General features: G+C 44.6%; 2 protein-coding genes across 6 annotated transcripts in view; both read right to left on the reverse strand.

Annotated features, from left to right (window-relative positions):
* Window positions 1–7,288: 7,288 nt before the first annotated feature.
* Window positions 7,289–113,609, reverse strand: LOC140194846 (NACHT, LRR and PYD domains-containing protein 3-like). Of its 2 annotated transcripts, XM_072252121.1 has the most exons (11): window positions 113,522–113,609; window positions 99,864–99,949; window positions 86,376–86,469; window positions 69,491–69,808; window positions 49,634–49,800; window positions 32,009–32,180; window positions 31,849–31,914; window positions 11,860–13,597; window positions 9,475–9,561; window positions 9,167–9,334; window positions 7,289–9,003 (listed from the first exon to the last, which is right to left on the reverse strand). In XM_072252121.1, exons 3-11 carry the CDS (start codon window positions 86,383–86,385, stop codon window positions 8,916–8,918), a joined length of 2,814 nt encoding a protein of 937 aa, XP_072108222.1. In that variant the 5' UTR covers window positions 86,386–86,469; window positions 99,864–99,949; window positions 113,522–113,609; the 3' UTR covers window positions 7,289–8,915. The 2 variants fall into 2 exon arrangements, with proteins under 2 accessions (XP_072108222.1, XP_072108223.1); XM_072252122.1 differs by lacking the exon at window positions 9,475–9,561.
* Window positions 113,610–130,486: 16,877 nt separating this feature from the next.
* LOC140194849 (uncharacterized) overlaps window positions 130,487–144,179 on the reverse strand; it is a 14,627-nt gene continuing 934 nt past the window's right edge. For 2 of the 4 annotated variants that reach the window (XM_072252128.1, XM_072252127.1), the window contains exons 2-4: window positions 134,047–134,089; window positions 132,633–132,996; window positions 130,487–132,292 (exon numbers count right to left, since the gene is read on the reverse strand). In XM_072252128.1, the coding sequence (XP_072108229.1) occupies window positions 131,930–132,292; window positions 132,633–132,956 (687 nt within the window). In that variant the 5' untranslated portion in view covers window positions 132,957–132,996; window positions 134,047–134,089 and the 3' untranslated portion in view covers window positions 130,487–131,929. The remainder of the gene's footprint in view (window positions 132,293–132,632; window positions 132,997–134,046; window positions 134,090–144,179) is intronic. The other 2 variants (XM_072252129.1, XM_072252126.1) reach the window with 2 other exon arrangements.

Below are 144,179 nucleotides of genomic sequence, written 5' to 3' on the forward strand. Positions count from 1 at the left end.
GACGGGAGGCTTGGAGAAGCGACGCGGGAGACATTAACACCAAAAGGAGAGTATCTGGTTCCGCTCACGGTTTGCAGTGGTTGGGGGGTTGGGGATGTGGGTGGGAGAGCCTGTGTGAGATACACAAGTGCGCGGTTATGGTCTGCAGTTTTTTGATGGACTGCAGATCAAGTTATCTTTTATTACACTGAAAGTGCAGACGATTGGGGTGAACGGGAAGAGTTCCAGTCCGATTGGGACTGTGGAGGGTGGGAGTGAATGGAAAGGGGTTAGGGATGAATGGGAAGGGTTGGTGTCCCATGTGAATGCAGACGGTGAGAGTGAATGGGGAGGAGTGGGTTTGAATTGCGTATCCAGACCGTGGAAGTGAATGGGATGGTGTGAGATTACTTTGTGTATGCGGGCGGTGAGAGTCAATGGGAGTGTGGATAGGGGGAGTGCATGGGAAGGGGTGTGGTGCCGCTGGATGGTGGGAATTGATGGTAAAGGGCGGGGTTTCGCTGGGAGTCAAGTGAAAGTGAAAGCGAATGGATGGCGTCCCGTTAGAAGTGCAGTCTGAGAAGTTGAGAATGTATGTGGTCCCCTTGTAACAAAATAATTATCTTCGATTCCATCCATTGATACTTCTCGACGGTCAAAGTCAAATGAGATTGTTAACTGCTAAGATTCTGCGATCCACCTTTACACCTCTGCACGTCTGTGTCCCCCTCACTCCCTCCTCGTTTCCGCGATGTGACTCATTCCTCCGTTACCACCTCCCCACCCGCGTGTCCCAGACATGACGGAGATGGTAAATATTCAAGGGGTGTGATCACTCTACCCTTTCCGGAGCGTCCTTCCTCTCCAATGTCCTCTTTTACATGGCCGCTCCTCCTTGCCTCTCTCTCTCATCCATACCCTTGCCTTCTAGATGCCACCTTCTCCTCCCCGTTTGCTGAACGCTCCTCTCTATCCTTACCGCCTCTCCTGCCGTCAAGTGTCTGAGGATACCAAAGTATTTTTTCAGCTATAGATTGTGGATATGACGATTGAGAGGTAACATGGCGAGGCAAGAAATGGCGGACGGTTTTAATAAGTATTCTGAATCGCTCTTAACCGTGGAAGACACCATCAGGGTGCAAGACATTAAAGAATGTCAGCAGGCAGGATTGAATTAATTGCTATTAATAATGGTTCAATGGTTCAATTTAGAATGTACTTCGGAAGATGAAATGTCTGAAGTGAGATATGTCACCTGGAGCAGATGGACTACACCCCAGGGCTCTGAAAGAGGTAGCTGTAGAGGCTATGGAACCATTGGTAGTGATCCGTTATGAATCGGTAGATTCTGGAATGGTTACTGAGGACTGGAAAATTGCAATGTGCTTTTCAATCCTCAGGATGTCAGGGAGACGAAAACAGGAGATTATAGGCCAGTTAGTCTGACTTCAGAGGTTCGGAAAATGTTGGACTACATTCTTCATGGTGGGGTTTAACAAAACTTGGAGACACATGATGAAACAGGAGAAATTTGTAAATAAATAGTGCTCTTCAGTGGAAATCTTGCCTGGCAGATCTGTTGTAATTCTTTGAGGAAATAGCAGGCAGTGCAGACTACGGATGGTCGGATAAGAAGTAATGGTATTACCGGAAAGATGATAGCATGGATAGTATAGCAAACAAGAGAAATTCCGCAGATGCTGGAAGTAAAAGTAAAGCACATTCTATGCTGGAGGAGCTCAGCAAGCCAAGCAGCATCTGTGGAAAATGGCAAACAGTTGACGTTTCAGGCCAAGGCCAGTTACTGGGACTGGAACAAAAGCGATGGAAATTCAGCATAAGCAGGTGGTGGAGGGGGCGGGAGATGTTCAAGGTAGTAAGTGATAGGTGATACCAGGAGATGGGGAGAGGTGAAGTAAGGAGCTGGGAAGTCGATTGATGAAAGTGATAAGAGTTCAATAAGGGGGAACTTGATAGGAGAGGACATAGGCGAAAGGGAAGACCGAAGGACAGTAGAGGGCAGCTGTTGGCCAGGTAAGGAGATTAGAGGAGAGAGGGAAATCGGAGGGGGCAATGATAATGGTACGATTACCAGAAGTTCACGCCATCAGACTGGAGGCTACGCCAACAGAATATAATGTGCTGATTCTCCACTCTTGAGTGTGGCCTCATCCCAGATGTGGAGGAGGCTAAGAACCTGTGTCGTTCATGCCCAGGTTGGAGGCATGGATAGAAGAATGACTGAATATCAGGTTGCAAAGATTGCGCATAAAACTGGATCTTTCTGGTTGGCTGTCGGGAACTAGTGGTGTTCCGCAAGGCAGTCGGTATTGGAACCACTTTCTTCTGTCAGATGGAATTGATCTGTGGCGAAGTTTCCATGAGATACAAAAATAGGTGGAGGAGCGGGCGGTGTTGACGGAGCAGGATGACTGGAGAAGGACTTAGTCGAATGGGAAAATGGGTAAAAACTGTGGCAGATGGAATACTGTATCATGTAATATATGCCCATGATTTTTGGTAGAATGAATAACAATATAGAATATTTTCTAAACGGGGAGAAAATTCAATAATCATAGGTGAAAAAAAGACTAAGGAGTCCTTGTGCAGGATTCCCTAACGTTTAACTTGCAGGTTTATCTGTGGCAAGGAAGGAAATGCAATATTAACATTTATTTAGAACAAGAAGGGTCAGAGCCGTCTCTATTTCCTGAGGAGACTGAGGTCCTTTAACATCTGCTGGACGATGCTAAGGATGTTCCTCGAGTCTGTGGTGGCCAGTGCTATCATGTTTGCTGTTGTGTGCTGGGGCAGAAGGCTGAGGGTAGCAGACATCAACAGAATCAACAAAATCATTCGTAAAGCCAGTGATGTTGTGGGGATGGAACTGGACTCTCTGACGGTGGTGTCTGAAAAGAGGATGCTGTCCAAGTTGCATGCCATCTTGGACAATGTCCCCCATCCACTACATAATGTACTGGGTGGGCACAGGAGTACATTCAGTCAGAGACTCATTCCACCGAGATGCAACACAGAGCGTCATAGGAAGTCATTTCTGCCTGTGGCCATCAAACTTTACAACTCCTCCCTTGGAGGGTCAGACATCCTGAGCCAATAGGCTGGTCCTGGACTCATTTCATAATTTACTGGCATAATTTGGATATTACTATTGAACTATTTATGGTTTTATTACTATTTAATTATTTATGGGGCAACTGTAACGAAAACTAATTTCCCCCAGGATCAATAAAGTATGACTATGACTATGACTATTTCAGGAGAACCAAAATATTGAAGCAATGATATAATGCGGAAGATATATAAGATATTGAGCAAACCACGGATGGAACATTGTGAGCAGTTGTTGGTATTCCAGCGACCCAATCGAATCCACCGTGTCAGACGATGCAGCCCACTGGTCCGTAAGTGAGATTCAAAAAGGACATTCGGCATTGTCCACCGGCTTAATTGAATTGCGATTCATTGGAAAGGTGAAATAAAAATGAAGTAGGGACAAGTGGAGCGGCCATTGTGTGAGTGGAGAGAGTGGGAACGTGTTCACTCCTTGTGCTTCAGCGACAATTGGGCGGGTTTAATATCCGGTAGATTTCCGCTCCATTTTTCGTCTGTTCGTACATAGTAAGGACAGTCAGAATAGCCGAGGAGCTGTGCTGTGTTCTTTGGCAGAGATGTGGGAGTTCCGGGAGACCTCTATCTCCCCTGATAACCACATTTGTACCAGGTGCAACTCTTCAGACAACGTGTTAAGAAACTGGAGCTGCAGCTCAATGGTCTTCGGCACGTACGTACAACTGAGGATGTGATTCCTTGGAGCTGCAGGGAGGTAGTTACCCCAAGGTTGCAGGAGTGAGGTGCCTGAGTGAATGCAAGGAACTGGAAAGCAATTGGGAAGCCAGTTCATAGTACCGCACTGGTCGTTCCTCTCTGTTCCACTTTATATTCTGTTGGTGTTTGGGGAGAACTACAAGGGGGAAGCCACAGCAAGCGAGTCTCGGCGACTGAGTCTAGCCTTGTGGCTCAGCAAGGATCGAAGGGGTGGAGAAAAGAGGGCTGCAGTATTGATATGGGACTCCATAGTTAGAGGTGTAGACAGGAGGTTCTGTGTGCGCGATAAATACACGAGGATGATATGTTACCTGCCAGGTCCGAGGATCAGGGATGTCTCGGTCAGGTACACAGCACTCTAAAGGAGGAATCTCTTGGTACATCTTGGCATCAGTGACATACTTGCGGAAGGACGGGAAGTCCTCAAGAGAGAATTTTGCGAGGTATGTAGATAGACAAAAACAGGACCAGGCTAATCATAGAACAGAGAACATAGAATAGTACAGCACAGTACAGGCCCTTCGGCCCACAATGTTGTGCCGACCCTCAAACCCTGCCTCCCATATAAGCCCCCAACTTAAATTCCTCCATAATCCTGTCTAGTAGTTTCTTAAACTTCACTAGTGTAGCTGTCTCCACCACTAACTCAGGCAGTGTATTCCACGCATGAACCACTCTCTGAGTAAAAAACCTTCCTCTAATATCCCCCTTGAACTTCCCAGCCCTTACCTTAAAGCCATGTCCTCTTGTATTGAGCAGTGGTGCCCTCGGGAAGAGGCGCTGGCTATCCACTCCATCTGTTCCGCTTATAATCTTGTACACCTCTATTACGTCTCCTCTCATCCTCCTTCTCTCCAAAGAGTAAAGCCCTGGCTCCCTTAATTTCTGATCATAATGCATAGTTTCTAAACCAGGCCACAACCTGTTAAATGTCCTCTGTACCCTTTCCACTGCTTCCACATCCTTCCTGTAGTGAGGTGACCAGAACTGGACACAGTACTCCAAGTGTGGCCTAACCAGAGTTTTATAGAGCTGCATCATTACATCGCGACTCTTAAACTCTATCCCTCGACTTATGAAAGCTAACACCCCATAAGCTTTCTTAACTACCCTATCCACCTGTGAGGCAACTTTCAGGGATCTGTGGACATGTACCCCGAGATTCCTCTGCTCCTCCACACTACCAAGTATCCTGCCATTTACTTTGTACTCTGCCTTAGAATTTGTCCTTCCAAAGTGTACCACCTCACACTTCTCCGAGTTGAATTCCATCTGCCACTTCTCAGCCCACTTCCGCATCCTGCCAATGTCTCTCTGCAATCTTTGACAATCCTCTACACTATCTACAACACCACAAACCTTTGTGTCGTCTGCAAACTTGCCAACCCACCCTTCTACCCCTACATCCAGGTCGTTAATAAAAATCACGAAAAGTAGAAGTCCCAGAACTGATCCTTGTGGGACACCACTAGTCAAAATCTTCCAATCTGAATGTACTCCCTCCACCACCACCCTCTGCCTTCTGCAGGCAAACTAATTCTGAATCCACCTGGCCAAACTTCCTTGGATCCCATGCCTTCTGACTTTCTGAATAAGCCTACCGTGTGGAACCTTGTCAAATGCCTTACTAAAATCCATATAGATCACATCCACTGCACTACCCTCATCTATATGCCTGGTCACCTCCTCAAAGAACTCTATCAGGCTTGTTAGACACGATCTGCCGTTCACAAAGCCACGCTGACTGTCCCTGATCAGACCATGATTCTCTAAATGCCTATAAATCCTATCACTAAGAATCTTTTCCAACAGCTTTCCCACCACAGACGTAAGGCTCACTGGTCTATAATTACCTGGACTATCCCTACTACCTTTTATGTACAAGGGAACAACATTCGCCTCCCTCCAATCCTCCGGTACCATTCCCGTGGACAACGAGTACATAAAGTTCCTAGCCAGAGGCTCAGCAATCTCTTCTCTCGCCTCGTGGAGCAGCCTGGGGAACATTCCGTCAGGCCCCGGGGATTTATCTGTCCTAATGTATTTTAACAACTCCAACACCTCCTTTCCCTTAATATCAACATGCTCCAGAACATCAACCTCACTCATATTGTCCCCACCATCATCAAGTTCCCTCTCGTTCGTGAATACGGAAGAGAAGTATTCATTGAGGACCACGCTCACTTCCACAGCCTCCAGGCACATCTTCCGACCTTTATCTCTAATCGGTCCTACCTTTTGATTCCTGCAAGTCACAGGCGCCGATAAGGCCAAGAATAGAATGATCAAGCAAAATGAACATTTGACTGAGGAACTGGTGTGAAGGCTAAGGATTCAGCTTTCTTGCTCATTGGGATAGCTTCCACCCCTTTTTGACCTGTGCGATAGGACCGGCTACATCGGAAATGGAGACGGAACAGCATCCTTGTGGTCAGGTTTGCTAGAACAGTCAGGGAGCGTTTAGTGCTCACTTGGCAGTGGTGATGGAAAATGAGTGATAGGACTGCGAATGGGGCAGTTGGTATACAAACAGGATGGGGGTTGTCTCATCACAGGAAGGACGCCAAGGCTCTCGAGAGGGCGCAGATGAGGTTTACCAGAAATTTCTCTGTATCCGAGGGCATGTGCTATAGCGAATGGTTGGAGAAACCTGTGTTACTTTCTCCGCAGCGATGGAGGCTGACAGGAGACGTGATAGATGTGTATACGATTATAAGAGGCATAGAGTGTCTTTATCCCAGGTAATAAGTGCAATTAGCATTGCGTATATATTTAAGGTATGAGATACGACAGGCAATTTTTTAATCAGAGTAGTGGGTGCCTGGAATGCTCTGCCGAGGACGGTGGTTTAGGGAAATGCATTATGCACTGTTAAGAAATGTTAACATCAGCACATTTTTACTGTGTTTGGAGGAAAGCTTAGGGGAAATGTCAGAGGCAGGTGTAGTGATTACAGTGAGTAATGGGTGCTGAAGGTATCAGTTTAGACAGATGCATTAGGAATATTTAAGGAACCCTTAGATTGGCACATGGGTGGTTATAAGCTGGAGAGTTATAAACTGTGTTTGGGATAGTGGAAGGAAGGAGCGCTTTACAACTTCTTTGGTAGTGTAAGCTGCTTCTTCCTTCCGCTAATCTGCAGGACATCCTGGGGCATGTAGTGGTGCCTACTCCCCCGCCCCTACCCAGCGTTACATGAAGCCATTGGAACTGTAAGTGGGTTGTCACTTGAGCAGCTGGTGCATATTAAAAGTCCTGGATATGCAACTATTGACACCAGGCTGATAATCCCTGAAGAGTATTGATGATGGCTACTGTCACCCGCCTTGTAAAGATACTGCCCAGAAGAATGTAATGGCAAAGCACTTCTGCAGGAAAAGCAATGCCAAGAATAATAATGGTGAAAGACCATGATGGCCCACTTTATACAACATGGCACATAATGATAATGAAGAGCAGGAAGTGATCAATCTATGGCAGAATGCATCCTTTATTTTGGGAGGGACATAATAAATTCCAATGTATCGGTGATGCAGAACAAAGTGAATTACAGATGTATGATAGATGAACTGTCGACGTTAATTGGGAAGAGACACAGGTCGTAATAACGGTGGAACAGCAGTAGCTAGGGTTCTCCGGAGCATTTCAGAGGGTACAGCTTAGATATATCGCAAATATGTAGTCTTATTCAAAAGGGAGCATTAGGCAATTAGGAATGACAAGGGAGATCCCGGACAGTATAAAAACAGAAGATAGGGCAAAACTTCATGGGAGGTTCGAGGGATCGAAAGTTTTAAACACCAATGGAAGACAATTTTAAAAAGTCATTCCGTGAGAAATGATGAAATATGAAGGAAAGCTAGCGAGCAATATAAAAGATAATATGCAAACTATTTTCTGACATATAAAGAGCAAAGGGAGGCGGAGCGGCTATCGCACCGCGGATAAAATGACGTTGGTGTTTGGATTGTCGGTGGTTGGGGGAGGGGGAATTAAAGAAATACGTGATTATATTAAATGCATCTTCCGTCAGTTTCCATTGCGGACAAATATAGTGCAATGTCAGAAATTATAGTGTCTTGGGATGAAGTGCGTGTACTTACAAGGAGAAGACACGCGAGCCGGGTGGTGGGGGTGAGGGACTGGGAAAAGATCGTAAACCACACTGAGATCAGTGGAGCAAGGTAAATGAAGGATCGGGATGGGTTCAGGGCTGGAGCGAATAGTGGGGGGAGGAGAGAAGTCGGAGAATGTCGGTGGAGATTACATGGCAGGGACAGGTGCAAGGACAGTGCGAGGGGACCGGGGACAATACGGCGCTCGGAGGAGCGAGGAGAGAGCTGCGGGCGAAGGCAAGGAGGGCAGGGGTCCACTCGTCTGCTAGAATGGGACAAACCCGGAGCGGTGAGCGAGAAGTGCGCACGGCTGCCGGAACGAGGAGAGCATGAGTGGGGGGAGGGGATGAGTTGTGGGAGGTAGTAGAGGTGGGAATGGGAACGAGTGGAACGCAGAGGTTAGAGCAAGGACAGAACGCAGAAGGGGTGTTGGTCGAGCGAGGAAGCGGCACGAAAGAGCGTGGGTGTTGAAGGGGAAGAGACCCTCACTCTGGAAGAGACGCTGCTACGCCAGTGTAAGGATCTCTGGAGCACCGTTGCATTACACGCGGTGCACAGGTCAGCGGTAACTTTAGTCATTGTTTCTCCTCTAATCAGATTCAGGTTCAACATCAAGACAGGAAGTTTCAGCTTCAGTGCAGTCTCCGAGGACACTGCAGATCCAGGGTCGCACCCGAGGTACTTGTCAATGTAAAAGACTACAGAATATACTGTCCTCACCAAAGTGAGCAAAGTAATTCCCTCCAGGATATTTCCAGCCCGGTGCCCTGGTGCATCGACCCAGGCTCTTCCTGTTTGTGTAATTGTCCAGCTCATCCCCACCCACCTCCAGTTAAAACCAAGAGACGAGAATGAGGAAATTAAAACTGGAGGGTCGTCATTAAACGAATAGATGGTCGTTAAACGGCTGGGGGAGTATGAGATCAGCCAATATGTCCCCACCCTGCGGGCGGTGATTTTGACACATTTAGTTGTTCACGTGGTCACTCTCAGTCCGGGTCTGGGATCCTGCAGAGACATCAGTTCCTTCTTACCTGTCTCACTGAACTGATTTCTCCAAAGCCTGAAACAGATGGAACAATAAAGAGGAAATAAACAGATTACACAACAGTGCCATTAACGGGGAACTAGGTTAATGCTTCAACAACACTCACAGTCAAATATCGGCAGAAACCCCGCGATTCCATTGATATTTTATCACATTGAATATTAACATAAACACTCACCCGATCCATTCCAGTCTCGGGAGCGTCAGTATGAGACCTCGGAGAGCGGGGACAGATCGGTCTGTGAGCCTGTTGAAACTCAAGTTCATCCCATTCAGTGATGGGATTGTACTGAGAGCGGAGACGAGTTCTTCGGCACCGGAATCTCTGAGACCGACATTGTACAGCCTGGAGATGAGAGAGAGTGAGGGTGAAGGACACCGAGAGACAGGAAACTGCAAAAATCCCCAGTGTTTATTCGTAACACAAGTACTGATCACATTCGTGTTCAGTGTCTGAAACACAGTCTCCCGGAATCTGGTACTTACCACAATTTTTGTATTTTACACTCCGGGTTCCTCAAAGCCGTAGACAACAGTTTCACTCCTGGATCTCTCAGTGTATTCTCCCCAAGTCTAAATATAATCAGGCAAATTGATGAACTAAGTGATTGAAACCGCGGGCATAAGAGAATTTCATCACTCGGGTACTTCCAAAGTCAAATCCATCAGAATATCACTGATTAGTTCACTCTCCATCAATGTCCCTCACTGACCAGCTCCAGAGTATTAATGAGTCTAAACCTGTAAATTCCCAGATGCTAATATCGGATTGCTCTACCGCATATCCTTCACCCTGTGGCAACTCTCTTCCTATCCCCCTGAATTGGGAGGGTCAGAAGGGTCAGGGGTGAAGGGTGAGGCAATATCCACGAGTAATGGCAAAAGAGAATCCCAACAGGAGAAACTAAATAAGAAGGGAGATCCCCACAGGAGGAAAGGGATGGGGCTGTAGGTCCAACATGATGAATAGGAATGGGGCAGAGAGATCGGACATGTGGAAAGGGAAAGTGGATGAAAGGTCACACACAAGGAAGGGGGCTGGGAAAGAAACATCCTGCAGGTGAAAAAGAAGATGCGGAACAGAGGTCCCACGGGGAACATGGGGAGGGAAAAGTGAGATCCCAACCAGAAGACTGAGGAAGGAACAGTCTCACACAAGGAATGGGTATGGAGAAAAAGTTCCTACAGGTGGAAGGGGATTGGGGAACAGAGTTTCTACTAAATTTTGGCAGTATGGAAGAGAAATTACGCAGGAAGATGGACGCTGGGGAAGAGACCTCCAACAAGAGGAAGGTGGACGGGGAAGAAAGATACAACATGAGGAAGGGGGTTCCCCGCAGGAGGAAGGAGGAACTGGAACAGAGATCAGACACGAGGAAGTAGTATGGGAAAAGAGATCCCGCAGCTGGAAGGAAGATGGGGATGAGAGGCCCCACAGGAGGATAGAGACCATGGGGATGAGTGACGTTATACAAAGAAGTGTGAGAGGGAAGAGAGATCCCACAGGACAAAGCGGGATGGGGAAGAGAGATCCCAAAGGAGGAATGGGGCTGGGGATGAGAGTTCCCCCAGGAGGAATGTAGAAGGGAAAGAGAGATCTTACAAGAAGAAGTCTGGTGGGGAGATCCCACAGAAAAAAGGGGCATGGGAAAGCGGGATCCGACATGATCAATGGCGATGTAAAAGTGAGATTCGACAGGGGGAAGTTGATGGGTAAGATGGACCCACCGGATGAAGGCAGCGTGGCGGAGGACGATGCATAGGGACATGGGAAAGAGATATCTCACAGCAGGAAGGGGCTGGGGAAGAGAGATCTAACAGGAGGAGGCAGGTTAGGAAGAGAGATCTAAGGGGAGGAAGGGGGAGTTGGAACAGACGTCCCACACGACGAAGGATATGACGAAGAGACAGCTCACAGGAGGAAGTAGGATTGGGAAGAGATCCGCACAGTAGCAAAGTGGATGGTGAATAGATCACTACTGGAGGAAAAGGAATAGGACGGGAGATCCAACCCGAGATAGGGAAGAGCGGCGCAACAGGAAGAAGTGGATGGGGAGAAGGGATCTCACAGGTGGAAGTGGGATGGACAAGAAAGACCCAGACTAGGAAGGGGGATGGGGAAGAGAGACCCGATAGAAGGCGGGATGATGAAGAATGATCCCACACAGGGAAGGTGGATGAGGAAGAGATTTTCTTACAGGCAGCTGGGGATGGGAAAGTCAGATCCCACAGGAGAAAGTGGGACAGAGTAATAGATTTTCTACAGGAGGACAGAGATGAGGAAATATGATCGCACCAGAAAAAGGGATACGGAATTAGATCAGACGTATGTTAAGGCCTGAATTCAGGCGTACATTCGGAAGAGGAGATACGCACATGTGGGCTGGGTATCAAGTGTTGAGCAAATTCACACAAATGGAGTGATGGATATATTCACACACGGAGAAGGGCAAGTGGACGACAATCTCACAAAGGTGATCTCTCCCTCTCACTGGGGAAGTCCGTTGACCCTCTCTTGCCCCTCATCGCGATGAAGGCAAGAAGCTCTGGACCAGCTGCGACAGCCAGTGTCAGTAAAAGTGAGAAGGAACATTGTTTATGGACATGTCACAGGCAGCGAGAAATGCGGTCATTCCAGCGATTTATTTCCATTAAACCAATAACCGTTGTTCACTGATCAGATCAAATCTCTGACACGCTTCACAAGGAACCACAGAACCCTCCCATCTTTGGGGAATTACAGACCGCTCCCCCGGTCATTTGTCACAATTCTGCACGATCGGACTTACTATAGTTATATCCCGATTCCTTTGCATGGAAACAAACAATGGGGCAGCTTCACTGTTCAGAGTGAGAGAGAAATCAAGTTACCTCAGTATCTGGCACTTGTGCAGCCGGGGTCCCAGACGCTGGATTCCTTCACGCTGAATGCGGCAGCGAGTGAGGTCGAGGTGTTTTACTGTATCACACATACCAATAAGATGAGACAAGACCGTGCAGTCAATCAGGGTTAGCCGCATTCCACTGAGAGAAAACCTTTGCTGAGATCCCAGTGTGGCCTGAGCCAGTCCAGGATGCTGACACTCAAACAGGTAGTGCAACGTGTTCGGCCGGCTTCTTTCGCCAGTTTCACTCCCAGTGCTTCCACTCTGGCGTTTCACCTCCTCCTTCACCCAGGCAATCACCCGGCAAGTTGTTTGATGAGGAAATCGACCCAGAAACTCCACCAGGCCTCGAGTTGTCATTGGGGAGGAGAGACCAGCAACAAAACGGAGAAATACCTCAAATCGCCCATCTGTAGTGCTGTGGGCTTTCGTGAGGAATTTCAGAATATCCCCGGGATATGGATTCAGGAACTGTGAGAGTGCAGCCATAAACTCTAGGATGCCGATATGTGGGAATGTGTACACCGTGCTCCCGGCAGAATCCTCTCTCTCAAAAAGCTCCATGAGGAATCCTGAGAGGAATTGGGAAGGCAGCAGATTGTTGGTGATCAAATCTCCATCTCTAAACACAGTCTTCCTCTTAGACACTGCTGTGAAGGCCATCTGACCAACCCTGAGTAACACATCACAGGGTTTTTGAATCTCACCAATGTACTTTTTCAGGATGTTGTAAATATAGTAGGAATATAGCTGGGTGAAGGTCTTAGGAATTCGATGCTTGTCTATGACTCTTCGTGTGAAGAAGGGATCCAGTGCCAAAGCTAGGATACCACAGCAGGAGGGGTTGTAGCTCATGGTGTACAGGATCTCGTTCTCCTCCACGTGTTTGAAAGCAGCTGATGCCACCCTCTGATCTTCAAAATGCCGCATGAAGTATCTGTTCCTTTCCTCACCAACAAATCCCGTGATTTCAGCCCAGATACCGATCTCCGCCTTTTCCAATAAATGTAACGCACTGGGGCGGGTGGTCAGCAGCACTGAACACCCTGGGAGCAGCTTGTGCTGGATTAAACTGTACACAATGTCGGACACTTCACAGTACGACTCGGGATCTGGACATTGGTGCCGACGTTCTGTGTATCTTCGACTGTCGGCAAAATCGGTCCTGTGGTTGAATTCATCCAAACCATCAAATATAAACAGCAGTCCTTCTGGATTTTTCCAGACCTCTCTCAGGATTTTCCCAAAGTAAGGATACTGATCCAGAATCAGTTCCCTCAGGTTTATTCTACAGTTAATGGAGTTTAAATCCCGGAATTTGAAACGGAAGACAAATTGGAATTGCTGGTATATTTTCCCCTTGGCCCAGTCATAAACAATTTTTTGTACCATTGTTGTTTTCCCGATTCCTGCGACTCCGGCCACTGCTGCCGAACTCCCAGATTGCGATTTACTCCGGGAAAAGCTGCTCTGGAATAACTGATCAGCCCGTATTTTCTCTAACTCTCTGCGGAGATGTTCCCCTCTCCATTCCTCGTGGCCTCTGCCTCTTGCCAACAACTCAATGTCCACCAGTCTCCGATCTCGAACAGGAGAAATGACCGTGAGCTCAGCGTATCGATCAACCAGCTGGAAAATCTTCACCTTCTTCCTCGTCAGGATTGTGTTAACTCTTAATATTTCATTTTGTGCCCGCAGAATCTCTCTGTGTTTCCGTTGAACATCTTCCATGGGAACAGAGAACATTGTCAAAATGTTAAATAGCTCAACTGACAAAGAACTTTATAACTGCATTTCAACGTTCAATGTTTGAGATTGCATGAAATAATTCCATGTATATTAGGTCAGAAAATGACATTCTACTCAGGGACACCTCAAATAACAGCAATAGATATCCCAGAAAATATCAAATCCTTATGTTCCTGTACTAATTACTTGTGAAGGTAAACATTCCCCTGATATCCAATTGCAATCCCGCCTTCACTGCTGTGGACGTTTTCATTTGCAGCAACATGTCACTATTTTTTAAGCATTGCTTACATCATTAGCAGATTATGCTATTTTTGATCTGGTGTGGAATCAGAGCAAGACACACACCGTGTATTTTGGCAAAAGCTGCACACTTGAGACTCTCAGATGTCCACCGCCCAGTGCATGAAAAAAGGAGCAGAATATGTGTGAAGTACTCAAGTCGGGAAGCGTCTGTGGAGAACATCATGAAGGTTTCGGATCGATAACCCTCGGAAGGACAAGTCCTATAATTGGTAGAATTTAATTGTAGGGTTGGAGGAAGGATGGAAAGATGGAGGGGTATCATCATGAATGGGAGAGTCCACACGTGTATCAGTGATGTACGTCGTGTTTGTGGGAGAGAAGGCTGGCAACTGGGGAGTGGGGCTGTGATTTATTGACAATAAATTCGGTAAATTGGTTTATCATCGTCTCACGTACCGAGGTACAATAAAAAATATTTTTTGTCCGCTATCCATATTGATCAGTCCCTCACATCAATACATTGAGATAGCACAAGTAAACGCAGAGAAGAATAGTTCAGGGAAACAGCGTTCACAATAATGTATAAATCCAGCTTTTTTTTTTGAAGAATGCCCTGAAACAGTAAAATTCAAAACCTCAAGCTGCAGTACCGAATTGCATATGCGTGTATGGAGTGCCGAATCCCAAATTCCCTGATGAAATTATGTCCTCAGAAGTTTTATCTGGCGTTTGTGTAAGTTTCATATCTGTTGTTCCACTTCTCCCTGCTGTCTTTGGTAGAGTTAATCTAAGTGCGTTCAAGTGTACATAGTGTTTGTCACTTCAGTTCTTGTTTTTTCTTTGGGTATTTCCCATATCTGTTTCAGAACAGATATGATAACAAAAGAATATGTTAATGTGGGTATAGCAAGAATATATATTGCTTTTATTGTATTTTAACTATTGAGCTGTTTGGCCGAAATTCTTAGGTCTTGAAGTAAATTCTCTCGAATCACTTCCCTTTATCGCCTATTCTGTGATTGTTGGTAATCCATGTACATATATGTTCCCCATTCATCCAACGCTTGTATTGTAACATCCTGCTCTGTTTTATGTTTTACAAGCTCTAGTGAACCTTTCTTTATGTTTAATATTCATGTTTATATCTTTTGAAAATATTTCTAATATTTGAATTAATTGCTTTGGGTTAACTGCTGAAGGAGTGTAAAATTTCAATTGCCCACGAATGAACACATTCCAAGATATATTTCATTTGGTGATTCCGGATTTGATAGCCGATTTTCATCCAATTCAATAAACTAAAGACCGGATTTTAAGATGCACAAAACGCTACTGCGTTTCGAGATTCGACCTGATAATTGCCTCCGTTTTTCTCACTAGCTGCTGATGCTCTGTTTTAGTTGCTAATATACGGTGTGATTCTCATACGCTGGTGCTTAATGAGGTATTTCAGCAGCTACAGGCACAAGCAAACACACTAGTCTCTCGTTTCAGACTATTCTTGGTTGTTTATCCTGGCGGCTTATTGTGAATTATCCTATCTGTAATATTGTATCTGTCGTAGTATAACTTGTAGAGCTCTGACTCAAAACTGAATCAGGATCAAACACAAAGTAAAAGTTATTATCAGGGTTCAGACAGGTCACCACATAAGACTCTCAGATTCTTTTTCTCCGGTCATGCTTAGCAAATCTATAGAACAATAACTGCAAACAGGATCTGTAAACTGTAACAATCCGAAACCGTGAAGTTTAAACAAACTGTGTAAATGCAGATAGTAAATAATAGCAATAAATAACAAACATTACATAGCAAAATAAAAGAGCACTTAAATGTGTGAACTTTTCTTCAAGAGCATAATGGTTGAGGGGTAGTAACTGTTGTTGGACCTACTGGTACGAATCCTGATAGCAGCAGTGAGAAAAGTGCACGTTCTGGGTGGTGAGAATACTTAATGATGAATGCTGAATTTCTACGGAAAGCAGCCAGTCAATACACTGTCAATCACGCAGAGGACAACTCGGCAGGGCTTCCGTCAGACAGGGTGTTCTTCGTGAAGTTTATTGTTCTGCAGCAGCGCCACATTGCAGTATATAATAATAAAACTGTAAATTACAGTAATGCATCCAGTAAATACACTTTCAATCACGCAGGGGTTAATTGGGCAGGTGTTCCGTCAGACAGGGTGTTCTTCGTGAAGTTTATTGTTCTGCAGCAGCGGCATTTTCCAATGCATAGTAATAAAACTGTAAATTACGGTAAGAACAGATGATCGCAATGCAGCCAGTCAATACACTTTCAATCACGCATCGATAGAAGATTGCCAAGGTATTCGATGACGTGCTGAATCTCCACAGGCTCCTGAAGAAGCGCAGGCGATGTTGTGCTTTCCTCGGAAATATATTTATATGACGTGCCCAGGACAGGTCCTCTGAGATAGAGACACCCACGAACCCCTCTCCATCTCTGAGCCACGGACGAGAACTGCCGCATGGAACTTCAGTTCAATCTTTTGGGGTCTGCAATCAATTCCTTGGTCTTATTGACATTGAGTGGGAGAATGTTATTATTACAACATTCAGGACAATTTTCAATCTCTCGCCTGTATTGTGATTAATCTTTGATACAGCCCAGAACAGCGATCTCATCAGCAAGCTTGCGTATGGGGTTGGAGCTACTGTATGTGAGTGCTACAAGAAAGAGTGGATGCATTAGTGATAATTTTTCAAAACTCTTTAGAGTCTGGACTAATTCCTGAGGATTGAAGGGTGGCTGATGTAACCCCACTTTTTAAAAAAGGAGGGAGAGAGAAACTGGGGAATTATAGACCGGTTAGCCTAACATCGGTGGTGGGGAAAATGCTAGAGTCAGTTATCAAAGATGCGATAACAGCACATTTGGAAAACGGTGAAATCATCGGACAAAGTCAGCATGGATTTGTGAAGGGAAAATCATGTCTGACGAATCTCATTGAATTTTTTGAGGATGTAACTAGTAGAGTAGATAGGGGAGAACCAGTGGATGTGGTATATTTGGATTTTCAAAAGGATTTTGACAAGGTCCCACACAGGAGATTAGTGTGGAAACTTAAAGCGCACGGTATTGGGGGTAAGATATTGATGTGGATAGAGAATTGGTTAGCAGACAGGAAGCAAAGAGTGGGGATCAACGGGACCTTTTCAGAATGGCAGGCAGTGACTAGTGGGGTACCGCAAGGCTCAGTGCTGGGACCCCAGTTGTTTACAAAATATATTAAGGACTTAGACGAGGGAATTAAATGCAGCATCTCCAAGTTTGCGGATGACACGAAGCTGGGCCGCAATGTTAGCTGTGAGGAGGATGCTAAAAGGATGCAGGGTGACTTGGATAGGTTGGGTGAGTGGGCAAATTCATGGCAGATGCAATTTAATGTGGATAAATGTGAAGTTATCCACTTTGGTGGCAAAAATAGGAAAACAGATTATTATCTGAATGGTGGCCGATTAGGAAAAGGGGAGGTGCAACAAGACCTGGGTGTCATTATACACCAGTCATTGAAAGTGGGCATGCAGGTACAGCAGGTGGTGAAAAAGGTGAATGGTATGCTGGCATTTATAGCAAGAGGATTCGAGTACAGGAGCAGGGAGGTACTACTGCAGTTGTACAAGGCCTTGGTGAGACCACACCTGGAATATTGTGTGCAGTTTTGGTCCCCTAATCTGAGGAAAGACATCCTTGCCATAGAGGGAGTACAAAGAAGGTTCACCAGATTGATTCCTGGGATGGCAGGACTTTCATATGAAGAAAGACTGGATGAACTAGGCTTGTACTCGTTGGAATTCAGAAGATTGAGAGGGATCTGGTTGAAACGTATAAAATCCTAAAGGGATTGGACAGGCTAGATGCAGGAAGATTGTTCCCGATGTTGGGTAAGTCCAGAACGAGGGGTCACAGTTTGAGGATAAAGGCGAAGCCTTTCAGGACTGAGATTAGGAAAAACTTCTTCACACAGAGAGTGGTGAATCTGTGGAATTCTCTGCCACAGGAAACAGTTGAGGCCAGTTGATTGGCTATATTGAAGAGGGAGTTAGATATGGCCTTGTGGCTAGGGGGATCAGAGGGTATGGAGGAAAGCTGGTGCAGGGTTCTGAGTTGGATGATCAGCCATGATCATAATAAATTGCGGTGCAGGCTCGAAGGGCCGAATGGCCTACTGCTGCACCTATTTTCTATGTTTTCTATGTTTTCTATACTCAATACTTTGATTAATAAAGGCCAATGTACCAAAAGCTCTCTTTACGACCATATCTACCTGTGACGACACTTTTAGGGAATTTTGTATCTGTATTCCCAGATCCCTCTGTTCCACTGCACTCCTCAGTGCCTTACCATTAACCCTGTATGTTCTACCTTGGTTTGTCCTTCCAACGTGCAATACCTCACACTTTTCAGTATTAAACTCCATCTGCCATTTTTTAGCCCATTTTTCCAGCTGGTCCAAGTCCCTCTGAAGGCTCTGAAAACCTTCCTCACTGTCTACTACACCTCCAATCTTTGTATCATCAGCAAACTTGCTGATCCAATTTACCACATTATCATCCAGATCATTGATATAGATGACAAATAACAATGGACCCAGCACTGATCCCTGTGGCACACCACTAGTCACAGGCCTCCACTCAGAGAAGCAATTCTCTACCGCCACTCTCTGGCTTCTTCCATCGAGCCAATGTCTAATCCAATTTACCACCTCTCCATATATACCTAGCAACTGAATTTTCCTAACTAACCTCCCATGCGGGACCTTGTCAAAGGTCTTACTGAAGTCCATGTAGACAATATCCACTGCCTTCCCTTCATCCACTTTCCTGGTGACCTCCTCGAAAAACTCCAATAGATTGGTGAAACATGACCTACCACGCACAAAGCCATGTTGACTCTCCCTAATAAGTCCCAGTCTATCCAAATGCTTGTAGATTCTGTCTCTTAGTACTCCCTCCAATAACTTACCTACTACCGACGTTAAATTTACCGGCCTATAATTTCCCGGATTACTTTTCGATCCTTTTTCAAACAACGGAACAACATGAGCCACTCTCCAATCCTCTGGCACCTCACCTGTAGACAGCGACATTTTAAATATTTCTGCCAGGGCCACTGCAATTTCAACACTAGTCTCCTTCAAGTTCCGAGGGAACACCCTGTCAGGTCCCGGGGATTTATCCACTTTAATTTTCCTCAAGACAGCAAGCACCTCCTCCTTTTCAATCTGTACAGTTTCCATGATCTCACTACTTGTTTCCCTTAATTCCATAGACTTCATGCCAGTTTCCTTAGTAAACACAGAGGCAAAAAAACCTATTTAAGATCTCTCCCATTTCCTTTGGTTCCGCACGTAGCCGACCACTCTGATCTTCAAGAGGACCAATTTTATCCCTTACAATCCTCTTGCTCTTAATATACCTGTAAAAGCTCTTTGGATTATCCTTCACTTTGACTGCCAAGGCAACCTCATGTCTTCTTTTAGCCCTCCTGATTTCTTTCTTAAGTATTTTCTTGCACTTCTTATACTCCTCAAGCACCTTATTTACTCCTGCTTCCTATACACGTCATACAACTCCCTCTTCTTCTTTATCAGAGTTGCAATAGCCCTTGAGAACCAAGGTTCCTTATTCCTATTCACTTGCCTTTAATCCTGACAGGAACATACAAATTCTGCACTCTCAAAATTTCTGCTTTGAAGGCTTCCCACCTACCGATCACATCCATGCCAGAGAACAACCTGTCCCAATCCACGCTTTTTAGATCCTTTCTCATTTCTTCAAATTTGGCCTTCTTCCAGTTAAGAACCTCAACCCTAGGACCAGATCTATCCTTGTCCATGATCAAGTTGAAACTAATGGTGTTATGATCACTGGAACCAAAGTGTTCCCCAACACAGACTTCTGTCACTTGTCCTAACTCGTTTCCTAACAGGAGATCCAATATTGCATCCCCTCTGGTTGGTCCCTCTATATATTGATTTAGAAAACTTTCCTGAACACATTTTACAAACTCTAAACCATCTAGACCCCTAACAGTATGGGAGACCCAATCAATATATGGAAAATTAAAATCCCTTACCACCACAACTTTATATTTCCTGCAGTTGCCTGCTATCTCTCTGCAGATTTGCACTTCCAATTCTCTTTGACTATTGGGTGGTCTGTAATACAATCCCACTAATGTGGCCATACCTTTCCTGTTTCTCATCTCCACCCACAAGGACTCAGTAGACAAGTTCTCTAATCTGTCCTGCCTGAGCACTGCTGTAATATTTTCCCTAACAAGCAATGCCACTCCCCCACCTTTCATTCCTCTGCCTCGATCACATCTGAAACATCAGAACCCTGGAATATTAAGCTGCCAGTCCTGACCCTCCTGTAGCCAAGTTTCACTAATTGCTACAACGTCATTATTCCACGTGTCAATCCATGCCCTCAACTCATCCGCCTTCCCCGCAATACTCCTAGCATTGAAATATATACACCTCAGAAGATTTTTACCACCACTCACAACCTTTCTGTTAGTGGATTTGCTTGAACTTTTAACATCATTTATTTTCACCCCAGCCACACTGTCAGCTCTGGTACTGTGGTTCCCATCCCCCTGCAAATCTAGTTTAAAGTCCCCCCCCCAATAGCATTAACAAACCTCCCTGAAAGGATATTGGTCCCCCTGTAGTTCAAGTGTAACCCGTCTCTCTTGTACAGGTCCCACCTGCCCCAGAAGAGGTCCCAATTATCCTGAAATCTGAAACCCTGCTCCCTACACCAGTTCCTCAGCCACTTGTTCATCCTCCAGAGCATCCTATTCCTACCCTCACTGGCACGTAGCACAGGTAGCAATCCTGAGATTACCATCCTCGAGGTCCTGCTTTTCAACTTCCTACCAAGCTCTCTATACTCACTGTCCAGGACCTCCTCACTCTTCCTTGCTATGTCATTGGTACCGATGTGCACCACGACATCTGGCTGATCACCCTCCCACTTCAGAATGTCATGCAATCGATCAGAGACATCCTTGACCCTGGCACCTGGGAGGCAACAAACCATCCTGGATTCTCTGTCACGACCACAGAACCTCCTATCTGCACCTCTAAATATCGAGTCCCCTATCACTACCGCTCTCCTCTTTTTCCCCCCTCCCTTCTGCACTGCAGAGCCAGACCCAGTGCCAGAGATCCGGCTACTGCAGCTAGTCCCAGGTAAGTCATCCCCCCCAACAGTATCCAATGCGGTATACGTGTTGAGGGGAATGGCCACAGGGGAGCCCTGCTCTGCCTGCCCTTTCCTCTTCCCTCGTCTGACAGTGACCCAATTTCCTGTCCTCTACTCTTTTAGCGTAACTACCTCCCTGTATTCTCGCTCAGATCCAGTGGACTCTGCTAGTCCCTGATGTCCCACTGTCAACAGCAGAAAAAAAAAATCAGCTGGTACCTAGGATCACGGTTATGTCTGCCTCGGAAGCTAACCAGCATCGCCTTTTGCGGGAAGCAAAACAGATTGAAACTGCCCATGAACAATGTGACCGAGGTGTTATTGGTGTAATACAGAGAGCCCAAGTACCCGAAGGTCCCACACACTGGCATTGATCTGAGGATACTGCTGAACAAGCCGAAGCACGCTGCGCCATTGAGTGCTGGTGGGCTCTGTGGGATGTGGGGCAGGCCGGCTTGGGTTGCTTCCCAACAGTCCACTGTGATAAAGTGCAAGGAAGAGCGAGGCACCAGTTGCTCCAGAAGGAAGTGCGAACTGCTGAGGAGGAGCTACGTACCAGCAAGATTGATGGCATACGTGGACAGGATGGGACCAAGTAATGGAGTGCAACATCTCGTTGGGGGAAATTTTGCGAGCTGAACCCCACGGCATCACGTTCCTGATCCAGTCGGTCTATGTCGGCTTGACAAGCCCAGCGAAACTCAACTGCTGGACCAAGGCCGGAACACCTGCATGTTCTCTTTGCTGAGGGAAGAGGAGCACATCCTCAGCAGCTGCTCAAAAGCCCTGGGGCAGGGCAAGTATCGTTGCCGCCAATCAGCTGCCGAATACAGTGGAAGACACCTTGCGCATAGTCATCACTCAGGCGAAACGCCATCATCCAGCAAAGCTTTTACTGAGGCAGGGCTAAGGCTCACATCCAACCTAAGGCTTCTGCCGACCTTCTGGGAACACCAAAGGGCTGGCATTTGAGTGTCAACCAAGGGAAACAACTCTGATTCCTTGAGCACATCTGCTCAGCCTTGTTTGGGCCAGACATAGTGCTGCTGTCAGTCATCGAGACTGGTGGTCCTGTTGGAACTGATCGTTCCCGGGTAAGACAGATTGAGGAGGCCCATGGAAGGAAAAAGACAAAGTACCAATACTATCTGGTGGGGTGCTGCAGCATGGGGTGGCTAGCACACTATATGCCCATAGAGGTGGGCCGCAGCGTGTTTGCCCGTGTATCCTTCTGCGAAGCCTACAGCCACTTGGGCGTCTCAGGATCCCAGAAGAGGAATGTCATCAGGTTAGCACAGCGGCATCAAAGCAAGCCTCGATATGGCTGTGGATCAGGAGGTGTGTTATGTGACAGAATATCACTCAGACACAAGTTGGGGCTTGATCAATTACGGCTGGGTTGCCCGAGTGTGTCGGATGTTGAGGGGCCCGAAATACCCTGTGACCGCGGCGACATGACGATGATGTGTCTGAGTGCATCTCTGAGCAGGCTGGACTCAATTTCTAAAAGAAAAATGGATGTGCTAGCATTAGAGAGCAGATTCACAAAAATGATCCCATGAATGAAAGTGCTGACCAATAAGGAGAATTTTACTGCAGGAGTTTATAAGAATAAGATATATCCCATTGAAACCCATCTAAAATTGGAAGGCAGATATAGTGGACATAAAAAATGTATCCTATAATCCAGGAATTTAGGACTGGGGGCACATTCTTAGAATAGAAGTGTGCCTGCTCTCAACAGAAATAATGAGAAATTCTTTGCTGGCGAGTTTATTGCCGATAACGGCTGTGGAGGACGTGACTGGTATATTTAAAGCAGACACCGATTGGCTCATGATCTATAAGGGTGTCAAAGTTTACTGCGAGAAGGAATAACAATAGGATTGAGAGGATTTGTGGAGCAAATTCAATCAGCCAGATGGTCTAATTCTGCTCCTCAGTCGCATGGCCGTAGGCTGCACGTGGAGTATTGATTTCACTTCTAATCTCAAACTGTCGGAAGAACTGGAGAGGGTGAAGGAAATGTTCACCAGTATGTTGCCTGGATTCGACTGCATGTGCAACAAGGAGATGTTTAACAAACTGGGTTTGTTTACTGTGGATATTTTGAGAGATCTGATAGAGGTGTATCAGATTGAGAGACAGAAAGTTAGAGTAGAGAGCCATTACTTTTTATCTGGGAGTGAAGTATCTAATAGCAGAGGGCATTTGGTTTAGGTGAGATGGGTACATTGAAAGAACATGCAGGACTTTATTTTCTGCAGTTTTCTTTTTCTTGGGCTGTTGATCGGGACAGGACTGCGCAAGCACGTGTAAGTCGGATCGTGAGGCAGCGGGAGTATTTAAAAGAGAGCAGTTTGTGGAAGTCGGCAATTTTCTTCGGCAGTTGAACAGGGCAGGACTGCGCAAGCACGTGTAAGTCGGACCATAAGGCAGCGGGAGTATTTAGAAGAGAGCAGATTAATGGAGCGGGTGACATTGTAGTGGGTGACAGATTAGAGGGAGACAGAGTAGGAAGGCTTTGGCTCCTGAGGCTTCGGTGAGCAGAGGCTGAGAAAGAGCTTCACTCTAAGTGAGGTAAGTCCGGGTAAGTTCCTTTAATAAATCGAATTACTGTAAGAGTAGGTAATGGAGGCAGCAATTAGGGCAGTCGAATGCTCCGTTTGCAGGACGTGGGAAGTCAGGGCGAGTACAGTCGTCCCTGATGACTACACCTGTGAAAGGTGCATCCAGCTGCAGCTCCTGACAAACAGGGTTAGGGAACTGGAGCTGGAGCTGGATGAACTTCGGATCATTCAGGAGGCAGAGGCAGAAATAGAGAGGAGTTTCAGGGAGATAGTCACCCCTATGAGTCAGGAGACAGGTAGCTGGGTGACTGTCAGGAGAGGGAAGGAGAATAGACAGAATGAGCAGAGCACCCCTGTGACCGTTCCCATCAATAGTAAGTACATCGTTTTGGATACTGTTGATGGGGTCGACCTACCAGGGACAAGCTGCAGTAGTTGCCTCTCTGGCACTGAGACTGGACCCTCAGCTCAGAAGGGAAGGAGGGAAAAGAGGAGAGCAGTAGTGATAGGGGATTTGATAGTTAGGGGGACAGATAAAAGGTTCTGTGGAAGAGATCGAGAATCCCGGATGGGTCTGTTCGCTCCCTGGTGCCAGGGTCCGTGATATCTTGGATCGAGTTTTCGGAATTCTCAAGAGGGAGGGTGAGCAGCCGGATGTTGTGGTCCACGTAGGGGCCAATGACATGGGTAGGAAGAGTGACGAGGTCCTGAAAGGTGAGTTTAGGGAGTTAGGTGCCAAGTTAAAGGACAGGACCTCCAGGATAGCAATCCCAGGATTGCTACCAGTGCCACGTGCAGGCGGGTTTAGAAATAATAAGATAGCGCAGATCAACACGTGGCTGAAGACATGGTGCAGGAGGGAGGGCTTCAGATTTATAGATAATTGGGCAGTTTTCCAGGGAAGGTGGGACCTGTTCCAGCGGAACGGTTTACATCTGAACTGGAGGGGGACAAATATTCTCGCAGGGAGGTTTGCTAGAGAGGCTCTGGTGGATTTAAACTAGATATGACGGGGGAGGGGAACTAGAATGTAGGAACAGATGTAGGGAAGAAGGAAGAAAAAGAAAATAGTAAAGTTGTTTGCACTGTTAGTGATAAACAGAGAGTAACAGATGGAAAATTTCTTAAATGCATTTTTTAATGCTAGGAGCACTATAAGAAAGGTGGATGAGCTGATACCTAGAAGTATGATATGGTAGCTATTAGTGAAACATGGTTGCAGGAGGGGTGTCATTGGAAACTAAATATTCCTGGATTTAATTGCTTCAGGTCTGCTAGAATTGGAGGAATAAGAGGGGGAGATGTCACATTGCTTGTCAGAGAAAATATTACAGTGGTGCTCTGGCAGGATAGATTAGAGGGCTTGTCTGGGGAGGCTATTTGGGTGGAATTGAGGAATGGGAAAGGCGTAGTAACTCTTATGGGTGCGTATTATAGACCATCAAATGGGGAGCGAGAATTGGAGGAGCAAATTTGAAAGGAGATAGCAGATATTTGTAGTAAGCATGAAGTTGTGATTGTGGGAGTTTGTAATTTTCCACACATAGACTGGGAAGCCCATACTGTAAAAGGTCTGGATGGTTTGGAGTTTATATAATGTGTGCAGGATAGTTTTTTTGCAGCAATACATAGAGGTACCAACGAGAGAAGGGGCAGTGTTGGATCTCCTGTTAGGGAATGAGATAGGCCAGGTGGTTTGTGTTGGGGAGCACTTCGGGTCCAGTGATCACAATGCTATTAGTTTCAATATAATTATGGAGAAGGATAGGGCTGGACTCAGGATTGAGATTTTTGATTCGAGAAAGGCTAACTTTGAGGAGATGTGGAAGGATTTAGGAGGAGTGGATTGGGACAATTTCTTTTATGGGAAGAATGTAATAGAGAAATGGAGGTCATTTAAAGGTGAAATTTTGAGAGTACAGAATCTTTATGTTCCTGTTAGGTTGAAAGGAAAGGTTAAAAGTTTGAGAGAACCATGGTTTTCAAGGCTTATTGGAAACTTGGTTCGGAAAAAGAGAGATATCTACAATAAATATAAGCAGCATGCGCTAAATGAGGTGCTTGAGGAATAGAAAGAATGTAAAAAGAATCTTAAGAAAGAAATTAGAAAAAGCTAAAAGAAGATACAAGGTTGCTTTGGCAAGTAAGGTGAACATAAATCCTAAGGGTTTCTACCGTTATATTAATAGCAAAAAGATAGTGAGGGATAAAATTGGTCCTTTAGAGAATCAGAGTGGACAGCTATGTGAGGAGCCAAAACAAATGGGGGAGATTCTGAACAATTTCTTTTCTTTGGTATTCACTAAGGAGAAGGATATTGAATTGTGTAAGATAAGGGAAAGAGGTAGGTAAGTTATGGAAGCTATGATGATTAAAGAAGAGGAAGTACTGGTGCTTTTAAGGAATATAAAATTGGATAATTCTGCGGGTCTGGACAAGATATTCCCTAGGACCTTGAGGGAAGTTAATGTAGAAATAGCAGCGGCTCTGACAGAAATATTTCAAATGCCATTAGAAACGGGGATGGTGCCGGAGGATTAGCACATTGCTCATGTTGTTCCATTGTTTAAAAAGGGTTCTAAGAGTAAACCTAGCAATTATCAGCCTGTGAGTTTGATGTCAGTGGTGAGTAAATTAACAGAAAGTATTCTTAGAGATAGTATATATAATTATCTGGATAGACAGGGACTGATTAGGAACAGTCAACATGGATTTGTGCGTGGAAGGTCATGTTTGACAAATATTACTGAATTTTTTGAAGAGGTTACTAGGAAAGTTGACGAGGGTAAAGCGGTGGATGTTGTCTATATGGACTTCAGTAAGGCCTTTGACAAGGCCCCACAAGGAAGGTTGGTTAGGAAGGTTCAATCGTTAGGTATTAATATTGATGTAGGAAAATGAATTCAGCAGTGGGAGATGCCAGAGAGTGGTGGTGGATAACTGTTTGTCAGATTGGAGGCTGGTGACTAGCGGTGTGCCTCAGGGATCTGTACTGGGTCCAATGTTGTTTGTCATATACATTATTGATCTGGATGATGGGGTGGTAAATTGGATGAGTAAGTATGCAGATGATACCAAGATAGGTGGAGTTGTGGATAATCAAGTAGGTTTTCAAAGCTTGCAGAGAGATTTAGGCCAGTTAGAAGAGTGGGCCGAAAGATGGCAGATGGAGTTTAATGATGATAATATGAGCATGCTACATTTTGGGAGGACTAATCAAAATAGGACATACATGGTAAATGGTAGGGCATTGAAGAATGCAGTAGAACAAAGGGATCTAGGAATAATGGTGCATAATTCCTTGAAGGTGGAATCTCATGTGGATAGGGTGGTGAAGAAAGCTTTTGGTATGCTGGCCTTTATAAATCAGACAATTGAGTATAGGAGTTGGAATGAAATGTTGAAATTGTACAAGGCATTGGTGAGGCCAAATCTGGAGTATTGTGTACAGCTTTGGTCACCAAATTATAGGAAAGATGTCAACAAAATAGAGAGGGTACAGAGAAGATTTACTAGAATCTTACCTGGGTTTCATCACATGAGTTACAGAGAAAGATTGAACAAGTTGAGGCTATAAGGCTAGAACTTGCGGGTGTGAATTGGGAAGATGTTTTTGCAGGGAAATTTACTATGGACATGTGGTCGATGTTTAGAGATCTCTTGCGGGATGTAAGGGATAAATTTGTCCCGGTGAGGAAGATAAAGAATGTTAGGGTGAAGGAACCATGGGTGACAAGTGAGGTGGAAAATCTAGTCAGGTGGAAGAAGGCAGCATACATGAGGTTTAGGAAGCAAGGATCAGATGGGTCTATTGAGGAATATAGGCAAGCAAGAAAGGAGCTTAAGAAGGGGCTGAGAAGAGCAAGAAGGGGGCATGAGAAGGCTTGGCGAGTAGGGTAAAGGAAAACCCCAAGGCATTCTTCAATTATGTGAAGAACAAAAGGATGGCAGGAGTGAAGGTAGGACCGATTAGAGATAAAGATGGGAAGATGTGCCTGGAGGCTGTGGAAGTGAGCGAGGTCCTCAATGAATACTTCTCTTTGGTATTCACCAATGAGAGGGAACTTCATGATGGTGAGGACAATATGAGTGAGGTTGATGTTCTGGGGCATGTTGATATTAAGGGAGAGGAGGTGTTGGAGTTGCTAAAATACATTAGGACAGATAAGTCCCCGGGGCCTGACGGAATATTCCCCAGGCTGCTCCACGAGGCGAGAGAAGAGATTGCTGAGCCTCTGGCTAGGATCTTTCTGTCCTCGTTGTCCACGGGAATGGTACCGGAGGATTGGAGGGAGGCGAATGTTGTTCCCTTGTTCAAAAAAGGTAGTAGGGATAGTCCGGGTAATTATAGACCAGTGAGCCTTAAAGCTGTTGGAAAAGATTCTTAGAGATAGGATCTCAGGGCATTTAAAGAATCATGGTCTGATCAGGGACAGTCAGCATGGCTTGGTGAAGGGCAGATCGCGTCTAGCAAGCCTGACAGAGTTCTTTGAGGAGATAACCAGGCATATAGATGAGGGTAGTGCAGTGGATGTGATCTATATGGATTTTAGTAAGGCATTTGACAAGGTTCCACGCGGTAGGATTATTCAGAAAGTCAGAAGGCATGGGATCCAGGGAAGTTTGGCCAGGTGGATTCAGAATTGGCTTGCCTGCAGAAGGCAGAGGGTGGTGGTGGAGGGAGTACATTCAGATTGGAGGATTGTGACTAGTGGTATCCCACAAGGATCTGTTCTGGGACCTCTACTTTTCGTGATTTTTATTAACGACCTGGATGTAGGGGTAGAAGGGTGGATTGGCAAGTTTGCAGACAACACAAAGGTTGGTGGTGTTGTAGATAGTGTAGAGGATTGTCAAAGATTGCAGAGAGACATTGATAGGATGCAGAAGTGGGCTGAGAAGTGGCAGATGGAGTTCAAACTCCAAGGCAGAGTACAAAGTAAATGGCAGGATACTTGATAGTGTGGAGGAGCAGAGGGACCTGGGGGTGCATGTCCACAGATCCCTCAAAGTTGCCTCACAGGTGGATAGGGTAGTTAAGAAAGCTTATGGGGTGTTAGCTTTCATAAGTCGAGGGATAGAGTTTAAGAGTCGCGATGTAATGATGCAGCTCTATAAAACTCTGGTTAGGCCACACTTGGAGTACTGTGTCCATTTCTGGTCACCTCACTATAGGAAGGATGTGGAAGCATTGGAAAGGGTACAGAGGAGATTTACCAGGATGCTGCCTGGCTTAGAAAGTATGCATTATGATCAGAGCTTAAGGGAGCTAGGGCTTTACTCTTTGGAGAGGAGGAGGATGAGAGGAGACATGATAGAGGTGTACAAGATAATAAGAGGAATAGATAGAGTGGATAGCCAGCACCTCTTCCCTAAGGCACCACTGCTCAATACAAGAGGACATGGCTTTAAGGTAAGGGGTGGGAAGTTGAAGGGGGATATTAGAGGAAGGTTTTTTACTCAGAGAGTGGTTGGTGCGTGGAATGCACTGCCTGAGTCAGTGGTGGAGGCAGATACACTAGTGAAGTTTAAGAGATTACTAGACAGGTATATGGAGGAATCTAAGTTGGGGGCTTATATGGGAGGCAGGGTTTGAGGGTCGGCACAACATTGTGGGCCGAAGGGCCTGTACTGTGCTGTACTATTCTATGTTCTATTTTCTACGTTCTATAAGTTGGGTCTTTATTCACTGGGACGTAGAAGGTTGAGGGGGGACTTGATAGAGGTACTTAAAATTATGAGGGGGATAGATAGATTTGATGTGGATAGGCTTTTTCCATTGAGAGTGGGGGAGATTCAAACAAGAGGACATGAGTTGAGAGTTAAAGGGCAAAAGTTAGGGGTAACATGAGGGGGAACTTCTTTACTCAGAGAGTGGTAGCTTTGTGGAACGAGCTTCCAGTAAAAGTGGTTGAGGCAGGTTCGATGTTGTCATTTTAAGTTAAATTGGATAGATATATGGACAGGAAGGGAATGGAGGGTTATGGGCTGAGTGCAGGTCGGTGAGACTAGGTGAGAGTAAGAGTTTGGCACGGACTAGAAGGGCCGAGATGGCCTGTTTCCATGCTGTAATTGTTATATGGTTATATGGTTTATTGATTTATGCATTTGTTTGTTAGCTTGTTTTGTTCATAGAATTGTGTGTACCGGGAATGTACTGCCTGGATGGTTACTCAGGCAACTATGATAGTCGTGTTGAAGGTGCTCCTAGATATGCACATGAATGCAAAGGATATGATCAATATAAGAGAGGGTATTAGGGGTTTGCTTTTGTTTAACTACAGATATAAAGAGATGTAAAATCAGTCAGCTGCACCATGTGTGCCAGTTTCACCATGTGTGCCAGCTGTACCATGCATGCCAGCTGCACCATGCATGCCAGCTGCAGTACTATCCAAATATCTTCACAGAATTATGCCTCACAAAGTCGCCGACCGTCATGAAAGATCGCAATCACTCAGCACATGCCATCTCGTGATTGTTACCGTCAGCAACGGGACGGGGTACAGAAGCCTGGAGCACACACTCAATGATTCTGAAACAGCTTCTTCCCCTAAGCCATCCGATTCCTAAATGGACATTGAAACCATGCACACTACCTCGCTTCTTTGTCAGATTTCTGTTGTTGCATTATCTTTAATTGAACTATTCAGTTATATTTGTGATTCAGTTGGATTTGTGAAAGGAAAATCATGTCTGATGAATCTCATAGAATTTTTTGAGGATGTAACTAGTAGAGTGGATAGGGGAGAACCAGTGGATGTGGTATATTTGGACTTCAAAAGGCTTTTGACAAGGTCCCACACAGGAGATTAGTGTGCAAACTTAAAGCACACGGTATTGGGGGTAAGGTATTGGTGTGGGTGGAGAATTGGTTAGCAGACAGGAAGCAAAGAGTGGGAATAAACGGGACCTTTTCAGAATGGCAGGCGATGACTAGTGGGGTACCGCAAGGCTCAGTGCTGGGACCCCAGTTGTTTACAATATATATTAATGACTTGGATGAGGGAATTAAATGCAGCATCTCCAAGTTTGCAGATGACACGAAGCTGGGTGGCAGTGTTAGCTGTGAGGAGGATGCTAAGAGGATGCACGGTGACTTGGATAGGTTGGGTGAGTGGGCAAATTCATGGCAGATGCAATTTAATGTGGATAAATGTGAGGTTATCCACTTTGGTGGCAAAAATAGGAAAACAGATTATTATCTGAATGGTGGCCGATTAGGAAAAGGGGAGGTGCAACGAGACCTGGGTGTCATTATACACCAGTCATTGAAAGTGGGCATGCAGGTACAGCAGGCGGTGAAAAAGGCGAATGGTATGCTGGCATTTATAGCGAGAGGATTCGAGTACAGGAGCAGGGAGGTACTACTGCAGTTGTACAAGGCCTTGGTGAGACCACACCTGGAGTATTGTGTGCAGTTTTGGTCCCCTAATCTGAGGAAAGACATCCTTGCCATAGAGGGAGTACAAAGAAGGTTCACCAGATTGATTCCTGGGATGGCAGGACTTTCATATGAAGAAAGACTGGATGAACTGGGCTTGTACTCGTTGGAATTTAGAAGATTGAGGGGGGATCTGATTGAAACGTATAAGATCCTAAAGGGATTGGACAGGCTAGATGCAGGAAGATTGTTCCCGATGTTGGGGAAGTCCAGAACGAGGAGCCACAGTTTGAGGATAGAGGGGAAGCCATTTAGGACCGAGATTAGGAAAAACTTCTTCACACAGAGAGTGGTGAATCTGTGGAATTCTCTGCCACAGGAAACAGTTAAGGCCAGTTCATTGGCTATATTTAAGAGGGAGTTAGATATGGCCCTTGTGGCTACGGGGGTCAGGGGGTATGGAGGGAAGGCTGGGGCGGGGTTCTGAGTTGGATGATCAGCCATGATCATAATAAATGGCGGTGCAGGCTTGAAGGGCCGAATGGCCTACTCCTGCACCTATTTTCTATGTTTCTATGTTTCTATATATTTAACTGTAGGGTATTTACTGTCACTCATTATTTCTTTATTATCATGCGTTGCATTATACTGCTGCCACTATATTAACAATTCTCATGACATATTCTGGCGGTATTAAACGTGATTCTGATTAATTTTGATTCCCAGGTTCTGCTAAGCCACAGTCTAACATTTGAGGTGTGGTTTGAACTGAGCATTCCATCACTCACCTTTCAGTTTGGTGGGTAACTCACATAACCCTCGGGCGAAGTTCATGTATTCCTGTGGATCAGGGCCTGTTTAAATCAAAAGCTTTCATGAAAACAGACTTAATATAATTAAAACTGTCTATTTCAATGTGACTGTGTCCAGTGTGTGGCTTTCACATACCGAGCTCCTGTATTTCCTTCAGTATTTTGTCCAACTCCGGTAACTCAGTCCTCATTTGCAGAAAGGATTCCCACATCATCCTCCGGGTCCGCGAGCCTTTCCCCATCACCAAACTGAGGAAGAGTGCAGAACTCTCTGTTCGGTTTCTCTTCTCTGTCAGTTCAGTGACTTTCTAGAAAAGAGAAGCAATGAATTTATTGTGGCAGACAGAAAAGATAGAGCATGTGGAGGAAAGTACATGTTCATTGTGCCGGAAGCTCCGGACCAGATGCAGTCACTGGGCAGCCGTCTCAGACAGTAAACCTCCAGATTCTCTCATTAACTGAAGGAAAGTCTAAATCAATACAGTGTAAGAATACGGCTTTACTGACATTCCGCAGTAGATGCAACGTGATTAATTTCGTCGACCTTTCAACGTGCAACATTACAGCAACAGTATGTGACAACAAGAACGCAAGGCAAGGGAGAGTGAAACAGTTGGAAAATCGATGACAACCATCACTGAATCATGGCTGAAAGGAAATGATAGTTGTGTGCTTACAACCAAGGATACATATTGTATCGAAATGTTAGGCAGATAGGTGGTGGGTTTAGATTGACTCTGCTGGGAAATAAAAACTTAGAAAGAGGTGACATCGGATTGGACTATTTTGAAACCTTGCAGGTGGGTAGAAAGTACAAAGGTAAAATGACCAGGATGGAAACTATATACAGGCCTCTGAGCTGTAGCTAGGATGTGGGTTACAAATTACAACGGGAGATAGAAAATGCATGCAAAAAGATCAATGTTAAAATAGTCATGGTGGATTTCAATCTGCAGGTAGCTTTGGAAAATTAGTTTGGTGCTGATTTCCAAGAGGGGGATTTTTAGTATGCCTATGACATGCATTTTAAAGCAACTTGTGATTGAGGCTACTATGGGAAAGGTGGATCTATACTCTGAGTTGTTAGTTATACCGTATTTGATTCGGGAGCTTAAGGTGGTCATAATATGATAGAGCACACCCTGCAGTTTGAGAGGTAGAATGTTAAGTTCGATGTATCGTGGATAAATGGAATTAAAAAGGTGTGGGAGAGGAGCTGGCCAAAGATAATTTTGAATATGACAGGGCTGATGGCAGGGCAGGAATGCTTGGAGTTTCTTGGAGCGCTTCTGGAGTCTTTGGAGAGATCATCCCAAAGATGAAGATTTGTTTGAAAGGGAGGGTGAGCATCCATGGCTGGTGAGTATAATAATAATGGCCCCGTCTGTCTAAGTAGACAACGGATGTGCCCGGTTTAGGACTCAATTGGGTGTGGAACAGCGTCGGCTGTGGCTGAATAAGCCGATTCTTGAGCGGCAGTCCGGGCACAGACCTGGGCAATGAATATGGAGATCATGGGCTGCCCAAACATCAAGATCCCCCTCTCGGCCTCGTGGATGTTGTCCAAAGGAATGCAAAGCAGTACATTTGTCATCAGCTTGGCTGCAGGAGCTGCCGGGAGGTGACGTGATATATCATCCAACCGCCTTAGGGGCTCCACTCTGGATTTGTGTAGGGTTTACTTCTTAGCTTTCTCTTCTCCCGAAGATACCCACAAGGCAGTGGGATCCGTAACCCTGGATAGGGGCCGATACCGGGTACTGTCAGCCAGAGCCAGCTGAGCCCAGCCCTCGTGGCTGGCGAGTAAGCCAGCAAAAACCACAGGAAAGGGCATAGAATACAGCAAAAGCAATGGAAAGCTGGAGGATGTTGAAGCCTTTAGAAATCAACTGAAGGCAACAAAAAACCCGCAAGGAGAAAACATGAAACTTGCAGGTAAGCTTGCTAATAATATAAAGGTGTTTTTCAAAATGCTCTTCAGATATGTAAAGAGTGAAACCGAGGGTATTGTAGGTACCGGACTGCTAGGAAATGTGGATGGTGTGGTAGTAACGGGGGACAAGGAATTGGTAGAAGATATTAGTACAGCAAGTACTTTGCATCAGTTTTATTTGTAGAAGACATTAGAAATGTACCAGAAACTTGTGAATGTCTGGGTGGGGGGTGGGGGGGGTGGCGCAGAAGTAATGTAATTTCAGTTATTAAGGAGAAGATCCTTGGGAAGCAGAAGGTACTAAAGATTGACGTGTCACGTGGTCCAGATGGACTACACCATATTGGCTCTGCAAGAGGTAGCTGAAGAATCATTGTGGAGGTATTCGTAATGACCGTTCCAGAATCAATAGATTTTGGAATCATTCTGGATGGCTGGAAATTTTAAATTTTACTTCACACCTTAAGAAAGGAAGGAGACAGAAGAAAGGAAACAATAGGCAATTAACCTAGTTAATGATTAGGAAGATGCTTGGAGTCAATTATTGACGATAAGGATTCGGGGTATTTGGAGGCATATAACAAAATAGGCCAAAATCTATTAGGGGGGAATCTTGACTAACAAATCTATTGGAAATATTTGAGGGAATAGAAAGCAGGATCGACATAGAAGAGTCGGTATAGATTGTTTACTTGGCTTTTCATGGGACCTTCGTATAGGTGCCACACATGAGGCTGCTTGACAAGATTAAAAACCAGTCGTGTAACAGGAAGGATACTGGCGTGGATACAGAGTCCATGTTTATTCCGAATTAGACATTTGGCTGACTGAAAGGAAGGGAAGAGTGGGAATAAAGAGGGTCTTTCCTTCTTGGATGCCATTGACTAGTTATGTTCTGCAGGGGTAGGTTCTGGGACGGCTTCTTCTCGCATTGTACGTCAATGATTTTGTCCACAGAATGATGGCTTTATGGCCAAGTTTGTGGAAAATGCGAAGGTAAATTGAGGATCAGAAAGCATTGAGAATGTTGGGAGTTCATAAAAGCAAAAGAACAGATTGAAAAAATGGACAAAGCAGTGCCAGTTAGTAGACAGTATAGGGAGGTATATGGGCATGCAATTCTGTAGAAGTAATGATGACGCAGACTATTCAAATTTGGGAGAAACTTCAGAATTCAGAGTTGCAAAGGGTCTTGGGAGACTTAGTACAGGGGTCTCTATTGATTGAGCCGGTGTTGAGAATGGCAAGCACAGAGTTAGCAATTATTTTTGGAGGATTAGAATATAAGACAAATGTTGTAATATTTTGGTATTGGTCAAACCTCACTTTTGTATTGTGATCAGTGTTGGTAGCCTTATCTGTGAAAAGATATGATGCTATTGGAGAATGTCCAGAGGAGAATCAAGAGAATGAACCCTGGAATAAAAGGGTTAATTTATGAGGAGCAGTGGGTGACCCTGTGCCTGTACTCGGTAGAGGTTAGAAGGACAAGGGTGAATGTCATTGAAACTGACGGAATGTTGAAAGATGTAGATAGAATAGATAAGAGAGGTTGTTGACTATAATAGGGACGTTTACTGTAACGGGGATTCTTGAACTGGAAGACACAGCCAGCAAGGGTCGTTTAGAACAGATGAGGAGGAACTTCCTTAGCTGGAGGTAGCGAATCTGTAGCATTTATTGGCACAGACAGCTGTGGGTATCGAGTAATTGGGTCTATTTAAAGTAGAGGTGAGTAGGTCTGCAATGTTTACCGGGAGAAAGCAGGATAATGGGGTTGAGAGAGATAATAAATCAGTAATGATGGAATGGAGGACAGGCCGAATGGCCCATTTATGCTTCTATGCTTTCTGGTCTTATGATTGACATGTGAAAACAACACAATGTCCATGCGACTGTCTCGGGATTCAGATATTTACTGCCTGTCACGAATGCTCTAGAATTGTGTCACTTCCTCAATGCAGAATGGGTTTCCTGATCAGCCGGGGAATTCTAAATTAAACATCTTTAACTATATTATCTTACCATGGATTGAAGGTCATTGATAATGCAACTACAAAATGGATGGGTCTTAGAAATTGTTCTGAGAACAAAAAACTGCTGTGATATTCTGGAGTTCAAATGATTGATCTCCAAGGTAGGTTATCAAAAGAGAAATGGAAAGATGTTCCATAATAGGAATAATGGACAATAATCATGGAACGAATCAGCATAATTTCTTGAGGTTCCACTGCACTGGAAAATAATCCCAGTTTCACTACAACTAGGTCTGAGGAGTTACAGTTGTGAAAGGGATTTAAAGATGTAATTTCCATACTACTAAATTTGAAGACTTCAGATGATGAATTTATAGATGAACATACATATTTACAGATGACTCCTCTTTACTGAACAGCGGATTTTAGATAACACCTGTCTATTATAGACAGTTCCACTGAGTCCCAATGAGAACAGAGTCACTCACAGGTGTAAATCATTTAATATTCTAATACCACTCATGGCTGGACAGTTCAGATCTTGGATATGACCATCAGTGTTTGTGAGGTCCATGGACACTGGCCTGAAATACCATGTTCATGTCTATCTTTAGGTACGTATTCAGCAAGTCAACAGTTTTCTTTTTTTTTTGGTTTGTCCTTTATCTGCCCTTTTAGGGCAACCTAGTGATTTCTGGTGTCATGAGTTGTCAGATTCCTGTATGGTAGATCGTGTCTTAAAGAGTTTTTCAAGGATCTCACCAGGAAATGTTGATGAGGTCTCGGAAGTGGATGTGGTCCACCTGGGCTTTAGCACACATTCGGACCAGATATCACTTCATTCGGATATCGCCCATGCATGAAGAGGGAGGCATTGAAGCGGGTCAATATTTCACAAGCTTTAATGTTAACAAAGTTAGAAGGAAAGGAAAACAATAAACGCTACATCAAACAGGCCGTTAACAATTACTCTCAAATGGAAAAAGAAGCCAACACCGTGGCTGAAAGGAATAGCTAAATACATATAAAAAGGAAAACAATGAAAACTGGTAGACTTCAGAGACAGTTGACTCGACTGCCCAATTTCTCATGCAAGACCGAATGCAAGCAGGCAGCGAACCGATGCTGTGCTTCCGCAAAAAGAATAGAGTTAAATACCATCACAATGAAATAATACTTCGTTGACACGTGCATATTCACGAGCGCAATTGCTGTATCTGCTCAGCTGCCGAATCCGTGATTGTAACAGGAACCACTTCCCTCGGCTCCTGAGGCGCAGAAGACCTCTGTGCGTCAGAAGTCCTGGATGAGCGACTTGTCCATGTTCTTCGCCGGGGTCCAAGTACATTCTTCTGGACCATACCCTTCCCAGTCCACAACGTACTGAACTTTACACGTACCGGGCGAGATACCAGGAGGTGACATAGTCCATCTACCAACCAGCAAGAATGGAGAAGTGGGGTGACTGCGCCGTGGAAGAGGTAGCAAACAGTTTAAGCTGGGAGACATGGAATACTCGATGAATCTTCAGTGATGCTGGTAGATGCAATCTATATGAAACATTGCTGCCTGCCTTTTCCGATTCAAACAGTCCCACATCGCTCGTTGCTAATTTGTGGCTCTCGTCTGCCAGGGGAAGATCCCTTGATGACAACAATACTGCCTGTCCTGGGACATAGATGGCCACTGCCATTGTATTTTTATAAACTCCTGGGTCCGGTGCATTACTGGATCTCCAGCCAGACGAGTTGTATGTCCTCTTTTAGACACGTTAGGCGCTCCGCATCAGGGACAAACAGCCATCAGGAAATTCAGCCGCCCGGGCTTGTGTCCGACTGTTAGGCGGTCCTCATCTCCGCCTCTATCCTTCAGATCACCGTTGGAACAATACATGAGCAAGGGAGAATGGGCTCTGTATCGGAATTGTCCTCAGATCCGTGGAACTGTCGGGAGAGAGTGTCGGCCTCAGTATTCTTGCTGCCGGAAGGATAGGTGAGGATGGAATTGAACTGTGCGAAGAAGAGAGTCCACTCACCTTGTAGATAGATGAGTTTCTTTGCATCCTAAATTTAGGGGAGATCCTTGCTATGTATGTAGACCAAGAAAGGATGTTCTGCCCCCTCCAGGCAGTGTCGGCATTACTCCCTGACAGCCAAAATTTCCCGGTTTCAACATCGGAGTTTCTCTGAGCCGCAGTCAAGCGAAGAAAAAGAAATATCCAAGAGTGGAGCCCGCTATCCGCAGAAGAGCTCTGAGAGGGGACAGTTCCAATGCCGACAATGGCTCTGAATGATTGTGATGTGCCTGGTGAGTGCATTTATGGGAGACGTGATAGAGCCGAAATTCCGGAAGGAGCGGCGATAAAAGTTCGCAACCCCCATGAAGTGCCGCACTTGTTTGACTGTATATGGTCTTGGAAACTCTATAATTGTCTGATCTTTATTCTGGTCTTTTTGAACAGTGGATGCGTTAAGTATATAGCCCAAAAAATGACTAAGAAACTTACATGTTTTACATAGAAACATACATAGAAAATAGGTGCAGGCGTACAGGCTGTTTGCAAGAAGTTCTATGTGCACCCTCCGGAAATGCGAGATGTGTTCCCGATGAAAGCGGCAGAAGATAAGGATGACAACTAAATATACAAATGTAAGCTGTTTCATCATGTCCCTGAGTATTGTTAACTGAGGCCTGGAATACAGCGGGTTTGTTGGCCACACAAAAAGGCATTGCCAGATACTCATAGTGGCCATTAGAGGTGTTAACAACTGTTTTCCACTCATCTCCTTCTTCCCTGCGAACTAGATTGTAAGCATTGCGCAGATCAGTTTTGGAAAACATTGTTGCTCCCTGGAGATGTTCAAACGCAGAGGCCAGCAGGGGAAGAGGGTAGCGGTTCTTCATAGTGTTGTTATTCAGGGGCCGATAATTGATGCAGGGACGGAACTTGTCATCTTTCCTGCTCCCAGTGAAGACTGATTCTGCCGGCGAGGTTGACGGACGCATAAACCCCGTGGCCAATGCCTCCCGGACGTATTCCTCTATGGTTACCGTTTCAGGACGGAAGAGTGAAAAGCGCCAGCCCTGGAAAGGGCCAGTGCCGGGTAGCAGGTCTACGGCACAGTTGTGTGGCCGGTGTGGGGGTACGGAAGTAGCCTTCTTTTTTCACTGAGGAACTCAAGAAGTTACGCATATTTATTCCCAGACAGGTCCACATCTTTAGCTGACACAGGAGAGGATTCATGGAACGGAGCTTGAGCTGACTGGTGGACAGGGATGCTGGTCCCCACTCTTGGAGTGCGTTCAGAGACCAGTCGATTCGTAGTTTATGCCGGGATTACCAGTGGAGACGAACCACCAGTGGCTGTTCAGGCGATTCAACCAGATAGTTCTTCACGATGGTCGCCTTCGGGCACAAGTTTGCGGGGTTCGACAGAATGATGGCAGTGGCTGAAGCGCGGATGACGACCGTCCAGTCCCTTGTCGTTGGTCTGAGATGTCTATGAGACTCACGGCTGCAGCAGAGTCGATAAACTCCTTGCGGTCATGGGTCCAACACCCCCACGATAAGGCAGCAGCTAGTATTACATAATTAGAGAAGGTTTATGAAATTCATAAACGACTCGTCAGGACTTCCCTCCCTACTGACGGGTACCCTCTTTTACTGGACGGTTGGGACATGCCACCTGCAGATGTCCTGTACAGCCACATTAAAGGCAGGAACCTGTTCCCCTACGCCTTCTTGTTCTTCCTGACACAGGCGCACGCGCCACGCATGCACAGGCGCCTCCGTTGGGTGCTGGGTTGTGACAGAGTGGGAGGACCGGGAATGCGGTGAAAGATGGTGATCAGAGAGAGCGTAGGAAGCTTGAAACATACTCTCCGTGCGCCACTCAGTTACCCATCGTCAACTCGAATAGCCAGGTTAGTCAGGTCATCCAGACTGTCCTACGCGTCTGTTCGGAACCCCTGTGTTCTGTCCACGCTGGAAAACAATGATATGGGATCACTCATTCTGACCCGCCTTGACTGTAAGAATGCAGAATTTGACTTCACAGGCTCTCACTGTCCCTTTGCTTTGGCGCAGTCCGGGAGTCAGTGGGCAGGTTCCTTCGCCCGTGCTGCAAAACCATCCCTTCACTCTGCAAAAAAATGTCGGAACGACTGGACTGCGGGGTATCCTTGTTACCGTAAAGCGCAGAACAGGCTGATTTGAGATCCATCTGGGAGTTTGACTCATGTACGACAGTCTTCGCGCATATCAATAAAACTAGCAAACTGGGCTTGAATGCCAGCTGACACTGGGTAATAAAGTACGTACAGCCATCAGGATCTTCCTGGTGGAGGAATACGGTTCCTGTTCGGACACGGCTGTCTGTCGGGTTTCGAATGCGTGAGTCAGTTCAGGTCCGACAGCGGGATTATTAGTAGCAGAAGACCTGCGAGATGCTGAGAATGAGACTGACGCGTACTGAGGTGCTGAATTGGCGAGAACGCTAATGGCTGGCAGATGACGCTGGCTGTCCGCACTAAGCTCGTGGACATCGTCCGTGAGACAGGATACCACAGGCAACTGACTCTGATTGTCTGTGGTGAGCGGTTGTATAGTTGCTGCGAGGGATGATACCTGTTCCTCCATATGAGTCTCACTTGTCGGCACGAGATTATCTCCCTCATTGCTTCTGTAACTTTGCTCAGAACAGATTCAATTGCCTCTAGCTTGTCCCCTATCTGATCAAGCAATCTCAGAGGCAAGGTCGGCAGCTGTCTCTCTGCTGGGTCCACCTCTGTGTATCGAGACTTGCTGTCAGTATCTTCGGATATGACCCAGGAGCGGAGAGAGAGAGAGAGAGACACTAGAACTGGTCAATAGTTCACAGACGTTAATGTGAACAGAGTTAGAGGGAAAGGAAAACAATAAACGCTAGGCCAAACAGGGCTGTTAACTAAATCTCTCAAATGGAACACCAAGCCAACAATCTGGAAGAAACGAATAATTGATTTCATTTCATTTTTAACATCTCTTTATTGATACTAAACATTCTACAGATTTAAAATGGTACAAGATTACAAGAAATTAATATATATATACAGTTAATAAAGCCACAAAAAACTTATCAAAAAATAATAATATGATAATAAAAAAAATATTTTTTATAAAGAAAAGAAGGAAAAAGAGAACCCTAAGTACTAAAAAAGGAAAAAAAAACAGTAACTGCAAGAGAAAGAAAAGGGAAAAAGAAGAAAAAAGAGAGAGGGAAAAAACCATTAGGAACCAGCTCCTGGAGCAATACGACTTACAAACAAAGAAAAAACGAATTATAAATAAAGAAAAAAAATCATCAACTGCCAATTCACATTTATATAAAATAAGATTGGAAGGGAACCATATAAATTAATTCAAATTAAATGACAATATTTGGCAAAAGAGCCCCATCTTCTCTCAAAATCAAATCGAGGATCAAAAGTTCTACTTCTAATTTTTTCCAAGCTAAGACATAACATTACTTGAGAAAACCATTGAATTAACATAGGTATCTTTCCATTTCAATAAAATAGCCCTTCCTGCCAAAATGTGACAAATGCAATTACATGTTGGTCTGAAGATGAAATACCCTGAATATGACGTGGAACTATTCCAAATAAGACAGTCAATGTATTAGGTTGTATATTAATTTTCAGAGCTTTAGAAATTGTAGAAAATAAAGATTTCCAAGAGGATTTTAATGAAGAACTTGACCAGAACATATGTGACAAAATGACTACTTCAGTTTTACACCTATCACAATAGTTATCTATGTTAGGAAATATTTTGGATAGTCTCTCCTTTGTTAAAACAGGAGCATTTAATGGAAACAATTCACTTCTATTTAAGTTGAGTTTATAGCCAGGAATTTTTCCAAAATCATTTGATGTTTCCAAAAGATTAGGAATAGATTCTTCAGGGTTCGAAATATACGCTAAAAGATCATCTGCGTAAAGAGAAATCTTATGTGTGGTCCCATTTATAGAGATACCGTGAATATTTTTAGTTTCAGGGAGTGTTATAGCCAAAGACTCCAGTACAAGATTAAATAATAAAGGACTTAATGGACATCCCTGTCTAGTTCCTCGTGAGAGTGAAAAAAGGAGACCTGAAATTATTAGTAATAACGGTAGAAATAGGATTCTTATAGATCATTTGAATCCACTTATTAAAATTATTACCAAAGCCAAATTTTCCTAATACATTAAACAAATATGTCCATTCAACTCCATCAAATGCCTTTTCTGTGTCAAGGGAAATAACACATTGGGATATCTTGGATAGTGATGAGTATATAATGTTCATCAATCTCCAAACATTGGAGGAAGAGTAACGGCCTTTAATAAAACATGTTTGATCCGTAGAGATGATTTTAGTTAAAATAGTTTCCAAATGGTTAGCCATTATCTTAGAAAGAATCTTTGCATCCACATTTAATAGCGAAATGTGTCTATATGATGAGCATTCAGTAGGATCTTTATCTTTCTTGAGGATTAAAAAAACAGAAGCTTCATAAAAAGGAGGTAAATTACCTTTCTTAAAAGATTCATGAAATATTTTCCAAGAGATAGAGAGAAAGTAATTTTTCAAATTTTTTGTACAATCCTACCGAATAACCATCAAGTCCAGGAGCTTTACCTGATTGCACTGACAACACAGCTTTCTGAATTTCATGCTCAGTAGTTGGACCATCAAGGATCTATTGATCTTCAACAGTAATTTGAGGAAATTTAATCTTATGTAAAAAAAACCCATCATTTTGGAGGAGTCTGCAGGAAATTGAGATTTATAAAGCTCGGAATAAAAGTCCTGAAAAATATTATTAATGTCTTCATGATTATTTACTATATCTCCATTATCTTTATGAATCTTTAAAATTTGTCTTTTAGCTCTCACTGCCCTTAATTGGGAAGCTAAGAGCCTATTATTTTTATCCCCAAATATATAAAACTGACTTTTTAATTTAAGCAAATATCTTTCAATAGGATAAGTTAATAATAAATAATATTGTGATTGTAATTCCACTCTTCTTTTATACAAATCAACGTTTGGAGAAATTGCACTGATGTTATCTAACTCTTTAATTTGTTTAGAAATCTAATCTAATTCCACATCCTTCCTATAGTGAGGTGACCAGAACTGGACACAGTACTCCAAGTGTGGCCTAACCAGTTTTATAGAGCTGCATCATTACATTGCGACTCTTAAACTCTGTCCCTCGACTTATGAAAGCTAACACCCCATAAGCTTTCTTAACTACCCTATCCACCTGTGAGGCAACTTTCAGTGATCTGTGGACATGTACCCCGAGATCCCTCTGCTCCTCCACACTACCAAGTATCCTGCCATTTACTTTGTACTCTGCCTTGGAGTTTGTCCTTCCAAAGTTTACCACCTCACACTTCTCCGGGTTGAACTCCATCTGCCACTCCTCAGCCCACTTCTGCATCCTATCAATGTCCCTCTGCAATCTTCGACAATCCTCTACACTATCTACAACACCACCAACCTTTGTGTCATCTGCAAACTTGCCAACCCACCCTTCTACCCCCACATCCAGGTCGTTAATAAAAATCACGAAAAGTAGAGGTCCCAGAACAGATCCTTGTGGGACACCACTAGTCACAATCTTCCAATCTGAATGTACTCCCTCCACCACCACCCCCTGCCTTCTGCAGGCAAGCCATTTCTGAATCCACCTGGCCAAACTTCCCTGGATCCCATGCCTTCTAGCTTTCTGAATAAGCCTACCATGTGGAACCTTGTCAAATGCCTTACTAAAATCCATATAGATCAAATCCACTGCACTACCCTCATCTATATGCCTGGTCACCTCCTCAAAGAACTCTATCAGGCTTGTTAGACACGATCTGCCCTTCACAAAGCCATGCTGACTGTCCCTGATCAGACCATGATTCTCTAAATGCCTATAGATCCTATCTCTAAGAATCTTTTCCAACAGCTTTCCCACCACAGACGTAAGACTCACTGGTCTATAATTACCCGGACTATCCCTACGACCTTTTTTGAACAAGATGACAACATTCACCTCCCTCCAATCCTCCGGTACCATTCCCGTGGGCAACGAGGACATAAAGATCCTAGCCAGAGGCTCAGCAATCTCTTCTCTCGCCTCATGGAGCAGCCTGGGGAATATTCTGTCAGGCCCCGGGGACTTATCTGTCCTAATGTATTTTAACAACTCCAACCCCTCCTCTCCCTTAATATCAACATGCTCCAGAACATCAACCTCGCTCATATTGTCATCACCATCATCAAGTTCCCTCTCATTGGTGAATACCAAAGAGAAGTATTCATTGAGGACCTCGCTCACTTCCACAGCCTCCAGGCACATCTTCCCACCTTTATCTCTAATCGGTCCTACCTTCACTCCTGTCATCCTTTTTTTCTTCACATAATTGAAGAATGCCTTGGGGTTTTCCTTTACCCTACGCACCATGGCCTTCTCATGCCCCCTTCTTGCTCTTCTCAGCCCCTTGTTAAGCTGCTTTCTTGCTTCCCTATATTCCTCAATAGACCCATCTGATCCTTGCTTCCTAAACCTCATGTATGCTGCCTTCTTCTACCTGACTAGATTTTTCACCTCACTTGTCACCCATGGTTCCTTCACCCTACCATTCTTTATCCTCCTCACCGGGACAAATTTATCCCTAACATCCCGCAAGAGATCTCTAAACATCGACCACATGTCCATAGTACATTTCCCTGCAAAAACATCATTCCAATTCACACCCGCAAGTTCTAGCCTTATAGCCTCATAATTTGCCTTTCCCCAATTAAAAATTTTCCTGTCCTCTCTGATTCTATCTTTTTCCATGATAATGCTAAAGGCCAGGGAGCGGTGGTCACTGTCCCCCAGATGCTCACCCACTGAGAGATCTGTGACCTGACCCAGTTCATTACCTAGTACTAGATCTAGTATGGCATTCCCTCTGGTCAGCCTGTCCACATACTGTGACAGGAATCCGTCCTGGACACACTTAACAAACTCTACCCCATCTAAACCCTTGGAACTAATCAGGTGCCAATCAATATTAGGGAAGTTAAAGTCACCCATGATAACAACCCTGTTGTTTTTGCACCTTTCCAAAATCTGCCTCCCAATCTGCTCCTCTGTATCTCTGCTGCTACCAGGGGGCCTATAGAATACCCCCAATAGAGTAACTGCTCCCTTCCTGTTCCAAACTTCCACCCATATTGACTCAAAAGAGGATCCTGCTACATTACCCACTCTTTCTGTAGCGGTAATAGTATCCCTGACCAGTAATGCCACCCCTCCTCCCCTTTTTCCGCCCTCCCTGTCCCTTTTAAAGTACTGAAATCCAGGAATATTGAGAATCCATTCCTGCCCTGGTGACAGCCAAGTCTCTGTAATGGCCACTGCATCATAATTCCATGTATGTATCCAAGCTCTCAGTTCATCACCTTTGTTCCTGATGCTTCTTGCGTTGAGGTACACACATTTCAGCCCTTCTACCTTACTGTCAATACACCGTTTATTCTGCTTCTCTTTCCTCAAAGCCTCTCTGTATGTTAGATTTGTCTTTACTCCATGCACTTCTTTCACTGCTCTATCGCTCTGGGTCCCATCCCCCTCGCAAATTGGTTTAAACCCTCCCAAACCACGCTAACAAACCTACCTGCAAGGATATTGCTCCCCCTCGAGTTCAGGTGCAACCCATCCAATCTGTACAGGTCCCACCTTCCCCAGAAGACATCCCAATGATCTAAAAATCTAAAAGCCTGCTCCCTGCACCAACTCCTCAGCCACGCATTCAACTGCCATCTCCTCCAATTCTTACCATCACTGTCACGTAGCACTGGCAGCAATCCTGAGAACGCCACCCTTGAGGTCCTGTTCTTCAGCCTTCTGCCTAGTTCCCGAAACCCACAATTCAGGACCTCATCCCTCTTCCTGCCTATGTCGTTGGTCCCAACATGTATCACGACTTCTGGTTGCTTTCCCTCTCGTACCAGGATGTCGTGCACCCGGTCAGAGACATCCTGGACCCTGGCACCCGGGAGGCAACAAACCATGTGGGTGTCCTTCTCACATCCACAAAATCTCCTGTCTGCTCCCCTGACTATAGAGTCTCCAATGACGACAGCTCTCCTATTCTCCGTCCCACCCTTCTGCACCACAGGGTCAGACTCAGTGCCGGAGGCCCTGCCACCGTGGCTCACACCTGGTCGGTCGTCCCCGCCAACAGTATCCAGGACGGTAAACTTATTATTCAGGGGAATGGCTACAGGGGTGCTCTGCACTACCTGTCTGCTCACCTTCGCTTTCCGCCCTCTGACTGTCACCCAATGACCTGCTTCTGACAGCCTAAGTGTGACTACCTCCCTGTAGCTCTCATCTATGACTGCCTCATTCTCCCTTATGAGTCGAAGGTCATCCAGCTGCTGCTCCAGATTCCTTACATGGTCTTCCAGATCGCCCAGCCGTATGCACTTCTGGCAGATGTGACCCTGCGGGAGAGGGGCGTTCCCCCAAGACTGCTACATCTCACATGAGAGGCACATCACCATCTCAGGAGACATTGTAAAAACTAACTGGGAACAAGTTCGTCCTCCGCCTCTTCTCGTCGAAGCCCCTCGAGTCAAAGCCTCAAAGCTCCACTCCTTCACTGGCCGCTTTCCACTGGCCACTTCGCTTGAGCTATCCCTCTATTTATCTGTCTGAGCTTTTCAAAATGTTTGGTCACCTGACCTCGACTGCCCGATCACTGCTTTCTGCTGAGTCTGAGCTATTCAAATCTTGATTGTTAAAACATTTAACTGTTTAAATATCATGAGACTTTATATCTAGAGAAAGTAATTAGATGCATGTTAGGATAAGGTAATTGAGAATGGCGGAGATAAACAACAATAATAATAATTTGTGTACGCTCCAGAATTCCATAATGGGGATAGAAAATGAGAAAAGAAAAAAGGAGAAAACCCACCCAACCTACAAGGCCCGGGAAGAAGTCGATATCAATCCACGCAAGCCCCAAAGACTGCATAAGAAGCAATTATAAACTCCACCTGCCTGAATAAAAGGTAAAAATGGAAAGAATAATCTCTGTCTCCCTCTTCTGGATATACAACTTATTACAGTCGGCATACGGCTCATTACAATTGCGTTGAAAACAACAGTTATTAGAAACGACCTTCAGTTTTGAAAGTACTTTCATAATATTAGATAAGGAAGAAAAACACGTCCAAAAAAATTCTTGAAATATTTGCTCAGGAGAAAAACAGTCGCCATCTTTAAATTATTAAATCTATCTTTAAAACGTAAAGAAACCCGAATAATTACTTAAAAATTCTTAGCAAAGGCATACAAAGAGAAAAAGCAATTAGTTCATTTAAATGCTACAAACAGAAAAAAATTCTAGATGGCTGAAAGTTATCTAGTCTCTTGACAGTTCCCACATTAATCTTCTGAAGTTAAAACCATCTAAACCAGTCTATAAGAGAGACAAAAGTACGTTTTAAGGCAAAGACTTTCTATACCCATCAAATCTTCCGACCTCATCACTCCTTACGTCACGAGACAATCAAACAATTGTAAATCATTTAAACTTCAGGCTTCAGACTCTTCAGGGAGAGAATTAATAAAACGCGATGCTTCGGCTGGGTCCTCAAAAATACGAACCCCAGAATTTTTGACAAAAAGCCTTAATTTAGCTGGATATTGAAGAGATGGATGCAACTGTCTTTGATGAGCTGTACGCATTACAGCAGTGAATCCAAAACATTTCTGAACAATTTCATGTGAATAATCTTCGAAAAAACGAATCTCAGAGCACTGAAATTTGAACAACCTGTTTCCTTGCAAGCTTAATAGTACGGTCTTTGTGTCTGAAACGAAGGAAGCGTACAGCGACATGCCTGTTTTTACTTTGATCCGAGAATTTTAAAGCACCAACCCTATGAGCCATTTCAATTTCTGGCGGTTCCACACAAGCCTCCAGAAATAAAGATTGAAACAATTTACCAAAATAGTCCAGTGTGTCGGCGGATTCCGATTCTCTTTTAATCCAACAATTCTAATATTGATCCGACGAGAGCGAGCCTCCAAATCCATGATCCATTGTTGAGCCTTTCCCAGACCAGAAGAAGTATCAGCAGCATTTCGACTCACCTCTTTAAGATCAAGGCTCAAAGAGTCGATTTTTTTCCTCCAAAGGGAGAAATCTTTCTTTTAGTTTGGTTAATCCAATAACGATATAGCTGATTTGAGACTCTGATCTATTTACCCAGGGTGGCTCCTCTGAAGTCTTGACAGCTTTTTTAGGTTTACCGTTGCCTGCTTCAGAATTTCTTTTGGTGCTTCTTGTGTTAGACACAATTATAACTGTCACTCTACAAAATCCAACTGAATAAAGTTAAAATTTCAAAATTTGAGTCAGAAAAGGGAGAAATTAAAGGCGGACAGAAAGAAACTGTGTCTTACATGTCCACAGGCGGAAGGCGGAGTCCGAATAATTGAATACAAAACGTCTACCGCTAGTCTGCAGAGTCAGTTTACTAGACAGACCAACTTCTGAAGCAAGACCGAATGCAAGCAGGCATCGAAACATTGCTGTGCTTTGCTCAGGTCTCGACAAGCAGTATGATGAAAAGAATGGAGTTAAATGCCAACACAATGAAATAATAATGAAATGACACTTGCATTTCGACGAGCGCAATGGCCGATTCTTCTGTATGCCGATCCTTGGTTATGACATAATAAGTTCAGTTACTCAGCATTCAGGATGAGGTAGTCAATTGGAATAGGCACTGCCTTCCTGGAAGAAGCCAAGGAGGTGTAGTAGATAATTAAGTCTCTGACTGTCGGCCTGTAACTATTGGAGTGTCGCAGGGATCGATCGGTGCTGGGCCTATCGGTCTTTATTATCTATATCAATGATCTGGATAACAATATGGTTAATTGGATCAGCAAATTTACAGATGATACCAAAACTGGAAGTTTAGTGAACAGCGAGGAACGCTATCATGGCTTGCAGCTGACCAGCTGGAAAATGGGCTGAAAAATAGCAGATGCAATTCAATGCAGACACGTGTCAAGTGTTGCCCCATGGTAGAACCATACAGGGTAGATCTTGCACCGTGAACACAAAATAATCTGCAGATGCTGGGATCAAAGCAGCACTAACAACACGCTGGAGGAACTCAGCAGGTCGGGCAGCATCCGTGGAAATGCTCAGTCAACGTTTCGGGCCAGAACCCTTCGTCAGGACTATAGAGGGAGGGGGCAGAGGCCATATAAAGAAGGTGGGGGGAGGGTGGGAAGGAGAAGGCTGGTAGATACCATGTGAAAAACCAGTAAGGGGAAAGATAAAGGGGTGGGGGAGGGGAAGCAGGGAGGTGATAGGCAGGAAAGGTGAAGCAGGAATAGGGGAAAACACAATGGGTAATAGAAGGAGGCGGAACCATGAGGGAGGTGATAGGCAGCTGGGGGAGGGGGCAGAGTGACATAGGGATAGAGGAAGGAAGGGCGAGGGAATTACCGGAAGTTGGAGAATTCTATGTTCATACCAAGGAGCTGGAGACTACCTAGATGGTATATGAGGTGTTGATCATATCCCTTGGTAATTACCGATAATTACAGCAGGTGCAAGAAGAAAAGGGTACGCTGAACCTGTAGTTTCCAGTGCTCCCCACCTGAACAGGCTTTTACAGCTGAAACCAGATCTGCTGGAGACAAGCCAGAAATATAATTCCCAGAGTCAGATATAAATTCTAGAACGTGCAGGCGATTATCACTATTCCCTCTGATATCAACAGTTACGTGACAATACATTAAATACTCACCTCATTTTCTTGTGCACTGAAATGTCCCTCCTTTGTCAACATCCAGCCCAGTCTTTCAACCTTTTCTTCAATTGCTTGTTTCAGTCTGTCCCTGTAGAACTTTGTTAGTTGGTACAGTCGATATTCACCCCACTGTGCCAGGAAATCAGAGATTGTAGATTCTGTAGCTGTGAATATAAAAAGGATAAGGTAGACACCAACTCGAATATCCCTCATCTCCACTGCTGTCACCTTACGCAGCAAACCAATCATGTCTCGAATCTTAGTGTTAACTACATTTAGCTACAAAACACGGATTTTCTCCTGATCTTTTAAAACCGACATAACAATGCTCTGGACATCAGTTTACCAGAAGAACCAGTTCCCCGGAGTCCTACTCCCAAACCACCCTCTCATCCAGTTCAATTATGGCCAATAAATACTGGGGCTGTCAATGATTCTCGCTTCTCTAAGATACTCGCTTCATCCGAGCGACTACATTCCCTTAATTCACACCAAAGGAACTCTCTTAATCTGGACAGCTGCATTTCCTCCAATACACGTCATACAAATCCTCGCTTCAGGTAGTACATTTCCTGTAGTGGGGTAACCGGTGCCTCACTACACCACATGTACCACACTCACACAATATTTTCTCCTCTCTGACCAACCCTCCAAGAGCATCTATTCCTTGGTGCACTTTCCACCATCCTCGAGTAAATTTATAATAAGCTTGAATGGCCTTGACAGAGTAGATGAGGAAAGGAAGTTTCCCATGGTGGGAGAGTCTGGGGCAAACAGGTACAGCCTCAGGATAAAGGGGCGCCCTGTCAAAACAGAGATGTGGAGAAATTTCTTTAGCCAAAGGATGGTGAATTTGTGGAATTTGTTGCCACATGCAGCTGTGGAGACCAGGTTGTTGGGTGTATTTAAGGCAGAGAGTGATAAGTTCTTGATTGGACATGGTATCAAAGGTTACGGAGGAAAGGCTGAGAACTGGGGTTGAGGAGCAGGAAAAAAAAAGAGGATCAGTCATGATTGAATGCTGGAGCAGACTCGATGGGTAGATGGCCTAATTCTGCTCCTATATCTTATGATCTTATATTCCCCTTCATTGTCCAATGTACCAGCAATTCCGGTAGCATTTGCAAACGTACGAACAACATTGACAACTTTATCTGCCAAATCTTTAAAACAGATAGCAAACAGTGGATCCAGCACCCATAGATACCACTGGTCACAAGCCGACAGTCTGAGTAGTTCTCTATCATTAACATCTGATTCCTTTCACCTGGTCATTTTTGTATCCAGTTGTGCAGATTGTTCACAAGGAAATTAATCCTGGATTTGTATATGGTGACAGATGTATACTTTGATAATAAATTCACAGTGAATTTTGAACTTTTAATAAATACAAAGGTCAGTGAATGTAACGGCTCAAGTCAGCAATGTGTGGAGGCAATTGTTAACATTTTGACGTCATTTGTTGCAGCACAGAACACACTTGCAGGGAGGTCTTTTGACAATTTGATAAGCTGGTTGGGCCAGTCAGAACAGCGTGTGCACTTCTAGTGACAATACAACCGGATGGATGTATTTGTACTGAAGAGGGTGCAGAAGAGGGTTAGATAGGCGATTCTGTGGACGCAGTCCAGAGACCCGGATGGCAGTTTGCCTCCCTGGTGCCAGGGTCCGGGATATTTCTGATTGTGTCCAAGATATCCTGAAGTGGGAGGGTGAGGAGCCAGAGGTCGTGGTACATATAGGTACCAATGACATAGGTAGGAAAAGGGATGAGGTCCTGAAAGGAGAATATAGGGAGCTAGGAAGGGAGTTGAGAAAAAGGACCGCAAAGGTAGTAATCTCGGGATTACTGCCTGTGCCACGCGACAGTGAGAGTAGGAATGCGATGAGGTGGAGGATAAATGCGTGGCTGAGGGATTGGAGCAGGGGGCAGGGATTCAAGTTTTTGGATCATTGGGACCTCTTTTGGCGCAGGCGTGACCTGTACAAAAAGGACGGGTTGCACTTGAATCCTAGGGGGACCAATATCCTGGCAAGGAGATTAGCGGGGGCTACTGAGGTGACTTTAAACTAGAATGGTTGGGGGGTGGGAATCAAATTAAAGAGGCTAGGCGTGAGGAGGTTAGTTCACTACAGGGGGATGGGAACCAGTGCAGAGAGACAGAGGGGTGTAAAGTGAGGGTAGAAACAAAAAGTACTATGGAGGAAAGTAAAAGTGGCAGGCCGACAAATCCAGGGCAAGCATTAAAAAGGGCCACTTTTCAGCATAATTGTATAAGGGCTAAGAGAGTTGTAAAAGAGTGCCTGAAGGCTTTGTGTGTCAATGCAAGGAGCATTCGTAATAAGGTGGATGAATTGAAAGTGCAGATTGTTATTAATGATTATGATATAGTTGGGATCACAGAGACATGGCTCCAGGGTGACCAGGGATGGGAGCTCAACGTTCAGGGATATTCAATATTCAGGAGGGATAGACATGAAGGAAGGGGAGGTGGGGTGGCGTTGCTGGTTAAAGAAGAGATTAACGCAATAGAAAGGAAGGACATAAGCCAGGAAGATGTGGAATTGATATGGGTAGAGCTGCGTAACACTAAGGGGCAGAAGACGCTGGTGGGAGTTGTGTACAGGCCACCTAACAGTAGTAGTGAGGTCGGAGATGGTATTAAACAGGAAATTAGAAATGTGTGCAATAAAGGAACAGCAGTTATAATGGGTGACTTCAATCTACATGTAGATTGGGTGAACCAAATTGGTAAAGGTGCTGAGGAAGAGGATTTCTTGGAATGTATGCGGGATGGTTTTTTGAACCAACATGTCGAGGAACCGACTAGAGAGCAGACTATTCTGGACTGGGTTTTGAGCAATGAGGAATGGTTAATTAGCAATCTTGTCGTGAGAGGCCCCTTGGGTAAGAGTGACCATAATATGGTGGAATTCTTCATTAAGATGGAGAGTGACATAGTTAATTCAGAAACAAAGGTTCTGAACTTAAAGAGGGGTAACTTTGAAGGTATGAGACGTGAATTAGCTAAGATAGACTGGCAAACGACACTTAAAAGATTGACGGTGGATATGCAATGGCAAGCATTTAAAGGTTGCATGGATGAACTGCAACAAATGTTCATCCCAGTTTGGCAAAAGAATAAATCAAGGAAGGTAGTGCACCCGTGGCTGACAAGAGAAATTAGGGATAGTATCAATTCCAAAGAAGAAGCATACAAATTAGCCAGAGAAAGTGGCTCACCTGAGGACTGGGAGAAATTCAGAGTTCAGCAGAGGAGGACAAAGGGCTTAATTAGGAAGGGGAGAAAAGATTATGAGAGAAAACTGGCAGGCAACATAAAAACGGACTGTAAAAGCTTTTATAGATATGTAAAAAGGAAAAGACTGGTAAAGACAAATGTAGGTCCCCTACAAATCTAGGTCACCACGTCGGTGGTGGGGAAACTGCTGGAGTCAGTTATCAAGGATGTGCTAACAGCACATTTGGAAAGCGGTGAAATGATCGGACAAAGTCAGCATGGATTTGTGAAAGGAAAATCATGTCTGATGAATCTCATAGAATTTTTTGAGGATGTAACTAGTAGAGTGGATAGGGGAGAACCAGTGGATGTGGTATATTTGGATTTTCAGAAGGCTTTTGACAAGGTCCCACACAAGAGATTAGTGTGCAAACTTAAAGCACACGGTATTGGGGGTAAGGTATTGGTGTGCGTGGAGAGTTGGTTAGCAGACAGGAAGCAAAGAGTGGGAGTAAACGGGACCTTTTCAGAATGGCAGGCGGTGACTAGTGGGGTACCGCAAGGCTCAGTGCTGGGACCCCAGTTGTTTACAATATATATTAATGACTTGGATAAGGGAATTAAATGCAGCATCTCCAAGTTTGCGGATGACACGAAGCTGGGTGGCAGTGTTAGCTGTGAGGAGGATGCCAAGAGGATGCAGGGTGACTTGGATAGGTTGGGTGAGTGGGCAAATTCATGGCAGATGCAATTTAATGTGGATAAATGTGAAGTTATCCACTTTGGTGGCAAAAATAGGAAAACAGATTATTATCTGAATGGTGGCCGATTAGGAAAAGGGGAGGTGCAACGAGACCTGGGTGTCATTATACACCAGTCATTGAAAGTGGGCATGCAGGTACAGCAGGCGGTGAAAAAGGCGAATGGTATGCTGGCATTTATAGCGAGAGGATTCGAGTACAGGAGCAGGGAGGTACTACTGCAGTTGTACAAGGCCTTGGTGAGACCACACCTGGAGTATTGTGTGCAGTTTTGGTCCCCTAATCTGAGGAAAGACATCCTTGCCATAGAGGGAGTACAGAGAAGGTTCACCAGATTGATTCCTGGGATGGCAGGACTTTCATATGAAGAAAGACTGGATGAACTGGGCTTGTACTCGTTGGAGTTTAGAAGATTGAGGGGGGATCTGATTGAAACGTATAAGATCCTAAAGGGATTGGACAGGCTAGATGCAGGAAGATTGTTCCCGATGTTGGGGAAGTCCAGAACAAGGGGTCACAGTTTGAGGATAGAGGGGAAGCCTTTTAGGACCGAGATTAGGAAAAACTTCTTCACACAGAGAGTGGTGAATCTGTGGAATTCTCTGCTACAGGAAACAGTTGAGGCCAGTTCATTGGCTATATTTAAGAGGGAGTTAGATATGGCCCTTGTGGCTACGGGGGTCAGGGGGTATGGAGGGAAGGCTGGGGCGGTGTTCTGAGTTGGATGATCAGCCATGATCATAATAAATGGCGGTGCAGGCTCGAAGGGCCGAATGGCCTACTCCTGCACCTATTTTCTATGTTTCTATGTTCTATGAAAAGATTCAGCAGGGTATTGCTTGTGACTGAATATTTCAATTACAGGAGATTGTATCGATTGTTTCTGATTCGGAGTTTCGGCCCAGACATTGATTATTCATTTCCCTCCATAGATGCTGCTTGACCTGCTGAAACCCTCCTGAATATGTGTGTTACCCGTTCTCGTTACCAAGTTGAAATGCCTTGGGATTCACATTAATCCTACCCCTGATGGCCTTCTTTCATTCATGTTTGTCTCCTGCTGGTTTATATTCTTCAAAGACTCTGCGCCATTTCCGCATAGAAGGACCTAAAGCATCCTTTTAGAAAACTACGTTCACCATTTGTCCTCAGCCCAGACTTTGATTAGTGCATTAAAATATCCAAACAGACCACAATTTTCTCTGTAATGAGCCATTCTCAACACTGGTAATGTTCTCAGCTCGGCTACTAAAAACAGATTCTGAAAACACCCTTCATCTCCATTCCACTGCAGCCCAGAAAACCAGTTGGAAATTGATGATTGTCCTTCCAAAACCCAAAACTCTCTGTTAACGTGCAATCTCTTAAATCCCAGAAATGCTTCAATTATCTGGCGGTGACTTTCAGAAATTAATGCTAGAGGTGTCTCCAACATCAGTGCCTGTCTAGAGGTGAAACAGACTTGACTGTTCCCATCACATAGTCATAGTCATAGTCATACTTTATTGATCCCGGGGGAAATTGGTTTTCATTACAGTTGCACCATAAATAATAAATATTAATAAAACCATAAATAGTTAAATAGTAATATGTAAATTATGCCAGGAAATAAGTCCAGGACCAGCCTATTGGCTCAGGGTGTCTGACCCTCCAAGGGAGGAGTTGTAAAGTTTGATGGCCACAGGCAGGAATGACTTCCTATGACGCTCTGTACTGCATCTCGGTGGAATGAGTCTCTGGCTGAATGTACTCCTGTGCCCACCCAGTACCTTATGTAGTGGATGGGAGACATTGTCCAAGATGGCATGCAACTTGGACAGCATCCTCTTTTCAGACACCACCGTCAGAGAGTCCAGTTCCATCCCCACAACATCACTGGCCTTACGAATGAGTTTGTTGATTCTGTTGGTGTCTGCTACCCTCAGCCTGCTGCCCCAGCACACAACAGCAAACATGATAGCACTGGCCACCACAGACTCCACCACTTCCATCATTCACAAGAGCTAAGTAAGCCAATAATATTAAATTGGATAGCAACTGTTTCTTCAGATACAAAAAGTGTAAAAGAGAGTTAAGAGTGGATATGGAAATCAATATGTAGTGTGCATCAGTTTTCACAGTGGAAAACACCAGCAATATGGTGGAAGTTCCAGGTGTCAGGTGTCATAGAAACATAGAAACATAGAAAATAGGTGCAGGAGTAGGCCATTCAGCCCTTCGAGCCTGCACTGCCATTTATTATGATCATGGCTGATCATCCAACTCAGAACCCTGCACCAGCCTTCCCTCCATACCCCCTGATCCTCATAGCCACAAGGGCCATATCTAACTCCCTCTTAAATATAGCCAATGAACTGGTCTCAACTGTTTCCTGTGGCAGAGAATTCCACAGATTCACCACTCTCTGTGTGAAGAAGTTTTTCCTAATCTCAGTCCTAAGAGGCTTCCCCTTTATCCTCAAACTGTGACCCCTCGTTCTGGACTTCCCCAACATCGGGAACAATCTTCCTGCATCTAGTCTGTCCAATCCCTTTAGGATTTTATACGTTTCAATCAGATCCCCCCTCAATCTTCTAAATTCCAACGAGTACAAGCCTAGTTCATCCAGTCTTTCTTCATATGAAAGTCCTGCCATCCCAGGAGTCAATCTGGTGAACCTTCTTTGTACTCGCTCTATGGCAAGGATGTCTTTCCTCAGATTAGGGGACCAAAACTGCACACAATACTCCAGGTGTGGTCTCACCAAGGCCTTGTACAACTGCAGTAGTACCTCCCTGCTCCTGTACTCGAATCCTCTTGCTATAAATGCCAGCATACCATTCGCCTTTTTCACCGCCTGCTGTACCTGCATGCCCACTTTCAATGACTGGTGTATAATGACACCCAGGTCTTGTTGCACCTCCCCGTTTCCTAATCGGCCACCATTCAGATAATAATCTGTTTTCCTATTTTTGCCACCAAAGTGGATAACTTCACATTTATCCACATTAAATTACATCTGCCATGAATTTGCCCACTCACCCAACCTATCCAAGTCACCCTGCATCCTCTTAGCATCCTCCTCACAGCTAACACTGCCGCCCAGCTTCGTGTCATCCGCAAACTTGGAGATGCTGCATTTAATTCCCCCATCCAAGTCATTAATATATATTGTAAACAACTGCGGTCCCAGCACTGAGCCTTGCGGTACCCCACTAGTCACTGCCTGCCATTCTGAAAAGGTCCCGTTTATTCCCACTCTTTGCTTCCTGACTGCAAACCAATTCTCTATCCACATCAATACCTTACCCCCAATACCATGTGCTTTAAGTTTGCACACTGATCTCCTGTGTGGGACCTTGTCAAAAGCCTTTTGAAAATCCAAATATACCACATCCACTGGTTCTCCCCTATCCACTCCACTAGTTACATCCTCAAAAAATTCTATGAGATTCGTCAGACATGATTTTCCTTTCACAAATCCATGCTGACTTTGTCCGATGATCTCACCGCTTTCCAAATGTGCTGTTATCACATCTTTGATAACTGACTCCAGCAGTTTCCCCACCACCGACGTAAGGCTAACCGGTCTATAATTCCCAGGTTTCTCTCTCCCTCCTTTTTTAAAAAGTGGGGTTACATTAGCCACCCTCCAATCCTCAGGAACTAGTCCAGAATCTAATGAGTTTTGAAAAATTATCACTAATGCATCCACTATTTCTTGGGCTACTTCCTTAAGCACTCTGGGATGTAAACCATCTGGCCCTGGGGATTTATCTGCCTTTAATCCATTCAATTTACCTAACACCACTTCCCTACTAACATGTATTTCGCTCAGTTCCTCCATCTCACTGGACCCTCTGTCCCCTACTATTTCTGGAAGATTATTTATGTCCTCCTTAGTGAAGACAGAACCAAAGTAATTATTCAATTGATCTGCCATGTCCTAGCTCCCCATAATCAATTCACCTGTTTCTGTCTGTAGGGGACCTACATTTGTGTTTACCAGTCTTTTCCTTTTTACATATCTATAAAAGCTTTTACAGTCATTAAGTGTATGAAGTTATCATTAGTAACGAGAAGGGTCTTGAGAAAATGAAAGGTCTGAAAGTACAAAAGTCCCCTGGACCAGATGTTGCACTTTCCCGAGTTCTGAAAGAAGTGGCTGAAGTAATCGTACAGGCATTAATAATGATTTTTCAAGAATCACTAGATTCTGGAATGGTTCCAGAAGTTTGTAAAATCCCAAATGTCCATTCCATGCTTCAAGAAGGGAGAGAGGCAGATGAAAGGACACTATAGGCCAGTTTGTCTGACGTCAGTTGTTAGGAAGATGTTGCAGTCTATTACTAAGGATGTCTCAAAATACTCGGTGGCACATGATACAATAGGTCGTAGGTCATAGCTTTCTCAGCAAAATATCTTGCCTCACAGATCAATTGGAATTCTTTGAAGAGGGAACAAATAGACAATAGTGAATCGGTTGATAGTCTGTAGTTAGATTTTCACAAGGCCTTTAAAAAGATGCCACGCGTGAGGCTGCATAATCAGCTACGAGCCCATTGTAATACAGGAATGAATGAGAATGGATAAAACAGTAGTTGTTTGGCAAGGTGCAAAGAGTGCCAATAAAGGGAGAATTTTCTGGTTGGCTGTGTGGGTAGTGGTGTTCCCCAGCGGTCTGGGTTAGGTCTGGTTCTTTTTATGTTATACTGTATGTCATTAATTTGGATGACAGAATTTATGGTTTGCTGCAAATTTGCAGGTGATCTGAAGATAGTTGTGGGGGCAGAGATTTCGAGGAAGTGGAGATGTTACAGAAGGACTTTGACTGATTAGGAGAATAGGCAAATAAATGGTAGATTTATGGTACAGTGGTACAGTGTTGGGAAGTGTACAGTAATGCAATTCGTAAAAAAGAAATGAAAGTGTTGACCATTTTCTAAATGGAGGAAAAAATACAAGAAACTGAGGTGCAAAATAATTGGGAGTTCTTATGCAGGATTTGCTACGGTTAATTTACAAGTTGAGTTTGTGGTGACTAAGCAAATACAATGTAGGCATTCATGTCAAGAGACTAGCATATCGAACCAAGGATATAATGAAGATTATTTATTTTAGAAAATGGTGAAGCCTCACTGGGAATATTGTGAGCAGTGTTGAGCCCCTCATCTTAGAAAAGCTATGCTGAAACTAGAGATGGTTGAAAGGAGGTTCACAAAAATGATTGCAGGATTGAACGGCTTGTCACCTGAAGAGTGTTTGATGGCCCTGGGCCTGTATTCACTAGAATTTAAAAGAATGACTGTGACCTCATTGAAACTAATCGAATGGTGAAAGGACTTTTTTAGATTGGTTGTGGAGAGGATGGCTGTAATGTTGGGAAAGTCTAAGACCAGCCTCAGAAGAGAATGGCGTCCTTTTAGAATACAGGTGAAGACGAATTTCTTTAGCCAGAGAGCAGTGGCTCTGTGGACTGGACAAAATCGCAAATCAACAACTTCTTCCTCCATCTCATTACCATAAGACCATATGACAAAGCAACAGAATTAGGCCATATGGCCCAACCGAGACTGCTCAACCATTCAATCAAGGCTGATCTTTTTTTTAATCTCGTCCTCAACCTCAGTTCCCGGCCTTCCCCCATAACCTTCGTTGCCATGTCCAATAAAGAATCTATCAATGTCTGCCTTAAATAAAATCAAGAACGTGGCCTTGTCATGTGACCAGCAACAATGAATATCAATTGAGTCAGGTTTTATAAAAACAAACAAACATTTATTAAACTCTGCTCAAAAATAGCGAAATGTATTTACATGACTAACTTAACCAGAGGTTAACTGCTATACGGCAACTCTGGAACTGTTCTTACAACACGCAGGAATCTGCTTCCAGCGTGTTGTGAGTGTTGCTTTGATCCCAGCATCTGCAGATTATCTTGTGTTCAGGAACAGTTCTTAAAAGGGTAAATGCGAAAACAGTTCCTAAAGTGGTAAATTCGAACACAGTTCTTAGAATGGTAAATTTGAAAATCCAAGACATTTATACAGTCAATTAGGAGAGACTTTCCTGAAGTAAAGAATTCCTTGAAGACGTTACGTTACTGCCGATCCCAGCAGGAATCTGCCTTGTCCGCAGGATTCACGACGATGGAAATGAAATGCTTTAAAGGAACTGACATTTTCCTCTGGAGAATAGACACTGCACAATCCTTCCTGCTTTAGCAGAGGATATACCATAGAAAGCATAGAAACTACAGAACAGAAACAGGCCTTTTGGCCCTTCTTGGCTGTGCCAAACCATTTTCAGCCTAGTCCCACTGACCTGCACACGGACCATATCCTTCCATACACCTCCCATCCATGTATCTGTCCAATTTATTCTTAAATGTTAACAAAGAACCCGCATTTACCACCTCGTCTGGCAGCTCATTCCATACTCCCACCACTCTCTGTGTGAAGAAGCCCCCCCTAATGTTCCCTTTAAACATTTCCCCCCTCACCCTAAACCCATGTCCTCTGGTTTTTTTCTCCCCTTGCCTCAGTGGAAAAAGCCTGCTTGCATTCACTCTATCTATACTCATCATAATTTTATATACCGCTATCAAATCTCCCCTCATTCTTCTACGATCCAGGGAATAAAGTCCCAACCTATTCAACCTTTCTCTGTAACTGAGTTTCTCAAGTCCCGGCAACATCCTTGTAAACCTTCCCTGCACTCTTTCAACCTTATTTATATCCTTCCTGTAATTTGGTGACCAAAACTGAACACAATACTCCAGATTTGGCCTCACCAATGCCTTATACAACCTCATCATAACATTCCAGCTCTTATACTCAATACTTTGATTAATAAAGGCCAATGTACCAAAAGCTCTCTTTACGACCCTATCTACCTGTGACGCCACTTTTAGGGAATTTTGTATCTGTATTCCCAGATCCCTCTGTTCCACTGCACTCCTCAGTGCCTTACCATTAACCCTGTATGTTCTACGTTGATTTGTCCTTCCAACGTGCAATACCTCACACTTGTCAGTATTAAACCCCATCTGCCATTTTTTAGCCCATTTTTCCAGCTGGTCCAAGTCCCTCTGCAGGCTCTGAAAACCTTCCTCACTGTCTACTACACCTCCAATCTTTGTATCATCAGCAAACTTGCTGATCCAATTTACCGCATTATCATCCAGATCATTGATATAGATGACAAGTAACAATGGACCCAGCACTGATATCTCAAAACGTAGGTCACTATTTCTTGAACGAAGGTTCAATAGAGGCTGATCCTCTCCAAAACCACCAAACGACATCAGCTTTACTCGACTCGTCGAATTCCTGTGCTTTGGTAAGGCTTTCACTCTCCAATACTACTTACGATAGAAAGTGGAACTCCACTTTAAAACGAAACTGCATCATAAGACGAATATACAGCATAACAGAGTATCTGATGAATTAAACAACAAACTAAACTTAAAACTCAACTGGAAAAACTAACTGTGTCACACCAGGGGTCTCCCTTTATATACCTGGTGAGAACATGTCATCATGTGACCTCACATCGGCGGGGAAATTACACCATGTGACCTCCACAAGACCATTACGTCATGCTCATCAGATACTCAATTACACCATAGTCATAAGACAGACACAAAATACCCATGAGTTATGTAACAGCCTCCACAGCTGCAAATTCCATAAATTCACCGCCCTTTGTCTAAAGAAATTTCTCCGCGTCTCCTTTTTGAAAGGACGCCCCTCTATCCTGAGGCTGTACCCTCTTGTCCTAAACTCTCCCACCATGGGAGCCATCCTTTCCATGTCTTCTCTGTCTATGCCTTTCAACATAAGACCATAAGACCACAACATGTAGGAGCATAAGTAGGCCATTCAATCATGGGCTGATCCACCTCATCCAGTCATCCCCACAATCCTGCTTTCTCCTCATACTCATACCCTGGCTAATCAGGAACCTATCTATCTCTGCCTTAAATGCACCCAATGACTTGGCCTCCACAGCCGCTCGTGGCAGCAAATTCCATAGATTTACCACCCTCTGACTAAAGTAATTTCTCCGCATCTCAGTTCTACAAGGACGTCCTTCAATCAGGCAGCGAATGGGAATAAAATTATCCTTTTCTGGTTGGTTGTCCCGCGACGAGTGGTGTTCCACAGGGGTCGGTGTTTGGATCACGTCTTTTCCTGCTGTATATAAATGATTCAGATGATGGAATAGATGGCTTTGTTGCCAAGTTTGTTGCTCCTATAACGGAGTCTGTCTTGCCTCTGCATTCGGGTTCCGATTTTGAAATTTACCACATGTTCTCTTATTCCAATGTCTACAAACTGCAAGTGTGTGGAATGATCCACGGATCTAATGCCAGAATCAACAGTCTGTGATTCCTCATTTTATGTAAAAATCGGCAGGATACATGTGGGGTGGGGGGATGGGGGCAGTAACGCTGCTTGACTCATGACTACCAGCCACTCGTCAAGCCATGATCGCTCTGCATGAAGAATGTGAGAAAATGATCCCCACCGAAACCACGGATGCTGAGGAAACTCTGTAAAGTTGTCGCAGCCCGTTAAATGCAAATTACTGAACCAGCTAAATGTAGGTGGAATTGGTGATCACCAATGTGAGTGTATGGATTCAGAATTGCTTTTTGTAAGGCAGCGTACAACAGCGCCATTCGAACGGTCCAGGGTGACGGTTACTGTCCAGCAAGAGTTCTCACTCAATGTCAGCAAGTCTAAGGAACTGATTACAGCCTTCAGGAAAAAGAGACCAGAGGTCCCTGAGCCATTTCTCGTCAGACAACCAGAAGCGGAGTGGGTTAGCGACTTCAAGTACCGATATGTTATTATTTCGGAGGAACTGTCTTGTGCCAAGCATATGAGTGCAATTCTGAAGAAAACACGGCAGTGCCTCAATGTTTGAGCATTTTTCAGAGATTTCTCATCACATCTAAAACCTTGACAGATTTCCATGAATATGCAATGCAGTAAATTGACAGGCTGCATGACAGCCTGGCATGGATGCACCAATGCCCTAAAATGTAATGGATATGGTGCAGATCATCAAGCGCACAGCCCTCCCAATCATGGATCCTGCCATCATCTCCACGTTTCTGCAGGCGGTTATCCACTTATGTGACGGCTGCTCTCCACAGATTTGTGTTGCCCGTACTCCTCCACTTCTCCACTGTTCTTCTTTTCATAGAACATAGAATAGTACAGCACAATACAGGCCCATAGGCACACAATGTTGTGCCGACCCTCAAACCCTGCCTCCCATATAAGCCCCCACCTTAAATTCCTCCATATACCTGTCTAGTAGTCTCTTAAATGTCACTAGTGTATCTGCCTCCACCACTGACTCAGGCAGTGCATTCCACGCACCAACCACTCTCTGAGTAAAAAACCTTCCTCTAATATCCCCCTTGAACTTCCCACCCCTTACCTTAAACCCATCTCCTCTTGTATTGAGCAGTGGTGTCCTGGGGAAGAGGCGCTGGCTATCAACTCTATCTATTCCTCTTATTATCTTGTACACCTCTATCACGTCTCCTCTCATCCTCCTTCTCTCCAAAGAGTAAGGCCCTAGCTCCCTTAATCTCTGATCATAATTCATACCTTCTAAACCAGGCAGCATCCTGGTAAATATCCTCTGTACCCTTTCCAATGCTTCCACATCCTTCCTATAGTGAGGCGACCAGAACTGGACACAGTACTCCAAGTGTGGCTTAACCAGAGTTTTATAGAGCTGCATCATTACATTGCGACTCTTAAAGTCTATCCCTCGACTTATGAAAGCTAACACCCCATAAGCTTTCTTAACTACCCTATTCACCTGTGAGGCAACTTTCAGGGATCTGTGGACATGTTCCCCGAGATCCCTCTGCTCCTCCACACTACCAAGTATCCTGCCATTTACTTTGCACTCTGGCTTGGAATTTGTCTTGGAATCTGACAGAATATTCCCCAGGCTGCTCCACGAGGCGAGAGAAGAGATTGCTGAGCCTCTGGCTAGGATCTTTATGTCCTTGTTGTCCACGGGAATGGTACCGGAGGATTGGAGGGATGCCAATGTTGTCCCCTTGTTCAAAAAAGGTAGTAGGGATAGTCCGGGTAATTATAGACCAGTGAGCCTTACGTCTCTGGTGGGAAAGCTGTTGGAAAAGATTCTTAGTGATAGGATCTATAGGCATTTAGAGAATCATGGTCTGATCAGGGGAAGTCAGCATGGCTTTGTGAAGGACAGATCGTGTCTAACAAGCCTGATAGAGTTCTTTGAGGAGGTGACGAGGCATATAGATGAGGGTAGTGCAGTGGATGTGATCTATATGGATTTTAGTAAGGCATTCGACAAGGTTCCACATGGTAGGCTTATTCAGAAAGTTAGAAGGCATGGGATCCAGGGAAGTTTGGCCAGGTGGATTCAGAATTGGCTTGCCTGCAGAAGGCAGAGGGTGGTGATGGAGGGAGTGCATTCAGATTGGAGGATTGTGACTAGTGGTGTCCCACAAGGATCTGTTTTGGGACCTCTACTTTTCGTGATTTTTATTAACGACCTGGATGTGGGGGTAGAAGTGTGGGTTGGCAAGTTTGCAGACGACACAAAGGTTGGTGGTGTTGTAGACAATGTAGAGGATTGTCAAAGATTGCAGAGAGACATTGATAGGATGCAGGAGTGGGCTGAAAAGTGGCAGATGGAGTGCAACCCAGATAAGTGCGAGGTGGTACACTTTGGAAGGACAAACTCCAAGGCAGAGTACAAAGTAAATGGCAGGATACTTGGTAGTTTGGAGGAGCAGAGGGATCTTGGGATACATGTCCACAGATCCCTAAAAGTTGCCTCACAGGTGGATAGAGTAGTTAAGAAAGCTTATGGGGTGTTAGCTTTCATAAGTCGAGGGATAGAGTTTAAGAGTCGCGATGTAATGATGCAGCTCTATAAAACTCTGGTTAGGCCACACTTGGAGTACTGTGTCCAGTTCTGGTCACCTCACTATAGGAAGGATGTGGAAGCATTGGAAAGGGTACAGAGGAGATTTACCAGGATGCTGCCTGGTTTAGAAGGTATGCATTATGATCGGAGATTAAGGGAGCTCGGGTTTTACTCTTTGGAGAGAAGGAGGATGAGAGGAGACATGATAGAGGTGTACAAGATAATAAGAGGAATAGATAGAGTGGATAGCCAGCGCCTCTTCCCCAGGGCACCACTGCTCAATACAAGAGGACATGGCGTTAAGGTAAGGGGTGGGAAGTTCAAGGGGGATATTAGAGGAAGGTTTTTTACTCAGAGAGTGGTTGGTGCGTGGAGTGCACTGCCTGAGTCAGTGGTGGAGGCAGATACACTAGTGAAGTTTAAGAGACAACTAGACAGGTATATGGAGGAATTTAAGGTGGGGGCTTATATGGGAGGCAGGGTTTGAGGGTCGGCACAACATTGTGGGCCGAAGGGCCTGTACTGTGCTGTACTATTCTATGTTCTATGTTTTAATGTATTTTAGCAACTCCAACACCTCCTCTCCCTTAATATCAACGTGTTCCAGAACATCAACATCACTCATATTGTCCTCACCATCATCAAGTTCCTTCTCATTGGTGAATATCAAAGAGAAGTATTCATTGAGGACCTCGCTCACTTCCACAACCTCCAGGCACATCTTCCCACCTTTATCTCTAATTGGTCCTACCTTCACTCCTGTCATCCTTTTTTTCTTCACATAATTGAAGAATGCCTTGGGGTTTTCCTTTACCTTACGCACCATGGCCTTCTCATGCCCCCTTCTTGCTCTTCTCAGCCCCTTCTTAAGCTCCTTTCTTGCTTCCATATATTCCTCAATAGACCCATCTGATCCTTGCTTCCTAAACCTCATGTATGCTGCCTTCTTCTACCTGACTAGATTTTCCACCTCACTTGTCACCCATGGTTCCTTCACCCTACCATTCTTTATCCTCCTCACCGGGACAAATTTATCCCTAACATCTCGCAAGAGATCTCTAAACATCGACCACATATCCATAGTACATTTCCCTGCAAAAACATCATCCCAATTCACACCCGCAAGTTCTAGCCTTGTAGCCTCATAATTTACCTTTCCCCAATTAAAAATTTTCCTGTCCTCTCTGATTCTATCTTTTTCCATGATAATGCTAAAGGTCAGGGAGTGGTGGTCACTGTCCCCCAGATGCTCACCCACTGAGAGATCTGTGACCTGACCCGGTTCATTACCTAGTACTAGATCTAGTATGGCATTCCCTCTGGTCGGCCTGTCCATATACTGTGACAGGAATCCGTCCTGGACACACTTAACAAACTCTGCCCCATCTAAACCCTTGGAACTAATCAGGTGCCAATCAATATTAGGGAAGTTAAAGTCACCCATGATAACAATCCTGCTATTTTTGCACCTTTCCAAAATCTGCCTCCCAATCTGCTCCTCTGTATCTCTGCTGCTACCAGGGGGCCTATAGAATACCCCCAATAGAGTAACTACTCCCTTCCTGTTCCTGACTTCCACCCATATTGACTCAAAAGAGGATCCTGCTACATTACTCACCCTTTCTGGAGCTGTAATAGTATCCCTGACCAGTAATGCCACCCCTCCTCCCGTTTTTCCGTCCTCTCTATCCCTTTTAAAGCACTGAAATCCAGGAATATCGAGAAACTATTCCTGCCCTGGTGCCAGCCAAGTCTCTGTAATGGCCACTACATCATGATTCCATGTATATATCCAAGCTCTCAGTTCATCACCTTTGTTCCTGATGCTTCTTGCATTGAGGTACACACATTTCAGCCCTTCTACCTTACTGTCTTTACACCGTTTATTCTGCTTCTCTTTCCTCAAAGCATCTCTGTATGTTAGATCTGGATTTACTCCATGCATTTCTTTCACTGCTCTATTGCTCCGGGTCCCATCCCCCTCGCAAATTAGTTTAAACCCTCCCGAACCATGCTAGCAAACCCACCTGCAAGGATATTGCTCCCTCTCGAGTTCAGGTGCAACCCATCCAATCTGTACAGGTCCCACCTTCCCCAGAAGAGATCCCAATGATCTAAAAATCTAAAAGCCTGCTCCCTGCACCAACTCCTCAGCCACGCATTCAACTGCCATCTCCTCCAATTCTTACCATCAATGTCACGTAGCACTGGCAGCAATCCTGAGAACGCCACCCTTGAGGTCCTGTTCTTCAGCCTTCTGCCTAGTTCCCAAAACTCACACTTCAGGACCTTATCCCTCTTCCTGCCTATGTTGTTGGTCCCAACATGTATCACGACTTCTGGTTGCTTTCCCTCTTGTACCAGATCAGATCAATCTGTTATGTTTCAATTCACTGCCTGAATCTGATCTGACTGACCTGCGTCAGTTTCTAACTGTATCTGGCCCAAGGCTACAATGATATTGCCTCATGTTTTTTTTTACCCAAGACTTGCAACCTAGATCATTTATTTTGTTATTTCCCACTCAGACTAGTTCAAACCCAAACAACCAGGACAGCCGAAACACTGGGCCCAAACCATCAAAGACAGGCTGCATTCCCAAATGAAAGCCGTGGTTCATCGTCTGCTGAAGGCTAGATCTGTGGCATTAAAGGCTGGCGACACAGATCTGTACCAGGGGACCAAGTATGAGGTGAATGGCTATCACAAGGGTGAAGAAACAATTTTCTATGATGTTGGAGGTGACATTAGATGTCAACAACTCTGGCAGAGTTTGCAAACCATTAATTCCTACAAAGCGAAACCCAATAGAATGCATGGTAGCGATGCTTCACTACCATATTAACCCTAAGCCTTCTATGCCCACATTGAAAGGAAGAATATAACTACAGCTGTGAAGATCCCTGATGCTCTCGGTGACCCTGTGATCTCTCTGTCAAGGGGCCAATGTCTTTAAAGAAACCAAACCCCCGCAAGGCGGAAGGTGCAGATGCAGAACATGGCAAGGTGCCAAAAACTTGCGCTAACCAACCAATGGGAGTATTCAAGGACATTTTCAATCTCTCACTGCTATGGGCGGAAGTTCCCACTTGCTTCAAAAAGGCAACAATTATACCAGTGCCGAAGAAGAATAATGTGTGCTGCCTTCATGACTATCGCCCGGTAGCACTGATATCTACAGTGATGAAATGATTTGATAGGATGGTCATGTCTAGACTCAGCACTTGCCTCAGCACGGACCTGGACCTATTGCAATTTGCCTATCACCACAATAGGTCAACAGCAGGCACAATCTCAATGGCTCATTACACGGCTTTAGACCACCTGGACAAGACAAACAGCTGTCAGGATGCTGTTCATCGACTATAGCTCAGCATTGAAGAACATCATTCCCACAATCCTGATTGAGAAGCCACAGAATGTGGGCTCCTGTACCACCCTCTGCAATTGGATCCTCGACATTCTTACCGGAAGACAGCAATCAGTGCGGATTGGTGATAACATCGCTGTCTTGCTGTCGATCAGTATGGTGCAGCTCAGCCCACTGCTCTACTCTGTCTACAGTCATGACTGTGTGGCTAGGCATAGCCCAAATACCATCTATAAATCTGCTGATGATACAACCATTGTTGGTAGAATCTCAGATGGAGACAAAAGGGCGTACAGGAGAGTGATATGCCAACATGTGGAGTGGTGCCGCAGCAACAACCTGGCACTCAATGTCAGTAAAGCGGAAAAGCTGATTGTGGACTTCAGGAATGGTAAGACGAAGGAACGCATACCAATCCTTATAGAAAGATCAAAGTGCAGAGAGTGATCTGGGTGTCAAGATCTCTTGAGGACCGAACCTGGCCCCAAAATACCGATGTAACTACAAAGAAGGAAGGCAGCGTCTATACTTCATTAGGAGCTTGTAGAGATTTGGTATGTCAACAAAAAACACTCAATAACTTCTATAGATGTACTGTGGAGAGCATTCTAACAGGCTGTATCCCTCTCTACTATAGGGGAGGGGGCTACAGCATAGGCTGAAAGAAGCCGCAGAGGGCCAGAAATTTATTCGGCTCCAGCTTGGGTACTAGCTAACAAATTACCCAGGACACCTTCAAGAAGCAGTGTCTCTGAGAGGCAACATCCATTATTAAGGACCTCCATGGACCACCAGCACCAAAGGCATCCTCGTTTCACACTTTTACCATCAGGTAGGAGGTACAGAAGCCTGAAGGCACACAGTCAGCGCTTAGGGAACACCTTCTCCCCACTGTCATCCAATTCCGAAATGGAAAGTGATCCCTGCATCATGTCTATTTTGAAAGAGTCCTTCAGTGTTCCAGAGCAGTGACATTGTTGGCAGTGCGTTCCAGGGCATCACAGGACACTTCAGCTGACGTGCCAGGGTTAAACTGCCCACAAGATCACACAAAGCAATTATCAACTCAACACCACACACACACATGAACAGTCTCTCACACACACACACACTCACACACACACGCCCAGATGCTAAAGAATTAATGTGATTCAAAACACGGAATGGGATTATCCAGTTCGAATACTAAACAGTAATGAGTGAAAAATTGAAGTAAGTTCTGTATCAAAGAGTAGTTCTTTTTTAAAGTAAACTGGCGTAATCATGCCGGATGTGAAAGTCAGGCTGAGCTAGGGTCATACGGCCTCGGGTTCCACAGCCACAAGCCCCCACGATCTTATTTTGTCCACCCAGCCGACACCTAACTGGCAAGATCCCATAGCAAACATAGGGCAGAGTTATCCTATGCATTGGCTAACATTTCCCAATCAATAAAAGATAAACCTTCAAGATGTCAGTGACTTACAGTGTAACAAAGTAAGTTGGAAAGTGGAGATAAAACAAATAAAAAACAGCAACCCTCCAATACATGAGCGAACAAGACCAATGTCTCACTTACCAGTGACTTCGAGAGCGACAGTCGCTAAGGTTTTTGGGCCACGGATTGGAACCATGTTCACGCGGTACACCCCACTGTCTGACTCGTTCACCGACTTCAGCAGTAGCGACCCGGTGGAGGTGAATAGCTCTGCTCGCGATGTATACAAATTATCAATAGACACGAGTTGATCGATCCACTGACAGACCGTTTTCCCGTTAAAGGTCCAGCTTCCACTTGAGATCTTCCCCGATGGCCACACTGAAAAGAATGCATCTCCCCCGATGGCTGCATATATTTTACTGCGCTCTACGTTGATGGTAAAGTGCTGAGACTCACCTGAGGAAGAGGAAATTCGTATGAGAGTAAAGCGACAATGGTGCAAAAACTGGAGAAATGTACGTACAGTAGCTCAGTAATTACAGATATTTATAATCTATACGCAGCTCAATACATAGATCGCCTCTTGTAAACTAATCTTCTGTCCACTGCTCTGTTGATTCTCTGAATACCAGCTGTCCGAGAAACCCTCACCAGCGGTTATGAAGAAACAAAGAACAAGCGCTGGAAACAGCAGCAGCGCCATATCGAGAGAACAGCGTCTGCCTTCTATTACACTCGGGGACAGAACCATACTTCCTGGTCTCCGGGCTACATCATTTGCTTCAGTCGTCAGAAGTGCCAGAGCTCATTGGACCGAACCCCGTCCAGCAAATCTAATTTGCTTGCACGCACATGCAGACAAACAAACACACACACGTTTCCATCCAGGGGGTCAGTCTGGACATGGTGGAGGATTACAAATGCCTGGAGATACGAATTGACAATAAGCTGGACTGGTCAAAGAACACTGAGGCTGTCTACAAGAAGGGTCAGAGCTGTCTCTATTTCCTGTTGAGACTGAGGTCCTTTAACATCTGCCAGACGATGCTGAGGATGTTCTACGAGTCTGTGGTGGCCAGTGCTATCATGTTTGCTGTTGTGTGCTGGGGCAGCAGGCTGAGGGTAGCAGACACCAACAGAATCAACAAACTCATTCGTAAGGCCAGTGATGTTGTGGGGATGGAACTGGACTCTCTGACGGTGGTGTCTGAAAAGAGGATGCTGTCCAAGTTGCATGCCATCTTGGACAATGTCTCCCATCCACTACATAATGTACTGGGTGGGCACAGGAGTACATTCAGCCAGAGACTCATTCCACCGAGATGCAGCACAGAGCGTCATAGGAAGTCATTCCTGCCTGTGGCCATAAACTTTACAACTCCTCCCCTGGAGGGTCAGACACCCTGAGCCAATAGGTCCTGGACTTATTTCCTGGCATAATTTACATATTACTATTTAACTATTTATGGTTTTATTACTATTTATTATTTATGGTGCAACTGTAATGAAAACCAATTTCCCCCGGGATCAATGAAGTATGACTATGACTATGACTATCTCACACACACACACACACACACACACCTGTCATGTAAGACCCTGATTTTCCTGGTGATGATGTCAGTGAGTCTGCTTACAGTTCGTTCTACCCAATTGTGAAATCTGCCACTCATTTGTCGTCGCTCAGGATTTATTAGCGGTGTGATTTGGTGGGGGAGGATATCCAAAACCAGAAGAAAGGTTCTGAGTGAGTCGTCATGCAATCATGGACGTGTTTTTACTCAAAGCGGGTGGTGAACACTTGGCATTCTCTGACTTGGAGAACTCTGAATATGGTGCTGGTTGGGGTCAGGGAGGGGGGACGCTTAGTATTTCTATCATTCAGAATTTCCAGCCGAGTCTGAAGAGTGCTTGGACTTCTTGGATGCTATACGTATTGGAGCATGGATATGAGACAAAGATCAGATTAGCCTTCATCGTCTCATGGGAGGAGCGAAACAGGGGAGCCACACGTTCTGCTCCACGTTCTCATGTTTAGATCTTAGTAATGGCCGTTTCTCAAGTCCAGGTTTCGATCTTAGAAAAAGGGAGTGCAAGTCAGAATTTTCACTATCTACCTTATCAATCTCTCTCAGCGTTCTTATACATGATCAATGACTATCCGGTTGGCGTGCTATCTCAATGCACGTCTGCCTAACCCTGATGTAATGTACGCTGGATTTCATGTGTAATTCCCCCCAAGCCCTGTGCAGTTTAAGCTATATTTCAGACCATGATTTTCCAAAATCGTTGTTATAACACCACCATCACGTATGTTTTCAGAGCATGCTATAGGTTCATGTCAAATTAACATTATTCCCCATATTTACTCAAATAAATCCTCCTACTAACACGAACAAAAATACACACCTATTCACCATTATTTCTGCAAAGTAGAATTTGCTTAGTGTATTCATGGAAACTGCGACTGTTGCTGCAAAATATCCTTTTGAAAATCAGCATGAATAAGCAACAACTATATTTTTAATTCTGTGGAGCATATAATCATTAATTTAGCTGCTGTGACCGTGGCACATTTTGGTCCAACATAAATAATTGTTTGTTTTTTTGTCCCCTGTGCCTCCCTGTTCTGGGAATGAAGGCGAAAGTGTTGTGAAAGTTCAGATAGTTCTGATGTTATCTCCCTCTGTAATCAGTTCATTCACCATTAACCAAACTCAATAATGTGGGTTCTCTCCACCAGCTTCCCATGTAGATAATGATTAGTGTAGTCTCCTAACTACAAAGAGAAAGACATGCTACCCATTTTCAGAATAAATTATGAAAGAAAATTAAGCGATGATACAGAGTGGTTCCCATATATGAAAAGGGTATTCCTGTACTCGGCAGCTTCATTTCCAAGACTTTCAATCGATGCGCATAGTATCCATGACTTCTTCAATGCGCCATGTCTCAAAAAGGCAACATGCATCATTGAAGACCCACAACACAAAGGTCTTGCCCTCTTCTCAGTGGGGCAATCGGGAATGAGGTAGAGAAGCCTAACAGCGCACACTTGACGATTCAGGAACAGCTTCTTCTTTTCTGCCACTCGATCTCTGAATGGGTACTGAACCTATGAACACTACCCTGTACTTTTTTCATGACTTGTGTCAATATATTGCATCTGATTCTGACAAAAGGAGATTCACAACTGCACACTGTGATAAATGCCGTCAGTGATAATACAATACCGGCCGTACTTCCAGTGTCTCAGTTGAAAGAGCAACTGCACAGAACGCAGGCGAGAGCACGGTTCTACAGGGGGACAGTGCACAATCCGCGGGCCCAGGGTCACTATGGAAGGCAATGGTCACTTGCGTCACCAAGCCATCTCCACCTTGCAGGTTGGTCTGATCTGATCTCGCACCTCGGCTCCCCTATCTGCAGAATCTTTACTGTCGCCTTAACGACGAGTAACACGACACGACTATGGCATCCTTGACACAGTGGTGTCAAGAAAACAACCTCAATGTCGCAAAAACAAAGCAGCTGATTGTGGACTACAGCAGAAATGGAGCCAGGCTAACCCCTATTGACATCAATGGATCCAGGGTTCAGAGGGTGAACAGCTTTAGGTTCCTCAGCATCACGTCACCGAGGATAACATGTAGTCTGTAAGAGGCGCTGTTGCACCTTTTTCACCTCAGACGGTTGAACAAGTTTAGTATGGGCCCCCAAAACCTTAGAACTCTTAGAGAGGGCACAATTGAGTGCATCCTGATAGGCTGCATCAGTGCCTGGTATGGGAACCTCAATCACAGGACTCTGCACACAGCCCAGCACATCTGTAGATGTGAACTTGCCACTATTCAGGATATATTCAAAGACAGGTGTGTAAAAATGGCCTGAAGGCTCGTTGGAGGCCCGAGTCAGCCCAACTACAAATGTTCCAACTGCTACCATTTGGTAAATGGTACCGCAGCATAAAACCCAGGACAGCTTCTTCCACCGGGCCATCAGACTGATTAATTCATATTGATACAATTGTATTTCTATATTGTATTGACTGTCTTGTTGTTTGTACTATCTATTATCATCTTCATGGCTTGGTTTCGCAAACAAAGATTTAGGAAGGGGGCTGCCTACGTCTGCTGCAGGTTCGCTGGTGGCTGACGAGGCCAATACGGGACAGGCAGGTCCGGCCACAGCGGCTGCAAAGGAAATTCTGTTCTGGGTTTGGCGCTGCTGTGTCACGGTTCTTCCTCCTTCTCCTTTTGTCCTCAATGCCAGCCCTGCGTGCATTCTCGAAGGAGGAGACAGGCTGGTGAATGGTCTCCAGGCCTCACGATCGGAGGCTAGATTAGACCACTGGCGATGGTCAATGTGACAGGCACCAAGGGATTTCTTCAGAGAGTCCATGTAATTTACCATAAATAATTGCACATTGCACATTCAGATGGAGACGTAAGGTAAATATGTTTACTCCTCATGTATACGAAAGATGTAAGTAATAAAGTCAATTCAGTCATTCAATTTATTCCCGGCTAATGTATCTTCACTGGAGTGCAAGTCATAGGAGCTAGGGGTAAGACTGCTGTATTGGAGGGACACAAGTGATTATTGTGTCTTCTGTTTCACTGAGACACTGCTCACCTCTCAGTCCACCAGATGGACCGGTCGGCAGCATCAGGTACGAACAGAGGCAGCGGCGGAGTCTGCTTCATCATTAACCGATCATGGTGCTCAGGCAGTGGGGAATACTGTGTGAATGTGGCTCCAAATAATGTCCCCATGACCTCGCCGATCATCACTCTGCGAGTCATTGAGTGACATTTAGTCATATACGGTTATGCATTCTCCGATGATTACTTTCATTTTATTCCTGTGACGAATGCATAATGCCCTGGTTCACATCTTTGCTGTTATGCTGTAGGTTTTTCGCTTGGTAGTTCTGTGAGAGGGGGCTGTTCTGTTTCAGCCTCCTTTGGTTATTGTTGAAGATAAGGGATGATGTTGAATGTGTGCCATCAATTAACAGGAGGTTTTCTTGATGAGGGACAATAATGTTGGTCATGGGCTTTTGGTTCAGTGGAAGATGAAAAGAAAAAATGTAGCATACGATCTGGTTGGAGACCGATTGTTCAAGATGGATTAAAAAATTAGATGCAACAAGATGGCGCTGCGTACAGTGGCCATGTTGCGAGCTCTGTTCCAAATCTACAGTATACTACTAATTTCTACAATTTCCTTCGCATTTTCTGTTCAAGTAGCTGACAGTCACATCACATACGATAGACTGACCCTTCTGAACATTAGAAAGACATTACTTATCCACTATGTGCCGCCTTTCCTACGCTGGGATCCTCTGCTTGTGCGATTCATGGGAGACTCATCTCGTACACCGCCACTACCTCGGAGGAAGGGATGAGACGGTGAGGCTGAGACGGCGTGCTAACCGGCCACGGCTCCCTTGCATATCCCTGGCTAACGTTCAGTCCCTGGACAACAAGTTATGCGAACTGAGAGCCAGAATCTTCTACCAGCCAGAAACAAAGGAATGTAACATTTTGTGGCTCGTGGAGACCTGGCTGACAGAGGAGACGGACCACGCTGTTGAACCCTCTGGGTTCTCCCTGTTCCGGGCAGATAGTCAAAAAAGTCTCTGGGAAGAGTAATGGAGGAGGGATATGCTTCATGGTCAAAAATATTTGGTGCGATCCCCGGAATGTGCATGCCCTCAAATCCTTTTGTTCCCCAGAGCTGGAATAACTGGTGCTGTTGTGTAGACGCTACTGGCTGCCGAGGGAGTTCATCACGGCTGTTATCATCACAGCGATGTATATTCCACCACAGGCTGATACTGACCTGGCTCTCAAGAAACTGTACCATCAACACGCTGGAGACTGCGCTACCAGAGGCCGCCTTCATCACCGTCGGAGATTTAAATCGAGCGTCGCTGACGCAAGTCTCTCTGAATCTTTGTCAGCACATCCAGGTGAGCTCTCTGGGAGATAGAACACTTGACCACTGCTACTCTCCCTTCCGCAGCACCTACAAAGCTCTCCTTCGCCCAGCTTTTGGAAAATCAGATCACTCGTTGTTCCCGTTTCTCCCGACGTACAGGCAGAAGCTGATACAAGAGGCTGTCATAGATACAACTGTCCCCAGTTAGTCTGACCAATTGGTCTCTATGCTGCAGGATTGCTTCCATGACGAATATTGGAATGTCTTCCATGATAGCAGGCAACTGCAGGAAACATAAAGTTGTGGTGGTAGGGGATTTTAATTTTCCATATATCGATTAGGACTCCCATACTATTAGGAGTCTAGATGGTTTAGAGTTTGTAAAGTGTGTTCAGGAAAGTTTTCTAAATCGATATACAGAGGGACCAACTAGAGGGGATGCAATATTGGATCTCCTGTTAGGAAACGAGTTAGGACAAGTGACGGAAGTCTGTGTAGGGGAGCACTTTGGTTTCAGTGATCATAACACCATTAGTTTCAACTTGATCATGGACAAGGATAGATCTGGTCCTAGGGTTGAGGTTCTGAACTGGAAGGAGGCCAAATTTGAAGAAATGAGAAAGGATCTAAAAAGCGTGGATTGGGACAGGTTGTTCTCTGACAAAGATGTGATCGGTAGGTGAGAAGCCTTCAAAGGAGAAATTTTGAGAGTGCAGAGTTTGTATGTTCCTGTCAGGATTAAAGGCAAAGTTAATAGGAATAAGGAACCTTGGTTCTCAAGGGATATTGCAACTCTGATAAAGAAGAAGAGGGAGCTGTATGACATGTATAGGAAACAGGGGGGTAAATCAGGTGCTTGAGGAGTATAAGAAGTGCAAGAAAATACTTAAGAAAGTAATCAGGAGGGCTAAAAGAAGACATGAGGTTGCCTTGGCAGTCAAGGTGAAGGATAATCCAAAGAGCTTTTACAGGTATATTAAGAGCAAAGGGATTGTAAGAGATAAAATTGGTCCTCTTGAAGATCAGAGTGGTCGGCTATGTGCGGAACCAAAGGAAATGGGGGAGACCTTAAATAGGTTTTTTGCCTCTGTATTTACTAAGGAAACTGGCATGAAGTCTATGGAATTAAGGGAATCAAGTAGTGAGGTCATGGAAACTGTACTGATTGAAAAGGAGGAGATGCTTGCTATCTTGAGGAAAATTACAGTGGATAAATCCCCAGGACCTGACAGGGTGTTCTCTCGGACCTTGAAGGGGACTAGTGTTGAAATTGCGGGAGCCCTGGCAGAAATATTTAAAATGTCGCTGTCTACGGGTGAGGTGCCGGAGGATTGGAGAGTGGCTCATGTTGTTCCGTTGTTTAAAAAAGGATCGAAAAGTAATCCGGGAAATTATAGGCCCGTAAGTTTAAAGTCTGTAGTAGGTAAGTTATTGGAGGGAGTACTAAGAGACAGATCTACAAGCATTTGGATAGACAGGGACTTATTAGAGAGAATCAACATAGCTTTGTGCGTGGTAGGTCATGTTTGACCAATCTATTGGAGTTTTTCGAGGAGGTTACCAGGAAAGTGCATGAAGGGAAGGCAGTGGATATTGTCTACATCGACTTCAGTAAGACCTTTGACAAGGTCCCGCATGGGAGGTTAGTTAGGAAAATTCAGTCGCTAGGTATACATGGAGAGGTGGTAAATTGGATTAGACATTGGCTCAATGGAAGAAGCCAAAGAGTGGTAGTAAAGAATTGCTTCTCCGAGTGGAGGCCTGTGACTAGTGGTGTGCACAGGGATCAGTGCTGGGTCCATTGTTATTTGTCATCTATATCAATGATCTGGATGATAATGTGGTAAATTGGATCAGCAAATTTGCTGATGATACAAAGATTGGAGGTGTAGTAGACAGTGAGGAAGGTTTGCAGAGCCTGCAGAGGGACTTGGACCAGCTGGAAAAATGGGCTAAAAAATGGCAGATGGAGTTTAATACAGACAAGTGTGAGGTATTGCACGTTGGAAGGACAAACCAAGGTAGAACATACAGGGTTAATGGTAAGGCACTGAAGAGTGCAGTAGAACAGAGGGATCTGGGAATACAGATACAAAATTCCCTAGAAGTGGCGTCACAGGTAGATAGGGTCGTAAAGAGAGCTCTTGGTACATTGGCCTTTATTAATCAAAGTATTGAGTATAGGAGCTGGAATGTTATGATGAGGTTGTATAGGCATTGGTGAGGCCGAATCTGGAGTATTGTGTTCAGTTTTGGTCACCAAATTACAGGAAGGATATAAATAAGGTTGAAAGAGTGCAGAGAAGGTTTACAAGGATGTTGCCGGGACTTGAGAAACTCAGTTACAGAGAAAGGTTGAATAGGTTAGGACTTTATTCCCTGGAGCGTAGAAGAATGAGGGGAGATTTGATAGAGGTATATAAAATTATGATGGGTATAGATAGAGTGAATGCAAGCAGGCTTTTTCCACTGAGGCAAGGGGAGAAAAAAACCAGAGGACATGGGTTAAGGGTGAGGGGGGAAAGGTTTAAAGGGAACATTAGTGGGGGCTTCTTCACACAGAGAGTGGTGGGAGTATGGAATGAGCTGCCAGAAGAGGTGGTAAATGCGGGTTCTTTTTTAACATTTAAGAATAAATTGGACAGATACATGGATGGGAGGTGTATGGGGGGATATGGTCCATGTGCAGGTCAGTGGGACTAGGCAGAAAATGGTTCGGCACAGCCAAGAAGGGCCAAAAGGTCTGTTTCTGTGCTGTAGTTTTCTATGGTTTTCTATAAGGATCTCTCCGAGTTCACGGATGGAGTCATGTGCATCATCGGGAAGTACATCGACGATATGGTCCCCCAGAAGTCGGTCAGGGCCTTCCCGAACCAGAAACCCTGGATCAATGGTTCCATGCAAGCAGAATTTACCGCTCGACACAGAGCTTACGTTGCCAATAATCAGCAGGAGCTCAAGAAAAGCAGCTACAATCTGTGCAAAGCCATCAAGGCTGCAAAACAACAATACAGGGACAAGACTGAGTCAAGAGTCTCTACGAATAGCACATGTGACTTGTAGCGAGGGTTGCACACCATCGCAGACCGAAGCCAAATGTAGTGGCGCCAACATCACAGCCTCTCTCCCAGGTGAGCTCAGTCGCTTTTACGCTCAGTTCGATGTCGCTAACTTTGAACCTCCAAGGAAAGCCACTGCTACAACCTGCAACGTGGTCATCTCCAAGGCTCTGGTATGCAGATGTTTCCAACGACTGGACAGTCACAAGGCTGCAGGATCGGAAGGCAGCCCAGAGTGAGTACTTAAGATGTGCGCAGCACAACTGGCAGGTGTGTTTACAGACATTTTTAATCTCTCCCTCTCCCAGTGCCGACCTGGACTTATTTTCCATCTGGCACAGTTTGCATTTTGTTGTTTGATTGTTGGGGTTTTTTTGTGTTGCTATATTTACGCTCTATTCTTGGTTGGTGCGGCTGTAACGAAACCAAATTTCCCTCAGGATTGATAAAGTATATCTATTTATCTATCTATCTATCTATTTGGAGAAGGAGGATGCTTATGTGAGAATGTTGTTCTTGGACTACAGTTCTGTATTCAACACCATAATTTCCTCCAGGCTCAACAGGAAGCTCAGAGACCTCGGCCTTGACCCTGCCTTATGCACCTGGATCCTGGACTTCCTGTCAGATTGCTGACAGGTGGTAAGAATGGGCTCCCTCATCTCCAACCCTCTGACTCTCAATACAGGAGCCCCTTAGGGCTGCGTACTGAGTCCCTGCCTTTATTCCCTGTATACCATAAGACCATAAGACCATAAGACACCCATTCGGCCCATCGAGACTGCTCCGCCATTTTATCATGAGCTGATACATTCTCCCATTTAGTCCTACTCCCCTGCCACCTCACCATAACCTTTGATGCCCTGGCTACTCAGATACCTATCAATCTCTGCCTTAAATACACCCAATGACTTGACCTCCACTGCTGCCCGTGGCAACGAATTCCATAGATTCACCACCCTCTGACTAAAAGAATTTCTTCGCACTTCTGTTCTGAATGGGTGCCCTTCAATCCTTAAGTCATGCCCTCTTGTACTAGACTCACCCATCATGGGAAACAACTTTGCCACATCCACTCTGTCCATGACTTTCAACATTTGAAATGTTTCTATGAGGTCTCCCCTCATTCTTCTAAACTCCAAGGAACACAGTCCAAGAGTGGACAAACGTTCCTCATATGTTAACTCTCTCATTCCCGGAATCATCCTAGTGAATCTTCTCTGTACCCTCTCCAACGTCAGCACATCCTTTCTTAATTAAGGAGACCAAAACTGCCCACAGTACTCCAAATGAGGACTCAGCAGCGCCTTATAGAGCCTCAACATCACATCCCTGCTCCTATACTCTATTCCTCTAGAAATGAATGCCAACATTGCACTCGCCTTCTTCACTACTGACTCAACCTGGAGGTTAACTTTAAGGGTATCCTGTACGAGGACTCCCAAGTCCCGTTGCATCTCTGAACTTTGAATTCTTTCCCCATTTAAATAATAGTCTGCCCATTTATTTTTTCTGCCAAAGTGCATAACCATACACTTTCCAACATTGTACTTCATTTGCCACTTCTCTGCCCATTCTTCCAATCTATCCAAGTCTCTCTGCAGACTCTCCGTTTCCTCAGCACTACCGGCCCCTCCACCTACCTTCGTATCGTCAGCAAACTTAGCCACAAATCCATCTATTCCATAATCCAAATCGTTGATGTACAATGTAAAAAGAAGCGGCCCCAACACGGACCCCTGTGGAACACCACTGGTAACCGGCAACCAACCAGAATAGGATCCCTTTATTCCCGCTCTCTGTTTCCTGCCAATCAGTCAACGCTCTATCCACGTATGTAACTTTCCCATAATTCCATGGGCTCTTATCTTGTTAAGTAGCCTCATGTGTGGCACCTTGTCAAAGGCCTTCTGAAAATCCAAATATGCAACATCCACTGCATCTCCCTTGTCTAGCCTACTGGTAATTACCCATGACAGTGTCGCCACCCACAGCTCCAATCTGCTAATTAAATTTGCCAATGACACTACATTGATTGGCCTAATCTCAAACAATAACGAGGTGGCCTACAGGGAAGATGTCATCTCTCTGACACAGTGGTGTCAAGAAAACAACCTCTCCCTCAGTGTCGTAAAAAAACAAAGGAGCTGATATTGGATTACGGGAGGAATTGAAACAGGCTAAACCCTATTAACAGCAATGGATCTGGATTTGAGAGGGTAAACAGCTTCAAGTTCCTCAGATTCCACATCACCAAAGATCTCACGTGGTCTGTACACACCAGCTGTGCAGTGAAAAGGGCGCAACAGTGCCTCTTTCACCTCAGGCGGTTGAAGATGTTTGGTATGTGCCCCTAAATCCGAAGAACTTTCTACAGGGGCACAACTGAGAGCATCCTGAAATGCCTGTTATGGGAAATCTAACTCCCTCAATCACAGGTCTCTGCAGGGAGTGGTGCGGATAGCCCAGCATATCCGTAGTTGTGAACTTCCCATGATTCAGGACATTTACAAAGACAAGTGTGAAAAAAGGGCCCGAAGGACCATTGGGAACACGAGTCACCCCAACCACAATCTATTCCAGCTGCTGCTATCCTGGAAACAGTACCGCAGCACAAAAGCCAGGAGCAGCACGCTCCAGGACAGCTTCTTCCACCAGGCCATCAGACTGATTAACTTGAATTGAGTGTTACATGGTTACATTCTATGTTACATTGACCGTTCTATTTATTATAAGTTATTATAAATTACTGTGATTGCATATTGCACATTTAGATAGAGACATAACTTGCAGATTTTTCCGACTCGTGTGTAAATGATGTAAGAAGTAAAGCCAATTCAATTCTGATCAATCCTGTCACTGATGATTTTTTAAAAGCTCCATCTTTGTCCGGTGTCCTTTACTTGTGTAACATTTTGCGAGTTTTTGTCTTATGCCACTGGAATTTGTTTTTGCAACATTTCGGTCTTTAACTTAAGTGTCTGTTCTATCTGTTTTGTGTAACAACCTGGTAATGAGGTCACTGACACACAAGCCAATTACACATTCTCATTCACTCACAAGTGGTCCAATCCAACCATTTGACTTCCATTACCATTTGCGTCATACATAATAGTTGTTCATACATTGTTGACATCGATGAGGACCTCAACACCATTATGATGGTGTCAAGACTAGAGCTTGATTTGGATTTAAGTGAGGGAGAGTTGCGTAGCGTCAGCCTCACTCTCTCTTCCCAATTCCCATCTGGATCCAGTGGCAAGACCGAGTCGAGACATGATAATACATTCCTGGAGGCAATCTAAACGGTCGGCACTTAGACAGCCCCAGGCAGTTCGCTTCGGGAAAGAGGGGTAATAGTGGATATGACGCTGGAGAAGTAATGATGGGAACAATGAAATGGCAGGTGATCTAAATAATTATTTTGCTTCAGTCTTCACTGTGGAGAACACCACAGTCTGCCTGAAATTGTACAGTGTCGGGGCAGGATTGACTGTAGTTGCTATTACTAATGAGAAGGTGTTGGGTACTTGAAAAGTCTTAAGGTAGATAGGCCACCCAGACCAGATGGGCTATGCCCCATTTCATGAAAGAGGCAGCTGAAGACATTATGGAGACATTGATAGTGATTATTTAGGAAGCACTAGAATTTGGAATGATGTCCGAGGACTAGAACATTACAGAAGTTACCCTGCTCCTTAAGAAGAGAGGGACGACAAAGAAGGGAAATTATAGGCCATTTACCTGACTTCAGTGGTTGAGGAATTGTTGGGGTCCATTACTAAGAATGATGTTTTGGGATACTTGCAGGCACATGGTCAAGTAAGCCAAAGTCAGCATGGTTTCCTTAAGGAAATATCTCCGCCTGACAAGTCTCCTGTCATTTTTGAGGAAATAACTGAGAAGATAGACAAATGAGATTCAGCGGATGTTTGATAGTTGGATATGCAGGAGGCCATTGATAAGGTGCTGCACAATCGAGAGGCCGCTTAACAAGATAAAAGCTCATGGTATCACAGGAAATATGGAAACATAAAAAGATTGCCTGATCGGCAGGAGGCAAGGAGTGGAGACAAAGGTGTATTTTCTGATTGGCCGCCGGTGGCTGGCAATGTTTCTCGGGGGTCAGTATTGGAATTGCTTATTTTCACGTTCAAAGCTCCGAGTTGCAAAGGGAATTGTAAGTCCTCTTGCAGGGTTCCCTGAAGGCGAGTTTATAAGTTCTGTCCATGAGGAGGAAGGAAAATGGAACGTCAGCATTCATTTCAAGACGGCTAATACAAAAGCAAAAACTGCCGTGCCAAGCCTTTTTAAGGCACGTATGGCTCCCCAAGCGTTAATTTGAGCAGTTTTGGGTCCCTTACCTAAAATAAAACGTGCTGACATTGGAGAAGGTTCACAGGTGTTCACAAAAATGATTGTAGTATTTAATGGCTTATCGTATGAGGAGCGTTTGATGGCTCAGGGTCTGTTCAAACTAAAATGAACGATGATTTCATTGACACCCATCATATGTTGAAAGGTCGAGATAGGGTGGATGGTGCGAGGATGGTTCGTGTACTTGGGGAATCTGGAACCAGAGGTCGTAACCTCACAAAGCAGGGACGCCCATTTAGAACGGAGGTGAGGAGGAATTTCTTTAACCAGAGTGTGGTGAATCTGTGGAATTCCTAGTCACGGGCAGCTATGGAAGGCCATGTCACTGGGTCTGTTTACGGCTGAGGTTAGTCGATTCTCGTCAGGACGTGAAGGTTACGGGGAGAAGACAGGAGAATAGGGTTGAGAGGGAAATGGATCAGACGTGATCAAGTGGCGGAGCAGACTCGATGTGCCCGATGGATGAATTCTGCGTCATGTCTCATGGCCTTCTCTAAGGAAGGATTTGCTGGTCTTCCAGAGGATCTACAGGAGGTTTTCGAGAATGATCCCGGGAGTGAAGGTGTTCATGCATGAAGAGCGTTTGATGCCGTTACGCCTGTACATGTCACGATGGAGTTTAGAAGAATGGGGGGGGGGAATTGCATTGAAACCTATTGAATATTGAAAGGCCAAAATAGACTGGAGATGGAGAGGATATTTCCTATAATGAGGGAGTTTAGGATCAGGGGGCAAAATTTGGATTAGACGGGGCTCTCTTTTTAACAGTGATGAGGAGCAATTTGCTTAACTGGAGGGTAATGATTCTGTGAAGTTATTTGCTGCTCGACTATATTTTTTTTTTGCGGCACTGAAGGATCAGGTCTGGACTATTTTTCTTCTCTCGTGACTGTATCATACTGACATCTTTATATTTTTGATACAGGTGTCCCCCGCTTTTCGAACGTTTGCTTTATGAAACCTTGCTGTTACGAAACACCTACATTAGCTACCTGTTTTCACCCTGAGCAGCCAAGTTCCTCCCCTGGAACTGCATTCTAGCCAGCATTGCTTAAACACTTGCCTGTGAGCAGCCGTTAGCAAGATGAGTTCTAAGGTATTGGAAAAGCCTAAAAGAGCTCGTAAGGGTGTTACACTTAGAGTAAAACTAGACATAATTTAAGCGTTTTGATCATGGTGGACGAAGTAAGGACAAAGTGAATTTGGCTTGTGGAAGCTGACGAAGATGATGTTGAAGAGGTTTTGGCATCCCATGACCAAGAACTGATAGATGAAGAGCTGATGCAATTGGAAGAGGAAAGGACAACAATCGAAACCGAATGCAATAGCAAACGGACCGAAAGTGAAGTCGTCCAGGAACTGAATGTGAAGCAACTGCATGAGATTTTCGCAGCAATGATTGCAGAAAAGTATGATTTTAATTTTGAAAGGGTACGTAGGCTTAGGGGATATTTGCAGGATGGTTTGAATGCTTACAAAGAACTGTATGATAGAAAAATATGCAAGGCTATCAGTCAAGCATACTGTCGTTTTTCAAGCCTTCCACATCAGCCACAGCAGATTGCCGATTGCATCGCCTCTGATCTGGGCCGACATTTACGTGCAGGGCGGCACCTAATTAATGAGCTTGTATATTTCGGCTTTTTTCTTAAAGATGTGTTGGGTACGTCCCGGCTACCGCTGCACCACTGCATTCTCCACGGATGGGTATCGGTCGGCAGCCTGGAGTTTGGGACCTCTGCACCACCTCAACCTCCGACAACTCAGCCTAACAAACCACCATCAGTGTGCTCGGGCTGTCTTCCCGATTCCCGTAAGTGATACAACACTGTACATACATTATTTCTACTTTATGTAGGCTGTGCATTTTTACGCGTTATTATGCGAAAAACCCATTTAAGATCTCCCCCATTTCTTTTGGTTCCGCACATAGCCGACCACCCTGATCTTCAAGAGGACCAATTTTATCCCTTACAATCCTTTTACTCTTAATATACCTGTAAAAGCTCTTTGGATTATCCTTCACTTTGACTGCTAAAGCAACCTCATGTCTTCTTTTAGCCCTCCTGATTTCCTTCTTAAGTATTTTCTTGCACTTTTTATACTCCTCAAGCACCTTATTTACTCCCTGTTTCCTATACATGTCATACAACTCTCTCTTCTTCTTTATCAGAGTTGCAACATCCCTTGAGAATCAAGGTTCCTTATTCCTATTCACCTTGCCTTTAATCCTGACAGGAACATACAAGCTCTGCACACTCAAAATTTCTCCTTTGAAGGCTTCCCATTTACTGATCACATCCTTGCCAGAGAACAACCTGTCCCAATCCACGCCTTTTAGATCCTTTCTCATTTCTTCAAATTTGGCCTTCTTCCAGTTTAGAACCTCAACCCTAGGACCAGATCTATCCTTGTCCATGATCAAGTTGAAACTAATGGTGTTATGATCACTGGAACCAAAGTGTTCCCCTACACACACTTCCGTCACTTGTTCTAACTCGTTTCCTAATAGGAGATCCAATATTGCATCTCCTCTAGTTGGTACCTCTATATATTGATTTAGAAAACTTTCCTGAACACATTTTACAAACTTTAACCCATCTAGACCCCTAACAGTATGGGAGTCCCAATCAATATGTGGAAAATTAAAATCCCCTACCACCACAACTTTATGTTTCCTGCAGTTGCCTGCTATCTCTCTGCAGATTTGCTCCTCCAATTCTTGCTGACTATTGGGTGGTTGCATGTAATTGCATTCATTACACTATTGGCCAGAAGAGCTATTTTGTTGAAATGGAAAGATGCTTCTGCTCCCACTTTGATACAATGGTTCTCTCAGGTGATGCTATGTCTTAGTTTGGAGAAAATCAGAAGTCGAGCTTTTGATCCGATTTGATTTTGAGAAAAGGTGGGGTTCATTTGCCCATTACTATCATTTGATTTGAGTTAATTAATATGCTTTCCTTCTGATTCTTGTTTAAATGGATTTGAGTTGGCAAATGGCTGTTTTTCTTTTATGGAAGCTTTTATGACGTACTGCTCTGGGGTTGTGCTCCCAATGAGATTTTTTTCTCAGTTTTTTTTAGTTAGTAGGTGTTTTTTTTTCTTTCAAAAAATACATTTTTAACACCTTATTTTTTAAATTATTAGTGACATATTGTTTAGCTTAGTTAATCAGTTATTTGCTAATCTAATTCTTTATTGTATATATTGACTTGATTAGTGCATTTTGTTTTTGTTGATCTTTAATGATGATTAATAAAAATGTTAAAAATGAAAAAAAAAGAAACAGACCCTGTCTATTCCCTGGACTCTTACATTGCCCATAAAAACCGTTGTCATAATGCTGTTGGCGTTTCATCCATATCTGCCTGATTCAGGACATCCTGATCCCTTACCTCATAAAGCTTTGCATGGGGAGAAGAGTAATTCGACCTGTTCCTGTGCTGTACTCTGTTCCTGTGCCTGTGCCTGTTTGATTGTTCCAGTACTCAAGGCCGCTTTACAGGATTGATGAACACATTAGATGGCATTTCTCTCTGTTCCCCTTAGCGCCCGTGTATGTCTCTTTCACTGGTCTTTTTGGCTATATTTGCACCAACAGGACAAACGTTTAATTGTACAGATCCCAGTGATCATACCTGTGTCCATTCTGATTCTGACTGATGATTACTGATTGTTGTCTTCTTGTTTACACTTTTATCCCGGTGCAGGAGCCTCCATCTGCTGGTGATTCTATGAATTACACACAACAAGCAGACAGTAAGTCATTGAGAGCAGGATTACTTTGCAAGGTATGATTGTATCTCCATCCTCTGTATCAGAGCAGCAGTTGGCTTAGGGACCAAGCTTCCCCCATTACCATCAATTTCCACGTCATGTCTGTGTGTCTGTCCAGTGATATCTAGCACATCCCAATGATAGAGTCACAGTGCAATACCCGATGGAATCAGACACTTTGGCCCACCGAGACCATGCTGACGATGATGCCCACCATGATGGTCCTAATTTCCTGTGATGGGCCCACATCCCTCCATGCCATGCCCCTCCATGTACTCGTGCAAACTGCTTCTGCCACTTCCTGCGACATCTCACTCCACATAATCAGCAGCCTCTGCGTGAAGAATATTGCTGTTCATATTCCTTAGAAATCTTTCCCTCTCACCCTAAATTGAATTCTCTCATTTTGGTCTCCATCTACGAAAAGGAAACCTGCGAAGAGTTCTGTCACTGAACCAGGTTCATTAGCTTGTACTAGATACGGTATGGCAGATCTCCCAGCTGGCCCATCCACACAGTAAGTCAGAAATCCTTCCCGGACAACAAGCATATTTTGCCCTGTTTAACATATTTGAATCAGGAGGTGAGAATCAATATTAGGGAAGTTGATGTCAACAAAGACAATGACTCTGCGATATTTGCATCTTTCCAAAACATGTCAACTTATCTGCTCCTCATTGTTCCGGTGGGCTTTTTAGTGGTGGTGGGGGGTTGGGACTATAGAATCCACTGAGAGTGATTACTCTTTCCCTTCTCTGATTTTCACCCACACTAGACACCCCCTCCCCCTTCATTTCTGCAGCTGTGGATTACCAATTCCACTTGTCTTCCTTTCACTTCCCTCCATGTGCCTTTGAGACAAATAAACCCTGTTACATCAGACATCCAATCCTGCCTGTCTAACAGTCATGTCTGTGTAATGGTGATAACATGTATCATCCACAGACTGAACCAAGTTCTAAATTATTTTTATTTTAAATACTTATTGTACTGAAGCAAACACATTTCAACCCATCCAGTGATGTCCTTTCCACAGCCCATCATTCCACAGACTCTCTGACACCTACCTTTATATCAACTGCTCCACTATCTGACCTAACATTCTCTTTCCCATCCCCTGACCAACCAAGTTTAAACTGACCTCGGAAGCTCTACCAGTCCTGCCTAGAAGGACATTGGTTCATTCCAAGTACAGGTATAACCCATCCCTATGATACATTGTCAAATAGGAACATAATTTCCATCTAAATCACCCTTCTTCTTAATCACAGATTCATATGCACTGCAAATTTAATTAGCAGAAAAGTACTCAATGAGGCCTGGTGTATATAAATGTAAATTATTTGTTGGCAATTGCTAGTTTGGACTGAAGGAGAAGTGCTGTTGGATGGTTCTGGGGTTCTCCATGGGAGCTATCCGGCTGTACCTCTGCTTAACAACGGACTAGGCTTACTGGACTAACTTGAATGTTGAAATGCCAAGCATAAGCAATTGTCAATACTTGGCAATTTTCCTCAAATAGAAACCATAGAAACCATAGAAACTACAGCACAGAAACAAGCCTTTTGGCCCTTCTTGGCTATGCCGAACCATTTTCTGCCTAGTCCCACTGACCTGCACATGGACCATATCCCTTCATACACCTCCCATCCATGTATCTGTCCAATTTATTCTTAAATGTTAAAAAAGAACCCGCATTTACCACCTCTTCTGGCAGCTCATTCCATACTCCCACCACTCTCTGTGTGAAGAAGCCCCCACTAATGTTCCCTTTAAACCTTTCCCCCCCCCCACCCTTAACCCATGTCCTCTGGTTTTTTTCTCCCCTTGCCTCAGTGGAAAAAGCCTACTTGCATTCACTCTATCTATACCCATCATAATTTTATATACCTCTATCAAATCTCCCCTCATTCTTCTACACTCCAGGGAATAAAGTCCTAACCTATTCAACCTTTCTCTGTAACTGAGTTTCTCAAGTCCCGGCAACATCCTTGTAAACCTTCTCTGCACTCTTTCAACCTTATTTATATCCTTCCTGTAATTTGGTGACCAAAACTGAACACAATACTCCAGATTCGGCCTCACCAATGCCTATACAACCTCATCATAACATTCCAGCTCCTATACTCAATACTTTGATTAATAGATTAATAAAGGCCAATGTACCAAGAGCTCTCTTTACGACCCTATCTACCTATGACGCCACTTTTAGGGAATTTTGTATCTGTATTCCCAGATCCCTCTGTTCTACTGCACTCCTCAGTGCCTTACTATTAACCCTGTATGTTCTACCTTGGTTTGTCCTTCCAACGTGCAATACCTCACACTTGTCTGTATTAAACTCCATCTCCCATTTTTCAGCCCATTTTTCCAGCTGGTCCAAGTCCCTCTGCAGGCTCTGAAAACCTTCCTCACTGTCTACTACACCTCCAATCTTTGTATCATCAGCAAATTTGCTGATCCAATTTACCACATTATCATCCAGATCATTGATATAGATGACAAGTAACAATGGACCCAGCACTGATCCCTGTGGCACACCACTAGTCACAGGCCTCCACTCAGAGAAGCAATTCTCGACCACTACTCTTTGGCTTCTTCCATTGAGCCAATGTCTAATCCAATTTACCACCTCTAATTTTCCTAACTAACCTCCCATGCGGGACCTTGTCAAAGGTCTTACTGAAGTCCATGTAGACAATATCCACTGCCTTCCCTTCATCCACTTTCCTGGTAACCTCCTCAAAAAACTCCAATAGATTGATCAAACATGACCTACTACGCACAAAGCCATGTTGACTTTCTCTAATAAGTCCCTGTCTATCCAAATGCTTGTAGATTCTGTCTCTTAGTACTCCCTCCAATAATTTACCCACTACCAATGTTAAACTCACCGGCCTATAATTTCCCGGATTACTTTTCGATCCTTTTTTAAACAACGGAACAACATGAGCCACTCTCCAATCCTCCGGCACCTCACCCATAGACAGCGACATTTTAAATATTCCTGCCAGGGCCCCAGCAATTTCAACACTAGTCTCCTTCAAGGTCCGAGGGAACACTCTGTCATGCATTTCTCATCAAAGAATCAGCGGAGGGTGAGTGCTCTGGGAATGGAACCAATAAATGAAATAAACAGATAAAAACCAATTCACTGGTCTGCAGAAAAAGCAGATTTATTCCATCCTCATGTTGTTTTAGGATCTATAATAGTGAAAAAGAGAGTGAATTGTGTTTAAAGTTTCAAACACAACTTGCTACGTGTGTGATTCTCACAGCTATGGAAAAATATGCACCATAATATTTAATTTGGAGTTGCTTCATGTGCAAATATGAACAATGGTGCTCGTAGTTTCCATCTACAATCTTACATGCAAGGTTTCAAAAGTAAATTGTGGACATTCACTGAGAATATAGCACATTGCTCATGCTAATGAATTGACAATGTGATACAATAATTGAAATCAGTTCACAGCACATAGTTTCACCAATGAATGAGTTATGAAAGAAGAGCCCCAGACATGAGACTAATCTCTTGACACCATTTGTAAGAGTTTTTTAGCTGCTTCCAATCAGTCATGTCAAGTGTGTGATGGAATACGTTTCACTTTCCTGGGGAGGAGTATGTCCTCACAGTTATTTTGCAAATCCATTGTTACTGTGAACAGGTAGGAAAGTGGAACTGAGGCTAAGACAGATAGATCGATACTTTTCGACCCCAAAGGAAACTGAAGTGTCACCGTAGCATTACAAATGCATAAATATTAAAAGAGAAGTAAGAAAGAAGGAAAAATAAGTTACCTCAAACAATCTAACTGAAGGGGATATCCACCTCCCAAGTTATAGATTGACTCATTAGAGAGCTTAATGGCCGAGGGATAGAATGACTTCATAAAACACTCTTTGGAGCAGTGCATGCCTTAGCCATCACTGAAGGTGCTCCTCTGTTCAGCCAAGGTGACATGCAGAGGGTGAGAAACATTGTCCAGAATTGCCAGGATTTTCCATAGCATCCTTTGTTCTAACTCAGCCTCCAGTGTGTTCACTTTGACTCATATAACAGAGCCAGGCTTTCTAATCAGTTTATTGAGCCTGTTGGCATCACCCGTTTGATGCCATTGCCTCAGCACACCAACGCATAGAAAATTGTTCTGACAACAACAGACTGGTAGAACATGTGAAGGAGGGACCTGCATACTACAAAGGACCTCAGTCTCCAGAGCAAGTAGAGGTGTCTCTACCCTCCTCGTACACAGCCACTGTGTTGGTGCTCCACACAAGCCTGTCATCCAGGTACTGGTAGATCCCCACCACATCCATACCCTCACCATCAATAGTAACAGGGAGCAGTGCTGGCTTAGTCTTCCTAAAGCCCATCACCATCTGCTTTGTCTTACTGACGTTAAGCTGCTGATGATTCAGCTTGCACCTTTTGAGAAAGTCCTCCACCAGGGCCCAGTACTCATCCAACCATCTTCCCTTTACCCACCCATTGCTGAGACAGCAGAGAATTTCTGCCGATGACATGGCTTAGGGTTGTATCTGAAGTCCGAGCTAGGTACAGGGTAAACAGGAAGGGATGCAATGTAGTCCCCTGTGGGGCCACAGTGCTGCTCATAGCCATGTCTGACACACAGCTCTGAAGCTGCACAAACTGTGGTCTGCCAGTCAGGTAGACCCACATAGTCCAATGGAGCATCGAATGGTCAAATGGCCACATCACTGGGCTTACGTACATTATGCTCACTGTATGAGGATTATGATGGAACAGTAACTATGGGTCTTGCCACTGTGACGGGATCCTGAATTACCCCTGTGAACTGTGCTTTTGAAGAGAGAGAGAGTTATTTAACACCAACAGCTTGTTTATAAAAGAGAGAGAGAGAGAGACGAAGACTAACGGTTAGACTGTCACTTTAAGGCACTGGAAGTAACTTTGGATTTCTACTGAGTTGGAGTTGGAGACAGCACCGAGCAGCTCGTAAGTTGCCATGGTGACCGAAGGCAGTGTTATTTAATGGACACTTGATGTTATGATTTTCGGCAGGCTGTTGATACTCCTTCAAGGACTTTTTGCCTGCTTGTATTCCTTCACAGAGAGAGGAAGGGGAAGTTAATTGAGTGACAGTTGATGCTCAGCATGGGAAGATAAAATAGGAGGTCAGATGATACAGACCTCAGACACATGTTTGGACACTGAATGAGCATTGTTGTGCCGCAGGAAAAGTTGGTTTTGGAGGATCGATCAGGCGGATTGATCCAATTGCCCTTGCAGTGGAAAGAGGAAAAGGGTTGACTGGTGGGGAGATGTCCATGTGTCCACCCTCGCCTGGGGGATAGCTCCACCACAGAAAACGAGTCCCCTTTGTTAAGGTCACAGTCGGTGACTTTTAAAGGATTTCGAAGGACAACAAGAAGATCGACGGTGTCAGCTCACCTGAAGACTCAAATCTCTCCCTCTCCCTCTCTCCATCACTACTCAACTCAATACCATGAACTGAACTGAACTGAACTTTACTCATCATCATAAGACTGTATCTTTTTACCCCTAGACTTAAAGAAGCTTGGTTTTTCATACATATATTTCCATACTTACTGATATACTTACATATATATATAATCATTGCTAACCTGTTTGATTTATCTATATTTATATTACTGTATTGTGTAGTTACTAATAAATATTGTTAGTTTATAGCAATACTGGACTCCAAAGTGTTTTCCATCTCTGCTGGTTCTTTATTCCCGTCACAGGGTTCGTGACAAAATTGGGGCCTTTGTCCGCGATATTAACAAGTTGGTCAGGAGGCTGGTTTGAATTGATTGGGGAAAATTCCTTTTGATTTGGTTGTGTGGAAATACAGCTGAAATGGATGTTATTGTTGAGGAGTTTATGTTGGAACCAACCCCGGAAGCGATGGATGATGCTGCAAGGGTTGTGCTGTTGGGAATTGCTGAAAAGTTAAAACTAAAGGTGACCACTAAAATGAGGAAAGCTCAGATGCAAATGATAATAGTCCAGCATTATATAGATAAGTGAATGTTTGATGAGGAGGTGAGTTGTTTGTTGGAAGGAAACCTTCTGAGGATGAGGTTCAGTTGAAATTACAATTGAAATTAAAACAGCTCGAGGCTGTTGAAGCAGAAAAGAGGAGGGTCCGTGAGGCTAGAGAGGTAGCAAAACAGAGAAAAGAGGCAGCAGAACGGAGAGCAGAGGCAGAAAAACAGAGACAGCTCGAGAGAGAGAATTAGCAACGTGAAGATCACGTGGCAGGAAGACAGAGACAGTTTAAAAGGGAGAAGTTGCAGCAGAGAGGTTTAGTGTCAAACCCTGATGATTTTTACAGCTCAGAAGGGCTTGCTTTGTGTGATGAATTTAAAAGGTGTTCCTGTTGATGTAAGGGCATGCCCAGATGCAGAGGATGCCGCTGCCTTGCAGGGGTCTGATAAGAAAGCAGACGAAGTTGTTTTAACCCACAAACTTGAGTTTACTCCAGATGAGAGTTTGCCAGAAAATAGTTGGGAGGTTCGGGGTGACCTTGAATTTGAAACTGGGACAAGTGATGACAGCCCAGAAGAGGCAGTTGTTCCGATTGAATGTGTTCAGGTTGTGGAAGCACCTGTAAGTTCACAGGATTCTGAACCTTATGTTAAGGCTCAGTTAAAGTCTGAAGTGTCTGACGTGGTTGAAAAGGAATGCAGTCTTTGTGTGTCAGATGATCTTGGTTCAGTGAATAAGGGGTTAACTTTGGTACCAGTGGATTGTGAGGATTCTCAGTCACTTGTATTAGACCGTGTTTTAAAAGTTGGTGAAGAAGTGGAAATTGATGAGGTCAGTGTTGCTGAAAATAATGGCAAAAGTGCTGTTCCTGAACTTTTGGATAAAGTGCTGGAAAAGGTTGGATTGGTTGTGCGACCTTTGACCCTGCTTGCAGGACAGAGGCCTGCTGAGAAGGGATGTGCTCCTCTGTTGAATTTTGTTTAGTCATTTGAGCACCTGCAAGGTTATAATGTTATTCAGTGTAATGTTGTGGAGAAGAAGGAGGGAGTTTGTTATGGTTTTGGAGTGGAAGTTGCTATGGAAGCAAGTCATAGTGAAGGTCGGAGAAAGTTGATAAAGGGATTGTTTGGCCTCTTTCATAATGTACACATGATTCTCATATGCCTGATAATGGTGCTAAGTTTAGTAAACAATGGAGGCATGTTGACACCTCTCCAAGATAAGAGTGTTTCAGCTATTCAGCTGATGAGTAAGCAGCTTGTTGAGTTCTATGATAGCAAAACCAGAGGCTTAAATTATGATGATGTGTCACAGACTTTTCTACCTTCCAGATTTCAGCAGGACTTAGTGGGTATTACAGCTGATCAGAGTAAGGTGTATGAGAAAGGTTTGTCTTTATTGAGGAAGGAATGTATAGAGGAACAGAAGCAAGATTGTGAAATGGTGGCTTTTTGTGAAATGGAGTACATTCAGCCAGAGACTCATTCCACCGAGATGCAACGTCATAGAAGTCATTCCTGCTTGTGGCCATCAAACTCTACAATTCTTCCCTTGGAGAGTCAGACACCCTGAGCCATAGGCTGGTCCTGGACTTATTTCCATGTGGCATATTTTATATATTATTATTTAATTATTTATGGTTTTATATTGCTATATTTTTACTCTATTCTTGGTTGGTGCAACTGTAACGAAAACCAATTTCCCTCGGGATCAATAAAGTATGACTATGTCTATCTCTATGTCTATGTTAAGGAACATAGCTCTCACAGGAGAGGAGGTTCAGTGAGAGTCAGGAGGATATTACCTTAAAGATGGGGTGTTGATGAGGAGGTGGAGACCAGCCACTGTGCCTGCAAGTCACGTGGTGGTTCTGAAAGTTTACAGAGCTGAAATTTTAAACATGGCTTACAGTATGTCTTTAGGTGGACCCCATGGAGTGAGAAAGAAAGACAGTAAATTGGATTGTGAAGGAATTTTACTGGCCTAGTTTAAGGAAGAATGTAGTGAATTGTGTGGGCCCATTGCGAAAGACTGTAGCTGGTTATCAGTACGTGTTAACAATTGTGTGTGCTGTGTCTAGGTCCCCTGAAGCAATGTCTTTTGAAAACATCTAGGCCAAGACTGTGGTAACAGCATTCAGTAAGTTTTTCACACTGGTAGGTCTGCCCAGAGAAATTCAATTTGACCAGGGCAGTAACTTTACTTCGGGAACATTCCAGGGGATAGTTAGAGAATTGGAAGCTTAAGCACATGGTGTCATCTACATATCATACAGAGTCCAAGGGAGGCTTGGAACAGTTCAACTCAACTCTTAGGACCATGATTAAAGTACATTGTGTGAGAAATAGGAAAAATTGGGATGAGGGCTTCCCCTCCTCTTATTTATTGTTGAAGATTCGATTCAGAAGGCATTGGAGGGTAGTTTGTTGAAACCTGTATTCAGTTACAGGCCAAAAGGACCTTTGACCCTACTCAGAGAACTAGAATCTGATTTAGAAAGATGTGTCAGTGTGTTCAAGTATGTACTAAAATTCTGGAAGGGATTTAGTAAGCTTTGTGTCCTTGCAAAGGAAAGTTTACAAGATGGTCAAAGCAAAATAAGACACTTGTTTGCTAGAATTGCAGCTAGAAGAATTGTTATGGAACAAAATGGAGTCGTGGAATCTGATAATGGAGTGGAAAAATATTTTTACCCACTAAATCTAGTCTCACCAAAAAGTCAGAATTCCATTGTTTTGGAAAATATTACTGATAAGCTCCATCAGTTGGACCTTAAACTGCAAAAACAAGTAAAAGGACCAATTGACATTTTGAAATGGTGCGCAGGTGCAGTGCATCACGTCATTATAAATTCAGCCCAGCCTATGAAACGGCATCTTCACAGAGTGAACTTTGAGAAAAGTAAAATGGTTGAAGAAGAAATTAGAAACAAGAAAGAACAAGGAAAGAGAATGGATGACTGTATTGATAGAGTGGGGAAGGCTAAATACCTTATCAAGATTGACTTATTAAAAGGATACCGGGGTGTTCCTTTGACAGAGAGGGCTAAAGATATACCAGCATTTGTGACACTGTCTAGACTGTATGAATACAATGTTTTACCCTTCAGGATGAAAAATGCTCCAGAAACATTTCAAAGAATAATCAATTCTGTGATTAGAGGGTTAGAAAGCACAGAAGTTCTTATCAATGATTTAGTGGTCTGGAATGACACGTAGGAAGAGCATATTGCAGCTGTAGAGAAATTGTTTGACAGACTTTCCAAGCCACTCTTACCGTGAACCTCGCTAAAAGTGAGATTGGCCAGGCCACAGTTGCATATCTGGGTTATGTGGTGAGCCAGTGCCAAATGGCTCCTGTGCAGGCCAATGTTCAAGCTATTGATATTGATGAGGTTCCTGTTCTGACTGGCAAGAAGCTTTAAGAAGGTTTTTAGGAATGGTTGGGTATTATCATAAGTTATGTAAGGACTTTGCTGACATCGCTCTACCCCTAACAAAACTCCTGAGGAAGAGTGAAAGATTTGTATGGAGTGATCTTTGCCAGGAGGCATTTGAACATCTGAAAGGGATACAGAGAGAGATGATGAGAAATAAATTAAGGGAGTTGGGAATGCAGGAATTCACATTAAAAGGGTTGCTGGGCATGGGTGAGAGAGCACAAGTCCGGGTATTTTTAGCGTTTTTAAGGGCTACAGGGGTTTTTTATAGAATATGACGAATAAACAGGAATAGGATACTAGGATGGTCAAAAATGGGAGGGTGAAGTGTAGGTTTGTATATGTGTGTGTGTGTGTGTGTGTGTGTGTGTGTGTGTGTGCGTGCGATTGGGTGAAGGGATTTAGAATGTATGTCTAGTGCACATTCTGGAGCAGAGGGTGGCGGTAATGCACCATTAAGCTGGATGCCAACCGCCGTAAAACAAGATACAGACAGAGACAGACAGAACATCTGAAAGCCATCCTGTGTTATCAACCTGTGCTCAAAGCACCTGATTTTTCAAAGCCATTTTCTATAACAGGTGTTAGTGATGAAGCTGCTGGGGCAGTACTGATACAGGAAGGAGTGAATGACATTGAACATCCAGTAGCTTATTTATCAAAGAACTTTAATGTACACCAGAAAAATTATTCAACTGTTGAAAAGGAATTATTAGCATTTATTCTGGCCTTACAACATTTTGAGGCCTATGTTAAAAAAAAGAGACCTCAAAATCTTTCTGTTGCCCAGAGACCACTTGTGGTTTACATGGGTTATAATCCGTTGATGTTTCTAACTAAGATGAAGGATAAGAATAGAAGGTTGTTAAATTGGAGTCTGGTATTGCAGGAAGATGACAAAAATCAAACGTGAAATGTCGAGGGTCTGTTATAGCTGATTAGTTATCCAGATATTAGGTTGGAAACTGTACACATTTTTGCTCTGTCATCTGATGATTTTTACCTGTACTGTTTCAAACTCTGTAATTTACATTTAGGAAAAAAAAGTCATCTTCGTCAATTTTTTTTTTCCTCTGAGGAAGGGGAGTGTGACGGGATCCTGAATTACCCCTATGAACTGTGCTTTTGAAAAGAGAGAGAGAGAGAGAGTTATTTAACACCAACAGACTGTTTGTAAAAGAGAGAGAGACAAAGACTAAGGGTTGGACTGTCACTTTAAGGCACTGGAAGTAACTTTGGATTTCTACTGAGTTGGAGTTGGAGACAGCACCGAGCAGCTTACAAGTTGCCATGGTGACCGAAGGCAGTGTTATTTAATGGACACTCGATGTTATGATTTTCGGCAGGTTGTTGATACTTCTTCAAGGACTTTTTGCCTGCTTGCATTTCTTCACAGAGAGAGGAAGGAGGAGTTATTTTAGTGACAGCTGATGCTCAGCACGGGAAGATAAAATAGGTCAGATGATACAGACCTCAGACACATGTTGTGTCCGCAGAAAAAGTGGGTTTTGGAGGATCGATCAGGTGGATTATCCAATTGCTCTTGCAGTGGGAAGAGGAAAAGGGTTGACCGGTGGGGAGTTGTCTATGTGTCCACCCTCGCCTGGGGGGATAGCTCCACCACAGAAAACCGGTCCCCTTTGTTAAAGTCACAGTTGGTGACTTTTAAAGGATTTCGAAGGACAACGAGAAGATCGATGGCGTCAGCTCACCTGAAGACTCAAATCTCTCCCTCTCTCTCTCTCCGTCACTGCTCAACTCAATACCACGAACTGAACTTTACTCATCATCGTAAGACTGTATCTTTTTACCCCTAGACTTAAAGAAGCTTGGTTTTTCATACATATATTTCCACATTTACTGATATACTCACTTATATATATAATCATTGCTAACCTGTTTGATTTATCTATATTTATATTACTGTATTGCGAAGTTACTAATAAATATTGTTAGTTTATAGCAATGCTACACTCCAAAGTGTTTTCCCTCTCTGCTGGTTCTTTATTCCCGTCATGGGGTACGTGACACCACAGCCGCTCTTATGTACATTATGCTCACTGTATGAGGATTATGACGGAACAGTAACTATGGGTCTTGCCAGAGCTGCTCTTGACCAGAGTGTAGGTAACAATAAATGTACCCTCCCTATATTGGCGATAATGAAATGAAAAGTAATTAAATAATATGCTGACAACAGGAATTCTGCAGATGCTGGAAATTCAAGCAACACACATCAAAGTTGCTGGTGAACGCAGCAGGCCAGGCAGCATCTCTAGGAAGAGGTGCAGTCGATGTTTCAGGCTGAGACCCTTCGTCAGGACTAACTGAAGGAAGAGTTAGTAAGGGATTTGAAAGTTGGAGGGGGAGGGGGAGATCCAAAAGGATAGGAGAAGACAGGAGGCGGAGGGATAGAGCCAAGAGCTGGACAGGTGATAGGCAAAAGGGGATACGAGAGGATCATGGGACAGGAGGTCCGGGAAGAAAGACAAGGAGGGGGGGACCCAGAGGATGGGCAAGAGGTATATTCAGAGGGACAGAGGGAGAAAAAGGAGAGTGAGAGAAAGAATGTGTGCATAAAAATGAGTAGCAGATGGGGTACGAGGGGGAGGTAGGGCCTTAGCGGAAGTTAGAGAAGTCGATGTTCATGCCATCAGGTTGGAGGCTACCCAGACGGAATATAAGGTGTTGTTCCTCCAACCTGAGTGTGGCTTCATCTTTACAGTAGAGGAGGCTGTGGATGGACATGTCAGAATGGGAATGGGATGTGGAATTAAAATGTGTAGCCACTGGGAGATACTGCTTTCTCTGGCGGACAGAGCGTATATGTTCAGCAAAGCGGTCTCCCAGTCTGCGTCGGGTCTCGCCAATATATAAAAGGCCACATCGGGAGCACCGGACGCAGTATATCACCCCAGTCGACTCACAGGTGAAGTGTTGCCTCACCTGGAAGGACTGTTTGGGGCCCTGAATGGTGGTAAGGGAGGAAGTGTAAGGGCATGTGTAGCACTTGTTCCACTTACACGGATAAGTGCCAGGAGGGAGATCAGTGGGGAGGGATGGGGGGGACGAATGGACAAGGGAGTTGCGTAGGGAGCGATCCCTGCGGAATGCAGAGAGAGGGGGGGAGGGAAAGATGTGCTTAGTGGTGGGATCCCGTTGGAGGTGGTGGAAGTTACGGAGAATAATATGTTGGACCCGGAGGCTGGTGGGGTGGTAGGTGAGGACCAGGGGAACCCTATTCCTAGTGGGGTGGCGAGAGGATGGAGTGAGAGCAGATGTATGTGAAATGGGGGAGATGCGTTTAAGAGCAGAGTTGATAGTGGAGGAAGGGAAGCCCCTTTCTTTAAAAAAGGAAGACATCTCCCTCGTCCTAGAATGAAAAGCCTCATCCTGAGAGCAGATGCGGCGGAGACGGAGGAATTGCGAGAAGGGGATGGCATTTTTGCAAGAGACAGGGTGAGAAGAGGAATAGTCCAGATAGCTGTGAGAGTCAGTTCAAATCCCTTACTCACTCTTCCTTCAGTTAGTCCTGACGAAGGGTCTCGGCCTGAAACGTCGACTGCACCTCTTCCTAGAGATGCTGCCTGGCCTGCTGCGTTCACCAGCAACTTTGATGTGTGTTGCTTAAATAATATGCTGGCTGCTGTCCTTTCAGGAAGGGAACCTCCTCTCCAAATATCCATCAGGAAACCCCAACATTGGAGATCATTTATACCGTCCTCCTAGAAATGACTTAGTGATACTTTTAATACAATGGTATTTAGAAACAGGAAATGAGGCCGATCTTGCACGCAATGTCACATCACACAAACGTATAAACGAAACAAATTCCCATGTGCCGCCACCCTCCCGGGCCCCGGTCTCAGTGATCCCAGAAACTGAGATCAGTGCGAAGGGTGAACCAACCTCCTGCCACTGGAAACACTGGTGAGTGGAGATGGTCTGGGCTGCGCTGTCCTTAAAAATCCGTAGCTCTGGCTCGACGTTCAAAACTGCAAGGGAAGGGGGACAATTTCATTAATATTTCAAACAGCAGTGGGTGCGGGAGTAATACAGTACTAAGCAATTTTGTTAATTATAAACGAGGAAGAACACCTTTAAGAATCAATATGTCACATATCCATTGTCTATTTGATAATTTAGTAATTTCTGAGCATTATTGTTCAATTACTGTTCAGTGCCTTGACAGTGTGAGCGGACAGTGATGGAGAGGAAGACGATGGATGACTTCTCTCAGTATATTACCTCGTGTGTGCCCTCCTGATTCTGATTCCAGCAAGTCAGCGTTATGGTTGCAGAGGTAAATTAACAAACACGAGTAAGTTTCAGCTCCGTTTGGAAAACATTAACTAAGCTCACATCTAGCTCCTGGGCTCAGTGATTGCTCGGAATCAAGCTGTTCACTGCAACTTGGACTTTTGGAGTAAATTTGTCAGTTTACTCACTTTTCTTATGTCCATGTCTGGTAACAGTGACTATGCTTTGCTTGGCCCTTCTGTCTGTGCTTCAGAGGAAGCATAGCGAGATCAGGCCCGACACGATATTATGCTTCAGTCGCATTATACTTTTCACAACACAACTCGTTTATTACCCACAGCAAACTCCAGCTGATAGGGGCCGGGGTTACTGTAACATCACTGGCCCCCAGACACCAATAGAATGCACATTGCTTGCTAAGTATTCGATTGTTTTTCTCTTGTTATTTCCCACAGATACTGATTGTACACGTTCAAATTGTAGCTGGGCTGAAATTGGCAAAAAAGGATGTGAAGAAGCAGATCTGCTCCTGATTATTGCATTTAAAAAGAAACCACATGTTTGAACCTGGATGCAACATACTGATGAGGCTGCAGAGAAGGCAAGCTATATTTCATTCAGAGCTTGAGATTTGGTTTGTCACCCAAAATACTCGAAAACTTCTACAAATGTACCAAGGAGGGCATTCTGACAGGCTGCATCACTGTGGGGGAGAGGGGTGGGTCCACTGCACAGGACCAAAATGAGCTGCAGAAACTTGTGAAATTAGTCAACTCTATCATGGGCACTAGCCTCCGTAGTATCCAATACACCTTCAATGAGCGGTGCCTCAGGAAGCCGACGTCCATCATGAAGGACCCCCGTCACGCAGGACCTGTCCCTTTCACGTTGTTCTCATCAGGAAGGAAGTACAGAATTCTGAAGGCACATTCAGCGATTCCAGAACAGCTTCTTCCCCTCTGCTATCCAATTTCTGAATGGCACAGAGCCCATGAACACCACATCACCACATTTTTATTTGGTGTTTTTACACTACGTATTTCAACTGAAATATTTAATAGACATACATATACTGACTGGAATCCAGTATTTTTCTGTATATTTATTGTAAGGTTAAAGTTAAATTGGACAGCTATATGGACAGGAAAGGAATGGAGGGTTATGGGCTGAGTGCAGGTCGGTGGGACTAGGTGAGAATAAGAGTTTGGCACGGACTAGAAGGGCCGAGATGGCCTGTTTCTGTGCTGTAATTGTTATATGGTTATATGATTATATGAGATGCCCTCATTTCAGAGGGAAATTGCTCATGGGTAGACAGTTAAATTTGGAATTTTAAGTTAACATTTTGGAAGATTGGAATATTTGGGGAACAATCCTAAATGTTGTTTTTACTCAGAAGACTGCTTTCTTTTTACAAAACATAAAATATGTTGCTCAAAACTTTAGACATAGTGATTTTTGCGTCTGAATTTCCTTTAAAAATGGTTATGATGTAGTGTTTGTCATGCAAAATACCAATTTAAATATTAGGCTGGTTCAAAAAGCAGTTTGACATTAATTGCCTCACCATCTTAACATACACATTTATCTAGCTGCTGCTGGGTTGTCGAGTCAAAATGATTTGGGCAGTCAGCCCTGACACTGTGGGGCTGAGATGTAGTTGTAAAGCACACTAAAATTTTCTACCTCCCTTGCAGATAACGTTCACGTACTGGAGAAAAGCACGGATGCCATGATATGACAGCAGATTATCTCCAGGGACCATTTGTATCAAAACGGAAATGGAAAAAGTGGGAGGAGATCAGATAAAGAAATACACAAGAACAAAGACACAAAACAAAGGGGAAACATCCTTTTTTTTGTGTATAGATTAATATCCTGTACAGGATGGCGAGCAGAGAACCATGCATTACGGTTACAGTCATGAGGGTGAAAGTTCACTCAAAATTACCCTGAGGGGAATAGGAAGGCTGACGAATCAAGGTGATTTAAATGGGCAGGAATGGCTGCTGCAGACTGGCGAGATCGGAAGGCAGAAGGAACAACAGGTTAGGCTTACGGGTCTACCAAAGAAGAAAGAGGACTCAAATATGTACTACGCTGGGGAGAACAGTATGACAGGCGTGGACAAAAACCTTCTGTTTTCCAGAAGTTGCGAATGTACAGTCCTGAAATAAAATTTTCAAGATGAAGCATTGCAGAGTGAATAATAATTATCAGCTTTTAGGCCCAATGATTGAACAGCTTTCAGGTAATGATGGCCATGGAAAGGTTACAGTACAGTGGGACTAGGCTCATGTGAACATTGAGCTGGACAGTGACTCGCACAAGAGGCATATCGGTTGAGGTGGTTACACCAAGCATTTTTCGATTATTATAAAATATGATGTTATTATAAAATAACATTATAAAATATTCACAGGAAGACATCAAATGCCAGGATAGTAGATGGAAAGGGCATTAAAGGACATGGATAAGTGATTCCTTCAGGGCCCAAGACCCTTCAGATTTTTCAAAACTACTAGAAAACCGACTGTCCCACATCCTGAGGTAACTGAAATGATCCCAGAGTCCAGGGTAACACAGAGGGGCTGGGATTAGGGTTAGAAGATGCCAGCAAATTTGTCACTTTGGTATCAGGATACCAGCACCTGCAGGTAGTTTATATTCAAACCAAAATAATGGTGCTCACCTGCAACAAGACAGTTATTTACTTACCTTCTTGGAAGGCAACAAAGCAGGAGAGAGTTTAAACCTGTCAACTACTGGGAGCAGGTTATGCCTCAGGGGTACTCACTGTCAATACCTTAAATACAATAGAATTAGAAAGCTAGATACAGCCCCTTCAGTAGAAAATACAGGATATTACTGCAGAAGGTTATCGAGATCAGTACCAGACTAATCAGATTATTTGTGATGTATCCCAGGTAACTCTGAATGCAGTGAAGCCCCTTCAAGATACAACGAACCTGGTTACTGACCACATAGACTCAACTATGAAGGAAACACAGAAGATTGAGATTTGTGCCGAATAGTCTACATGATTAATAGCCATGATTGGCACAAATTTATTACAACTTGATCCATATCAAGTACCAAACTGGGCATCAGGAGGCAGAGAAAAGAATGGCTTGAAGACAAGGTACCCTTATGTCACATTACACGTCTTACATGAACCAACAGTTCACTGGGTACAGATGATGATAGTAAAGGGAGGTTTTATGTTACTGCAGAGTTCCACATTCCGCAACAGGGGAATAATGTAACCTGCCCTTTGAAAGGGATTCACATTGTTGTCAAGTGTCGTGAAAACTCTTATAGGTTCAGTACTGATGAGAATTGTTTATTGTCTATTCTGCCCATGAATAATCAAATCTTTCTTGCCATATGCATTGGTGGGACAGTCATATTACATATCAACAGCAGGCACGAGTCTTCCAAGGGCTGGAAACAGTGTCCCCTAAAGTAAATTTTACCTCTATCTGTATATAATGTGATTGTAGCACACCTGCTGGATGTCCATGAATAGTCAACAGAATGAGTAGAGGATCATGATCCTAAGATTAACATCCTTGGATCAAGATGAGGGAGATGTTGGCCAGACGGAACTACAAGAGTAAACCCTACATCAGACTGCCTCTTGATGATTACAGCTTCACATTCAACACAAATATACACTCAGTTCTAATCGACAAGCTCCAAAAACCTGGGTCCCTGTTCCTCTCTCTGAACTGGATTGTTAACTTCCTCATCGGGAGAGCACGGTCTATGCAGATCGGAAACAGCTTCTCCTCCTTCCTGACAGTCAACACTGGTGCACCTACGTGCTTAGCCCACTGCTCTGCTCTCTTTCCACGAATGACTGTGTGGCTAGGCACAGCTCAACAGTCAACTAGAAGTTTGCTATTGTTGGCAGAATTCCAGATGGTGATAAGGAGGTGTGCAGCTGTAACATAGATCAACTGGGTTCCGGTGACATCATCGTTCAGAATGGCAGCTTAAATGAACAGCTCCTCCGGAAAAACGGATATTTTGCCCCGTTAATGCATCAAATCTAAGATCTTTCGAACATATCTGAATTGATAAGAGGGTCAAGAATGGAGAGAAAGAATGGAGATAAAAAAAAAGCACCACTGCGGAGCCTATGGAAGAGAGAGGTACAGCGCGCGGCTCTCCTACACGTACGCCTGGCGACGAAGCTGACAGGGGGCCTAGTGCAGGCGAAGCGGCAAATATGATAAAGATTCTGGAAGAGATAAGGGAAGTTCAAAAAGATATAAAGCAGCAACTCAATGATATAAAGTTTGAGCTCGCCAACATCAATCAGAAAATAGCGGTGGCAGAGACTCGAATTGAGAAGGGGGAAGATCACGTGCGAAACGTGGAACAGATACTTATCACGTGCGAAACGTGGAACAGATACTAAGTAAGACAATAAAAATATTAAATCAACAGGGAAGTAAATTGCTTGACCAGGAGGGAAGATCACAATGGAAAAATATCTGGATTTATAATGTTCCCGAAGGAGCGGAGGGATTGTCGATGATGGAGTTTGCTGAGAAGTTGCTGCGGGAAGCGCTGGAGATTCCCCCGAATATGGAGATTGAAATTGAGAGGGCACATCGTGCCCTCGTTCCAAGACCTCCTGGAAACAGAGAAAGTAAGTTGCGGTCAATAATACTTAGATTCCTTTGATTCAAGAGCAAGGCGGAGATTCTACAAAGGGTCTGGGGAAAGAAGAGTGTTTTCTGGAAGGGGAAGTTAATATACTTCCATCATGATTGCCCCTCGGCGGTCCTACAGGAACGGAAGGAATATTCCAAAGTAAAACGAAGATTAAAGGAAGAAAAGATTAAATTCCAAACCCCATACTCTGCTAAACTGAGGGTGTTTTACGAAGAAGGGATACAGCTATATCAGATGGTGGAAGAGACGACTACAGATATGAACAATAGAGGATTGCCTGTTAGCATAGTCATACCGAGGGAAAGTCTGGCGGAGCAGTTGTCCTGAGCTGCTTGGGAAATAGTAAGAAAACCGAGAAAGCAGGGGACGGGAGGAGGACGAGAGAAGGATGTTAGGAAGAGACTGTGAGTTCTCCGAAGACAGCCCTCACCTCCTCCAGAAGAGCCATAAGGTTTGGCTAACTTCAAACGTGCTGATAAACTAAACGGAAGCAAAAATAGACAGTGATATACCTATCTCGAGAAATACATATTATAATGTGGTTTTTATATTACTACATTTTTTTAATTCATTCATTCAATCCTTTTTCCCCACCTAAATGAGAATATATACATGGGAGGAATACACAGGGAAATCATTTCTGTGTAATGGACATTAATTTTTTTACTTACTTTTATAGGTACTGCAGTGGGGGCCCTCGACTCACAGGTAGGAGGGGCTATCCCCTCACAGCTAGTCATTTCTTCGAGCTCAATCCAGGGTCATCTGGAGACCCCAGCCTTGGAATCACACCTTTGTTACCTTTTTTTTTATTATTCACGTTTCTTGGCTCTTATTTGTTCGGGGAGTAGATCGATTAAGTTATATTCTACAAATTTCAATGATATACTAACAGATAAATGGCTAAGGACAAAGTAAAATTCATTTCTTTGAATGTCCATGGGCTGTTAAATCCAATCAAATGCAGTAAAATTCTATCAAAAATGAAAAAAGAACAAGTCCATGTAGTATATTTACAGGAAACTCACAAGTGATAATGAGCATGGAAAATTAAAGAGAATGGTCTTCACTAATTTGTTTTTCTCCTCATATAAATCAGGACATAGAAGAGGAGTTACTATTCTCATCTCAAGCAAGCTAAATTTTGAAAAAGTATTCGAAATGGGAGATAAGGAGGGCAGATATATTCTGGTAAGGGGGAATATAGACAGAAATCCACTTACTTTATTAAATAGATACGCACCTCCAGGAAGCGATATTATTTTCTTCCAGAAAATTACTAATATTATGGTAATGGAAACAGAAGGTCTCTTGATATGTGGGGGAGACTCAAATTTACAATTACAACCAAAGTTAGACTCTTCCAATAGAAAAACTTGTGAAACAAAGTCCTTACATAAGAAAGTTAATACTCTTTTTGTGGATGTTGGTCTAATTGATATCTGGAGGGACCTTTTCCCTGACAGAAGGGATTACACTCATTATTCTGCCCCCCATTCCGTACATACAAGAATAGACTATTTCATAACATTTGGAAAAGATAGAGACAAAATAATCACCTGTGGAATTGGGACAATAGATGCAAGTGACCATGCCTCTATATATTTATGTTTATTTTGACCTACAACCAAAGAATACTATTTGGAAACTAAATTCAAGTCTACTCAATGATCCCTATTTTAAGGAACAAATTAAAAAAAAAGAAATTGGTCTTTACTTAGAATTCAATGATAATGGAGAGGTTCACCTCCCGTTCTATGAGGTACTCTGAAGGCTGTCTTAAGAGGGAAAATTATAGCGATATCTCCGTATAAGAAAAAAATAAAGAATAAAACATTAGAGGAATTACAAAATAAGCTGGAGGAACTAGAAAAAAAAACACAAATTGAGTTTGGCACAGGATATACTAGAGGAAATTTTAAAAATTAGGAATGAAATTAATAGTTTGGCTACACAAGAAATTAGAAAAAGTTTAATGTTTCTGAAACAGAGACACTATGAAAGTGGATCTAAATCTATGAAAATACTGGCATGGAAACTGAAAAAAAAGATTGCAGAAAATACAATTCATAGAATTAGGGATCCAAGAACAAAAGTGAGAAGAAATAAGCTAAGTGAAATACATGAAGATTTTGAAATGTTTTACAAAACTCTATATTCCAAAGTTCCAGGGGGAAGCATAACTCAAATTGACACCTTCCTGAATTCTTTAGAGTTACCCACTTTAAGCAAAGAACAAAATAGAACGATGACTGCTGACATAACTGAAGCTGAACTAAAAACTGCAATTAGTAGTCTTAAATTAAGTCATCAGGATCAGATAGATATACAGCAGAGTGGTATAAAGAATTTAGAGATGAGTTAATTCCTGTTTTACTCCCCACACTGAACTGGGCTCTAAGAAAGGTGCAAATGCCACCCAGCTGGAAGGAGGAGATAATCTCAGTTATACTGATAGAAACATAGAAAATAGGTGCAGGAGTAGGCCATTCGGCCCTTCGAGCCTGCACCGCCATTTATTATGATCATGGCTGATCATCCAACTCAGAACCCCGCCCCAGCCTTCCCTCCATACCCCCGATCCCCGTAGCCACAAGGGCCATATCTAACTCCCTCTTAAATACAGCCAATGAACTGGTCTCAACTGTTTCCTGTGGCAGAGAATTCCACAGATTCACCACTCTCTGTGTGAAGAAGTTTTTCCTAATCTCGGTCCTAAAAGGCATCCCCTTTATCCTCAAACTGTGACCCCTTGTTCTGGACTTCCCCAACATCGGGAACAATCTTCCTGCATCTAGCCTGTCCAATCCCTTCAGGATTTTATACGTTTCAATCAGATCCCCCCCTCAATCTTCTAAATTCCAATGAGTACAAGCCCAGTTCATCCAGTCTTTCTTCATATGAAAGTCCTGCCATCCCAGGAATCAATCTGGTGAACCTTCTTTGCACTCCCTCTATGGCAAGGATGTCTTTCCTCAGATTAGGGGACCAAAACTGCACACAATACTCCAGGTGTGGTTTCACCAAGGCCTTGTACAACTGCAGTAGTACCTCCCTGCTCCTGTACTCGAATCCTCTCGCTATAAATGCCAGCATACCATTTGCCTTTTTCACCGCCTGCTGTACCTGCATGCCCACTTTCAATGACTGGTGTATAATGACACCCAGGTCTCGTTGCACCTCCCCTTTTCTTAATCGGCCACCATTCAGATAATAATCTGTTTTCCTATTTTTGCCACCAAAGTGGATAACTTCACATTTATCTACATTAAATTGCATCTGCCATGAATTTGCCCACTCACCCAACCTATCCAAGCCACTCTGCGTCCTCTTAGCATCCTCCTCACAGCTAACACTGCCACCCAGCTTTGTGTCATCCGCAAACTTGGAGATGCTGCATTTAATTCCCTCATCCAAGTCATTAATATATATTGTAAACAACTGGGGTCCCAGCACTGAGCCTTGCGGTACCCCACTAGTCGCTGCCTGCCATTCTGAAAAGGTCCCGTTTATTCCCACTCTTTGCTTCCTGTCTGCTAACCAATTCTCCATCCACATCAATACCTTACCCCCAGTACCATGTGCTTTAAGTTTCCACACTAATCTCCTGTGTGGGACCTTGTCAAAAGCCTTCTGAAAGTCCAAATATACCACATCCACTGGTTTTCCCCTATCCACTCTACTAGTTACATCCTCAAAAAATTCTGTGAGATTCGTCAGACATGATTTTCCTTTCACAAATCCATGCTGACTTTGTCCGATGATTTCACCGCTTTCCAAATGTGCTGTTATCACATCTTTGATAACTGACTCCAGCAGTTTCCCCACCACCGACGTTAGGCTAACCGGTCTATAATTCCCCGGTTTCTCTCTCCCTCCTTTTTTGAAAAGTGGGGTTACATTAGCCACCCTCCAATCCTCAGGAACTAGTCCAGAATCTAATGAGTTTTGAAAAATTATCACTAATGAATCCACTATTTCTTGGGCTACTTCCTTAAGCACTCTAGGATGCAGACCATCTGGCCCTGGGGATATATCTGCCTTCAATCCCTTCAATTTACCTAATACCACTTCCCTACTAACATGTATTTCGCTCAGTTCCTCCATCTCACTGGACCCTCTGTCCCCTACTATTTCTGGAAGATTATTTATGTTCTCCTTAGTGAAGACAGAACCAAAGTAATTATTCAATTGGTCTGCCATGTCCTTGCTCCCCATAATCAATTCACCTGTTTCTGTGAAGGCAAAGATAAAATGGAATGTGAGTCATTTTGACCAATATCTGTTCTTAATGTGGATTATAGAATATTTACCTCCATCATGGCCAAACGATTAGAAGAGCTTCTACCCACACTGATACATAATGATCAGACAGGTTTTATACAACAATGCCAAACACAAGACAATATATGAAGGAAACTTCACATTATGGATCATATTTAAAAAAACGAAATTGAAGCAATAGTGATAAGCGTGGATGTTGAAAAGGCATTTGATTCGGTTAATTGGAATCTCCTTTACAGAGTTTTATATAGGTTTGGTCTACTTGACACAATTATTAAAACTATACAGGCACTATATGACAATCCTACTGCCAGGATTAAAATCAATGGATATTTATCTAATAGTTTTACCCTAGAAAGGGGTACGAGACAGGGATGTGCATGGTCACCGCTACTCTTCGCATTATATCTGGAACCATTAGCTCAATACATCAGACAAAATGAAGATATCAGGGAAATTACTATTAAAGGGACAGAGCATAAATTGTCCAGTTACGCGGATGACATTTTGATCTATCTAGGGCAACCAACAGACTCTTTACCTAAATTGATGTAATCCTTTGAACAATAGAACATAGGAGAGTACAGGCCCTTCGGCCCACAATGTTGTGCCGACCCTTAAACCCTGCCTCCCATATAACCCACCACCTTAAATTCCTCCATATACCTGTCTAGTGGTCTCTTAACCAATTTCCCCCGGGATCAATAAAGTATGACTACGACTATGACTATGACTATGACTAAACTTCACTAGTTCATCTGCCTCCACCACTGACTCAGGCAGTTCATTCCATGGACCAACCACTCTCTGAGTAAACAACCTTCCTCTAATATCCCCCTTGAACTTCCCACCCCTTAATATGGCCAATTATCAGGATACAAGATCAATGTAGATAAAACCCAACTACTTTCATATATCTATAGCCCACCAAGAGAAATTGAAGAAATTGAAAGTAGATATCCTTGGGCATGGCAAACAGAGTCTGTCAGATATTTGGGCAACATTATGCCAAAAGATTTGGCAAAATTATCAGAATGCAATTATCAGCCTATACATAAATAAATTAAGGAAGATATAACAAGGTGGAACCTAACCCCTTTTCTTGGTCTCAGTTCAAGGATTGAATCTATTAAAATGAATATACTGCCCAGACTACTATATCTCTTTCAGACCCTACCAACAGAGATTAACCAAAATCAATTCAATGAATGGAACAAGATGCTATCAAGATATATATGGCAAGGTAAAAGGCCTAGGGTTCATCTCAAAACTTTGCAATCAGCCAAGGAAAAGGGGGGATGGGGCCTACCTTCTCTTAGAGATTATTATTTTGCAGCACAGTTGAGAGCTGTAATATGCTGGTGCCACCCATCATATGACGCTCAATGGAAAAACATCGAGGAGAGGATACTTTCTATCCCCATACAGGGAATTTAGGCTGATAACAACCTACAAGGTTACATAAATACTATCGATAACCCATGGGTAACATAGACTCTTAAAATATGGAAAACTATTATAAACGAATATAAACTAGAGAAAGACATTGCAATTCTTAAATGGTATGCATCTGACTCAGATTTTACCCCAGATAAACTGGATGCTAAATTTAAGGACTGGACAGCTAAAGGAATAACAGCTATTTGCAATATAATGAAAGAAGTAACACTGTTCAGTTTTGAAATGCTCAAAGAGAAGCACTTATTAGAAAAACAAGACTTCATCGGTATTTACAGATGCGACAGTATGTTAATAAGATGGTTAAAAATGTAACCAAGGCAAGTACCTGTCTGATAGAGCTATTTAGAAAAGTATATAATTCAGACGACGGTAGTAGAATCATTTTTTTTAAGATTATGAAGACATGCAGTCCTCTTTTATTGTCATTTATTAATGCATGCATTAAGAAATGATACAATATTTCCTCCAGTGTGATATCACAAAACACAGGACAGACCAAGACTGAAAAAACTAACAAAACCACATAATTATGACATATAGTTACAATAGTGCAACAATACCATAACTTGATGAAGAACAGTCCATGAGCACAGTAAAAAGTTCAAAGTCTCTCAAATGGCCCACATCTCACGCAGACGGGAGAAGGAAGAAAAACTCTCCCTGCCATGCCCGACCACAGTCCGATTCTGAGCTGTCCGAAAACTTCGAGCCTCCAATCAGCTCTCCAACACCGAGTACCGAGCACCATCTCTATTCAAACGATTCGACCTCAATCTCAGTCACCAACAGCAGGCAAAGCCAGGGATTTTGAGGCCTTCCCTCCGGAAGATTCACGATCGCGCAGTAACAACAGCAGCGAACTTGCGTTTCAGAAATTTCTCTAGATGTTCCTCTGTGCTTTCACATCTGTCTCCATCAAATCAGAATTGTCCATGGCCCCTATTTAACGGATATGATATCATTTTTCACCGGAGGGCTGCGCACGCGTGGCGCGCTGCACTCTCTCCTCCCACCATTTCAAGCCTGTATAAGGGTTTGTCAAATCTTAAAACACATTCGACTTCATACATTAAAACAAAATGGGAGAAGGAAGGAAGGATAATAATATCTGAGGAAGACTGGACAATAATATGGAGGTATCAATGGAAGTGTACCAGTTCACAGAAATGGAGGGAGTTCTGGTGGAAAAACTTGATAAGATATTTTATTACACCCTCTCAGAAATCCCATTGTGATAGTAAACCCCCTGCATGCTGGAGAAATTGTGGAAATCAAAATGCAAACCATTATCATATTTTCTGGGAATGCCCCACTATGAAAGACTATTGAAGTGGGATACACAATGCCCTACAAGACATCTTTAAATGTGAAATACCCTTAGAGAGTAAGACTATATATTTTGGGTATATACCTCAAGAATGGTTGAAAAGAGATAAATATTTAATGAACATACTGCTGGTGGTTGGTAAAGAGACCCTAACTAGGAAATGGTTATCACAGGAGAGCCCAACTCTAAATGTATGGATGGAAATTACAATGGACATTTACAAAATGCAGAACATAACAGCATCTGTTAATCATAAATTGGAACAATTTGATTCATACTGGGAAAAATGTTTTAACTACATAACACCTCATAGGCCTGATTTTATTCTCACAAGTCAATGAATATGTTGTAAAAAAAAAGATCACTCCCTACTCTGTACATAGTTTTCTTCTTTCGATTGTTCTTTCTTTCCTCTCCTTTCTATAAGTGTATACTTCAGATAAATATTATGTGGAGATTTGTGACAAATATGATTATATGATATATATGTACAGTATCTGAAATACATCTTATGGAAACGTTTGTTTGATGATGAACTTCAATAAAAAATAAATTACAAAAAAAGAGATAGATCAGCTGGTTGAACGGTACCAAAACAACAAGCTTGCACTCAGATCGGTAAGACCAAGGAATTGATTGATTGTGGATTTCAGGAAGGGGAAGTGGAGGGAAGAACAGTGAAGGGTGGTGCTAGCAACTTCAAGTTTCAGTTTGTCACAATCTTTGAACATCTACGCCGGCTATAACATCTGGATACAATTACAAATAGCATGACAGCCGCTGTATTTCATCAGGGGTTTGAGGCGATCCTGGATGTTACCAGACTCCGGAAAATGTTAACGGATGCACCACAAAACAGGAAGTTTCACAACGTACGCCAGTGACATTGAGCGCTGATTCAGTTCTCGGTACCGATTTTGAGAGGGTCTGAGACCAGAGGTCACAGCCTCAGAATGGAGGGACGGAGATGAGGATGAATGTCTTTACCCAGAGAGTGATGAATCTGTGGAATGCTTTGCCACAGGCAGCTGTGGAGACCAAGGCTTAATGTGTATTTAAGGCAGAGTTTGATAGATTCTTGATTAGTCTGGGCATGAAGGGATACGGGGAGAAGGAAGATTAGACCAGCCATAACGTAATGGCCAAGCAGACTGAACGGACCAAATAGCCTCATTCTGCTCCTCTGTCTTATGGAGTAAGTCTGGGCTAGCTTGTCTGCAGGATATTCAGGGATGGTTAAGTCGTGTGGGGCCCTGGTGAACTTTTTAAATTACAATAAGTTTGGAGGCGGGATCTGGCTCCCGTTATCCTCGCATTGTAGTGGGCGGCGGTAACGCTATAAAGAGGAAGAATCAGGAATCACAGGCTGTACATAACGACAGAGAGAGTCAGATCTGTATCTCATCGCCTTGCCTGAACGAGCCGTCAAGGCAGAAACTCATACAATCGGAAAGTACAATTTCTCCGTCTTTCCGTCCGGTGAATTGAACTGGGGACACTCTGCCCGATATCAGACCAGCAACACTCCGCAACAGGCGCAAATACTCACGGAGGAGCCGGGAGCCTCTCTCGACGGGCGAAAACTTTGCCCCAACTCCGGACCGAGGTAACACAATGCGGAAGTACGGAAGGAAACGGCTGCCCGCTGGTGGTATGCGCATACGCGACATGATATCCGAGACTGTGTGATTCCCCGCGCAGCAAATTCCGTTTGACTGGCTCTACACTCAACCCTGGAGCATCGGACAGCAAAGCTACAAACATCCGGATGCTCTTTATCGATGGCAGCTCGGCATTCGATACTATCACCCCTCAAACCCAATCGATACGTTTCAAACTTGGTCTCAATATCCCCTTGTGCAACCTGGACACGCCAGTTGCTGCCTTGCAGACGCCAGTCAGTTTTATATCGATTGTTATTGCTATTAATTAATCATTGCCCGATGTCAGTTATCGAAAAGTAACTAATCATGTAGGGGTCGTTTAGCGGATAGATTCTGAAATGGTTTCAGTAGTGGGAGAGACATATTTACAAATTAAGGGGCCAATCAGTTAAAATCGAGGTGTGCAGAAGTTCCTTCTCTCAGAAGACTACTGAATCTCTGGAATCCTCTGCTCCTACTTGTGGTGGGGACCAGTTCATTATCGTGCAGATTCACAAAAGTTTGTTTTCATTCAGTTCAGATTGGTAACAACATCTGCTCCACAACCTCATCAGCACAGGTCACCACGAAACTGTGTGCTTAGCCCCCTGCTTTACACCTATGACTCTGTGGCTAAGCACAGCTCCGATCCATATTCAAGTTTGCTGACGACAGCCCTGTCATAGGCCGAAACAAGTGTGGTGATAATGTAGGAAGGAAATTGAAAATCTGGCCGAGTGTTGCACAATAACAACATCTCACTCAATGTCAGCAAGACCAGGGAGCTGATTATTGTCTTCAGGAGGAGAGCCCAGACGTCCATCGGGGGATCACAGGTGGAGGGGGTCAGCAACTTTTAAATTCCTCACTGTTACTATTTCAGAGGACCTGGCCTGGGCCCAGCAAGTGCGTGCAATTATGAAGAAAATACCGCCGTATCTCTGCACCCTGAGGATTTTGTGAAGATTCTTCGGCAGGACATATAAAACTTTGACAAATTTCTATAGATGTGTGGTGGAGAGTATATTAACAGGCTGCACCGTGACCTAAGAGGGAAACACCAATGTCCTTTAAGGGAAAGTCCTACAAAGAATTGTGGATAGAACCCAATGCATCACAGGCAAAGCCCTCCCCACTATTGAGCATTTCTACATGGACAGTTGTTACATGAAAGCAGCATCCAACATAGAAACCATAGAAACTACAGCACAGAAACAGGCCTTTTGGCCCTTCTTGGCTGTGCCGAACCATTTTCTGCCTAGTCCCACTGACCTGCACACGGACCATATCCCTCCATACACCTCCCATCCATTTATCTGTCCAATTTATTCTTAAATGTTAAAAAAGAACCCGCATTTACCACCTCATCTGGCAGCTCATTCCATACTCCCACCACTCTTTGTGTGAAGAAGCCCCCCCAATGTTCCCTTTAAACCTTTCCCCCCTCACCCTTAACCCATGTCCTCTGGTTTCTTTCTCCCCTTGCCTCAGTGGAAAAAGCCTGCTTGCATTCACTCTATCTATACCCATCATAATTTTATATACCTCGATCAAATCTCCCCTCATTCTTCTACGCTCCAGGGAATAAAGTCCTAACCTATTCAACCTTTCTCTGTAATTGAGTTTCTCAAGTCCCGGCAACATCCTTGTAAACCTTCTCTGCACTCTTTCAACCTTATTTATATCCTTCCTGTAATTTGGTGACTAAAACTGAACACAATACTCCAGATTCGGCCTCACCAATGCCTTATACAACCTCATCATAACATTCCAGCTCTTATACTCAATACTTTGATTAATAAAGGCCAATGTACCAAAAGCTCTCTTTACCTATCTACTTGTGACACCACTTTTAGGGAATTTTGTATCTGTATTCCCAGATCCCTCTGTTCTACTGCACTCATCAGTGCCTTACCATTAACCCTGTATGTTCTACCTTGGTTTGTCCTTCCAATGTGCAATACCTCACACTTGTCTGTATTAAACTCCATCTGCCATTTTTCAGCCCATTTTTTCAGCTGGTCCAAGTCCCTCTGCAAGCTCTGAAAACCTTCCTCACTGTCTACTACACCTCCAATCTTTGTATCATCAGCAAATTTGCTGATCCAATTTACCACATTATCATCCAGATCATTGATATAGATGACAAATAAAAATGGAACCAGCACTGATCCCTGTGGCACACCACTAGTCACAGGCCTCCACTCAGAGAAGCAATTCTCTACCACCACTCTTTGGCTTCTTCCATTGAGCCAATGTCTAATCCAATTTACCACCTCTCCATGTATACCTAGGGACTGAATTTTCCCAACTAACCTCCCATGCGGGACCTTGTCAAAGGCCTTACTGAAATTCATGTAGACAATATCCACTGCCTTCCCTTCATCCACTTTCCTGGCAACCTCCTCAAAAAACTCCAATAGATTAGTCAAACATGACCTACCATGCACAAAGCCATGTTGACTCTCTAATAAGCCCCTGTCTATCCAAATGCTTGTAGATTCTGTCTCTTAGTACTCCCTCCAATAACTTACCTACTACTGACGTTAAACTCACCGGCCTATAATTTCCCGGATTACTTTTCGATCCTTTTTTAAGCAACGGAACAACATGAGCCACTCTCCAATCCTCCGGCACCTCACCTGTAGACAGCGACACTTTAAATATTTCTGCCAGGGCCCCCGCAATTTCAACACTAGTCTCCTTCAAGGTCCGAGGGAACACTCTGTCAGGTCCTGGGGATTTATCCACTTTAATTTTCCTCAAGACAGCAAGCACCTCCTCCTTTTCAATCTGTACAGTTTCCATGATCTCACTACTTTATTCCCCCAATTCCATAGACTTCATGCCAGTTTCCTTAGTAAATACAGATGCAAAAAACCTATTTAAGATCTCTCCCATTTCCTTCGGTTCCGCACATAGCCGACCACTCTGATCTTCAAGAGGACCAATTTTATCCCTTACAATCCTTTTGCTCTTAATATACTTGTAAAAGCTCTTTGGATTATCCTTCACTTTGACTGCCAAGGCAACCTCATGTCTTCTTTTAGCCCTCCTGATTACTTTCTTAAGTATTTTCTTGCACTTCTTATACTCCTCAAGCACCTGATTTACTCCCTGTTTCCTATACATTTCATACAACTCCCTCTTCTTCTTTATCAGAGTTGCAATATCCCTTGAGAACCAAGGTTCCTTATTCCTATTCAATTTGCCTTTAATCCTAACAGGAACATACAAACTCTGCACTCTCAAATTTCCCCTTTGAAGGCTTCCCACCTACCAATCACATCTTTGCCAGAGAACAACCTGTCCCAATCCACGCTTTTTAGATCCTTTCTCATTTCTTCAAATTTGGCCTTCTTCCACTTCAGAACCTCAACCCTAGGACCAGATCTATCCTTGTCCATGATCAAATTGAAACTAATGGTGTTATGATCACTGGAACCAAAGTGCTCCCCTACACAGACTTCCGTCACTTTCCCTAACTCGTTTCCTAACGGGAGATCCAATATTGCATCCCCTCTAGTTGGTCCCTCTATATATTGATTTAGAAAACTTTCCTGAACACATTTTACAAAGTCTAAACCATCTAGACCCTTAACAGTATGGGAGTCCCAATCAATGTATGGAAAATTAAAATCCCCTACCACCACAACTTTATATTTCCTGCAGTTGCCTGCTATCTCTCTGCAGATTTGCTCTTCCAAGTCTCGTTGACTATTGGGTGGTCTGTAATACAATCCCGCTAATGTGGCCATACCTTTCCCGTTTCTCAGCTCCACCCATAAGGACTCAGTAGACAAGCCCTCTAATCTGTCCTGCCTGAGCACTGCTGTAATATTTTCCCTAACAAGCAAAGCTACTCCCCCACCTTTCATTCCTCTGCCTCGATCACATCTGAAACATCGGAACCCTGGAATATTAAGCTGCCAGTCCTGCCCCTCCTGTAGCCAAGTTTCACTAGTTGCTATAAGGTCATAATTCCACGTGTCAATCCACGCCCTCAACTCATCCGCCTTCCCCACAATACTCCTAGCATTGAAATATATACACCTCAGAAGATTTTTACCACCACTCACAACCTTTCTATCAGCGGATTTGCTTGAACTTTCAACGTCATTTATTTTCACCCCAGCCACACTGTCAGCTCTGGCACTCTGGTTCCCATCCCCCTGCAAATCTAGTTTAAAGCCTCCCCAATAGCACTAACAAACCTCCCTGAAAGAATATTGGTCCCCCTGTAGTTCAAGTGTAACCTGTCTCTCTTGTACAGGTGCCACCTGCCCCAGAAGAGGTCCCAATGATCCTGAAATCTGAAACCCTGCCCCCTACACCAGTTCCTCAGTCACTTGTTCATCCTCCAGAGCATCCTATTCCTACCCTCACTGGCACCTAGCACAGGTAGCAATCCTGAGATTACCACCCTTGAGGTCCTGCTTTTCAACTTCCTACCAAGCTCTCTATACTCACTCTCCAGGACCTCCTCACTCTTCCTTGCTATGTCATTGGTACCGATGTGCACCACGACATCTGGCTGATCACCCTCCCACTTCAGAATGTCATGCAAGTGATCAGAGACATCCTTGACCCTGGCACCGGGGAGGCAACAAACCATCCTGGATTCTCTGTCACGACCACAGAACCTCCTATCTGCACCTCTAACTATCGAATCCCCTATCACTACCGCTCTCCTCTTTTTCCACCCTCCCTTCTGCACTGCAGAGCCAGACTCAGTGCCAGAGATCCGGCTACTGCAGCTTGTCCCAGGTAAGTCATCATAGCACCCACCACCCAGACCATGTTCTCCTCTTGCTGCTGCTGTGAAGAAGAAGGTACAGAAGCCTCAGGACTCACAACTCCAGGTTCAGGAACAGCTATCGTCCCTCACCCAGCAGGATCATGAATCAAAGGAGATAACTTCACTCAATTTCACTCATCCCATCACTGAAATGTTTCCACAACCTATGGACTCACTTTCAAGAACTCTTTATTTGATGATATTTTGCTCCTTTTTTTTTTATTATTATCATTGTCACGTACCCCGTGATGGGTTAAAGAACCAGCAGAAATGGAAAACACTTTGGAGTCCAGTATTACCAGGCGATTTACCAGGATGCTGACTGGTTTAGAAAGTATCCATTATGATCAGAGATTAAGGGAGCTAGGGCTTTACTCTTTGGAGAGAAGGAGGAAGAGAGGAGACATGATAGAGGTGTACAAGATAATAAGAGGAATAGATAAGAGTGGATAGCCAGTGCCTCTTCCCCAGGGCACCACTGCTCAATACAAGAGGACGTGGCTTTAAGGTAAGGGGTGGGAAGTTCAAGGGGGATATTAGAGGAAGGTTTTTTACTCAGAGAGTGGTTGGTGCATGGAATGCACTGCCTGAGTCAGTGGTGGAGGCAGATACACTAGTGAAGTTTAAGAGACAACTAGACAGGTATATGGAGGAATCTAAGGTGGGGGCTTATATAGGAGGCAGGGTTTGAGGGTTGGCACAACATTGTGGGCCAAAGGGCCTGTACTGTGCTGTACTATTCTATCTATCTATCTATTACTATTAACTAATGGTATTTATTAGTAATTACACAATACAGTAATATAAATGCAGATAAATCAAACAGATTAGCGATGATTATAAAGAAGTAAGTGTGGAAATATATCAAAAATCAAGCTTCTTCAAGTCTAGGGGTAAATAGATAGTCTTACAATGATGAGTAAAGTTCAGTTCAGTTCGTGGTATTGAGTTGAGTAGTGATGGGGTGAGAGAGAGAGGGAGAGATTTGAGTCTTCAGGTGAGCTGACACCATCGATCTTCCCATTGTCCTCTGAAATCCTTTAAAAGTCACCAACTGTGACCAGATCAAAGGGGACCATTCTTCTGTGGTGGAGCTATCAACCCAGGCGAGGATTGGACACACAAACAACTCCCCATCGGTCACTCCCTTTTCACACTGCAAGAGCTACTGATCAATCCTCCAAAAACCCACTTTTTCTGTGGGCACAACAAAGCTCATTCAGTGTCCAAAAACATGTGCCTGAGGTCTATCATCTGACCTTCTATTTATCTCAGCATACTGAGTACCAACTGTCTCTCAAATAACTCCTCCCTTCTCTGTCTGTGTAAGAATATACAAGCAGGCAATGTCCTTGGGAAATGTAAACATACTGTGAGTAGTCTTCGTCTCTCTCTCTCTCTCTCTTAAAAACAAGATGTCAATGTTAAATAATTCTCTCTCTCTCTTTTCAAAAGCACAGTTCATAAGAGTAATCGAGCACAGTTCATAGGGGTAATTCAGGACCCTGTCACATCATCATCATCATTATTATTTTATTTTCACTTTTTTATTTGCACAATTGTTTTTATCACAGTGTTTGCTTGTCGGCCTTGTTGGGGATGGTCCTTCGCTGATTCTATTCTGGTTCTTCAATTTCATGTGTATGCCCACAAGAAAACAAATCTCAGGGTTGTATAGTGACCTGTGTGTAATTTCATTGCATATTTCAAAGTAAATTTATTTTCTGATCTCCCAGGCCTGATCACTACTTCCGCCCTTCTCTCCTCCATCTTTCATCACCCTCCTCACCTGGATCCATCTCACACTTCGCTAAATCTTCCCAGTTCTGCCCCCACCCCTTCCCCTCACCATACTAATCACCGTCCCCTGACTCAGTCTCGGCCTGAAATTTCCCTCCAGCTGTTCATTTCCCTCCACAGATGCCGCCTGATGTTTCTGCCGGATCCTCAATTTTGTGCTTCCTGCAGTCTCTGCTCATCTGCTGACCTCTGCTTTTTGTGAGGAGGCTGACTGAGTATTCACTGCCCTTTTTAGTCTCGTGATTCACAATACTCTGAGGGAAGACAATTCCCCTCCTCCCAGTCCTGAACAGTCCACCCCTTTTCTGAGACTGTGGTCCCTGGTTCAACCATTGATGATGTTCTGCATTTCAATCAGTTCGTCTCTCAGACCTACATTCTCTAAACGGAACAGTTCTCGCATTTCATCTTTCTTCTGGGATGACAACACCACTCTGGGATCACTAGGAAGAATGCCCTCTATAACAAATATTATCTAACCTCTTTTTTAAACCACTGTGTAATTACTTTCCATCTTCCACAGCCCTGTGTGACTCCGAACACTCACCTCCGTCCACCTGTCACTACTTCCAGCTTCTCACCTCCCCTCTCCTGGATCCAGCTCTCGCTGAATAGTTCGGCCCTTTTTCTCTCGTCATCTCCCCTACACTTACAGTCCAGAGGGAGAGCATCGACCCAAAATCTCGACTGGCCATTTCTGTCACCAGATGCTGCCTTTGCGGCTGAGGCCCAGTCCTGATGAAGGGTCTCGGCCCAAAATTTTGACTATTTCTTCTTTTCTGCAGATGCTGCCTGGCCTGCTGATTTCCTCCAGCATTTTATGTGTGTTGCCTGAGGTGCTCCAGTAGTTCATTATTTGCACAACTAAACTCTGTGAGGAAAGAGAGCAGGATTTTACACAGTATTGTGGGTGCAGTCTGAAGGAAGAGTATGAGGATAGTTTCAGTCTTGTACCCAGTAACTCCTCCAGTAAATACCTTTCACCTCCCTCCCTACCCACTGCACATCAGTCCCTCACCATTTAAACACACTCAGTGTTTCTGTGTCTCCTGCAGAAGTGGGTAACCTCTCCTTGCCAGCTGACCTGTCCCCGTTCACTCAGTTTCCCTTTGTCACCCTGAAGCCTCTTGATGATACAATCACTACTCAAACCTCAGGGGGTTTTCTCACTTTCAGTTGAGTTTAATTGCTGAGTGCACAAGTACAGTACAGGGTGCTACAGGCACAGCGAAACATTTACTTGCAGTAGCATCACAGACTTGTTATTGCCCCACAGCCATCAGACACTGGAAGCAAAGGAGATAACGTCACCCACCCCATCACTGACCCGTTCCCACAATCCATGGAGCCACCTTCAAGGACCTTTCACCTCATGTTTCCGACATTTTTGCTCAAGTATTTATATATTATTATTATTATTTTCTATTTTTTTGGATTTGCACAGTGTGTTCTCTTTCTTACATTGTGTCAGTCCTGTTGTGTCTGGTCTTTCACTGAATCTATTGTGTCTCTTACATTGACTGTGTATGCCCACAAGACAATGAATCTCAGTATTGTTTAAGGCAATGCATTGTACTTTGATAATAAATTTATTTTGAATTTGTACTTTGGAATGTAGATTAGATAAATTATACAGACCTGTGTCATACAAAATTTAAAAAATGAATTTTGCATCATTTTGCCATATAAATATGAATTCACTGTCAACAACAGATTCAGAAACGTACAGGTACAGAGGAGATGTCAGGGGTAGGTTTTTTACACAGAGAGTAGTGAGTGCGTGGAATGGGCTGCCGGCGATGGTGGTGGAGGCGTAAACGATAGAGTCTTGTAAGACTCCTGGATAGGTACATGGAGCTTTGAAAAATAAAGGGCCATGGGTAACCCCAGGTAATTTCTAAGCTAAGTACATGTTAGGGTTCAGGTTTGTGGGCCGAAGGGCCGGTATTGTGCTGTAGCTTTTCTATGTTTCTATGTAGGATTTGGTATCTCAGCCAAATTGTTGACCGAGTTTGGGAACAACTGGGCTCCAAGCCCCAGTCTCTACACTACCCACTGGGACATTCTGCAGGCCCAGGAAGGGTCTGGTTATTCCTTCGATTTGAACACACAGACAACAGGAACAGGAGTAGGCCACTCGGCCCATCCAGCCAGTCCTGTCATTCAGTAAGACCCCAGGCTTGTCCGTTGTTGACCCCCAACACCCCTCCCATCCCCACTTTGCCCAGACAATTGTAGCAGGTCAACAGTCTGCCGGTGTTTGCCCCCCAATGTGGTGAATCCCTCTGCTCGCCACCACCGTGGGCTCAGACATTTCCACAGACGAGCCCCTTCTGTCCCCACCGGGACAAACATCCTGTCCGCCCCCTTTCACACCATCTTCATCCTTTCAATAAAATCCCCACCCCCACCCCCACTTTCCCTCCTTCTTCTGCCGGGATCCCTCCCTCCCTCCCCAGGAAGCCGGCATCAAGTCGATGGGCCGAGCAATCTGCTCCTACCTGTCAGCGGAACATCAGACTCCGGCCGCAGGAGACGCTTCTCAAACTTTTTTTCCAAAAATATACTTTATTCAGAAATATTACAAAATAAACTTATTTACAAAAAACATTCGTTGACTCTCAGTCCTTATTCAAAATAAGGATGTTTACAATAATTCATTAGTTGACTCTCAAACCTTAGTCAAGAATAAAAAATTATTTACAATAAAAACCAGGCGTTGAATCTCATTCCTTTACCGAAGTTCCTTTACGGTCTATAACTTTCCACATGTCCAGCCACTCCAAAGTTACGATGTTGATTCATCTATCCACACCGCTGATGAGGGGATTACTCCTCCCCACATGACTAGTGGGGTACCGCAAGGCTCAGAGCTGGGACCCCAGTTGTTTACAATATATATTAATGACTTGGATGAGGGAATTAAATGCAGCATCTCCAAGTTTGCGGATGACACGAAGCTGGGTGGCAGTGTTAGCTGTGAGGAGGATGCTAAGAGGATGCAGAGTGACTTGGATAGGTTGGGTGAGTGGGCAAATTCATGGCAGATGCAATTTAATGTGGATAAATGTGAAGTTATCCACTTTGGTGGCAAAAATAGGAAAACAAATTATTATCTGAATGGTGGCCGATCAGGAAAAGGGGAGGTGCAACGAGACCTGGGTGTCATTATACACCAGTCATTGAAAGTGGGCATGCAGGTACAGCAGGCGGTGAAAAAGGCGAATGGTATGCTGGCATTTATAGCGAGAGGATTTGAGTACAGGAGCAGGGAGGTACTACTGCAGTTGTACAAGGCCTTGGTGAGACCCCACCTGGAGTATTGTGTGCAGTTTTGGTCCCCTAATCTGAGGAAAGACATCCTTGCCATAGAGGGAGTACAAAGAAGGTTCACCAGATTGATTCCTGGGATGGCAGGACTTTCATATGAAGAAAGACTGGATGAACTGGGCTTGTACTCATTGGAATTTAGAAGATTGAGGGGGGGATCTGATTGAAACGTATAAAATCCTAAAGGGATTGGACAGGCTAGATGCAGGAAGATTGTTCCCGATGTTGGGGAAGTCCAGAACAAGGGGTCACAGTTTGAGGATAAAGGGGAAGCCTTCTAGGACCGAGATTAGGAAAAACTTCTTCGCTCAGAGAGTGGTGAATCTGTGGAATTCTCTGCCACAGGAAGCAGTTGAGGCCAGTACATTGGCTATATTTAAGAGGGAGTTAGATATGGCCCTTGTGGCTACGGGGATCGGGGGTATGGAGGGAAGGCTGGGGCGGGGTTCTGAGTTGGATGATCAGCCATGATCATAATAAATGGCGGTGCAGGCTCGAAGGGCCGAATGGCCTACTCGCACCTGCACCTATTTTCTATGTTTCTATGACCTGTCCCGCTCCCGCGGGTGACGAACCCTAACCGGGCCTTCGCGGTGGCAGCACCAAGTTTGAGTGCATCCCTCAGCACGTATTCCTGCAGGCGAGAATGTGCCAGTCGGCAGCATTCAGCCACGGACATCTCCATGTGCTGGTAGATCAAGTTTCGGGCTGACCAAAGAGCGTCCTTCACCGAGTTGATGATCTGCCAGCAGCACCAGATGTTGGTCTCCGTGTGCGTCCCCGAGAACAGCCCGTAGATCAGGGAGTCCCCAGTTACGCAGCTGCTGGGGATGAAATGTGACACTAGCCCGTCCATCCTCCTCCACACCCTCTCTGCGAACTCACAGTATGCGAAGAGGTGGGTCACAGACTCCTCCTCACTGCAGTCCTCCCGTGGGCAACGGGGTGCGGAGACGATGTTCCGGGCGTACAGGATGGATCCGACAGGGAGGGCCCCTCTCACCGCCAGCCAGGCGAGGTCCTGGTACCTGTTGGTGAGGTCTGGCACCTGTTGGTGAGGTCTGGTGATGAGGCATTTTGCCAGATGAACTGGACGGTCTGCTCGGGGAACCACCCCACTGTGTCCATCACGTCCTTCTCCTGCAGCGCCTGCAGGACATTACGTGCTGACCACTGCCTGACGGCCCTGCGGTCAAAGGCATGGACCTGGAAGAACTTTTCTACGAAGGACAGGTATGGTGGCATGCACCTGGAGTCAAGGGAGGTAGGGTAGTTCCTTAATGAAGATGTTACTTCAATATTCACCAGCCGGAGGGATGAGGACAGCATTAAATGGGCAGATCTGCTGGAACATGTCGATATTAAGGGAGAGGATGCACAGGGACTTCTGAAAAACATTAGGATAGATAAGCCCACTTGTGTGGTCAGGATAACCCCAGGTTACTGCGGGAAGCGGGTGAAGAGATCGCCGCACCTTTGGCAATAATCTTTGTGCTATCATTGACTGCAGAATTAGTGCCAGGAAATTAGAGAATGGAAAGTATTATCCCTTTGTTCAAGGAAATGAGTAGGGATGCCTCTGAAAATTACAGTCCAGAGAATCTTACTTCATTGGTGGGCAAACTGTTGGACAAGATTCTTAGAGACAGGATTTATGAGAACTTGTCGAAGCGGAACCCGATTGGGGGAGGTCAGTTTGGCTTTGTGAGGGGCAGATCAAGTCTCACGAGTCTGGTTGACGATGTGACAAAGGACATTGATAAAGGTAGAGAAGTTGATCTGGTATAAGTGGACTTTAGTAAAGCAGTTGATAAGGTTCACCATGATGATCTCCTTCAGAAAGTAAGTAAGCATGTTATCCAGAGAAAGTTAGCTGGTGGATTTGGGATTGACTTGTCCATGGAAGGCAGAGGAAGACATTTTCTCGCTAGAGGTTCTCGCTGTAGACCAGTGGTATTCGGCACGGATCCGTTCCGGGATCCCCTTGTTTTAGGGCTTTTTATATAAACGATTTGGATGAGGAAGAAGGGAGGAGTTTGTATCTTTGTAGATAATATGGGGGTTGTTGGAGTTATGGATAGTGTAGGATATTATCGTAGACTACAGCGTCAGGTTGCAGAATTGATCTGAGAAATGGCAGATGGACTTCAACCTCGAAAGGTGTGAAGAAATTCACTCTAGAAGGATGAATTTTAAGGCAGAATGCAAGGCTTATGTTAGGATTGTCTGCAGTGTAGAGGAACAGAGGCATAACAGTCCAAATCCATAGATCCCTCTATGTTTCTTCATAAGTTAGGGTGGTTAAAAAGGCATATGCGGTGTCGGACTTCACTAGTCAGGGCCTTGAGTACAAGAGCCACCACACAATGTTGTAAATCTAAAATTCCTGGTTAGACCACACTTGGAATATAGTGTTTAGTTCTGAGCGCCTCATTGTAGAAATTATACGGAAGCTTCAGAGGGGCTGCAGAGGAGGTTTACCAGGAGGCTGCCTGGTTTACAGAGCACATCTTATGAGGACAGGTTGAGCAAACAAGGGCTTTTCACTTTAGAGTGGAGGATGAAAACTGACTTGATAGGGGTGCACAAGATGAAACGCAGAGGAGAACAAGTAGATAACCAGAGACTTTTCTCCAGGGTGGAGACGGCTGAGATGATTGGGCATAATTTTAAGGTGATTGGAGAAGAACAGGGGGAATGTCAGAGGCAAGTCTTTGTACATAGAGATTGAAGAGAGCATGGAATGACCTGCACTACATTTGTCTGTCATCCACGTGCCAATCTAAGTTGTAGATAGGCACATGGATGAGGGACAAATGGAGGGCTATGTAAGAGGGAGCAGCTAGTTTGATCTTGGAGGAGTTTCTAAGATTCTGTGAGCCGAAGCTACTGCACTGTGCTGTAATGTTCTATTGAATCAAATCTGATGAACACTGAGGAACATTATCCAGGCAGATTAAGACCGATGTGAAAACAATCGGGTTGCTGTCATGGGGAATTTAGACTTCCCCACTATCAACTGGGTTTTTCTTAGTACAAGTGATATAGATGGGTCAGCGTTTGTCAGGTGCATGCAGAAGAGTTTCTGAAATCAGTATGCAGATAACCTAACAAGAGGGGAAGCTTGTTCCGAGGAAGCAGGTTCGTGGGTCTGGTAAGTCTGACAGAAGACACTGATTACGAATAAGCACGTTGATTATTTAATTACAACATCCTTTAAATTTGAAGAAATCTGGCCACCTTTCATTCAATATTTTCATAGGATCTGATTTTTGTACTGATTCTCCTCCAGCTAATTTTTCAGAACCTTGGATTTGATCAGAGAGTCTCTCTTTTTTTGGGTTTCTCTCAGGTTGGACTGCCCAGTCCTTTTTTTTTCCTGTTTAGAATAGTGCTTTTTTTCTTTTTTTATATAGATTTTCTAATAGTCCTTCCTTTATTCATAAATTGATAAGAGGAGAATGATTTACATTCTTTTTATTCTGTATTATACATCCTGTATCAAATTTATACTTTGTAGATCAACACTGTGATTCTGATACTGTTTATTTTACCTTCTGTATGTATTGTTATTGAGATACATACCAGAGGTATTCTCCTCCTGTTTATATACACACTTTTTTTTCCTAAGATCAATACCAGGATTGAAAAAAGGAAGACTTATTTATTTACAAACAGTAAAAGGTTCTATCCAATCCCCGCCTCCCCACACAAGTTACACAAGCTACAAAACTATATTCCACAAACAGATACTTTGCTAGGAACGCACATGGGGCCTTCGATATCCGCAGCAGACTTTCCTAATGTTTCTTCAATGATGGTCACAACCTCAGTGTGGACACTGAGGATGAAAGAGGACAGAGCCTCCCACACCTGCCGTTCTTTTATCCCTGAGATACCCGAAGTTGGACACCGGTGCCGAGGCACACAAAGTAACCAATGAGAAGCTGCTGCTGCATCATTCATGCGGGCTAATCTATGACCAGCACAGTAGAAGCATCTATAGAAAACAAGTAAACTAAGCCCTCACATGACAGAGCTGTAAAGGACCTGGTGCTGGGTAATGAGCCTGGCCACGTGATAAACATTTCACTGTGTGAGCAGTTCAGAAACGGTGAACACAACACCTTAAGGTTTAACATAGCTACAGATCCCTTCCTGTTTACCCTGTATACCTTGGACTTTACATACAACACTGAGTCCTGCCATCTGCAGAAATTTTCTGTGGGCTCAGAAATAGTTGGATGTATAAGGGGAGGATGAATACTGGGCCCTGGTGGAGGACTTTGTCAAGTGGTGCAAGCTGAATCATCTGCAGCTCCACATCAGTAAGACAAAGGAGATGGTGATGGAATTTATGAAAATCAAGCCTGTACTGCTCCCTGTCATAATTGATGATGAGAACGTGGATGTGGTGAGGACCTACAAGAAACTTGGGGTCAGCAGATGTGAGTGGGGTACCAACACAGAGGCTGTATTCAAGGAGGGACAGAGTTGCCTCTACTTCCTAACGAGACTGGCCCTTTGGAGTACACAGACCTCTTCTTCACATTATCTACCAATCTGTTGTCGCCAGTACAATGTTCTAGGCCGTGGTGAGCTGAGGCAATGAAGTCAACATGGTGATACCAACAAGCTCAATAAACTGATGAGCAAATCTGGTTCTATTATAGGGGTTAAACTGGAAACGCTGGAGGCTGTGGTAGAACAAAGGACCCTCTGGAAAATCGTTGCAATTCTGAACAATGTTTCCCGCCCTCTGCATGCCACCTTGGCTGAACAGAGGAACACTTTCAGTAATAGACTAAGTCAACTGCGCTGCTCCAAAAACCGCTATAGTAGGTCACTAAAATGAGCCAACCAGTAGCCGGGGAAGTGATGACGCTTTCCTGTTAGACTGTTATTAACCTCTGTTAAACAGAGTTCTGTTTACCAGACCCTGCTATCGCCAACACCCTGTACAATACTTCTATCACTTCTTATCTGGATGGTGCAAACTTGGAAATCTTGTAAGGTTTGACTTGTAAATTTGGACATCTTATTTTTAAGGTTTTATTCTTTCTTACTTCTCTTCTAATACTTGCATATCTGTGCACTTGTAATTCTACTGTGGTACTGAAATGTCCTATCCATCTCTCTGTAAGGATATGCATGGACCTGGCGAGAGAGTAATCAACTGAAAAGGGTAAATTATGAGAGCAATCGGCAGGAACTAAGGAGAGTTAATAGGGAAAAAAACTGCTTTGGGCAAGTCCACATCCAACATTTGGAGGGTGTTTGAAGTCTAACTGCACTGAGTACAGGACATATATCTTACAGTCAGAACGAACGACACAGATCACAAGGTCAGAGAACAAGGGATGTCAAGGAAAGTCAAGATGAAAAAGGAAAAATATATGAAACTTCAGAAGCCAGCATCAAACAGAGCCCTGGAGAATTAAAAAGAAGCCAGAACTCTAGAGGGAATTATGAAATCCAGGATGAGCCATGAAAAGTCCTAGGCAAGTAGGATTATAGACAATCCCAAGGCAATCTATAGACACATCAGGAGGAAGAGGACAACCAGGGAGAGGGTAGGACCACTGACGGATAAAGGGCAAACATTTGCTGGATGTAAGGGATGTAGGTGAGGGACTTAATGAGAACTTTTCATCAGTATTTATCAAGCAGAAGGTGGTAGAGAATGGGGAGATCATTGCCAAGAGTATAAACATGCCGGAGCATTTGGAAGTAAAGGGAGAAGTAGTGTTAGGTCTCTTAAATTAAGCTGGGCAATTCCCTAGTGCCTGATGGGATATACACCAGCTTACTGAGCGAGGCAACTGAAGAGGTTGCTGGGGTCTTGACCAGTATCCTTGTGTACACCCTAACCACAGGTGAGGTCCTGGAGGACTGGTGGATAGCTAATTTTGATCTATTATTCAAGAAGGGAACGAGGGTTAAACCTGAAAACTATTGACCCGTTGAGTCTCACATCGGTGGTAAGGAAGTTTCTGGAGAGAATTCATACAGATTTATGAGCATTTGTGAAAAAATGGCCTAATTAGGAAGAGTCAGCATTGCTTTGTGTAGGGCAAGTCTAGACTCACTAACGATGGAGTTTTTGATGTGCTGACAAGGTTATTGACGAAGGATGAGGTATAGATGTTGTCAGCATGAATTTTAGTCAGGTGTTCGAGTAAACTCCCGCATGGGAGGTTGATCCAGACTGTTAAGTTGCATGGGATCCATGGGGAATTGTATTCAAAACTAATTTGTCCATAGAAGACACTGGGAAGTTGTTGAAGGGACTGATTCTAACTGGAGGTTTCTGATTAGTGGTGTTCCACAGGGATCTGCACTGGGATCTCTGCAGTTTGTGATTTACATAAATGACCTGGATGAAAATGTGCATGGGTGCATCAGTAAATATGTAGATGATACAAAGATTGGCAGTGTGATAGTATAGCTGACTGGCAAAGAATACAGTGGGATATCCTGTAGAACTGTTACAGATATGGGCAGAGAAATGGAAGATGCAGTTTAACCCAGCCAAATCAGAAGTGTTGCACCTTTGTATGTCAAATTTAAAAGGAGACAGTACACTGTTCTGGGCAAGAACCAAAAGAACATTAACAAATTTTAATGAATAGAGGGATCCTGGGGTTCAATTTCATCACTCTCTGAAGGTAGCTACACAGGTTGATAGTGTGGTTAAGGCGGCAAATGTCATGCTTGTCTTTGAGACCAGGCTTATTACACAACTCCAGATCCACTGCAGCTCTTTCATGTAAGGGGGAGGAGGTGGGGGGGTCATTAGGTTCCCTGCTGGTTGAAAACTGTTTCAACCGTGCCGGTCATTGATTGGCCCGCATGAATGATGCAGCAGCTCCTTTCCTTCGGTTACCTGTTGTGCCACAGCGATGGTGTCCGATTTCAGGTATCTCAGGGGTATGAGGATAGCAAGTGTGGGAGGCTCCATTCTTCCCCAGGTACTCGTGCTCACACTGACATCACAACCCTCACTGAAGAAACTTTGGGGAAGTCTGTTGCAGATATACATAGGCCCATGTGCACTCTGAAGGCTGATTTATACTTGTGCGTAGTAGCCTATGCCGTTGTGAGCATTTATACTTGTGTGTTGGTGTGTATCATCGCCAAAACGCTAGTTGGCGGTGGTTTCTATACCACTGTGTTGAGTTTCTTCGTGTACTTCAAGCAATGGCGACTGAAACTGAGCGCATCATGTTAGAGTTGGAGCGAATTAATGTTGAACAAGGGTTACTTTTATTGAAATTACTACCACGCAGTAAAGAGAGAAGTCAAAGGAGATGCTGTGTACGACCATTGAACGGATTGAGGCAGAAGGAGGGTGAATTTTCTGTGCTTGTCCAGCCACTGAGAGACACGGATGAGGAAATGCATTTCAAATATTTTCGGATGTCAGCAGGTAGATTTGACGATTTGGTACATCATCTCCAACCATTTATTTCGCATCAGTGTACTCACAGTATGCCTATAGACATTACTCAGAGACTGCCAATCACCATTCGAGTTTTAGCTTCAGGTGGAAGTCAACAGGCTGTAGCAGCTAGCTACAAACTGGGGTCAAGCACAGTGTCCTCCATAATGTCAGAAGTCTGTGAAGCTTTATGGAAAGCATTGCAGCCGGAATTCCTTCCCTGCCCTTCAGTCGCCCAATGGGAAGCTATTGCAGCTGATTTTTGGCGACTATGGAACTTTCCGAACTGTGTCGGCAGTATAGACGGAAAACACGTGAACATCAAGGCATCGCCGCACACTGGGAGCAACTACTACAACTACAAGGGCACACACTCCATTGTCCTGATGGCTGTCTGCGATGCCAGATATCAGTTTACCATGGTGGATGTAGGCGGATACAGAGGGGAAAATGACAGGGGCATCTTCAAGGAGAGCAGATTTGGTTCTATGCTGCTTGAACACAAACTGAACCTGCCCCCACCAGCCAATCTTCCTGGAACAGGAGTCAAAATCCCACATATAATCGTTGGTGATGCTGCATTCCCCCTACAGAACAATCTCATGTGTCCCTTTCCAGGTATGTCACAGACATTGTATTCTATGAAAATTAATTTCATGGAATACTGCTTACTTTGTGTGGTTTTATATATATATTTCCCTAAATGTTTGTAGTGATCACAGCTACATTGGCACATAATGATTTCCTATTCATTAATAGGAAATGTTTTATCTATGCTCTACGTTTTATCTTTTACGTTTTGCTAAATAGGGATGAGCATGACCATGGAAAAGCGGATATATAACCTGTTATAAAATCATGCTGTTATTTATTTGCAGTAACATGCACAATATTATACAAGGTGCAAAGTATTATATAAAAAAACAAAATGAAATATGCAATTGTTTATCGTTTCTGCTGCTGCCTCTCAAATAGCAGCTTGTGGACATCAAACATTGCCTGCGGCCTGTGCTCCTCCGGCAGCCTCCGCAGCATGTCTGCAACTGTTTGCCCAAACCTGGAGAACTCATCATTTTCCTGCAACAGTCTATGTTGCAGTTCCACCGTACGTTCATCCAACTGGGCGACCTGCTTCTGAAACCAGTCATGTCCTTTCCTCTTCCTCTTCTGTGTTGTCTTTGGGCTGGGGGACAGAGGGGATGTCTCACTACTTGATGATGATTCTGTACGTGAAGATGGAATGCCCGCTGGTTGGTTTTCCTCAGCAACTGACGAGGTGGACAACCCTGAGGTCAAATCATTTCCATCCTGTGATTATGAAAGAAATTGCAAATAGTTTAAGTTAGTCTTTGTAATTATACATACAGGTAATATATGCATTGCGTCTGTACATGGATTGGCAGAGCTATGAAAACGAGAAAACGGCATATGGCTACATTGGCAGAATACTGGTTATTGCGTTTGCTTTATGAGCAAGCCAGATACCATTAAAGCCTATCACATATTACATTTTTGTTTCAAGGAAGAATTATCTTTGCACAAATCAATATGCTGTGTTTACAGCTAGACAGTATTGCTGGCTTGCTAGCTAGCCTAAACACTGACTACAATAGAAAGGTTTATGATACAAAGAACATGTTATATTTACCTTGTTGTCGTCATAATTTGACTCTGTTTCCCGGTGCTTAATATGTGGTGCCAGCCAGGAAAGAGGTAAATAAAACACCGGCATTTTGTTTTTTCTGCCTCGGTCCCCGCTCCTCTTGGAGAGTCTTTTCCGGGCACGCACGTACTTGTCCCTCAAGTTTTTCCATCTCTTTGTGCATTCCGTGATGTCCAGACCAATGTTTTTGGAAATTTCTTTCCACGAATTTGATGCCATTTGGCAGTCTTTATAGTCTGGCGATGAAGAGTCGTACAAATGTACATATTTTTGGACTTCCTCCATTAACCTCTTCTCGATATGGTCCATTTTCCAAACTTACGTTCTTCTTCTCTCTTCTCTCTCAATTCTGAAATGGCAGGGAAGAATAAGCAACTGGAAACGTATAGGGGGAAATGTGATGCTACCAAGCGGAACAATCACAGTTGTTGCGGTCTGCGTTGCCGCGACACGTAGTTACATTTTGGGAGAGGTGCGCATCTGGCTACAGCGTAGGGATCTGCTTAGGCACTGCGTAGGGTTCACGGTGATGCCGTACCTACGGCGTCGATTTAACACAGAAGTATAAATCAGTGTTAAGGTACCCTGCACCAGTTACCTTTCAACTTTTACCTTGACAGGCACATACAAACTAGACACCCTCAACATTTCACTTCTGAAGGCCTCCCACTTACCAAGTACTCCTTTGCCAGAAAACAGCCTGTCCCAAACCACACTTCTCAGATCCTTTCTGATACCATCAAAATTGACCTTTCTCCAATTTAGAATCTCAACCCATGGTCCAGACCTCTCTTTTTCCATATTTACTTGGAATTTCATGGCATTATGATCTCTAATTTCTGTCACTAGCCCTGGATCATTTCTTAACACTTACTGCACACTTCTACATCAGGAATTCTATGTACTGATTAAGGGCACATATGACAAACTCTATATATAATCATAATCATATAACAATTACAGCACAGAAACAGGCCATCTCGGCCCTTCTAGTTCGTGCCGAACACTTACTCTCACCTAGTCCCACCGACCTGCATTCAGCCCATAACCCTCCATTCCTTTTTTGTCCATATACCTATCCAATTTTACTTTAAATGACAATATCAAACCTACCTCAACCACTTCTACTGGAAGTTCGTTCCATACAGCTACCACTCTCTGAGTAAAGAAGTTCCCCCTCGTGTTACCCCTAAACTTTTGCTCCCTAACTCTCAACTCATGTCCTCTTGTTTGAATCTCCCCTACTCTCAATGGAAAAAGCCTATCCACGTTAACTCTATCTATTCCCCTCATAACTCTATCCTAGGGGTCCCCAACTTTTTTTGGACCGCGGACCAGTTTAAAATTGACAATATTCTTGTGGATCGGGGGTGGGGGGTTCAAGTAGGGTTAAACTCACCTCAACATGTCTTTTACAGTTAGGGTTGCCGACTTTGTCACTCCTAAATAAGGGACAAAAGTAGCAGTCAAATCCTGACGAAGGGTCTCGGCCCGAAACGTCGACCATACCTCTTCCTATAGATGCTGCCTTGCCTGCTGCGTTCACCAGCATTTTTTGTGTGTGTTGACGGGACAGTTGTGTTTACCCCGAGAAAGACTACCGTGACCATGAAGCCTTGCACAGGCACCTGTGTGTGCATGCATGACGTGCGCATACGTGTACGTGCCAGTTTTTATTCCACAAATCAGTTTTGGCAATTCTGTTCAGTGAAACTACACTGTACATACATTATTTCTACTTTATATAGACTGTGTAGTTATCATATCATTCCTGCTTTTGCTATATGTTACTGTTATTTTAGGTTTTTATCTGTTATTTGGTATGATTTGGTAGGTTTTTTTTGGGTCTGGGAATGCTCAAAAATTTTTGCCATATAAATTAATGGTAATTGCTTCGCTTTACGCCATTTCGGCACGAAAGGTTTCATAGGAACGCTCTACATTAACAGGGGAAATACGGGACAAGGGCAGTCCCCTATGGGGCAAACCAATTTAGCTTAATATACGGGATGCCCCGGCAAATACGGGACAGTTGGCAACCCTCTGTTCAAGTTCAAAAGTACGTGACAGGGAATGAGGAAAGGTGCAGCTGACTCATATCGTTTTCTCGCGGCCTGGTAGTACATGCTTTGCGGCCCAGTGGGTCGGGACTGTTGCTCTACTCCAACTAGTCCTTTTACAGTATGGGAGTCCCAGTCAATATATGGAAAGCTAAAATCACTTACTGAATCAACCTTTGTTTCTTGGCATGGTCTGCAATCTCTCCACAAATTTGCTCCTCTAAATCCCTCAGACTGTTGGGTGAAGCCAAGCCCCAATAATGGCTACGATATCATAATTCACTGTCCTGAGCTCATCTGGCTTTCCTACGGTGCTTCTTGCATTGTGATATACACAGCTCAGCACATTCATCACACCATGCTCAGCCATTTGGTGTCAAGAAAACAAACTCTCCCTCATTGTCACAAAAACAAAGGAGCTGATTGTGGACGACAGGAGGAATGGAGGTAGGCTAACTCCAATGGATCTGGGTTTGAGAGGGTGAACAGCTTAAAGTAACTCGGCATAAACGTCACCAAGGATCTCACATAGTCTGCACATACCGGCTATGTTGTGAAAAAAGCACAACAGCACCTCTTTCACCACAGACGGTTGAAGAAGTTTGGGGATGGGGCCCCAAATCCTAAGAACTTTCTGCGAGAACACAATTCACAGAATCCTAACTGGCTGCATCACTGCCTGGTATGGGAACTGTACTTCCCTATGTAGCGTTCCGTTAGATTAGCTCGTATATGTCTAGGGGAAATCTCACCCAGCACCCGCCTCAACACTCCGCCCGAATCAAGCCCAAACATCAATCATCAGCCAGCACACCCAGTAAATTTTAACAAGTACACTTTATAGATATTACTAATTCTATGACATTAATATAAATTCGATACAGAAAGGGAAGTAATGGAAAAAAAACGTCAACACTTATCAAAGTCCAAGTTCTTCGCGCACAACCGTTGGAGCTCAATTGAATCCGGACGACCACCCGGATCCTGTCAACTCACGGCTCGGGACCACCCGGAGTGATCGACCGGAGCCTTTCCGCACGTCCGCCGTCCTCCCTGTCTCTCCTCCGACTCCCCGCCAAAAACCCCGTCCGCCATCTTCCCCATCTCTCCTCCGACTCCCCGCCAAAAACCCCGTCCGCCATCCTCCCTGTCTCTCCTCCGACTCCCTGTCTCTCCTCTGACTCCCCTCCAAAAACCCCGTCCACAGTCATATGATACAGCATTGTATCCCAAAACAAAACGATACATGACCACCCATTGTTTAATAGCACCCTGCTATCTCTAATAACCCAAGCAACTCTCTAGTTAGAGTCTTTCTCAGCATTCCCCAGTATAACATAGAAACATAGAAAATAGGTGCAGGAGTAGGCCATTCGGCCCTTCGAGCCTGCACCGTCATTTATTATGATCATGGCTGATCATCCAACTCAGAACACCGCCCCAGCTTTCCCTCCATACCCCCTGACCCCCGTAGCCACAAGGGCCATATCTAACTCCCTCTTAAATATAGCCAATGAACTGGCCTCAACTGTTTCCTGTGGCAGAGAATTCCACAGATTCACCACTCTCTGTGTGAAGAAGTTTTTCCTAATCTCGGTCCTAAAAGGCTTCCCCTCTATCCTCAAACTGTGACCCCTCGTTCTGGACTTCCCCAACATCGGGAACAATCTTCCTGCATCTAGCCTGTCCAATCCCTTTAGGATCTTATACGTTTCAATCAGATCCCCCCTCAATCTTCTAAATTCCAACGAGTACAAGCCTAGTTCATCCAGTCTTTCATATGAAAGTCCTGCCATCCCAGGAATCAATCTGGTGAACCTTCTCTGTACTCCCTCTATAACATAATAAAAGAAGCCATTTTAAATTTAACAAAAAAGAAAGACCCCGTACACTCCCCCCCCACCAATAAAAGTCATGCCCTCATGACGTTAACAGAGTTCACTGGTGCTCCTTGTAAAAGACAAAACCCAACCCAGGTGCATAAAGCAGTGACATAACTTTCCAGGGCTGTAGAGATCACACCCTGTTCTCCCAGCGCTGTATAAGTTAGTGTCTCCGGGGGATGCCTACTCCTCTGAGGCCTCTGTACTCCCTCTGCTGACTCTCCCTGTTGAGACACCCCAGGTGACTCCCCCGGGCCTATCTGTCGGACCCTCCCCCTCACTGGGACCCCTCAGCACCTGTGAGCCCTCTGTCTCAGGTTCTGGTTCCACCCTCTCCTCCCCCAATCCCGGCTGTAATACACGCGGCTCTGCAACACCCTCCCTCTGTTCCCCTAACTCAGTGATGGAAGGGCCAGGAGCCTCTTCTCCCGGCACCGGGGATTCAGCGAACGGAAACAGGTACCACACATCCGAATCATCATCTTCCGATGACGTATCCCGTCTCGAGGTGGGGACCGGCCCCGTCTTCTTTGCAGCGGGCTCTTCCCTCGCCCCACACCTTCGCAGAGTCCTCGTAGTAGCCGTAACCTCCCATTCGGGCTCTGGGTCTACCTTCACCTCTCGACCCAGAGGCAACAGGTGGTTCCGATGGAGTACCTTGGCAGGCCCCTTCCCATCCTCGGGTCTCACCTGGTAAACAGGGAGATTCGGCATCTGACTCTCCACTACATAGGGGGTGGCTGCCCAACGATCCGCCAACTTGTGCTTACCAGGTAGTCCTAAATTCCGGATAAGGACTCGGTGTCCCGGCAATAGCTGGACGAACTTTACTTTCTGATCGTACCTCTTCTTATTCTGCTGGTTCTGCTTGGTGGCCGCCGCCTCAGCCAACTCGTACGCCCTTTTCAACTCTCTCCTCATATCGGACACGTACTTCAGACATGGCTTCGAAGGTATTTCACCCACTTCAGTCCCAAAACACAGATCAATGGGCAACCTCGCTTCCCGTCCGAACATCAGATAATAGGGCGAGTACCCCGTAGCATCATTGCGTGTACAATTGTAACAGTGAACCAAATGGGCCATGTGCTGACTCCACTTACTCTTCTGTCCAATCTCCAAAGTGCCGAGCATGTCCAGCAGGGTCCGGTTAAACCTCTCAGGCTGAGGATCACCCTGTGGGTGATAGGGGGTGGTTCTGGACTTCTTGACCCCAAGCATACCCAGTAATTCATGGATAAGCCTGCTCTCGAAGTCCCGTCCCTGATCACTGGATCTGCCGGGGAAGGCCATAATGAACAAAGTACTTCTCCCACAACACCTTCGCCACTGTAGTCGCTTTCTGGTCCTTAGTAGGAAAAGCCTGCGCATATCTACTGTAGTGATTTGTGAGGACCAAGACATTCGCGGTGTTGCTGGTGTCTGGCTCAATAGACAGGAAATCCGTACACACCAGGTCCATGGGTCCCCCACTCTGCAAATGGGACAAAGGAGCCACCTGCGCAGGCAAGGTCTTCCTCCTGATGCAACGACTACAGGTCTTACAGTATTCTTCCACCTCCCCCCTCATCCGGGGCCAGTAAAACCGGTCCTTGAGTAATCCATAGGTCTTCTCTACGCCTAAGTGCCCAGAATCATCATGTAGTGCCTGGAGCACAGTCTTCCGATACTTCTCAGGCATGACCAGCTGCCAGCGCCGGGGGTGGTCCGGCGGCGACATGACCCTGTACAAGACGTGGTTCTTCGGCTTCAACCGAAGCCACTCCTTCAGTAGTAGGGGAACGGAGGCATGCTTCGCCTTCTCCACCTGCCCCATATCACCCTGGCTAACCGCGTACAAGATAGTGCCAATGCTCGGGTCATCACGCTGAGCCGCCTCCACTTCCTGGGGGCTCAACTCCGGCAGCTGCCTGTTCCTCCGAGCAGTCAAATTACAGTAAACAGTGGGTAGCGCGTCATCGTCAACCCCCAAGCTGATCTACTGCCCGATCCGTTCCCATCTGTGCTCCTACTTCCCCATCGCTCCCAACTTGACACATGGCCTTTACTCCCGGGGCAGGGACACTCTTCCACTCCTCAGCCATGCCCGACGAGACAGGACATCTGCATCGATGTTCCAACTCCCCAGGCAGTACTTCAGGCTGAACTCATAGGCAGACAAGGCTGCTAACCACCGGTGCCCAGTAGCGTCCAGTTTTGCCGAGGTCAGGATATAAGTGAGGGGGTTGTTATCAGTTCTCACCTCAAACTGGGCCCCGTATAGGTAGTCACTCAACTTGTCCACCACCGCCCATTTCAACGCCAAGAACTCCAGCTTGTGAGTGGGATAGTTTCTCTCAGATGGCAACAAGCTCCGGCTGACAAACGCCACTGGCCTCAATCCATTGCCCTGTTCCTGGTACAGGACAGCCCCCAGACCCTCGTGACTGGCATCAGTGTGTAGAACATACGGCTTCTGGGGATCAGCAAAAGCCAACACTGGGGCCTGAGCCAGGGCCCTTTTTAGAGATTGGAACGCCTCCTCACATTGAGCATCCCACCTCGATCCGAAAGGCTCCCCCGGGTTCAAGTATCCTACCTCCGGCCCTCGGCCTCCCTTCCTCTTCCTCCCCACAGGTGGATAACCACACAACAGCTGGTTCAATGGATGACTCATTTTCGCATATCCTTTCACGAATCGCCAGTAATACCCACAGAACCCCAAAAACAAGCGTAAGGCGCTCACCTTCTGAGGTCTCAGCCAGGTGGTTACTGTGGCTATCTTACCCGGATCAGTGGCCACTCCATTTCGCGAGATTATGTGCCCAACATAACTGACCGACGTCATACAGAACTGACATTTATCCAGGGAAAGTTTTAACCCTTCCTCCTTCAGCTGACTCAGCACCTTCAGCAGCCGCTCCTCATGTTCCTCCAACGTAGATCCAAACACTATCAGGTCGTCCAGGTACACCAATACCTCCAGCAGGTTCATGAACCCCACGGTCCTCTCCATGAGCCGCTGGAAGGTGGCTGGGGCCCCCGATATGCCTTGGGGCATTCGCTCAAACTGGAAAAATCCCAGGGGGCGGATAAAGGCCGTCTTCTCTTTATCAGTCTCACTCATCAGAATCTGGTAATACCCACTCCGCAAATCCAATACGCTAAACCACTGCACCCGACTCAAACAGGCCAGTGCGTCTTCCACCCTCGGGACCGTATATTGGTCGGGAACAGTGCGCCGGTTCAGGGTCCTGTAGTCCACGCACATGCATACCTTCCCATTTTTCTTCCTTGCCACCACTATGGGGGTCGCATAGGGGCTCCGGGACTCCGCGATAATCCCTGCATCCTTCAACTGCCGCACATCTTCCACATCTGCTGGGACCAACCGCCGCGACCTTTCTCTAAACAGGGTGTCATTTGTCACCCGGATAGTGTGCCAAGTGCTCTTGGAACATCCCACATCAAACTCGCCCTGAGAAAAGACATCCCCTAACTTCAGCATCTTCTCCACCAGCCTGCTCTTATACGCCGGCGGTACAGGGGAGTCTTCAAAATTAAAGGCCTCCTCAGTCAGCCGCCCTCAGTTCTCCAATAGTTTTCCTCCAGTGGGCTTCACGGGGGCGCTGGACATCACTGTCACCGGGAACAAGTGCGCGAGGGGCATCCCGCGCTTAAAGGTGATCTCCCGCTCCGTTATGTTCCTTACCATCACCCCGATCCGTCGCGCCTGTACAGCTGAGGGCCTCTGCAATTCAGGTCTCACCAGCGCCCCAGCCGGGAACCGGGACTCCCCTTCCAGGTCGTCTAGGGCGCCTACTAGCAGGGCCTCACCTGCCGGTACTCCGAGGAATCTGGGGGTCCCCATCACTAATGCCACCTCCCCTGGCCGTATCACCTTAGGCCTCATCTGAGTGCACCACACCGTCCCTCGTTTGCACTCAGGATCCAGCCCCTGCGGGTCACCCGCTCCTTCGTACACCGCTCGGAACACTGGGTGTACCGAGAGGGTCTCCAGAAAGTTCTCCCCCGCCGCCTTCTTACAGGCTCCCAAGAGCCATCGCACCAGAGGGGAGTTAGTCCCCACTAGCAGGGCAGCACCACCAGTTTCCACTGGGTCCGGACAGACTAACACCAGCGTCTCAAAGGCTTCCGACACTCCATCTCCCTCCGAAAATTCCATTCTCACTGACAAATACCCATCGTACGGGTAATCACCATCACTTATGCCCCAAATCTCCAGTGCATTAAACAGAGTTACTGGCAAATGCTTCTGATATTTGTTGTAGAACGACCGGTACAGTAAGGTAATCTGCGACCCGGTGTCAAGGATGGCTTTCGCAAAGATTCCCTCTATCCGTAGGGACATGCTGGAACGGGGTCCCACCAGTCCATCCGGAATTTGGGCTTGTACTTTCTGGGGTTCCACAGCTGTTTTCTGGGAACATGTTCCTCCCGAGACTCCAGTCCGTTCCCTCACTGAGCCTCTCCTAAGTTTCCCGACACCTCTCCCTTCTTAGTGGCCCGGGGGCCCTTCCCCCCTCAGAGCATCTCGTCTCTCACAATCCCTCCGCAAATGACCCGCTTCCCCACAGCTGTAGCACACCCCTGGCCACTCACATTCCCGCCGGAAATGCCCCTCCCTCCCACAGTTATAGCACCCGCTACCCGCCGCCTCTCCCTTCCCGGTACGCCCTCCCGGGGACCCCTTGGATTTCTCTGATCTCACCCCGGCTACCACCTCCTGAACCGCTGAAGACCATCCCTGGGGGTCCGAGCCCCCTGTTCGGCCCGAAGCACTCTCCTCTGCCCGTACCTCTCTAATCAGCTGCCCGAATGATGGAGGGGGGCTCCTCTTATATGACTGCCGGATACTCCAAGCCACCCTGTCATCCTCCTGGGAACCTCTACATATCTGGCTCATCCTCAACTTCGCCACTTCGTCCGCCCTCACTATCCCTCGGCACCGCAGCCCCGTAAGCTTCCCTTCCACCTTCTTCTCTGCCCCATCTCTTGAAACTCCGCTAAACGTTGCCAGGGATCTCCTGACAGTCCAAACACTTCCTCCAAAGCGTCCAAACACTCCGACAGTGAAGTGGAAGGGCGTTCCGCTCTCAAATCGCGGACCACACAGGCCGCCCCGCCCCTTAAGCTTTCCACCAATCGCTGTCTCTTTTCCTCATCCGAAACTGGCCACACCTCTAACAACTGGGATGTATCCTCAACCCAGGTTTCATATTCATCCTCCCCTTCCGGGGTGGGCCTGGCTCCCGAGAAAATTCTCAGCTTCAGGCAGGGCCCCTCAACCCTTCTCGCCAGGGAGGTAATGGCAGCCGCTAACTCGGAGGTCTCAGCCCTAACTGGGGGACGGGGCCTGGCCAAGCCTTCCCACTCCACACCTCCACCCCTGGCTACTGGCACCTCCCCTGGGGCCTCATCTAGCTCCTCCTCCGGCACCTCCTCACTTTCGTCCTCTGGGAGGGTGTGGAGACCCCACGGCCCTGCCTCCCCCTGGACGTGGACTGTCGCTGGTAGTTCCAACGTCGTGACATCGGCACTCGTCCGCACCAACATCCAGTTGGACTCCAGCTCTTTCTCACCCCTTCTAGCTATAAGTTCTACCTGCCCGATACCTTTAATCATACTCAACCTTCGCACTAGTACATCTGCCGGAATGCGAAAATCGACCCCACTTAGCACACACGCATGATTCACCGGTACCTCCTCCAATTCACACCAACTTACAATCCTATCTCGATCCATCTTCACACCACTTAACGCGACGACTATTACAGCTTTACCGAAAATCCAAATCGCGGACGAGCCCCCACTTGTAACGTTCCGTTATATTGGCTTGTATATGTCTAGGGGAAATCTCACCCAACACCCACCTCAACACTCCCCACAAGGTTGGTTGCCGCTGCTGCCGAAATCAAGCCCAAACATCAATCATCAGCCAGCACACCCAGTAAATTTTAACAAGTACACTTTATAGATATTACTAATTCTATGACATTAATATAAATTCAATACAGAAAGGGAAGTAGTGGAAAAAAAGAGGCGCCATACTTATCAAAGTCCAAGTTCTTCGCGCACAACTGTTGGAGCTCAATTGAATCCAGACGACCACCCGGATCCTGTCGACTCACGGCTCGGGACCACCCGGATCCTGTCGACTCACGGCTCGGGACCACCCGGAGTGATCGACCGGGGCCTTTCCGCACGTCCACCATCCTCCCCGTCTCTCCTCCGACTCCCTGTCTCTCCACCGTCCTCCCCGTCTCTCCACCGTCCTCCCCGTCCCCCCACCGTCCTCCCCGTCTCTCCGACTCCCCGTCTCTCCCCCGACTCCCCGTCTCTCCACCGTCCTCCCCGTCTCTCCTCCGACTCCCCTCCAAAAACCCCGTCCACAGTCATATGATACAGCATTGTATCCCAAAACAAAATGATACATGACCACCCATTGGTTAATAGCACCCTGCTATCTCTAATAACCCAAGCAACTGTCCAGTTAGAGACTTTCTCAGCATTCCCCAGTATAACATAACAAAAGAAGCCATTTTAAATTTAACAAAAAAGAAAGACACCTAAATCGTAGGACCCTGCAGAGGGTGGTGCGGACAGCCCAGCGCATCTAGATGTGAATTTCCCACTATTCAGGACATTTACAGAGACACCACAATCACAAACTGTTCCTGCTGCTACCACCCAGGAAACGGTACCACAGCAAAAAGACCAACAGGCTCCGGGACATCATCTTCTACCAGGCCATCAGACTGATTAATTGATTTCTATGTTATATTGACTGTCCTGCATACAAACAATTTATTATAATTTACTATAAGTTACACATTGCACATTTAGATGGAGGCGTAACGTAAGCCTTACCACTAGAATATTAGTCCCCTCTTGCTATGTTCCCCCCAACTAACAAATCCCCTATCACCCTTTTGACTTTCCTCTGCCAGGTAATCCCCCCAACAGTTTCTAAAGTGGTCCACCTGTTGTTGTGTGGGATGGCCACAACAGTACTCTGCGATGGCTGTTTAACCTCATTCCCCTTCCTGACTCTCACCCAGTTTCCTGTGTCCTGCAGCTTGGGTGCAACTCACCTCTCTTCATGTCAAATCTATAACTCCCTCCAATTGCTGGATGATCTGGAATTCATCCACTTCAAGTTCCAACTCCTTAAAGTGCAGGGTTACAAGCTGCAGCTGGATGCACATCTTGTAGGTGAGGGCATCAGGGACACTGTCCCCACCTTCTCACCAATGTCCCCTCTAATTTGTAATGACCAGTGTGCACATGAAGCTTGTATTGTACATTTTTTTTTAACCCAGTGACAACATGTGCACAGTGAATTTTATATAGAGGGGTATTCATTTTAACAGCTAGCAAATCACTGTCGATAAGAACTTTGATCTCCTCTGGGTTTGATCAAGTTCATCTGCACTCTCACACAACCTATGTAGCAGGCCTGTACAGGGTTATGAAGGATTTTCTCACCGGAGCTTTTGCACACCATCCATATGTGATTTCCTTGCTAAATGATGCTTTAAAAAGTCAGATTTCCAGATATCACTCCACTTCTTCCCACTTGCAAATTC

The sequence above is a fragment of the Mobula birostris genome, chromosome 3 (assembly GCF_030028105.1).
Source record: "Mobula birostris isolate sMobBir1 chromosome 3, sMobBir1.hap1, whole genome shotgun sequence".
In the NCBI taxonomy this organism is placed as follows: domain Eukaryota; kingdom Metazoa; phylum Chordata; class Chondrichthyes; order Myliobatiformes; family Myliobatidae; genus Mobula; species Mobula birostris.

What these genes read in the sequence shown, in the direction of transcription:
- LOC140194846 (XM_072252121.1), bottom strand. An exon ending in GTTACCCACCAAACTGAAAG is followed by an intron (nt 13,598 to 31,848) that starts GTGAGTGATGGA and finishes TTCCCATGGAAG; the next exon opens with ATGTTCAACGGAAACACAGA. An exon ending in TGTAAAATACAAAAATTGTG is followed by an intron (nt 9,335 to 9,474) that starts GTAAGTACCAGA and finishes TCTCATCTCCAG; the next exon opens with GCTGTACAATGTCGGTCTCA.